Below are 144,179 nucleotides of genomic sequence, written 5' to 3'. Positions count from 1 at the left end.
TGATTTAGCTTCATGCTGTAAATTTGCGTTTCCTTTACGCTTTTAGAATATAAAGCATACTTGTTTTATTGTTGTAGAGGGACTACAGTAACCCGTCTATTATAACCAGCCTCCCTTGATACTGGATAACAGAACAATGCACGATGTAACGTGTATTCTATGCATGCATAAGTATGTTACATGCTCGTGTATGAACTCCCATGGAAACAATATATTTGACAGGCAATGTATTCTGATGATGCGTAGTTATTTTAACAAACTTGTAGCAGCAGGAAAATGGCGTGCGTAGTAGTTTACTTAGACATCTATAGTTGTTTTACAAGTTTGAGCTTATACTGTTAGAATATTCTTTTGTCCATTGAAAAATTATACTAGGCAGCTCAGTCAGAATTTTTATTTTGGGCTACTGTACTTGAATTTAAATTTCTCTGTTGAGTTCTCAAAGATGCTAATTTGGTCAGGACCAAAAGGTCATCATATACGGATTTAAAAGGCTTATAATACTGTATTTCAAACAATCAACGGTGAACTGAGCACGTTTATGTGAACGAATAAAATAAAACTTTCTGCGTGATGTGAACGTGATGGAACTGAGTGGGTTTGGACTTTGCTCAAAAGGAATAAGGTCAGAATTTTGAGAGTTCTTAGTCTTTCATCAAAATGTTGGCTCTTCCTAAAACAAAAATCTGCAATAAGAGTTGATAACTGCTTTCAATTTAAATGAAAAAATATTCATAGGTAATTTTAATTTCATTGATTGTGTAATTGAAAATATTTTGAATCCGAATGAAACGATCTTAGTTCTATTTTGAATTGTAATTGGTTTGAATCATCAGTAACAGTTTTCTAACGTTCCCGCCATTTAGACATTGCTCCTATTAAAAAAAATAATTTATTGTTAATACGTAATTGCAAATGGATATATTTCTTATTGCTTATAGGATACATCATTTTCTTAATTCTAAGGTAGTAGTAAAAAAAAAACCTTAGCTGTATGGGCTATTAATTAACAGCTGTGTCTAAGGAATAAGTCGGCCTTAGTCACTAACAAGACTACAAGAACGCGCCACTCATCCTACACTCATCTCCATTGATATTTGGCTTAAAATGCCTACTTTGTATGGTCGCCATTTAATTGAAACGTATAAAAAAGTATAAAAATAACATTGAATTTTTAAAATTGTTTTTTCATCTTTTTTACCATATCCATTTTACCCAATCGAAACGAATATTCCACATGTCCCGACCGCACCTATCTTTTCAAAGGTATCTTGTTAAAAATATAAAATTTAACCAATCTCACCCTAAAACATGAAGTAGCAGTCGATCCGTTCCACATCATACGGTAAATATAACCTAAACAGCAACAACTAGAGTTGCAGGGGATGAGAGGAGGATTGGTTCCGGACCTTCCAAAAAAACCCAGTGTCCTTGTCACAGCGCAGCTGCGCGCTACCGTGAAATCTCCAATAAATAAATGATTGTTGATACATCATTGCGAATGTATGTTTCCTACCATCTATTGTATAGAATGTTAATATAGTTTGTTGGAATTTGTTTAAATTTTATACTAATTCAAATTTTTATAAGCCAACGAAAGTAATGGTATTCCCTTATAGATCCAAAGCTTGCCGAAAAGTCAATTAAGTTACTTAAACCACGATAAAGTAGGTAATAGTGACCATGAAAGCCTATCTTCATTTTTTAAAGCTGTACAAGTGTACTGTAAAGTTAACTATTTAGGTAACGCATTGAAGAAACCATTGCATGCTAAGATTTCAGCATTAAATCCCTTGATGGAATATTCATTAGTCAAATTTAATTATTGTGAAGTTCGACAACTATTTTTAATTTATCGCACTAGCAAAGACTTCACAAATCAATTTCAATGTCTACATCAGTCATTATTAGGATACCACATCAATATATTGCCCAAGTGTACATTAATCGATGAAAAACAACATTTTGACATTAGATAATATTGATCCCGATGACCAAATCTATTTATATGTAATTATTTTCAGCAACAAATGCTTTAATCATTGCACTATTCCCAAACCGCAGCCAAACATATTGACTATTGGCTGCCGCAGTCCCTAAATTGAAATCAATAGTGTCATTTAAACTGGTTAGGTGGAAAATGTGCCTAATGTTTACCAATAACTTGTTGTTACTGGTTCATTCACCGAAATCTAAAACATGATATTTATATCGAATTAAAACTACAAGTGCAAAGAGTGAAACTATGACTTAAAAATAGCACTCAAATTCCTAGCTATTTTTAACACCAAACTTAACAACGTATTCGAATTTTGGAAACGTTATGGTAATTTGAAAACTGTAATAATATTACTGAAAAAAGTATTTTGGGAGACTTTGTGTCATATTGTGAGTTAAATAGTTAACACTTTCATGAAGGGAATTTTCCTCGTATAGGCCTGCACGTATTTTTACTGCATTTTATAAAACCACGACAGAGCCAAAACTGTTCGATGACAGAGTAAAGCCAATCAGTCAACCCTGACAGGTGACAGGTATCTCTATTTTCTGTAATGTCAAGAGTTTATTTTCACTCTCTCTAAAGTTTGCTTTCCAAAAATGAGCTTTATTTAAGTAATAAACTAAAGCTACGTAATGAAGGTGGGGTTTCTTTTTTTATTTTAGAACATTTTTCTTTCCAATTTACCCTAAGTCTGATTATAAAAAATAATGTAAAATGTAGCATCAACATATTAAGTTTATTATTAATTTGACTTCACCGCCTAGGTTTTAAAAGGGGTACGTACTAGCAATTTCCAATTCAATTTCTAATTTGACCTATTAGGGATTAGCACGAAGAGTATAGGAAGGCCCTTCGAGGTCCTAAATACTGTGTAACAGAACAAATGAAGGGTGTCACATGAATTCCATCCTTGGACAAGTATGTAAAATGCTCGTGTACTTGAACTCCCATTAGAAAAATATATTTGACATATTTATATGGCAATATTTATTATGGCATGTCAATAAATTGTATAAAAAGCTAAATTGTATCAGAGCTTTGATACAATTCAAATTGTTGATTTTAGGTTGAAGTATTCGTATTTTTAATTTGTATGTACATTTTTAAGTTTTAATCCCAGTAAAATTTAGAACAAACCAATTACAAACGCTTTACGTAAGAGTAAGCTGAATCCCTTAAATGATACATTTGGTACACAGGTATTCTAAACAAACAAAAAACAAACAAACAAACAGTCTAACACTTGTAACACAAAAATTTAAACATATGTCAACAAATTGAACACATTTTCTACTAGCCGAAATTGAAATTTTACTAACTCGAACAATTGACGTAAACTCGACATAAACTAGGAACAGTAATTAGTAACAACGGTGTCAAACCATGTCAAGGGTGACTGAATCAATTAACTAATTCAACAACGCCTCCTGTATTATGGACAATAACATTATCAGATGATTGACGTTGATTATCATGTGAAGTATTTAGTAATTAGTGTATACTAGTTCAGTTTACATAAAATAACAGTTACAAAACGTCCTTATCAACCTGGCGAATACTGTGCTGCTGCTGATTATTTAATATCAAAATTAAAGTCAACGGAAATAGAACTGGTGGGTGAAGGTAATGTTTTAAAATAGGCCAGTTAGCATTAATCAATCGCATATTCTATTTTAGTTGACTATAGACATTACTGTTGTAAACAAAAAAACCTTATAAAAAATACAGTTGAACTTCGATAACAAGACCAAGAGGTTGAACTTGATAACAAGTCGTATTTGACGATCGTGATGAGAGATTTGCTATCGAGGTTCTACTGTATGATAAAACATATTTTGAGGGTGTAATATGTAACTGTGTAATATTAGGTTGTGTAACTATCCCAGTGACAAGTAGTGTTCTGACTACATTTTGAGAGAAATGAGTTCGACTCTTGGCTTGCATTAAAAAAGTTGATTGGTTTGGACCCTCTTCTCCCAAAAGATAGAGATTTTCTTACAATCTATTTTTTATGGGTAGATGTGTTAAGCCTATAATCTTGTACTAGTCAGTGTAGTATTACTATATACAAATTCAAACTTTGATTAACCAATTATGAACGTGAGTTCAACCTAGTTCTAGGTTCCTAGGAACCTAGTACAAGCTCATAATACTCCTGATCAGACACCTTTTAGTTTGTTTAAGTTGGGTCTAGGGAAACTGCTGTAATGTAGCAATATGCAAGTTTCTCAATATCAGAAAGGTATTAGTTTCTAAGGGTGAAGTTTCGAAGTAATCTGAGTGAAATTTAGTCAGTGTAATTGATCAAATTCTGTAAAGAGATGCAGATGAAATCATAAAATAAAATAAGTATAAATAGTAATTTGTATCATCAGTTTATATAGATCATCTACGCAACAGTAGCATTTTTCGTAAATTTTAAGAGAACCAAATATATATCCTTTTTAACCAAAGTTCCACGGCTGTTATTTAACGACCACTGGGTTAATTTTCCGAAGATAATGAAAATAGAATAATCTTTTACTTTTTACTACTTCCTGTTTTGGTCCCTTTTCCCCATTAATTTGATGATACATTTTATTTAACATAAAATTTTTTTTACAAAGAACTCAAACAACAGAAAACAATGGATATAATTGAATGATATTCCCCTTTGGAAATTAGTCACTTAGTTTAACTGGAGGGACGAGTGACCGACTTATTGCATTGCTGAAACCCACCCTTGGGACATAATGTATTTGTTGCCACATCAACATAGCTAAAATCCTCTAAAGACAAAAGATTGACATTATATAAAATACACATATGTATTCTTCAATTTATGTGCATTGATGTTTAATAGTTTACTAATCTTTGCCTTTGTTATTGCAAATATATTCTTGATTGGCACCTTAAAACGGGAATCTATGTAGTAAGGAGCTTGCCGATGTAGCTGTTGAAATATTAAATGGGGAATGATTGATGGCCAGTCATGCGGATGAAGTGTCTTAAACTATGCAGCAGCATTTTCCAAGGGAATTGGCTTGTCTTATACATCACAAGTGAGGAAAACGTAAATGGTTTAGTGTTCTTCGGTTTGTTTCTGCAAAATAGTGATTTTACACGTATAGTATTCCGTTATATTTACTTTATAGGTGTGGCTAAACTTACTGAAACATCTTTTAAATAATTATGATTAATATATAGCAGGTAACTTTAAAAAAACCATGCACAATAAATACAATTCAACCACTTGCCCCTAAACTGAATTGTACTTTATATTTTATGTACACATGCTGGCTATTTTAAATACAGTTCCTATTTAGCTTCGATGGTTATGAAATGTTGAACAAAACAACAATAATTTACCCTCTTTTTTTATAAAACTTCATGAGGCGGAAAGAAGCTTATTTTGTCAACATCAGAGACTTTTTTGTTTACGAAACACTATTGATTAGCTTTGTCAGATCATTCTGATGTTTTCCTTAATTAAGTAAAACATCAATGAACTCATTTTAATTTGAGTAGGGATGAAAATAGCTTTTTGACGTACGTACTGTATTTTATTTGCAAACCCAACTGCCTTGAGATACCTCGCCCCACCCATGTATATGTTGACATACTAAGTGAAAAGAGTAAGGTGGTCCTGTTCTAGGTCTGAATATGAGACCTCCGGTAAAAGCTTTATGAGAAATTAGCTTACAAAAGTGTAATAATTCAACATAAAGTATTATGAATTACCGCAACACAAATCTCCGATGATAAAGTGGATATGAGATTATCACGAAAATAGCAACTCACGCGCAATAATTCATTACATTGTATGTTTGACATTTGAAAATTTCTCTGTTTACTATGTAAATAATTAAATTAAAAAAAAAAGTGTTCTGTGGTGAGATTATTTCTCTAAATGGTTATTGGGTTACTTACAATTACAGGATTTCATTTCCTGGTAAACAGTATATTTATTTTTATCTAGATAGGTTTTTAAATCAAACAAAGTTTTTGTTTTATATTGGTTAATTGATCTTGTGAGATCGATAACAGTATAGTAGTATAGATTAGTATCTTACATGTGTACGTGTGTTTTTCTATAGCACTCACACATTGAGACATGTGGAGATTAGTAGTGTTTTGTTATGAATAAGAATATATTTATTGTGATTGAATACATAGTTCAATACGACATATTGAATAGGAGTTTACAAGTATTTACAAAATTAATCTAGCATATAAAATATAAACTTAATTACAAGTATCTTTTTTAGAAATAATGACAGAAAACCTTATTAGATATTTTATATCCTAAAAACTCTTCTAAAGAATTAAAAACACCTATTAGAAGCCACTAGGCTAAGTTATTTTGAAATTAAACAAAACTTTGCTCTTGGCACAATACATGTAATTTATTATAGGGTTATATTTCGAGGGATTCATGATAACAATTCGATAATCTTGCTTCATGTTATTATTTCTATTAGATAAACAAATTTTGACAAATTAATTAAAATGGTAGGTATTCTATGCCTGATAAAGAGAGCCCTACTGTTTTTTTTCTGTGATGCAAAAACCTTCCTGGCCAGCACAACTACACCACAGAATATTTACATACAGAAGATGAAAGTGGAAGAAATTTCAATTTGCAATAATAAGCACACTAATGGAGACGCAACCCTTAAGCATTCTCAACAGAAAGCACTCGAGAGATCTTACAAATAACATGAGTAGTGTGACGTTCCTACATGGATAAATGAAAAAGTATAATAACCATCTAAAGATAAAAGCAAACACAATTACACGATGTGATATAGCAGAAATATTCAACAGATACAAGAAAAGAGAACATTAGTTATCTTCTGTTGACAGATGACGACAGTAGATATAATGTCTGTCTTCGTATAGTAAAAAATGTTCCTCTGTAGTTCTTTAACACGTTATCTACCGTCTAAGAGTGTTATAATTAGCTTAAAGTCCATTGCTCATTATATTAGTAATAAGTAATAAGTAATAAGTAATAAGTAATAAGTAATAAGTAATAAGTAATAAGTAATAAGTAATAAGTAATAAGTAATAAGTAATAAGTAATAAGTAATAAGTAATAAGTAATAAGTAATAAGTAATAAGTAATAAGTAATAAGTAATAAGTAATAAGTAATAAGTAATAAGTAATAAGTAATAAGTAATAAGTAATAAGTAATAAGTAATAAGTAATAAGTAATAAGTAATAAGTAATAAGTAATAAGTAATAAGTAATGAGTAATGAGTAGTGAGTAATAAGTAATTAGTGATGAGTAATGAGTAATGAGTTTTGGTAATGGGTGATGAGTGATGAGTAATGGGTGATGAGTGATGAGTCATGAGTCATGAGTAATGGGTGATGAGTGATGATTAATGAGTAATGAGTAATGCGTAATGAGTAATGAGTTATGAGTTATGGGTAATGAGTATTGAGTAATTGGTTACGAGTAATGATTGATGAGTAATGAGTAGTCATTGATGAGAGATGAGTGATGAGTGATGACTTATGAGTAATGAGTAATGAGCGATGAGTGAAGAGTGATGAGTCATTAGTAATGATTGATGAGTGGTGAGTGATAACTGGTGAGTAATGAGTAGTGATTAGTTAGTAGTGAGTAGTGAATAGTGAGTAGTGATCAGTGAGTAGTGAGTAGGGAGTAGTGAGTAGTGAGTAGTGAGTAGTGAGTAGTGAGTAGTGAGTAGTGAGTAGTGATTAGTTAGTATTGAGTAGTGATTAGTTAGTATTGAGTAGTGAGTAGTGAATATTGAGTAGTGAGTAGTGAGTAGTGAGTAGTGAGTAGTGAGTAGTGAGTGATGAGTGATGAGTGATGAAAAAAGAGTGATGAGTGATGACTGATGAGTGATGAGTGATGAGTTATGAGTTATGAGTTATGAGTTTTGAGTTTTAAGTTTTGAGTTTTGAGTTATGAGTTATGAGTGAATGAGTGAATGAGTAATCAATTAATTTCCTCAAAAGCGTACAATTATCAAATTGTAAAATAATTCGGAACTAACAAACCACTTTGTTCCGTATTTGTGGTCAGTGTACACAAAAACTTATTTTATATAAATGAATGAAAAGTTCAGTCTTGTCAGACTGTACTAAAATTGTCATTCCTGCTACTACCTGTAGCGTTACATAATTAATATAAGTCTACTTCTAAAAATTTAAATATAAATATTTGACTGCCTGAAATGTAAGTTATGAAGCAAATAAATAAATAAACATACTACAATTTAACGAGATGAAAACATAACATTTTATTCTAAAACATTCCTAAGTAACAATGTATCATTTATGTTGCATAACCATTCTTTCAACTTATTAAAAAACTATTAACAATATTACTTCTTTTTTTCTTAATTGACAACATATTACATAAAGAATTTGCTAAAAATAAATAAGAATGTTTGAAAAGTTCTTTGTTAACCTAGGGTTCCTGTAAAACAAACTGTCTTTTGTCATGTCTATGTAATTGAAATTGCATGGATTAGTTTTTAATTGAAACAAACAGCATTTAATTTTAGTTAGCATTATTGCGTTTTGGAAGATCTATATCATTTGATGCAAAACTCATTCATTTGATCGTTATTATAGAACCAAGAGATTAGGAGAAATTATATTACTAAACTATTTAAAAGTATTTTATATATATATACACACATATATATTGTTCCTAATTTAATTATTGGGATAAACCCGTTTGCCAGCTGCAGGTTATTCATCAACATTGAAGTGAACCTAATAAAATAGTCCCTGATAAACCAATGAAAACCACATCACTAAATTAATCGTTGGACCGTTTAATCTCTCTCCAAACCACACTTTCTGTCTGATTGTAACTAGTTCATATTCATAGCTTAATTACTTTATCAACATAATATGTGTTGGTTTTGTTCAAATTGATTATTTCGAAAATCATTCAACAACTCTTTGTATATATTTTTACGCTTCTACCAAGAAGACTATCTATACAAAATATCCGTTTTTAGGACACAAATACGTTAGCTGAATCTGGGCAAACAACATAATGTAAATATAGGCATTGTGAAACTATTGTAGAATAAAGTATATAAAAATATAGCAAATAATAATTTTTGTATCGCAAGTAGAAGACACTGTTCTGAGGGTAGAATTTCTATAAGAATTAACATTAATAATTGTTACACTGGAAATATTTGATTTATTTAAACTGAATATTTTTTCATAATGATAAACACTAAATATAATGTTTAGGCCTACTATCAACTCTTATGTAGTTGTTAGTTTTTTTTTACTCAATAAATTTTTTCAAACAAAAGTAAATATTACACTTGCTATTTAGCAAAGCAAAACTAAATACAAGTTTTATGGGTAAAGTTTGCAAAACACCTGTTTCCTTCATTTTGTTTGTTACAATCGCTACATTTTAGGTAGTATGTTTTATAATGCCTAAATTGGTATTAATATAGAAAAGCTTTTAAACATATTTTATATACTTAACAACAGTTGTTAAATATATCAATGGAAAAGATAGGAAATAATATTTTGTTTGGTCGTTATATAATACGAATTTTTTTTTAATTGCCAGAAAACGTCATATTTCATACACCTTGCCTACTTCTTTGTTGTGATTTAAATTATATTTGAAACATCTCGAATGATCATTAAATTCCACTAACAACAGTTCAAAGACCGAAGATATAACAAACGCGATTGAGAATACTAACAAACTGATTAAGCTTTTTGGGTCTCCCTTCTCGGTCTTAACCCCAAATTAACATCAAAGCTCATAACAGTAAAATGATAATTTCAACTAAGATAGCATCTTACTTCTTGGAACTAAGAAGATGTTTGTTAAGATTAAATTCTACTTCTTATAGATAATAAGCTTGTCTTAGTTCAATGAAAACCACTTTTTTGGGTTCAGATGGGTGAATTTATTTCCACCCCAGTACTCAAACTCAAAAATTTGGGTGAGAACAGTACTTTTTTCCATTTACTGGAAAAATAAGGTGGGAAATAGTATAGGGGAAGAAAGTAAAACGTACGAGCTGGAAAGAACGAGCGTGTGATTCACTGCTTCATACAACTCCAATACAGTAGATAATGTGTTTAAGGCGTACCTTACAAGCAGGCCAACAATAACAACCAAGCATGCCAAAATACAAGTATACGAGTATACCAAAGTGTAACAAGATATCTCTTCAACGCATGATTTATGTTATGTACATCGAAAGAGATTTTCTCAATTATACTCTTGTTTACAACTTCACCATTATTTTGTACAGAAAATAACGACGAAGAGAAACAAGCTTGAAGAACGGAGGAAGGCCGACAGATGAAACCAATCACGTTTGTCTGTTGATACAACTCTTGTTTTCAAACTAAGCTTTTTATATCTCGTGATTGATCTTTGTACTTTGTTTACTTTAAAACCAATTCAACATTTAAAACTGAAACTTAATGATATGCTGTTGTATAATTAGTAAAATAAAATGTTACTTATAATAAAATTACCTTATACTTGTCTCATTGCAAAAACTAAAACCTCATCTCGAAAAGCAAACCACTTTTGACAGTATATGCACTATCTACTAAATTATTGTGTTTCTGCACCAATTAAACTCTTTATTCTTTACACGATCATCAATCATAAAATCATAAAAGTTTAGCAGAACGCTTGCTTTATATAAAACAACTAATTACTGCGTGCCCCTGCTGCATCAAAACATTTTTTATGCAAAACGAATTTTATATGCACAAGGGACAAAGGAAACTCAAATTTACAGCATGAAGCCAAACCAACCGTATCAATAAATCTTGCTAGAACACTGCCAGGAAACAGGGCTATCTCACGCCATGAAGCTATGCAAATCTACTAACAGTAGACATCAAGATCTATAGAGTGGTGTTACGGAAAGTTTAGTTACCATTTCATATTTTAGGTCAGAATGTAAATGTTTAAATAAGGAGGAGCTTCTGCGAAATCAGGTTAAAATTGTTGGTAATTATGTCACGGTTTTAATTAGTAAAGAAAACTTACTTCAAAATACCAAACGAATGAAAAGCTATAGACTGAACGTGTTTACCACTGAAGTACATGAGAAACAATTAAATTGATAAATTGGTTGAGTAAAAGGGAGAAGACACCATGATGTTTATCTTCATTTATCAACTTCTCGATCTCATACAATCCCGATGAAGAATGATGTATGTTATAAACAAGCTTCGTACAAAACAAGTTATAATGGTAAAATTTAATCAGCAACAAAGATATAAAAGTAATACTATGAAATTTTTAAATAGTATGAAAAGTGTTTATCCACACAAGATAACTTGTTCTCATTATGTAACATTTATGACACTTTCAATCTATACAACTCTGAATTAGCAAAATTACACAAAAATCTGCATAAAAACTAATGAAATCTGGGTTACAAAATAATAAGACCATCATTAGTGTGTTTTAGCAATTTATATATTATTATTTTAATTCCTAAATAATTTATCAATAATTGTGGGAGATCCTACACTGATTGGAGGCCAAGTTGGGAAGCAATCTAGACTTTGAGAACGTAGCTCAACTCAAGCTATGTGTGTTATAGCGAAAGTTGCAAGTAATTGGAAATACAAGCTCTGTCCGTAGACTCTCAATCACTGGAACTTATATTAAAGCTTTTCAAGTCAAACAATCTAAACCTATATTGTTTAAAAAGGTGTGTGCTTGATTAAAGCTTTTAAATCTCAATTTGTTCAGACAGTATTCTGTGTTAATTGTTTAAGGTGTTATCTTGATTATGCTAATTCTTATGACATGCAGATGAAAAGTGTTGATTAGGCCATACTTTAGGAGAAAAAGGTCGGGCTTTAATCCCCGGATACCCAATCGAAGGAAACTAAAATGAAAAATTTCAAGATTCAGAAGTAATGTCTGGATAGTTTCAGGCTAATGCCCTGGGAGATGGGGGCATCAATGACCTACTATGTGGTAGTGATACTTACGATAACGCTCGTACTAACACTAATATTTCTTTAATTAGTAACTTGTCAGACTTACATAAAATATGTATAGTTGTATAAAATGAGAAGAACAAAACAAACTGAAATTCAGGTGGCACTTAGGAGAAGAAGAAACATCATGATTCAGTCAGTATTATTTAGTCAGTGGCCTCGATAGAGAGAACTAAATAGACTGTATAGTTTTATCATTTTCTTCCATTTTAACTCCTTTATCAACATGACAAGTTTCAATATTGTGATTGTGACAGTTTTTAAAATAATTTATACCTACCAACATGTACTAATACATTGATCACGAGGTTGGATAAGGTAATCGTTATTATTTTAGCAATAATGTATTCCAAAAAGGGTCACAATAAAATTATAATTTTAATAAATAGTTTTTCATGGATTCTAACATAGTATAATAAAGTTCTGTTTGGTTTTCTATTGAGAAAGAAAACATACCCCCATTCAAAGCAACCCCATCAACTAAGTCTGTGTTCTTCATTGATTTTTTTCACTAAAAATAAATCAAATGAATAATAAATTGTATTATACAATATTTACATAATATAAGAGTCAATTTTACCAGGAAATATGACAAATTGTTACTAACTTTTACTAGTTGATATCCTAATCGTGTTAGTATACCAAACGAACTCAATGACACATTGAATAATTTACGTTAGGATTATAATCATGAACAGCAGACTAACAATGCTAATTTGCTATTCCCATAACCAGCGTTATGGGTGCCTTGCTATTCGTATAAGTTATGGGGGACAGTGGTGCAGTTAGAGCAGTCATAAACTTGGTGGTCAGCAAATGTATTATTTACACCAAGTAGCCTCCCCTCTAATTCCAAACTAACCACTCGTGGTTTGCTGCAACATGGAAGGTAATAAAGAGTTATTTTTAAATTGAAATGCCAATAGCTACGTGTGAAATGAACAAAATTTGCAAAACCTACTGAATATTTTTTGCAAGCTTAAACAAATTCATTAATTTTAAATTGTTTTTCTTTTTTAAGATTTTAAATTTTAACTTATTGAATAGGAGAAATACTTTCAGCAGAGTAAAAATAATCTTATCTCATTGTGTGATATTTTAAAATATTTCTCTTATTTAAGGTATTTAAAAAAAATTCAAACCATACGTTTCAAAACGGTTTGTTATGGAATGTGTTTTACTATTTTAAATTTTACAGTATCATAAAAGTACGATTTTAAATGGGAAACACAATTCATTAACTACAATAAACCAAAAATGTGTATAAGGAACCAATGTAGTTACATCACTAAAATCCAGTAAATAAAAGATTAGCCTCTAATAAGCCTTTTGTTCGTTTTTCTAGATGAGTAGTCCCCTATGGAAAAGTTAGGTTTGTTCCTAACGACTGACAGTATTATAAAATACAGTAAGTAGGTAATAGATTTTAGTTAGTTGTAAGATTGTAGGCTTCGAGGAGATAAGTCGGGTAAAAGAAGTCCCAGTGGGTTGAGTAGCACAAATGTAGCTATAAATAAACTGACTGAGTATACAGTAGCAATCATGTAAATATAATATTTAAGACCTTTTTAATATTGATAAATTCCTGTCATACATAACAAATTTAAATCGTATTATTAAATAGAATATGTGACATTAATTATGCAAAATATTCTCAGTGTTTGATTCAAACGGATAAAAAACACAACAGTTCGAAGGTTTATTGTTTGACAGATGCACAGAGAACATTACCAGGTCTACAATTTACAGTATTGCCAACATTTTAACTATGTCAGTCAAGGTTATTAGGCCATCAAGTCACAGTTTATAGGACACACTGTATGATCTACAGTGACATAAAACTACTCATCACTGATTCTGGCTCCAAAATTAGTAATAACACATAAAAGAATGAGCATTGCGTTCATAATTTATCATTTTTGTTTATAAAGACGGCGACAGTAAGTTAATACGAATTATTAAAGCAATACTGATTCTTTATAATATAGTAGTTTTTAGATGAAAGTCCCTCAGTTGAACTATTGCTTACTGCTATTTCTTATGTACACAAAATAATATGCAGTTTATTGCTTATTGTCTGATAATTAATCTTTGGTGTCAAATGGTACACTTAAGTATCTTAGCTCAAGCAGTGTGAAGGGGTTGATCTCCTTTTAGACACAACATGGCAAGGTGATCCAGTATAATACCTCTCCTGCCTTCCATAATGGCCTGCCTTCCATAAAGAGTTACAAATATATGAGACCTTAAATGGCAAGTTAAAAAACCAAGATGACAAGGGTATTATACACAGTAAATATTGCGCCGCCGAGCATTATGGGTAGTAAACCAACAGATTTGCATAACCAACTTCCGCCCTGAACGCCCGTTTTATTGCGGTGACATCCAAACAGTCCTCAACTAGCAATACAATATCGTATATCGCATTCACACACTGTTCTCGTCTTGGATTATGACTGGGTAGTTATGTGTGAGTAGTTTGTACTGCTCACAGGCAAATCATAGAGCCGCTGGTTGTAGTATACATTAAGTCAAAAAGGTTTTTAAGTTCTAGTCTAGACCTATCCAACCTTGATATGTATGTTGCTTATATTTTCTCAATCATTTCACGAATGAAATTATTCAATAGTGAAGAGGTTATAACACTCACTTACAAAACAAAAGGTTATCCGTGCTTTCTAAATTAGAACCTTCTCTATCTAAATCAATTTTTGTCCGCACGCTGGAAATTTTTAAACAGCAACTTTTACCTTGGTAACTAAACAATAAAAATAATTACGTTTAATTTATTGCAAATAATTAAAACTCTAATTTCCCTAGGCCAACTATCCACAATCACATTAAAATATTTATATTCATTAATTTCATTCAATTAGATTTTTTTCTGTAAAAATACGTGTATGAATGTTATTTTAGTTAAAATATGAAGACATCCAAACCATGAACATACGCATGAAGCTATAAAAGCGAGATTCAATTTTCAATGTAATTCACAATAAGGGATTTCATCAGGTTCATAGCGACATAAACGTTGGATCGTGGACCAGAGGTTATAGGTATTACGCTTTATGTTCTGCATGTAAATTACATGTTTGTAGCATAGCTTGAGAGAGATGTAAACTATTTGTTACTAAAATTTGTCAAGTGATTCATTCCGATATTGGATTCAACAAGACCGAATTGTTCTGTAAATTTCATTAACCCGTAGTTGGAAAACGATTCCAACATTTTCTGGTAAAGAACGATATACAAGGATTCAAAATATTTATCAAGCCTATTTATGTACCCCAAACTAAACAACCATCGTGTTCTGTGATAATGATATTAAATATACATAAAATTGAATTGGCACTCAAAACCAAAAAATTATAAAATATAAATTAATCAAGTGTTTTTGAAAATATAATTGTGGTTTAGTTCAAAAGGGAATTGGTGCTTCCTCAATTTAGGTTAATTTACCAACAGAAATATTGTAAATAAGTTATTAACAAGGTTACATCAAGGTTTTTTTATTAATCTTACATAATCACCAAACATAATATGCATGTACATTCTATTCAACGTAAAAATACAGTTTTCTCTTCTGGCCCAGTCCTTAATCATTGGACTGGTCCCAGGTACCCTGGTTGGGATGAGACAGGTTCCGTCACACGGACTATAGTAGGTTCACTTAACTAACTCAATGTAAATATTCAATTTAGTAAAATAAATTAATTGTGCTTTTACTTAACACTCTCTATCAAAAGTCGGCATAAAGTTAGCAATATCACTATTTGTAAAACAATTAGTACAATATCATTACTAACCACTAAATTTTGTTTTTCTAAAAAAATATTATTATATTTCTGCGTAATAATCAACGTCAATCAGCTGACAATATTATTGTCCATAATACAGAAGGCGTTGTTGTGTTAGTTAATTGATTTAGTCACCCTTGACATGGTTTGCCACCGTTGTTACTAATTACTGTATCTAGTTTATGTCAATTGTATGCGACATAATAGAATTTCACTGTCAATTTTGTTTCACTAGTAAGCATGTTTCAGTCATATGCGCAGTTGTCAATAGAGTTACTTGTGTACCCTATGATTCATAAGAGGAAGGAAACCAAAGGATAGTTAATTAAACGCTCCTAACATCTAAATGCCATTTCCCTGTTATTTTGTATATTCAGCTGATTCCATGTTACTTTGACATTATATATTTTCTGAAAAAAATTCCAGCTTGACAAGATTGTAATTTTTGCTCTTGTATTACCGAAAAGGTAGGAAATGAACAGATTAAAATATTCAAACTATATTCTCAACATATTGCTATGGTCATTTAAGTAGGTTTACGGCTCGGACTTACTTTCGTGACATACGGGTTGGCTCCACATTGATTTTATACATATTTGGTAGATTTTTTACAATGATATTGTTAAGAATTTAATCACAACAAATATCTGAATTGTATGCTTTAATCAATATCTAATTGTGTTTTTAGTGTCTTTCAAAACTATTGTTTTGACAAAAAAGGAGAAAAAAATAAATGAGTGTAAAATAAAATATACATGCTATATTTAGGATGTATGTTGTATTAATGATGTGTTGTACACTTAAATGAAGTCAAAGCATTTCCTTTTTCATTGTTTGATGGGAAAGTTATTAGAATAAAATTACACCAAATGCAAAACGTGGTGCATTTATTGTCAAATACATTGTCCCCATGGGAGTTTATACACGAGCATGTAACATGCTTTTCCATGTATAGGTATGCGTAACGCTCTACATAGTTATGTTATACAACACTAGATACAACAGTAATTGGGGAGGCTGGTTATAACTAGAAGGGAGGAGGTAACACCATGAGGTAAGCATAGTTCCTAGTATAATGTTTGTCCTAGATCAAATCAGAAATTGACTTGGTCACTGTGAGCAGATTGTGAATTTATTTGTTTCAGTGATTGGTGCCGCTTGATTTCGTTGATGTTAAATAAAAGTATCTTATTTATTTGATACTTCATATTTTTTTACAAGAATTGCTTTATATTTTGGTTAAGGTATGAGGTAATACGTCGTGATTTTATATATTATTGTCCGTTTTTGGGTAGTTTTATGCTGCTGCTTAAATAGAGCTTCAATAGTAAAATGGGTTTTCTATATTTTTTAACTATTTATAGTTACATTAAATTTAACTATGAAAATGCAAAATTGGATGTCTGTTTGGAAGTATACAGTTTTTAATATAGTTTTATATATCTTTGAAACTCTCCTTTATGCATTGTATATAAGGTGTATCTTTCACGACTTTCGGAAACTTCGTATTGTTAACAAATACACAAATGATTTTCAAGACTTATTTTCTTGTAAAAATTTAGTTTTTAACAATAACATTATACATTTTTCAAAAGGTATTTTGGAATTGCTGGAAATAAATTTCTGCCGTTGGAGAAAATAGAGATACCTGTCAGGTGCCAAGTTTGATTGATTGGCTTTACACTGTCATCAAACAGTTTTGGCTGTTCCGAGGTTTGTGTGAAATCCGGTAAAAATTCAAAGGTGTGGGAAAAAAATTATTCAAATTTGTTTTATAATACGAATTTCACTTGAAAATATATAAACATTGTTTGATATAATTCATGACCTGGACATTTTTGTGTAGAAGATTTTCGATGTATTCAACATGTTGAAGGTTGTCAAGTTTAATTTACACCTAAAACTATCTTATGAATAACATGTGAGATTTTAAGTTAATTAATGGTTTATTCATATAAAACATTTTAATCTGGTAATACATATATATACAAAGCTTAAGCTACTGTTTTTTTTAGTTGACGATAAAATTAAATTAACTTTATCGATTTACAATGCATTCATTTATTCTCTGTGTATTATTTAATGCTAAAAACTAGATTATCTTGTTAAGTTTTTTTCTGTAGTATTTTATAATAAATAAATAATATTGCAGGACAACTAATGTAAAAATAACTTTCGAAATCAAAAGATATTTATACACCTTCGTTTTCGATGCTTAACTAACTAAAAATAATAAAAATATAAGTCGGACTTTCAAGAGGTTATTGAAATGTTAACGTTCTGAGCAAGAAATATATCCAATTAAATAAATTATTTTAAAACCTTTTCCTAACAACAATAAACACTTCTTCTGTGTTTATAATTAAAAGAAATAACAATTTTTAGGTGGTTTCCTGTTCTTAAACAAGAAGCATCACATCCGGAAATCAATTTAATGGTTGTCAGTCATCCCTACACCCGTCGCCTTGGAAACTAGAGATTGGCTTTACGTCTTAATATGAAAGGTAGGTACATTAGCAAACATAACCATCAGCCAAGCCTCATAGTCATGTTATTCAGCTTTACTCTGATAACCGTTCTGTAGTTTTTTTTTATAAATTAGAAAAATATAAAATATAAATTATAAAAAGTGTGTTCTTTCACAACCTTTGCCTTAGTCTTACTTCTTTCGACAAATAAAAACAATTTAATACGAAAAATCAATCAGCAATAATTAATTTTGGTTTTACGCACCAACCTTTTTTTCAAATGTGGATGGGCAAATGCAAGGTTAAAAAGGCAGTCAACCTTTTTCAAAAATTAAAAAAATATACACAGATTGCAGCTAATGCAAAAAGTTTAAAATATTAATTGAAAGTAGAATATATGACTCTTTTAGATAATCTGAAGGTATTGAATAAACTAAAAACAATGCTAGTATACTTAATATGTTATTGTTAAATCAATAATATGTGTTTAATACAGTTATTTGTAATCTATTTGCATGTTTTTATCTTATTTGAAAGAAAATGTTTTAAGGCTCTTTGGTATTATACCAGATGAAATCCAACAGTTTATACAATTTTTGTTTAATCATATTAAAATGGTTTTAAAACCGGCGAAACTGATATGTTTTCAACGTATTTAACAGGAATGAAAATTTTATTATTGGAATAAAGATAATGCAGTGTATTATTTGAGACACTTACAGACTTATAATTTCCTGCACCAATTAATAACTCTTTCCATTCAATAATCGAAATTAAAAATAATAGATTTTTTAAATCTGTTACTGAAGAGTGTATTTTCGAAAATGTATGTAAAATAAATAACTATAAAAATACTTTTCACGCGCTATCTATGATCAACTTATTAGTGTTTCTTCCTTAACAGCAGTGATATAAGGTTTTAAAAAGTTCGCCTTTGTAAAGTTTTAACATCTGAACTCGAAAGAACAATCACTTCAGATATATAAAACGCTTAGTCCGTAAACAACGACAGTTGTACCAACAAACAAAGATGATTGGTTTCATCTGTCGGTCTTCCTACGTCTTTTATGTGTTTCTCTTCGTCATTATTTCCGAACAAAATAAAGGTGTTGCAAACAATGTCATTAAAACTTTAAAAAAACATGCTTTGGTGTATTTTAAACAGTAGACCTCTTTGCATATTTTAGGATTCACATTATGTTAATAGAAAGTTGCTGATTAACGTAATTATTAAGCTAACGTTTCATTTTGATCGGAAGCTTTTTGTGCATTTATAGTTGTAAAAAGTCAGTATAATAGAGGGTGAGAAGTAGAAACACATCATAATATGTTAGCTATTTTTTTGGTTCAGTTGTCAATGTTCATCTTATAGTTCAACTCTTAACCTACAACATTCTCAGGCAAAACAGGAATAGGCGAAGACCCAACGTATGTTCTATAATGTAACATTATGCTAAGTATACGTACTGTTAATGGGTAGGGAAAGGTTCCACCACTGAAGTGCTTGTGTGGGTAGGGAGCACCTAATGCTAGAGGCGGAGTCATAATTGATAGAGGATTATATTGAAATACAATTACTGCAGCTAAATAATAATTTCTATTTAAAGACTCCGATTAAATCTACAGAAAAAAAACAACAAAAAAATGTTGTTATATCATGTATATTACTAGGTAACTTGAGTCAAAACAATGATAATATGGTTAACTGGGAAAGTGGGTAGCTATAGTGCTTGCATGATAATCATGTCATCAATAAAATCCCGAGAAAGGTGATCGTTCTAAAATGGGCCCAATCGTCCTAGATAACCGGGTTTTAAAAAAGTTATATGGGTTTGCTTGCCCTAAAGTCACTTTTGATTATGATACTGTAAAATGCTTATTTTGAAAATTATAAATGCGTAAGCAACGAAACAAAAAAACTGTACTAAATCAAGTACATAAAAAAACTTTTCCCATTCTATCAACTTACCCTAGTCGTAACTCTCCATGCTTTCATGGTTAGCTTTAACAATACACGTACAGTTCATGGCTGTTGACGTTGTAATGTACATTACTAGAAATGATATGACAATGCTATGGTCTGGGAGTGAGCTGGTGTAGTGGTAGAGCGCGGGACTTCGGCGCCCGAGGTCCCGGGTTCATATCCCGCCAATCACTAATGGATTTTTCAAAGGTGATGTTATTAGCTGCTGGTCGTTATTCTTTGTGGGTTTATATTCTGATTCAGATGTCATCATACTACAGTGGAACCTCATTAACAAGGCAGCCTTGATAAGGAATAACCTTTGTTAACGTGTGTCTTGATTTGAATCCCATGTTAGTGGAAACCTAAATAAAAAGTTAACCTTAATAAGAGTCCTTTTTCTATGATCACCATTAGAGCCTTGTTATCTACTGCATTTATGGTTTGAAATAACATAAATTATTGGTGTCCACCACCCATCCATACAAACTTTATAGTTTCTGTTTTTAAAAGATTCAACTAAGTATTTTAAAAATTGTATGTGCAATATTATTTTACGAGTATTTTACCCAATATTTTTTCGTATAGTATTTCATAATTTGTTATACATCTAAGCTCACTCGTAGTTAATCAACAAGGATATTAAATACTTTATATTCTTCTGTGAAATATCTCTTGAACAAATAAAAATGGAGTACAAACTACTTAAAAGAGGAACCCTTTGAATCCAAGTTATCTCTCTAATGGCTTTTTGAAAGAACAAACGATGATTGAAGATTCTGACCTTCCTTACTTTGACCCCAATTTGTCTTCATAATTCTTCCTTGTATCGAAAAATCATTCGTCACACATTTTTAAATATACTGCAGTTTTTGTATTTTCAACAACGGAAGGACTTTTTAGATGAAGACAATATCTTGACCGCGAGGCTGAGGCAGAAGGCAATACAATGTTTCTTGTTAAATACAGATTTATAGGTCTAATTCATGGAGGTTCCTACTCTAATCTCTTTTCTTGCAATAAATAGTCTACTTCCCTATCATATATCTACAGTACCAATTCAACAATAGGATTATCTGTAGGCTAGATAAGTTAATGTATTTTTTTAGAAAATGTGGCTACTTTGTAGCAAATATTCGTTTAGTAGGCCCTACTGTACATTATAAATTTTAAAATAGGTCATACTTTTTTATATATTAGTATTGATCAAAAAAACATTTTTTATTCTTTATAATAAAAAATTATAATTTAATAATACCTGTCAATAATGTTAATATTGACTTCTGTAAGATAAACATGTTTAGGTACATTCCTAAACTTAGAGAAATAGGACAATTACTAATCCACAATTTACTATCCGTATACTAAGTTATCCTAGCGATGATTTAGTTCAAATCTAAGAACAGCTCTAATCGAAATCGATCACCCCTTACCATATTTTATACATAGTTACCGCCTTGTAAGTATACAGTATACGTGTAAATATATTTTTTAACAAGTGTTTTGTATGTATTTTTATATGTTTTTAGAAAATTTTATGTACGACCTTGGACGTACGAGGCTGATGAAGAAGTAGTTTAACTTATTTCAGTTATATTACAATTTTAATTAATTCATTATTTAACTTAAGGATTTTATTATACGCTGTAACGAGTAAAATTACAGGTAGCCTCATATTTTTTTTAATTTTAACTACTCCCTTTTATTTATGCTTTAGTCTATTAATCACGTTAGCTGTATTGATATATAATATCACAATTGCATTCAATGACCATTATAATTCCTAGAAACTTCTCATTAAAGGATATTTCAAGTATATAAGATTTCCAATCCTCCACTAAATGAGAGGCATCCAGTTAGATTTCCCCAAAAGCACTTTCAAGACTGTCAATCATTCCTTCACCGTTCAGTTTGGGAACTAGACATCGGATTTATCTCTTCATGGTAAACTACGGGGGATTGATATAAGTGTGCCAGCTGTTTTATTCGAAAACTATAAGAGATATAAAAAAAGTTAATCGGTAAGTGCCTTGGATTTTTTATTTTAAAAATTGTAGTCAAGTCGAAAAAAAATTAGCCGCCATTTTTCCAATATGGCCACCAACTTTGAATTTTCTTATGGAACATATATTTTATGATGTATTCCGATAGAAAATGTAATTTTGGCACGAGAAAGAGTTTCGATAAAGGCATAAGCAAGCATGCCAGCTGTTTTATTCGAAAACTGTTCGAAATTTCACAACTTTAACCATTATTATCTTTGAAACAGTTAGGTTTATGAAAAAAAAACACAATAGTACGAGTAAAGTCGTCTTAAAATTACATTTTCTACCGAAATACATCATAAAATCATAAAATACAGGGTGTTCCATAAGAAAAATCAAAGTTTGGCGGCCATATTAGAAAAATTGCGGCTAAAATATTTTTTTCGACTAGGATAAATTAAAAAAAAATTAAAAATCCGAGGGACTTAACTATTAACCTTTTTTTATATCTCTTATAGTTTTCGAATTAAACAGCTGGCACACTTATAACAATCACCCTGTATATACATCGGCAGTTTTTGCTATTGATTTGGACTGTTCATTACAGCTATTACAAATACTGGCCCAAAATAACTGCATCATTTTTCAAAATCTAATGTTCATCGTATATCATGAGAATGTTTGGTAGTAAGACTTTATCACGGTACAACCGTCTCTCAATCCAATACTGGGGCTTCTTGAGAGTGGGGATTAAGTGAGTCAAGCAGATATGATGCTTATTGTATTAGTTAATAGAGAATTAGAACATAAAATTGGGAATATGCACGTCATTTGATGTATGTATAGTGCTAGATTGATGTATTGGCGACATATTGAAGTACACTATTTAATGAGCAATTTTTAAAATATATAAAATGTACCTTTAACAACTTTGATTTTAATTTTAAATCGAATAAACACAGGAATAACATATCTTCCGATTACCTATCAGAGAGCTTGCAGATGGTATGTCTCTAAGATGTATTTGATACCTATCTGAGAGGTACCTGAGACCTCTCAGAGAGGTGCAAGTGTCCGCGTTTGTGAGATATGTCAGTGTTATCTTATGATACCTATCAGAGAGCTTGCAGATGGTATGTCTCTAAGATGTATTTGATACCTATCTGAGAGGTACCTGAGACCTCTCAGAGAGGTGCAAGTGTCCGCGTTTGTGAGATATGTCAGTGTTACCTTATGATACCTATCAGAGAGCTTAGAGATGTTATGTCCCTGAGATGTATTTGATACCTATCTGAGAGGTACCTGAGACCTCTCAGAGAGGTGCAAGTGTCCGCGTTTGTGAGATATGTCAGTGTTACCTTATGATACCTATCAGAGAGCTTAGAGATGTTATGTCCCTGAGATGTATTTGATACCTATCTGAGAGGTACCTGAGACCTCTCAGAGAGGTGCAAGTGTCCGCGTTTGTGAGATATGTCAGTGTTACCTTATGATACATATCAGAGAGCTTAGAGATGTTATGTCCCTGAGATGTATTTGATACCTATCTGAGAGGTACCTGAGACCTCTCAGAGAGGTGCAAGTGTCCGCGTTTGTGAGATATGTCAGTGTTACCTTATGATACCTATCAGAGAGCTTGCAGATGGTATGTCTCTAAGATGTATTTGATACCTATCTGAGAGGTACCTGAGACCTCTCAGAGAGGTGCAAGTGTCCGCGTTTGTGAGATATGTCAGTGTTATCTTATGATACCTATCAGAGAGCTTGCAGATGGTATGTCTCTAAGATGTATTTGATACCTATATGAGAGGTACCTGAGACCTCTCAGAGAGGTGCAAGTGTCCGCGTTTGTGAGATATGTCAGTGTTATCTTATGATACCTATCAGAGAGCTTGCAGATGGTATGTCTCTAAGATGTATTTGATACCTATATGAGAGGTACCTGAGACCTCTCAGAGAGGTGCAAGTGTCCGCGTTTGTGAGATATGTCAGTGTTATCTTATGATACCTATCAGAGAGCTTGCAGATGGTATGTCTCTAAGATGTATTTGATACCTATCTGAGAGGTACCTGAGACCTCTCAGAGAGGTGCAAGTGTCCGCGTTTGTGAGATGTGTCAGTGTTATCTTATGATACCTATCAGAGAGCTTGCAGATGGTATGTCTCTAAGATGTATTTGATACCTATCTGAGAGGTACCTGAGACCTCTCAGAGAGGTGCAAGTGTCCGCGTTTGTGAGATATGTCAGTGTTACCTTATGATACCTATCAGAGAGCTTGCAGAAGGTATGTCTCTGAGATTCATCGGTTAAACTCGATTGATGGTAATATCGTTTGGACCAAGAGCTGACCGTAGTTTGATTAATGGTTGCATTTTTTAACAAAAATTTTATGAATAAAGATTATCATATGTGAATATGGAACTAAAAAGACTTTAAACAATTTTTTTCATCATACTAATTATATATTTCTAAGTCGTTTGTAAAATGTAAATAAAACTAATTGAAATAAGAAAATATCTATAATTCTAAAGTTATGATGTCTTAAAATAACATTATAAGTTTTAAAAACATAAGCGTACCTTAAATTACATTTAAATGGATTTATTATCTAATTATTTATATGTAGGGGTACACTCCTTAATAGATAAACTTACATATGCAGGCTAAATATAAAAAAAAAATATACATTACTATTTGCTTATTTATAGGCGATTATACTGTAAAAGAATTAATAGTTTTAAATAAAATTTCTTCACAGGCTAAATAAATTTCGCTTTATTAATTGCAAAAATTACACTTTTTCAAAATTTGGAAATTTATTCTCACGTACCATCTTCATATTTGTTACAGAATCAAGTATAACTATGTCAACAATGTTGTTAAGTGAATTGAACATTTTCACTCACACTTACAATACCTTACAACACACATTCTATTTTAGTTGAACCGGTAAATATTCGTTAGGGAAGCAGAATGTTTATTCCAAGAGCTGAAATCGGAATAAGAACACCTTGGGTTGAAACTATAAATCTGTATTTATCAAGATACACTGCAATACATTTTCCCTCACACTCTTGGCTATTGCTGCAAGATACATGGATAAATGTTAGGATGGTTTTAATACTTAGAGGTTCTGTTACAACCAAATAGTATTTGATTTCAGACATATAAGTGGAATGGCAACAGTATTTGTTAGAGGAAGTGTAAGTAATGATTGTTCGATACAATGAAGAATTACGAAGACAAATGGAGGTCAAAGTAAGGTCAGAATCTTCAATCATCGTCTGTTCTTTCCTAAAGTCTCTAGTTGGACAATAATAAGTTTTTGTTTATATTATTAATTCTAAGTAATTCTGTATGTTTAATTTGATGAACAAACCAATTACAAACGCTTTACGTAAGAGTAAGCTAAATCCCTTAAATGATACATTTGGTACACAGGTATTCTAAACAAACAAAAAACAAACAAACAAACAGTCTAACACTTGTAACACTAAAATTTAAACATATGTCAACAAATTGAACACGTTTTCTACTAGCTGAAATTGAAATTTTAATAACTCGAACAATTGACGTAAACTCGACATAAACTAGGAACAGTAATTAGTAACAACGGTGTCAAACCATGTCAAGGGTGACTGAATCAATTAACTAATACAACAACGCCTCCTGTATTATGGACAACAACATTGTCAGCTGTTTGACGAGGATTATCATGTGAAGTATAATTATATAATTAGTGTAACTAGCTCAGTTTACATAAAATAACAGTTACAATACGTGCTTATCAACCTGGCGAATACTGTGCTGCTGCTGATTATTTAATATCAAAATGAAAGTCAACGGAAATAGAACTGGCGGAATGTTTTTAAATAGGCCAGTTAGCATTAATCAATCGCATATTCTATTTTAGTTGACTATAAGCTATTACTGTTGTAAAAAAAAATACCCCCGCCGCAGCAAACCTGCAGACTAAGCGAATTTCCATTTGACTGATTGGATTTACACTGAAATGTCTACTTAAAAATATAACATTTATTCTTGATTTAAATAGAATTAGTTTAACAAGTACTTAGGTTTGCTGCATCAGGGAGGGTAAAACTGTTTTTTTTTAAATGTGAATAGTTTCGTAAGAAATAAAAACATTTTCCAAATTTGATCAAAATATGTTCACAAACAAGGAAACTACAACAGTTTACTTATTCTCCATAAGAATAACATGGGAATTTTAAATTTACAATTTTTTGGAATTTTCTCCGTGACAATTAGGCGCATAATAACGCTTCAATATACTAAGTTATTTGTTTTTTAAGCTCTACAAAATGGTTTGGAAAGAAATTGCTAAATTTTATGTTTTTTGGGTCAAAAATGGGAAAAACCTATTTTTACCCCATAAAACCCCCCGTAAACCTTCGTTCCCCTGGTCCGATCATGCTGGATCGCGAACTTGTTCGAATAAACGTACGTTTACACGTTTGTACCAAATTTCATCAAAATCGGATCATTTTTGCTCGAGTTATCGTGCTGACGGACACACACATATATATATATATATATATATATATATATATATATATATATATATATATATGAATTTGAACGGATGGTGTTTTTGGCCTCTAGGGACCTAAAAACGAAAAAAAAAATCGGTCTCGCGTCCAGGTCTTACCATGAGTACTACGGTAATAGCTTATTCCCTATATGGGAAATTCGCTAAAAAACTGATAAAAAATACAGTTGAACTTCGATAACAGACCCTAAGAGGTTAAACTTGATAACAAGTCGTATTTGACGATCGTGATGAGAGATTTGCTATCGAGGTTCTACTGTATGATAAAACATATTTTGAGGGTGTAATATGTAACTGTGTAATATTAGGTTGTGTAACTATCCCAGTGACAAGTAGTGTTCTGACTACATTTTGAGAGAAATGAGTTCGACTCTTGGCTTGCATTAAAAAAGTTGATTGGTTTGGACCCTCTTCTCCCAAAAGATAGAGATTTTCTTACAATCTATTTTTTATGGGTAGATGTGTTAAGCCTATAATCTTGTACTAGTCAGTGTAGTATTACTAAATACAAATTCGAACTTTGATTAATCAATTATGAACGTGAGTTCAACCTAGTTCTGTACAAGCTCATAATACTCCTGATCAGACACATTTTAGTTTGTTTAAGTTGGGTCTAGGGATACTGCTGTAATGTAGCAATATGGAAGTTTCTCAATATCAGAAAGGTATTAGTTTCTAAGGGTGAAGTTTCGAAGTAACCTGTGTGAAATTTAGTCAGTGTAATTGATCATATTCTGTAAAGAGATGCAGATAAACTCATAAAATAAAATAAGTATAAATAATAATTTTTATCATCAGTTTATAAAATAGATCATCTACGCAACAGTAGCATTTTTCGTAAATTTTAAGAGAACCAAATATATATCCTTTTTTTTACCAAAGTTTCACGGCTGTTATTTAACGAACAATGGGTTAATTTTCCGAAGATAATTAAAATACAATAATATTTTACTTTTTACTACTTCCTGTTTTGGTCCCTTTCCCCATTAATTTGATGATACATTTTATTTAGCATAAAAAATTGTTTACAAAGAACTCAAACAACAGAAAACAATGGATATAATTGAATGATATTACCCTTTGGAAATTAGCCACTTAGTTGAACTGGAGGGACAAGTGACCGACGTATTGCATTGCTGAAACCCACCCTTGGGACATAATGTATAGCTAAAATCCTCTAAAGACAAAAGATTGACATTATATAGAATACACATATGTATTCTTCAATTTATGTACATTGATGTTTAATAGTTTACTAATCTTTGCCTCTGTTATTTCAAATATATTCTTGATTGGCACCTTAAAACGGGAATCTATGTAGTAGGGAGCTTGCTGATGTAGCTGTTGAAATATTAAATGGGGAATGATTGATGGCCAGTCATGCGAATGAAGTGTCTTAAACTATGCAGCAGCATTTTCCAAGGGAATTGGCTTGTCTTATATAACACAATGGAGGAAGACTTAAATGGTTTAGTGTTCTTCGGGTTGTTTCTGCAAAATAGTGATTTTATACGTATAGTATTCCGTTATATTTACTTTATGGGTGTGGCTGAACTTACTGAAACATCTTTTAAATAATTATTTAACAATTCGTTAATCTTGCTTCATGTTATTATTTCTATTAGATAAACAAATTTTGACAAATTCATTAAAATGGTAGGTATTCTACGCCTGATAAAGAGAGCCCTACTGTTTTTTTTCTGTGATGTAAAAACCTTCCTGGCCAGCACAACTACACCACAGAATATTTACATACAGAAGATGAAAGTGGAAGAAACTTCAATTTGCAATAATAAGCACACTAATGGAGACGCAACCCTTAAGCATTCTCAACAGAAAGCACTCGAGAGATCTTACAAATAACATGAGTAGTGTGACGTTCCTACATGGATAAATGAAAAAGTATAATAACCGTCTAAAGATAAAAGCAAACACAATTACACGATGTGATATAGCAGAAATATTCAACAGATACAAGAAAAGAGAACATTAGTTATCTTCTGTTGACAGATGACGACAGTAGATATAATGTCTGTCTTCGTATAGTAAAAAATGTTCCTCTGTAGTTCTTTAACACGTTATCTACCGTCTAAGAGTGTTATAATTAGCTTAAGCTCCATTGCTCATTATATTATGTAAGAATCCTAACAGTAAATAATACATAATGTATAATACATAATAATGCATAACGAATGACGAATAAATAATAACGAACAATAAATAATGCACAATGAATAATAAATAACGAATAATTAATAAAGAATAATGAATAAAGAATAGAGAATAGAGAATAGAGAATAGAGAATAGAGAATAGAGGATAGAGGTATAGAGGATAGAGGATAGAGGATAGAAGATAGAGGATAGAGGATAGAGGATAGAGGATAGAGAATAGAGAATATAAATTAAATAATAAAACATAAACGGAGAACGGTTAACGGATAACGGATAATCAATAGTGTATAATGGGTAATGAATAATGGATATGAGTAATGAGTATTGAGTAATAAGTGATGGTTGATGAGTAATGAGTAATGAGTAGTGATTGATGAGGGGTGAGTGATGACTGATGACTTATGAGTAATGAGTAATGAGTAATGAGTGAAGAGTGAAGAGTGAAGAGTGATGAGTGATGAGTGATTAGTATTAAGTAATAAGTAATAAGTAATAAGTAATGAGTAATGAGTAGTGAGTAGTGAGTAATGAGTAATTAGTGATGAGTAATGAGTAATGAGCAATGGGTGATGAGTGATGAGTAATGGGTGATGAGTGATGAGTCATGAGTAATGAGTAACGGGCAATGGGTGATGAGTGATGAGTAATGGGTGATGAGTGATGAGTCATGAGTAATGAGTAATGGGTGATGAGTGATGAGTCATGAGTAATGAGTAATGGGTGATGAGTGATGATTAATGAGTAAAGAGTAAAGTGCAATGAGTATTGAGTAATGAGTAATGCGTAATGAGTAATGAGTAATGAGTTATGGGTAATGAGTATTGAGTAATTGATTACGAGTAATGATTGATGAGTAATGAGTAGTGATTGATGAGAGGTGAGTGATGAGTGATGACTTATGAGTAATGAGTAATGAGCGATGAGTGAAGAGTGATGAGTCATTAGTAATGAGTGATGAGTGGTGAGTGATAACTGGTGAGTAATGAGAAGTGATTAGTTAGTAGTGAGTAGTGAATAGTGAGTAGTGATCAGTGAGTAGTGAGTAGGGAGTAGTGAGTAGTGAGTAGTGAGTAGTGAGTAATGAGTAGGGATTAGTTAGTATTGAGTAGTGAGTAGTGAGTAGTGAGTAGTGAGTAATGAGTAGGGATTAGTTAGTATTGAGTAGTGAGTAGTGAGTAGTGAGTAGTGAGTAGTGAGTGATGAGTGATGAGTGATGAGTGATGAAAAAAGAGTGATGAGTGATGACTGATGAGTGATGAGTGATGAGTTATGAGTTATGAGTTATGAGTTTTGAGTTTTGAGTTTTGAGTTTTGAGTTATGAGTTATGAGTGAATGACTGAATGAGTAATCAATTAATTTCCTCAAAAGCGTACAATTATCAAATTGTAAAATAATTCGGAACTAACAAACCACTTTGTTCCGTATTTGTGGTCAGTGTACACAAAAACTTATTTTATATAAATTAATGAAAAAGTTCAGTCTTGTCAGACTGTACTAAAATTGTCATTCTTGCTACTACCTGTAGCGTTACATAATTAATATAGGTCTACTTCTAAAAATTTAAATATAAATATTTGACTGCCTGAAATGTAAGTAATGAAGCAAATAAATAAATAAACATACTACAATTTAACGAGATGAAAACATAACATTTTATTCTAAAACATTCCTAAGTAACAATGTATCATTTATGTTGCATAACCATTCTTTCAACTTATTAAAAAACTATTAACAATATTACTTCTTTTTTTTCTTAATTGACAACATATTACATAAAGAATTTGCTAAAAATAAATAAGAATGTTTGAAAAGTTCTTTGTTGACCTAGGGTTCCTGTAAAACAAACTGTCTTTTGTCATGTCTATGTAATTGAAATTGCATGGATTAGTTTTTAATTGAAACAAACAGCATTTAATTTTAGTTAGCATTATTGCGTTTTGGAAGATCTATATCATTTGATGCAAACTCATTCATTTGATCGTTATTATAGAACCAAGAGATTGGGAGAAATTATATTACTAAACTATTTAAAAGTATTTTATATATATATATATAATATTGTTCCTAATTTAATTATTGGGATAAACCCGTTTTCCAGCTGCAGGTTATTCATCAAAATTGAAGTGAACCTAATAAAATAGTCCCTGATAAACCAATGAAAACCACATCACTAAATTAATCGTTGGACCGTTTAATCTCTCTCCAAACCACACTTTCTGTCTGATTGTAACTAGTTCATATTCATAGCTTAATTACTTTATCAACATAATATGTGTTGGTTTTGTTCAAATTGATTATTTCGAAAATCATTCAACAACTCTTTGTATATATTTTTACACTTCTACCAAGAAGACTATCTATACAAAATATCCGTCTATAGGACACAAATACGTTAGCTGAATCTGGGCAAACAACATAATGTAAATATAGGGATTTATCTGTGAAACTATTGTAGAATAAAGTATATACAAATATAGCAAATAATATTTTTTTTTATTTACTCTTACACTTAAAGCTATAGCAGCAAGTAGAAGACACTGTTTTCTAAGGGAAGAATATGTATCAGAATTAACATCAATAATTGTTACACTGGAAATATTTGATTTATTTAAACTACATATTTTCATAATGATAAACATTAAATAATGTTTACTATCAACGCTTATGTAGTTGTTAGTTTTTTTTATCAATAGATTTTTAAAACAAAAGTAAATATTACACTTGCTATTTAGCATATAAAAGCAAAACTAGATACTTGTTTTATGGGTAAGGTTTGCAAAACACCAGTTTCCTTCATTTTGTTTGTTACAATCGCTATATTTTTTGGTAGTATTTTTTATAATGCCTAAACTTATATTGCCATATAAAAACGTTTTTAAACATATTTTATATACTTAACAACAGTTGTTAAAGATGTCAATGGAAAAGGTAGGAAAACATATTTTGTTTGGTCGTTATATAAAAGAATTTTTTTTAATTGTCATAAAACCTCATATTTCATGCACCTTGCCTATTTCTTTGTTGTGATTTAAATTATATTTGAAACATCTCGAATGATCATTAAAATCCACTAACAACAGTTCAAAGACCGAAGATACAACAAATGCAATTTAGAATACTAACAAACTGATTAAGCATTTTGGGTCTCCCTTCTCGGTCTTAACCCCAAATTAACATCAAAGTTCATAACGGTAAAATGATAATTTCGACTAAGATAGCATCTTACTTCTTGGAACTAAGAAGATGTTTGTTAAGATTAAATTCTACTTCTTATAGATAATAAGCTTGTCTTAGTTCAATGAAAACAACTCTTTTAGGGTTCAGAGGGTTGGGAATATTTCCAGCCCAATAATCAAACCCGAATATATTGTAGAGAACAGTACTTTTCCCATTTACTGAAAAGATTATGGAGTAAATAGTATAGGGAAAGAACGTAAAATGTACGAGCTGCAAAGTTCGAGCGTGTGCTTCACTGCTTCATACAACTCCAATACAGTAGATAATGTGTTTAAGGCGTACCTTACAAGCAAGCCAACAATAACAACCAAGCCCACCAAAGTACAAGTATACGAGTATACCAAAGTGAAACAAGATATCTCTTCAACGCATGATTTATGTTATGTTCATCGAAAGAGATTTTCTCAATAATACTCTTGTTTACAACTTCACCATTATTTGGTACACAAAATAACGACGAAGAGAAACGAGCACGAAGAACGGAGGAAGGCTGACAGATGAAACCAATCACGATTGTCTGTTGATACAACTCTTGTTTTCAAACTAAGCTTTTTATATCTAGTGATTGATCTTTGTACTTTGTTTACTTTAAAATTCATTCAATATTTTAAACTGAAACTTATAACTTATAACAGTAAATGCACTATCTGCTAAATTATTGTGTTTATGCACCAATTAAACTCTAATATTTATTTCTTTACACGATCATCAATCATAAAATCATGAAAGTTTAGCAAAACGCTTACTTTATGTAAAACAACTAATTACTGCGTGCAACATTATGTTCCTTCTGCGTCAAAACATTTTTATATTCAAAATGAATGTTATATGCACAAGGGACAAAGGAAACTCAAATTTACAGCATGAAGCCAAACCAACCGTATCAATAAATCTTGCTAGAACCCTGCCAGGAAACAGGGCTATCTCACGCCATGAAGCTATGCAAATCTACTAACAGTAGACATCAAGATCTATAGAGTGGTGTTACGGAAAGTTTAGTTACCATTACATATTTTAGGTCAGAATGTAAATGTTTAAATAAGCTTCTGCGAAATCGGGTTAAAATTTTTGTGGTAATAATGTCACGGTTTTAATTAGTAGTAAAGAAAACTTACTTCAAAATACCAAACGAATGAAAAGCTATAGACTGAACGTGTTTACCACTGAAGTACATGAGAAACAATTAAATTGATAAATTGGTTGAGTAAAAGGGAGAAGACACCATGTTGTTTATCTTCATTTATCAACTTCTCGATCTCATACAACCCCGATGAAGAATGATGGATGTTATAAACAAGCTTTGTACAAAACAAGTTATAATGGTAAAGGTTGATCAGCAATAAGGATTTAAAAGTAAAAATATATAATTTTATAATAGAATGAAAAGTGTCCATCCATACAAGATAACCTGTCCTCAATATTTAACATTCATGACTCGTTGAATCAATACAATTCTTAATGATAAAAAAATGCTCAAAAATCTGCATTAAAACGAAGAAAGTCTGGATTACAAAATTACGGGCACATCGGGAGGGTGTTTTAGCAATTGATATATTATTTAAATACTTTAATAATTCATCAACATTAGGATATCCCACACTGATTGGAGTCCAAGTTGGGAAGCAATCTAGACTTTGAGAACGTGGCTCAAGTCAAGCTCTGTGTGTTATAGCGAAAGTCGCAAGTAATTGGAAATATAAGCTCTGTCTGTAGACTCCTAATCAATGGAACTTATATCAAAGCTTTTCAAGTACAGTAAAACAATCTAAAGCTATATTGTACAAAAGGTGTGTACTTGATTGAGGCTTTCGAATCTCAATTTGTTCAGACAATATTCTGTGTTAATTGTTCAAATTGTTATCTCGATTATGCCAATTCTTATGACATGCAGATGAAAAGTGTTAATTAGGCCATACTTTGGGCGAAAAAGGTCGGGCTTTAATCCCCGGATACCCAATCGTAGAAAACTATAATGAAAAATTTCAAGAACCAGAAGTAATGTCTGGATAGTTTCAGGCTAATACCCTGGGAGATGGGGTCATCCCTACTATTTGACCTACTATTTGGTAGTGATACTTACGATAACGCTCGTACTAACACTAATATTTCTTTGATTAGTAACTTGTCAGACTTACATAAAATATGTATAGTTGTATAACATGAGAAGAACAAAACAAACTGAAATTCAGGTGGCACTGAAGAGAAGAAGAAACTTCATGTTTCAGTCAGTTTTATTTAGTCAGTGGCCTTGATAGAGAGAACTGAATAGACTGTATAGTTTTATCATTTCTTCCGTTTCAACTCCTTTATCATCATGACAAGTTTCAATATTGTGATTGTGACAGTTTTTTAAATAATGTATACATACCGAAATGTAACAATACATTTATCACGGGGTTGGATAAGGTAATCGTTATTATTTTAGCAATAGTGTATTCCAAAAAAGGGTCACAATGAATAATATAATTTTAATAAATAGTTTTTCATGGACACTAACATAGTATAATAAAGTTCTGTTTGGTTTTCTATTGTAAAGAAAACATACCCCATTCAAAGCAACTCCATCAACTAAGTCTGTGTTCTTCATTGATTTTTTTTCACTAAAAATAAATCAAATAAATAATAAATTTTACTATACAATATTTACAACAACAACAACAATACGAGTGAATTTTACCAGGAAATATGACAAAGTTTTACTAACTTTTACTAGTTGATATCCTAATCGTGTTAGTATACCAAACGAACTCAATGAGACATTGAATAATTTACGTTAGGATTATAATCATGAACTGCAGACTAACAATGCTAATTTGCTATTCCCATAACCAGCGTTATGGGTGCCTTGCCATTCGTATAAGTTATGGGGGACAGTGGTGCAGTTAGAGCAGTCATAAACTTGGTGGTCAGCAAATGTATTATTTACACCAAGTAGCCTCCCCTCTAATTCTAAATAACCCACTCGTGGTTTGTTGCAGCATGGAAGGTAATAAAGAGATATTTTTAAATTGAAATGCCAATAGCTACGTGTGAAATGAACAAAATTTGCAAAACCTACTGAATATTTTTTTCGCAAGCTTAAGCAAATTCATTACTTTTAAATTGTTGTTCTTTTTTAAGATTTTAAAATTTAACTTATTGAATAGGAGAAATACTTTCAGCAGTGTAAAAATAATATTATTTCATTGTGTGATATTTTAAAATATTTGTCTTATTTATGGTATTTAAGTAATATAAAACCAGACGTTTCAACACAGTATGTTATGGAATGTGTTTTACTATTTTAAATTTTAAAATATCATAAAAGTACGATTTTAAATGGAAAACATAATTCATTAACTACAATAAAACAATAAAGTGTATAAGGAACCAATGTAGTTCCATAAATCCAGTGAAGAAAATATTAGCCTCTAATAAGGCTATTGTCTTTATTTCTAGATGAGTAGTCCCCTATGGAAAAGTTAGATTTGTTCCTAACCACTAGGGATAGTATTATCCAATACAGTAAGTAGGTAAACACTTTTAGTTAGTTGTAAGACTGTAGGCTTCGAGGAGATAAGTCAGGTAAAAGAAGTCCCAGTGGGTTGAGAAGCACAAATGTACCTATAAACTGACTGAGTATAGGCTACAGTTGTATTCATGTAAATATAATATTTAAGACCTTTTCAATATTGATAAATTCCTGACATACATAATAAATATAAATCGTATAATTATAAAGAATATGTGGCATTAATTATGCAAAATATTCTCAGTGTTTGATTCGGATAAAAAACACAACAGTTCGAAGGTTTATTGTTTGACAGATGCACAGAGAACATTACCAGGTCTAATATCTACAGTATTGCCAACATTAAACTATGTCAGTCAAGGTTATTAGGCCATCAAGTCACAGTTCATAGGACACACTGTATGATCTACAGTGACATAAAATTACTCGTCCGTACTTCTAACTCCAAAATTAGATATAGCACATAAAACAATGATAATTTCATTCATAATTTATCTTTTTTGTTTATAAAGAAGAGAGTAGTAAGTTAAGACGAATTATTAAAACTGATTCCCTATTACACAATAGTAGTTTTAGATGAAAATGAAAGTCCCTCATAGTTCAACTCTTGCTTACTGCTATTTCTTATGTATAATATGCAGTTTATTGCTTATTGTCTGATAATTAATCTTTGGTGTCAAATGATACACTTAAGTATCTTAGCTCAAGCAGTGTGAAGGGGTTGATCTCCTTTTAGACACATCAAGCATTCTTATCTTGCAGCTAGTTTTTACTTTAATTTTGTAATGAATAAAGTTGATCTAATTTTCTATTTTCTGTTGCGTTATACATATTTAATTTTAATACCATTTCAGATGTTAAGTGTGTTATTTATTGTGATGATTACCATTGGTTTTCTAGCAATGGCACTTTGATTTTAATTTGTAAGCTGTAATTTAGCAAGAACATAGCTTTTGAAAGTAAATATTACTTTTTCTATGTCATTCAATTATATTTTTGTCACTTACTGTTTGCTGGATGTATTAATCATTCAGATAAGATACTATCGAAACTCAACATGATTCACCCCCATTATAAATTAGAAACTAAAATATGAACCCAAAAACTGATGTGAAGTATTGAACACATAAGATTGAACGAGTGCAGATAATTATCACTGCACGAAGTACAGTAGAAATGAATATATGGCTACAACAATAAAAACAAATTGACACATTTCCTTTTTATGAATACATACTATTGTGACATTTTAGCCAAATTATAATTCATCTATTCATTAACTTATTGTTTGACTTATTTTGTTAAAGTTTCGCCAAATTCTTTTTTAGCAAAAAATCTAGAAACGTAAGTTGAACAGATAGTAACATTTTTATGTTGTGGGATTACACGATTTGAAACTATTTTTAAGTTACTATTATAACTTAATATACTTAGAAGAAGAAACATATTATAAATTTATTGCAAGTTTTGTGTTTATATTTTCAACTAGTAGATGTTATTTTATAAAGTCTCACAGTAGCAATGATTTAAAGTTATTTTTTCCTTTTAGCGAATTTCCCATATAGGGAATAAGCTATAGCCGTAGTACTCACGGTAAGACCTGGACCCGGGACAGATTTTTTTTTCGTTTTGAGGTCCCTAGAGGTCAAAAACACCATCCGTTCAAATTCATATATATATATATATATATATTTATATATATATTTATATATATATATATATATATATATATATGTGTCCGTTAGCGCGATAACTCGAGCAAAAATGATCCGATTTTGATGAAATTTGGTACAAACGTGTAAACCTACGTTTATTCTAACGAGTTCGCGAACCAGCATGATCGGACCATGGGAATGGGGGTTTATGGGGGCTTTTATGGGGTAAAAATGGGTTTTTCCCATTTTTGACCCAAAAAACATAAAATTTTGCAATTTCTTTCAAAACTATTTTGTAGAGCTTAAAAAAAACAAATAATTTAGTATATTGAAGTGTTATAATGCGCCTAATGGTTACGGAGAAAATTCCAAAAAATTGTAAATTTAAAATTCCCATGTTATTCTTATGGAGAATAAGTAAACTGTTGTAGTTTGCTTGTTTATAAACATATTTTGCCAAAATTTGGAAAATGTTTTTATTTCTTACTAACTATTAACATTTTACATAAAAAACACTTTTACCCTCCCTGTTGCAGCAATCCTAAGTTTGTTTTAAACTGATTCTATTTAAATAGGGAATAAATGTGATATTTTTAAGGAGACATTTTAGTGTAAATCCGTTCAGGGAAATGGAAATTCGCTTAGTCTGCAGGTTTGCTGCGGCGGGGGTATTTAATATACTCGACAGATGTGTGGAGAGCCAGTAGGTTTATAGGAACATAAACCAACCAGACGGAAACATAATATCACAATGACCTGACTGGGAAATTGCCCTAAAGTAGAGAATAGCTTGGGTGTTACATCAAACAGACCTTTATTGTAAGCTATATTATACATCAGACTAGAAATTTAGAGTTTACCTTAATATTTATAACTCGAATGGAAAATCTACTAAATAAGTATTTCAATAATACTCTTGACTTTTGATTTAATTTGAAAACGTCAGAATTTTGCCATATTCAATTCGGTGAACACATGTAATGTGACATGGACACAATATGGTCCAGAAGGGAATGTAAGATTGTTTCTGTGGAATGGAACAAGATCACAATCTGATTCTATTGTGCAATACCGAATGTTACGTGGAGGGATTCCTTTGAAGCAAAATAAGTTTACCCAGCGTCGCAACTTGTAAAATAAGGTTCCATAAAAGTCGCAGTTAAGTATTTATTATTAGAAAATACTAATGTTAAAAAAATGCATCTTGATTTAACTTAAAATTTCAAAATGGCGTTTATTTATTTTAGACCTTAATTACTCAAAAACGACTAATTTTATGAAAAAATGTCAAGAACACTTTTATTTAGCATTTTTAATTCCCTTTCAAAAGATACGAAGTTAAAAAAGATCGAATAAGAAATACTTGAAAAAGGGGTCAAATAAGGCAGAAACTAAAGATTCGTAATATTGCAGCTATTTTGTATTCGGTCTTTTTGAACTTGGTATAGTTTGATAGGTAATTAAAATTCTAAGTAAAAGTGCAATTGACATTTTTAATTAAATAAGCCGTTTTTGAGTAATTTAGGTTTAAATAATTAAAATGGCCGCCATTTCGAAATTTTTAGTTTGAGTCAAGATGGATTTTTTTCTAACATTGGTCTTTTCTACCTTAACCTACGTACCAAGTTTTATAAAGATATGTTAAAAAAATTCCAAAATAAAAATGTTTACGTAAAAAATACAAAATGGCGGATATCTGGTTAACGAAGCGATTCTGGAGAAAAGTATTATTCTTGATTTTCTCTTTATTTTGACCCATAGAACCATTTCCCGGAGTTTGGCTGTTTACTTACGGGACACCCTGTGAACTGTATAGACCTAGAACAAGGAAATATGAATTGACGACTCTCCATATAAAGCCTTATTCAGCCAGAGTGAAATCTGTTCTGCAATTTCAACGACAAATGGAACACTCAAGGTTAAATTGATAACCAATATCAACTGAGCTGCCAAGGAAGAAGGTGCTATTTTTAAGAATGTTAAATCGAGCCATAAGCTTACGTGAAGTAGCATATTTCGAAACACATAAACCTTTTCTGGGAATATTGATGTGATATTTACTGCATCTGATCTTTTATATTCACGGTGTTTTAGGTTCGATTTACTGAAACACGTTTTAGTTTTGATACTGAATTCACAATGATTAATTTTTAGATTTTTTTATGATACGAGGCAGAAAATTAATTGCCTCTTAAATTAGTTTATTTTACATAAATTTTATTGAGAGAAAGGAAATGTTTCCCCTAAGGTTAAAGATATTATATTTCAAGTTAAGATTATTAATTCGGTGGCTACTAAATCTGAATGAATTACGTAGACTACATAATTATGGTCTATATAAATGTGCAATTTATAGGCAATAATGTGTCCAATTTTCCAATTCTGTTACAAAAATTCGTGTGTTTACCTCAGTAAACTCGTGCAATTTAATATAAAAAATAAGCCATCATAATGTGAAACTAAGCCAGTAATCTATAAAATATTGAAGTAGTACTCAGGTCTCCAGAATGGCAGCCAACAGAATTTATTATTATGGATACCAGATTACTGAAATAATATTTAAATACCATTTTGGTTACAAACTACACGAATAAAAAATAATACATAATTGTTCAACATTTATTTACTATTTGTTTAAAACCTTTCACAACCAAGTAAAATTTTTCCAGAAGTGTTTCTACTAAAGAGTTACAAACATATGAGACCTTAAATGGCAAGTTAAAAAAACCAAGATGGCAAGGGTATTATACACAGTAAATATTGCGAAGCCGAGCATTATGGGTAGTAAAACAACAGATTTGCATATCCAACTTCCGCCCTGAACGCCCGTTTTATTGCGGTGACATCCAAACAGTCCTCAACTAGCAATACAATATCGTATATCGCTTACATTCACACACTGTTCTCGTCTTGGATTATGACTGGGTAGTTATGTGTGAGTAGTTTGTACTGCTTGCAGGCATATCATAGCGCCGCTGGTTGTAGGGTCAAAAAGGTTTTTAAGTTCTAGTCTAGACTTATCCAACCTTGATATGTATGTTAATTATATTTTCTCAACCATTTCATGAATAAAATTATTCAATAGCGAAGAGGTTATAACACTCACTTACAAAACAAAAGGTTATCCGTGCTTTCTAAATTAGAACCTTCTCTATCGAAATCAATTTTCATCCGGACCCTGGAAATTTTTAAACAGTAACTTTTACCTCAGTAACTAAACAATAAAAATAATTACATTTAATTTATTGCAAATAATTACATTTAATTTATTGCAAATAATTAAAACTCTAATTTTCCTTGGCCAACTATCCACAATCACATTGAAATATTTATATTCATTAATAATAAATGTATAAATGTTATTTTAGTTAAAATATGAAGACATCCAAACCATGAACATACGCATGAAGCTATAAAAGCGAGATTTAATGTTCAATGTAATTCACAATAAGGGATTTCATCAGGTTCATAGCGACATAAACGTTGGATCGTGGACCAGAGGTTATAGGTATTACGCTTTATGTTCTGCATGTAAATTACATGTTTGTAGCATAGCTTGAGAGAGATGTAAACTATTTGTTACTAAAATATGTCAAGTGATTCATTCCGATATTGGATTCAACAAGACCGAATTGTTCTGTAAATTTGATTAACCCGTAGTTGGAAAACGATTCCACATATTTTCTGGCAAAGAACGATATACACGGATTCAAAATAATTTTCAAGCCTATTTATGTAGCCCAAACTAAACAACCATCGTGTTCTGCGATAATGATCTTAAATATACATAAAATTGAATTGGCACTCAAAACCAAAAAATTATAAAATATAAATTAATCAAGTGTTTTTGAAAATATAATTGTGGTTTAAAAAGGGAATTGGTGCTTCCTCAATTTAGGTTCATTTACCAACAGAAATATTGTAAATAAGTTATTAACTAACATTAAGGTTTTTTATTCATCTTACATAATCACCAAACATAATATGCATGTACATTCTATTCAACATAAAAATACAGTTTTCTCTTCTGGCCCAGTCCTTAATCATTGGACTGGTCCAGGTACACTGGTTGTGATGAGACAGGTTCCGTCACACGGACTATAGTAGGTTCACTTAACTAACTCAATGTAAATATTCAATTTAGTAAAATAAATTAATTGTGCTTTTACTTAACACTCTCTATCAAAAGTCGGCATAAAGTTAGCAATATCACTATTTGTAAAACAATTAGTACAATATCATTACTAACCACTAACTTTTGTTTTCTAAAAAAATATTATTATATTTCTGCGTAATGATCAACGTCAATCAGCTGACAATGTTATTGTCCATAATACAGGAGGCGTTGTTGTGTTAGTTAATTGATTTAGTCACCCTTGACACGGTTTGACATCGTTGTTACTAATTACTGTATCTAGTTTATGTCAATTGTATGCGACATAATAGAATTTCACTGTCAATTTTGTTTCACTAGTAAGCATATTTCAGTCATATGCGCAGTTGCATAGATGAAACATACTCCCCCAAAGTAGATTTCTCATCCTTATGCAACAGCTGAAGACAATTTTATTGTTAGTTCTGTACGGTTTTCTGTAGAGGTCGTGTTTTGTTTACAATTTGTTTCCCGTTATTACAGCCATTTAAAACCTCGTTTAACCAAATAATACGATCTAATCATAAACAATAACTTATCCCCTAGTTATATAACCAAACAGTAAAGCACAAATCAAGAAATTAACCCTAAAATAATAGAAACAAAATTTCGTCGACACTAGCGCCCAGTGTGGCGTACATGAACTAGACATGAAAAACGAGCTTCAAAATTTACAATGGGATGAGAAGTCTACTTGTGTTGGTTAGTCTATGGCAGTTGTCAATAGAGTTACTTGTGTACTTTATGATTCTTAAGAGGAGGGAAACCAAAGGATAGTTAATTAAACGCTCCTAATATCTAAATTTCATTTCCCTGTTATTTTGTATATTCAGCTGATTCCATGTTACTTTGACATTATATATTTTCTGAAAAAAATTCCAGCTTGACAAAATTGTAATTTCTGCTCTTGTATTACCGAAACGGTAAGAAATGAACAGATTAAAATATTCAAACTATATTCTCAACATATTGCTATGGTCATTTAAGTAGGTTTACGGCTCGGACTTACTTTCGTGAAATATGGGTTGGCTCCACATAGATTTCATAAATATTAGGTAGATTGTTTTTACAATAATATTGTTAAGAATTTAATCACAACAAATATCTGAATTGTATGCTTTAATCAACATCTAATTTTGTTTTTAGTGTCTTTCAAAACAATATAGCATGTATGTTTTATTTTACACTTAAATGAAGTCAAAGCATTTCCTTTTTCATTGTTTGTTGGGAAAGTTATTAAAATAAAATTACACCAAATGCAAAACGTGGTGCATTTATTGTCAAATACATTGTCCCCATGGGAGTTTATACACGAGCATGTAACTTGCTTTTCCATGTATAGTTACGCGTAACGCTCTACATAGTTATGTTATACAACACTAGATACAACAGTAATTGGGGAGGTTGGTTATAACTAGAAGGGAGGAGGTTACACCATGAGGTAAGCATAGTTCCTAGTAAGTTTGTCCTAGATCAAATCAGAAATTGACTTGGTCACTGTGAGCAGATTTCTCATCCCATTACGAATATATTTGTTTCAGTGACCCGTGCCGCTTGAGACCGTCATTTATACTTAAACGTATCTTATTCTTTTGACACTTCATTTTTTACAAGAAGCACTTTATATTTTGGATAAGGTTATTTTATTATGAGGTAATACGTCGTGATTAAATATATCATTGTACATTTTGTCTAGGACTATTTGTGCTGCTGCTAAAATAGAGCTACAATAGTAGTACATTCCTACTGGACTCTTATGATATAAAGATTTCTTTTGAGAAAATAGTTTTTTTCATTTTTGAATTATTTATACATATTGGGATATAACTATGAAAAAGGAAATGTTTATGTATGTTTCAAAATTAAATTTATGTTTATATTTATATATTTTAAGCGCTATATCTTGGAAACCCCCCTTAACATACTGTATATTGAGTTTCTTTTTTCAGCCTTTCTGGTCATTGAGTTTATCAGATTATCGTCGAGAAATGTAAAAACGATTCTACGACTTCTTTTCTTGAGTACATAGTTTTAACAATAACAATATACATTTTTCGGAAGTTATTTTGGAATTGCTGGAGATAAATTTCTCTCGTTGGAGAAAATAGAGATACCTGTCAGGTGCCAAGTTTGATTGATTGGCTTTACACTGTCATCAAACAGTTTTGGCTGTTCCGAGGTTTGTGTGAAATCCGGTAAAAATTTAAAGTTGTGGGACAAAAATTGTAGACATACATTCGAATGTTTTATGTAATCCGAATTTCACTTTTAGAATATATAAAAATTGTTTGATATAATTCATGACTTGGACATTTTTGTGTGGAGGATTTTATTTAACATGTTGAAGGGAGTCAAGTTTGATTTTTAAACCTAAAACCATCTTATGAATAACATGTAAGATTTTAAGTTAATTAATGGTTTATTCATATAAAACATTTTAATCTGGTAATACATATATATATACAAAGATTAAGCTACTGGTTTTTTCATAGTTGACGATAAAATTAATTTAACTTTATCGATTTACAATGCATTCATTTATTCTCTGTGTATTATTTAATGCTAAAAACTAGATGATCTTGTAAAGTTTTTTTCTTTAGTATTTTATAATAAAAAATAATATTGCAGGACAAACAATGTAAAAAATACTTTCAAAATGAAAATATATTTATACGCCTACGTTTTTGATGCTTAACTAACTAAAAATAATAAAAATATAAGTCGGACTTTCAAGAGGGTATTGAAATGCGTTCTGAGCAAGAAATATATCCAATTAAATAAATTATTTTAAAACCTTTTCCTAACTACAATAAACACTTTTTTTGTGTTTATGATTAAAATAGATACAAATTGTTAGGTGGTTTCCTGTTCTTAAATAAGAAGCATCACATCCGGAAATCAATTTAATGGTTGTCAGTCATCTCTTCAACGGTCGCCTTGGAAACTAGAAATTGGCTTAACGTCTTAATATATGATTGGTAGGTACATTGGCAAACATAACCAAGCCTCATTGTCATGTTATTCCGATTTACTCTGATAACCGTTCTGTAGTTTTTTTATAAATTAGAAAAATATAAGTGTGCTCTTTCACAACCTTTGCCTTAGTCTTACTTCTTTCGACAAATAAAAACAATTTAATACGAAAAACCAATCAGCAATAATTTTGGTTTTACGCACCAACCTTTTTTTCAAATGTGCAAATGCAAGGTTAAAAAGGCAGTCAACCTTTTTCAAAAAATAAAAGAATATACACAGATTGCAGCTAATGCAAAAAGTTAAAAATATTAATTGAAAGTAGAATATATGACTCTTTTAGATAATCTGAAGGTATTGAATAAACTAAAAACAATGCTAGTATACTTAATATGTTATTGTTAAATCAATAATATGTGTTTAATACAGTTATTTGTAATCTATTTGCATGTTTTTAACTTATTTGAAAGAAAATGTTTTAAGGCTCTTTGGTATTATACCAGATGAAATCCAACAGTTTATACAATTTTCGTTTAATCATATTAAAATTGTTTTAAAACCGGCGAAACTGATATGTTAGTAGTAGCCCCTAGGCTGTTTTGCCGCACCAGCTGATTTGACCGTTAAGCGGAAATGACGTGTAAAGCCGGAAATGACGGGGGATTTGACAGTTAGGTACGATAGGGGTGGAAATGGCGTGTTTTATAGCGGATTTGAGCTGACAGCAAGAAGGTGGTAACAGGATACAGGTGGTAGGAGCTGGTGGTAATGGATAGGGGATGAAACAGCTGTCTGTACAGTAGTGTGTTTAAATAGCTAATACTTGTTCGTTTGCAATTGTCTTAAATGTATTGGGCATATCAACCAACAGCTACACCAAGGTTTTAAACCAAAACACAGCTTACATGTACAGACAATAAATTGAGTTAAAATCATATTGTCGACGGAAACATTTTAACAGTAGCCTACAGTATTGTACTAGTGCCCGCGGCGGCGTGGTGCAAGGTTGTGTCACCGGCCGCCGTGAATTAGGCTGAGGCCGCGAAGGGAAAGTGAGCGGGCAGTGGAACAAGGTCAAATGCCCCTACTCAACCTCCATGTGGATTTGTATCCACAGTTCTACAGTTTGCTTTCGGACATAGCGGCGGAGTGTTGTACGGTCCTGGGTCTATCGTTTGCATCGTTGATGCCATCGTAATACTACACCTCGATTGACTCAACAACACAAGGTATTGTAAAAACCAATTTTAATTTATATCTTATGTTAGATAGTCGCAGGATAGCTGTTTGTGGTTAAAAGATGTTTATACAGAAATACGTTCCAAAATAGTAGATATATTTTCCCCATGTTAGTAAATATTTGTTGGTCTTAAAAAAACCTTAAGTAGTGGTGTATTACGGGTACTGGAGACCGTGACGTAAAAAATAAAGTAAAATTAAATATCGTTTATATTTTGTTAAACAGTTTGACAGATTAGACTTTGTGGTCAAAATATGTTTATATAATGGAGTCTTTAGAAAGACTGTTTTTTTTTTAAGTGAATTATACCCAATTCCATGTGTTCTGACTTGTGCCAATCAAATAAATTAGTTTGCCATCTTCAACGTCAGGAGGCTTTGGCACATTTAATCGTGTCGGAAAGCAAACCTCTAAAAACTTGTTGTCATAAAAGAAAATAAACGTTTTACCATTTTCGTTTTGTCTTTGTTCTACTAATTGATAATGTTTGTTTTGTAACAGATATTTAAATGTTACTTTTTCTGTTTCTATTGGACTTACTAGTTGAGGAAGCTTCATTTCTTGACATATGGCTTCGGGTGATAATTGATTAGAATAATTTGATCCTGATGCATTCCAATGTAGTGGTAATTTAATTTGCTTCTGAAACTTTAGACGTAGTGACATTGACTTGCGAAAATTGCTAGTTTTAGTAGTAGTAGATTTCTTTAAATTTTCTTTTATTCTCTTTAGTTTATCTTGTGTGATTGTACTTGGCTTATCCATAGTTAACATCAGAACAGAGCTGGCATATGTGAACAGTCTTCGTTGAAGGTTCGACACTGAATGATGTGATGTTGGAGGTTTGGAGACTTCCTTACTTAGTAGGTAGAATTACCCGACAGTAGGGAAATTTACCCGCGAAGCAGGGTAAACCTCCCAACCGACCCCCTCCCAACTGGCTCGCGGATAAAAGTAGCGGCAGCGAACGGACTGTAGTCAGTCTCACCCAACTGGCACAGCTGACTGGTTGAGTGTAGACTGACTGACTTTTGATTAAAACCTTTCGTTAGATTTGGCCAATCTAACTTAATGTTTTAGTCAATAGCATGTGCTGCATGTTGTTTTTTTAGCTTGTATCTTAGATGGTTTTACTTTATGGAGTGCATCGTGTCTTTAGTACTTGAATTGCGCAGAGTGTTGTATTTTTCTAATCATGTGATATTTCAGCTAACAAAGGATAAAGAAGTCCCCCATTAAAATGAACAATCTTTTGTGACTGTAAATATTCTATATTTAAAATTTAAGTTGACCATTTTGTAATTAGTTGAGAGGTCCAACGGCCTGCATACTATTCTGCATTTGGTTAAATTAAATTTTAAACTTTTGTTGTCATTGGTAGTTTACTTATGTCAGCTAACAATGAACACTTTCTTGTGACTGTAAATATTCTATATTTTAAAATTTAAGTTGTCCATATTGTAATTAGTTGAGAGGTCCAACGGCCTGCATACTATTCTGCATTTGGTTAAATTAAATTTTAAACTTTTCGTTGTCATTGGTAGTTTACTTATGTCAGCTAACAATGAACACTTTCTTGTGACTGTAAATATTCTATATTTTAAAATTTAAGTTGACCATTTTGTAATTAGTTGAGAGGTCCAACGGCCTGCATACTATTCTGCATTTGGTTAAATTAAATTTTAAACTTTTCGTTGTCATTGGTAGTTTACTTATGTCAGCTAACAATGAACACTTTCTTGTGACTGTAAATATTCTATATTTTAAAATTTAAGTTGACCATTTTGTAATTAGTTGAGAGGTCCAACGGCCTGCATACTATTCTGCATTTGGTTAAATTAAATTTTAAACCTTTGTTGTCATTGGTAGTTTACTTATGTCAGCTAACAATGAACACTTTCTTGTGACTGTAAATATTCTATATTTTAAAATTTAAGTTGACCATTTTGTAATTAGTTGAGAGGTCCAACGGCCTGCATACTATTCTGCATTTGGTTAAATTAAATTTTAAACTTTTCGTTGTCATTGGTAGTTTACTTATGTCAGCTAACAATGAACACTTTCTTGTGACTGTAAATATTCTATATTTAAAATTTAAGTTGACCACTTTGTAATTAGTTGAGAGGTCCAACGGCCTGCATACTATTCTGCATTTGGTTAAATTAAATTTTAAACTTTTCGTTGTCATTGGTAGTTTACTTATGTCAGCTAACAATGAACACTTTTAAGCTTTTGTTGTTATACCTAAACACAGACTCTTTCCTCACTACAACAGAAGGAGAGATAGAGCATGTTTGCTCCATCTCTTCTTTTGGTATTATTTTAAATGACCTTGACCTACTTACAGGACTTTAAAAATATTTTGGAAAAAATATAAAAACGGTAGTAATGGATCTTGTATATGTTTGAATCCGACCGGGCATATATTCTAGCTAGGGACCTACTATCGCTAGTTAATTTACATAAGCAGGTGCAGCGTTGTTCTACCGCCACCACTCAACCCGAGCGTATAAAAGGGCTGCGAGCAGACGGATGATTGTCAGTCTTGCACAACCGGTGAAGCTGACCGGATGGGCAAACTGGCTAAAGATGAGACCCTTAGTTTAGAGTTGGTACCACTCTAACCTAAGGTTCTTGTCACGTAGTAGTTATATTAGAAGCATGTTGATTGTAGTATTTGTTGGCTTGTAGTTAGAGGGTGTTTTGCGTATTTGTATCTTTGGTAAGGGTGTTGTATTTCTTAATTATGTGATGTTCTATTTCAGGTATCAAAATAATAAAGTCCCTATTAGTAATTTTATTTTCAATTTGAGTTGATCATTGTATGTTACAAAGTTCTAAGTGACATTAGTAAGTTGAAAACGTTCACACAAAACAAAAACATGAAACCAATAGTAAATTCATGACATAGAGTTCTCTTTGACATACACACATTTTTATGGGGACAGTTCGTTGACTGCGCTGCTCCGGCTATTGCTAATGAGTCTTTGATCAATACCATGAGGACAGTCCTTTGGCTGCGCTGCCTCTGATCAAAAAGACTGATACATTGGTCTTTAGCCAATTCAGACTTACACACAAACATGAAAATAAAACAAACACTAAGTTCCCCCACTATAACAAAATGAGATAGATGACATTCACACATTTTTATGGGGACAGTTCGTTGACTGCGCTGCTCCGGCTATTGCTAATGAGTCTTTGATCAATAACATGAGGACAGTCCTTTGGCTGCGCTGCCTCTGATCAAAAAGACTGATACATTGGTCTTTAGCCAATTCAGACTTACACACAAACACGAAAATAAAACAAACACTAAGTTCCCCCACTACAACAAAAGGAGAGATGGAGCTTATTTTTGCTCCATCTCTCCTTTTGGCATTATTTTGAAATGACCTTGACCTACTTACAGGACTTAGAAAGCTTCCCTTAAAATACATAACAAACACTAAGTTCCCCTATTACAACAAAAGGAGAGATGGAGCCAATTTTTGCTCCATCTCTCCTTTTGGCAATATTTTTAAATGACCTTGACCTACTTACAGGACTTAGAAAGCTTCCTTATAGTACATTATTGGGAACCGAGAACAGTTCTTTTAAGTTAACACCAAAGGACACAACATTTCCCCTCCAACCACAAGCTTTCCCCTCCACTTGAGTTTTGCTATAAAAGGAGGTTTGCTTCGCAGGCAATCATCATTCAATGGTCTGAAGTAGTCCTAGCTAGCTGAGTCAGCTCCAGTTACTATTCACTGTTTCATTTGCTATCATGGCTTACCTTAGAATTCCCACTAGACCCTCGAAAGTAGTTTCTTCATCTTCAAAGTCTCTTCCTCGATCTATTTTAATTTCATCACATGCGTCAGATCCAAAATCGGTTCTTCGAGAAATACTGCAGTCAGAAGGTGCAAGTCCTGGAGCAGAAGAACAATACACCTTCCGAGCCATTGGTGATCAATCTCCTCCACTGATTGAAATATTGTCTTCATCTTCATCTTCACAATCAAGTTCGTCTTGTTCATCTTCTTCGGAGTTAACCTCATCTGATTCATCTACAAGCTCTTCCTCGTCCTCTGACTGCACTGTTGCTGATATTCTATCAACACCTACTGCTACTAGAACTGCATCTCCACCTCCAACTTCTACACCATGTATTTCTCCCTCGACAACTCCACCTTTACAATTCACTATTCCACCACCCATCATATCTCCTCTAAAAGACTCCCTACCAGCCACTTCCAAATCCTTTGACCACCTTCACACTTCTCCTTCAGATAAGTGTAAACAATTAATTGCTGACAGGAGAAGAAAATTTGCACACACCCTCTCTAAGTGTCGATATGTTTTTAAAAAGGGTGCTAGTAAGGGGGAACACTGTGAAAAGGTTTGTGTTTTGAATAGTGATATGTGCTCCATTCATTCAAAACACAATAAAACCACAGAGTCTTCCAATAAAATTAAAGAACTTCCCAAAGCAATCCGGGTAAGAAGGATGAAAAGGTGTACGAAATATTTCTTTGTCAGATGTGTATGGTTTAATAACATCATTATAAAACGTAACGATACAGGAGAGCATTTTTCAATTAGATTACCAAGAGATGTTGTAAACCCTGAACATCCGAAAAGAACTGACTACCTTATCCGGGATGCTAAAGGAAGATTGTCTTGGAAATCTTCAATTTCCAAGATCAAAAAGACACGGTAATTTTTTTCCTTTTAACATTTTACATTACCAAAGATAACACAGTAAATTCAATTTTTCCAAATTCTTAAAAAAAAATGTGTGAGCAATTTGTTTAATTCTGATACATCATGTGTAAAAACATGCTGCAGAATTAAATGAATTGTTCACACATTTTTTTTATTATCTTGCAATGACCTTGACCCACTTCTTAAACTTAGAAATTTCTGCAAAATTTTAAAATAATGATAATATCAATTTCTACCACTACTAAAATTAAGGTGGTTTGTTTAACCCCACCCCCCTTTACCCCCACCAGTACATAAAGGTATAAATGACGCTTGATATTGCACACGATTCATTCTTAGATTGGAGCTAGCAGAGGCAAGTTTAACTATGAATTCCCCAGCTACAATAATAATTAAAAGAAACTTAAAAAACCTTCAAGAAGCATTTGCATTCAGGGGAAGTTTAGAAAAATATTTAAATCATAGTGTGACATGTCATTTTACTTTGTGGAAGGAAGAGAGAAACATCTGGAACTCAGAAGCAAACGGGTTGAAACTAGAATTAACTGATGTACGATTTAATAAAATAATTCGAAGGCTAGTGGAAATGTTAGAAAAAGGGTATATTGTGACTGCCACATTCTACATAAAACCAGACCGCAATAACTAAAAACAAAATGGAGTAAAGGTTAAGGGTGGGGGTAAAGGTAAATGGTGGGGGTTTGTCTATATAACATGTTTGCTGAGGTACAATCAGTTACTTCAGATTTACCACTCTTGTACATTATGTCTCCTGTGGACAATATTTTCCCGACAACTTCTTTTTTAAAAACCTTATTGGAAAACATTGTTTTTGAAGCTGGTTCAGAGGAAGAAGACATAGACTTGGAGGAAGAATCTTTATCCGAAGAAGAGTTGGATTTGGATGGTGACGAAAATTTGGAAGTATTGACTGATGAAGAGTTAGATGAAGAAGATAGAAGTTTTCTACTTGTTGAAGATTCATCATCTACTGAAGAGATGGTATGCTCGGAGAAACTTGTTGAGCTAAGGGAAACACCTACAACAAGTCATATAATGTTTAGTGCAATGTTTAGAAGTAGAAGACGATTGTTTGACTCTGACTCCGACTCTGACTCTGACTCTGATAGTGTACAAAAATTAAAATGAGAGGGTGGGTTGGGAGTTTGTTTTGCAAATCATCAATTTCCAAAACAAATACAGTAAATTTTCTATTTCTAAATTTTTAATCTTTGAAATATTTAATTTCTTTTAATTCCTGATAATCATAAAATCATAAAAGACACAGTAAATCGGCTTTTTCAAAATTTTGAAAAAAATGTCTGAGCAATTTGTTTAATTCTGGTATATCATGTTTAAGAAAACATGTTGCTGGGTTAAATAAATTGTTCGCACATTTTTTTATTATTTGACAATGACCTTGACCTACTTAAAGAATTTAAAAATTCCATGGTTCAACAATAAAAGAAAATGTTACCCATTTCCCCCACTACTATAAAGTAAAGTGGGGAGTGGTCTACCCCCCACCACTATATGGAGGTATAAAAGAGGTTTGACATCCTGCATTAAACATTCTTATTTTTGGAACTCGCAAACGCAAGCTTAGTCAAGATGGATAAACAAAAGATTAGACATAATGAAAGAGAAAGAAGGAGGGTGATGAAGCTAAATGAAACATTTGAGGTATTGAGAACCATACTCAAAGCTAAAAAAGGAACATCTAAACTTCAAATTATAAATTTATCAATTGAAAGAATAAGGTTTTTAGAAAAGGAAGTTGAAGAAGCAAGAATGAGGACTGTGGGAGAAATGAAAGAAGCTAGTGCTATAATTGATAACCACGTTGAAAAATTAAAAGAAGATGATGATGAAAAAATGCTGTCGGACATGATACAATTAATGAATGGTGAAATGGAAGAGCGAATTCTGTCGGAAATGATGGATTTATTGGATAGTGAAATTGATGAAGAGTAATAACAAATAAAAAAAAATGGGACGTGGGTAGGTTGGGTTTGTCTTGGAAATCTTCAATTTCCAAGACTATAACACAGTAAATTGGGGCTTTTCCAAGTTTTGAACAGTAAATAACTTTTTCCAAATTTTGAATAAAAAAATGTCTGACCAATTTATTTAGTTCTGGTATAACATGTGTAAAAACGTGTTTCAGAACTAAACGAATTGTTCACACATTTTTTTATTATCCTGCAATGACCTTGACCTACTAAACCGGAATAGTTAGTAAAAAATAAAATACCTTGTTTTTCTATAAATATGTTTGAAAGTTGAAGAATAGCCTGTATTTACGTTAGATTATAAAGAAATTGGGAAATGGGGTGATGACATTAATTTAATAGTAGTAGTAGAGGGGAGAGAGGGGAGGGAATGGTATAAATAGGGGTGGATGTTCACATCTTTCATCAGTATGCTGCTGCTTCTTGAATAGAGAACATCTACAACATGCTACGCTGCGCCATTTGTCAAGCCACATTCGAGGATGAAATAGATCTTCTACTTCATGAAATAGTCGATCATCCTACAAATGAAGAGGAATTGGAAGGATATCAAGACTTGATTGAAGAATTGAATAAAATAGGACAAGGAGAAGAAGAAGAACCGACACCATCTACTTCAAGAGATCGAGGAGAAGAAGAACCAAAACCATCTACTTCCATGCTACGCTGTGCCATTTGTCAAGCCACGTTTGAGGATGAAATAGATCTTCTACTTCATGAAATAGTCGATCATCCTACAAATTATGAGGAATTGGAAGGATATCAAGACTTAATTGAAGAATTGTATAAAATAGGACAAGAAGAAGAAGAAGAACCCAAACCATCTACCTCAAGAAATACAGAAGAAAAAGAACCAAGACCATCGACTTCAAGAGGCCAAGAAGAAAAAGACCCGAAATCATCCACTTCAAGACCAAGTGTTATCCATTACGCACCTAAACTTTCAACTTCACCTTCAACTGCTACATCTTCAACAAATGTGGAACTACACGCTCATGCTCTACCAGGTAAAGTGGTAACACATTTCAAAATTGACAATGCCGCATTAAAACTGGAAGAATTTATGTTTAGTGCAAAAAGACTAGTTATTAAAACGTTGCAAAGTGAATTACAAAGATTAAATTTTATAAAGTTTGGACTATTGCTGGATGTTATGTTTACCAACATACAAAATGAAACATCACCTAGAGGATTTTTAACAAAAAACAGAACCATTATGTTTGCCTCAGATATTGAATCAATAGTAGATGAATGTTTTGAAGAACTTTTGACGAAATTGCAAGAACATGAAGGCAGAGGATCAGGATGGACTGTATTGAACATATCGGGCTTGGATGTAAGAGTGCATAAACACGGATATGGAATGAGAGGTAGTAGCTATATTCCTCTACCCAAGAAAATTACTAATACTAAATCTTGTGTAAATGTACAAAATAATGATACTGAATGTTTTAAATATTCAATGTTGGTAAAATATGTCAAAAATAATGATCCGCAAAGGGTAGGAAGAGAATATGAAGAAGTACAGCACAATTATAATTTTCAAGGAATGAGCTACCCTGTAAAAATCAAAGATATCACCAAGTTTGAAAAAAAGAACCCAACCGCTTCTGTAAATATATATGGTTTAGATTCATCAAACAATGTATATCCTCTACGTATAAGTGCACACGAACTAAATAATCACACAGACTTATTATTAATCACCAAAGGTGAAATATCGCACTATGTATATATTAAGAATTTCAACAGACTGCTATCATTACAAGTGTCAAAGAAAACAGGAGGAAGTAAAACAATTTGTAAAAGATGTTTTTGTCATGTAAATAAACCTTTAAGAAGAGGAGGTTCTGAATGGTTAATGGAGCATAAAAGGTTATGCAACGGACATGATGAAGTTAAGATTAACTTGCCAGCACGTGATAGAGCATTTGTACAGTTTAATAACGTCATTCATCAATATAGAATCCCTATTGTTGTGTATGCTGATTTTGAATCTACACTACTACCATTGGAACATCAAGAGGAGGAAACAACAAGAAGAAACAAGTACCAGTTACATTCACCCAACAGTTTTTGTCTACTCATCAAGTCAACGCTTTCCGAAGAATATTTACAAGATTATGGACTGACAGCTGAACCAAAAGTGTATCGTGGTGAAGATGCAGCTAAACACTTTGTTGACGAGCTTTACAATATAGCTGAAAAAGTAGAGGCAATTTATACACAGGTAAAACCTATGACACCTATGTCACCCGTTGAAGTTCAAGAATACGATTTATCAATATCATGTTATCTATGCAAGAAGACATTTACAGAATATAATCATAAAGTGCATGACCACGACCATCTGACTGGAAGCTACAGAGGTGCTGCGTGTAACGCCTGCAACTTAAACTATAAAATTCCTAACTATATTCCAATTGTAATGCACAACTTGAGCGGTTATGATGGACATTTTATAATACCTGAATTAGGAAGGGACAATGGTAAAATTGATGTATTAGCCGTAACGATGGAAAGGTTTATTAGTTTTTCAAAAAAGGTCGGTAAAATTAAACTCAGATTTCTTGACTCCTACAGATTTATGCCTACTAGTCTTATGAAACTATCAGAAAATTTGACAAGAGAAAATTTAATAGAAACAAGTAAAATAGTGGACAACAACAAATTGGATTTAGTTCTTCGAAAAGGAGTATTTCCTTATGATTACATCGATGGATTGCACAGATTTGACGAGACATCACTTCCTCCGCCAGAAGCCTTTAGCAACAAGCTGAACAATTCAGAAATATCACCAGAAGATTACCAACATGCATGCAGAGTTTGGAACGAACTTGATATGGAAACATTAGGAGATTATTCAGATTTTTATGTTAAACTCGATGTGACCCTGCTTTGTGATGTAATGGAGGAATTCAGAAACACCTGTTTGGAAGCATACGGATTAGACCCTCTTCATTCTTTCACCTCTCCAGGATTAGCTTGGCAGGCGATGTTAAAAGAAACCAATTGCAAACTTCAACTTTTAACAGATATTGATATGGTGCTGATGATTGAGTCCGGTGTCAGAGGAGGATTGACTCAAAGCGTTGTAAGACATGTGAAAGCCAACAATAAAGACCTGCCAAACTACAATCAGCAAGAGCCATCAGTTTATCTAGGGTATTTTGATGCAAACAATTTGTATGGATGGGCAATGTCCAACCCCCTTCCATATGATAACTTTAAATGGATAGACCCAGAGTCAATTGGAGATATTGTTCAAATTCCAAAACATGGTGATACAGGATATATTTTAGACTGCGATTTCGAGTACCCAGAACATCTACACGACCTTCACTACGATCTTCCTCTTTTACCAAAAACTGAAATTTCACCAACTGGAAAACATCCTAAATTAATGATGAATTTAAATAACAAACAAAGATATGTTGCGCACTTTTGGATTGTACAACAAGCACTTGAATTAGGACTTCGTCTAACCAAAGTACACAGAGTTTTAGAATTTACTCAATCTTGCTGGCTGAAACCTTACATCGATTCCAACACTACAAGAAGAGCAGCAGCAACGTCAGCCTTCCAAAAGGACTTTTTTAAATTAATGAACAATGCGATATTTGGTAAAACTCTGGAAAATAAAAGGAAACACAAAAATGTAAAACTTATAACAGATGCTAGGAAATTGGAGAAACTTGTACAGAAGCCCAACTTTGGATCATCAGTAATCATTAATGAAAACCTTGTTGCCGTATCTATGAAGAAAACTAGTATAAAAATGGATCGACCTTTGTATATAGGAATGTCAATATTAGATATATCAAAAACGCACATGTATGATTTTCACTACAACAAGATGGTTGCACATTATGGAAGAGAGAACATAGTTATAACTTACATGGATACAGATGCTTTTATTTACAAGATAATTACTCAAGATATGTATAGAGATCTTCGCACATTTGTATATAAAGATGAATTTGATTTTTCTGACTATCCTAAAGATCATCCGAACTACGATCAGGACAGAAACAAGAAAGTATTAGGGAAATTTAAAGATGAGGCTAACGGAGTGTTACTTGAAGAAATCGTAGCACTTATATCAAAATTGTATGCTGTGAAACTACATGATGACAACATTATAAAAAAGGCAAAAGGCGTAAAGAATTTGTATTTGAAGAAAAATGTACTTTTTGAAGACTACAAGCAAGTGTTGTATGAAGATAAAGTTATAACTGCACACTTCAACACAATCAGGAGTTATAATCATCAACTGTACAGCGTGACAGAAGTTAAGAAGGCGCTCTCCTGCAACGATGACAAACGACACATCCTACCAGACCGGATCCACACACTTCCATTTGGTCACTATTCCCTTAACCCTATCGACTAATTACCTTTTCATCGTCCTACACCACGTATCCTTTCTCCTTTCCGTAAAATTGGGGGAACACAGCATTGTCCGCTGTGTTCCCCCTTTTTTACACAAGGTTAGAATGACCTTGACCTATATAAGGAGATGCAAGAAAAAATGAAAATCATTACTTTGCCAACATTGACAGTGAAAACAACATAATGGCTTTTAAAGAAAACATTGTAAATGAGCTACACAAACCTGCAAGAGTAAACTTTCCAAGAAGAAATACAACTGTTAAAGGAATAAATGATTTGTATCAAGCAGATTTGATTGAAATGCGACCATATAGTAAAATAAATAAAGGACATCATTATATACTTACAGTGATTAACTGTTTTACCAAAGTTGCAGATGCATTACCATTAAAGGATAAAACTGGTAAAAGCGTAACACAAGCCATGGAAATCGCTATAAAGAGAGATAAAAACAAAATGAAACATTTACAAACTGATGATGGCAAAGAATACTTTAATAAAAGTTTTTCAAAGTTAATGGAAAAATACAACATAAACCACTACTCAACCAAATCTGAAAAAAAAGCGGCTATAATTGAAAGATTTAATAGAACGTTAAAAGGAGCGATGTATAAAATGTTTTCAAACAGAGGAACCTACTTATGGATTGATATTTTACCAAAGTTAATAAGTGATTACAACAACAGGTTTCACAGAACTATTGGGATGACACCAAATGAAGTAAACAGTAAAAATGCTAAACTTGTATTAAAAAGAATAAAGCACAATACAAAACCTAAGGTTGAAATAAAGAAGCCTAGAAAATTCAATGTAAATGATAAAGTTCGAATAAGTAAGTATAAAACGATATTTACTAAAAAATATCTACCTAATTGGACAAATGAAGTATTTACCATATACAAAGTGCAACCAACTATACCAGAAACATACATATTAAAGGATAATAAAGGCAATTTGTTACAAGGTGCGTTCTACGGACATGAACTATTAAAATCTACAGTAGGTGATGTATATCTTGTTGAAAAAGTGTTACAAAGGAAAAAAGACCAAGTTAAAGTACGATGGTTAGGTTTTAACAAAACAGAAGATTCTTGGATACCTATAAAAGACCTAATTTAACGGGAACAGCTCATTGTACTATTGGATTTCGAATAAGATGGAGATTGTTTGTCATAAAGATCAATTCAACATTAGTAATATTGATGATTACACTGTTGATAACGACACAATCAACACTGGCAAACATGGAAGTTTACTTCCAAACACAGTCAGATGTATTATAAGTGGTCCTTCAAACTGTGGAAAAACTAATGTCGTATTTAATTTGATTACAAATCCTAAAGGATTGAGGTTTAATAACTTATATATTTTTTCAAAGTCACTACATCAGCCAAAGTATCAATTGTTGGAGAAAATCATATCGAAGGTGTCAGGTGTTAACCTTTATAAATTTAACGCCAGTGATAAAGTTTTGCAACCAAACCAAGCTAAACCATATTCAGTATTTCTATTTGATGACGTTTCGTGTGAAAATCATGATACTATTAGGAACTATTTCGCCATGGGAAGACATAATAATATCGACAGCATATATATAGGACAAACATACAGTAAAATTCCAAAGCAGCTTATCAGAGATAATGCAAATGTTATAATTTTGTTCAAACAAGATGAAACCAACCTGAAACACGTATATAACGATCATGTAAATGCTGATATGTCATTTGATAAGTTTAAACAAATTTGTGGAAAAGCATGGGCAGAAAAGTATGGATTTTTGGTCATTATGAAAGAACAAGCCATAAAAGACGGACGATATAGAATAGGGTTTGATAAATACGTTCTGCTTCACTAAATATCACTATTTCAAATCAACACTTCGTACTGTAAACATGGCAAGTCAAGAAAAGCTCTTAAAAGAAAGAAAATCACTTAGTGATTCTATTAGACATAAAAACAGAGCTCTGAAGTTAGGTATAAGTGAAAGAGAAAAGTTTATAGAATCAACGTTTAAACCCGTTACTGATCCTTTAAACAGATTAGTTAAAAATATTGAAAAACCTTTCGAAGGAGATGCTATTCTACCGATTTCTAAGTATGAAAAAGAATCAAGAGATTATGAACAATACAAACAATTTCAATCAACTGAAGAAAGTGGTGAAAGTGAAGAAAGTGAAGAAACAGAAGAAACTGAAGAAACTGAAGATTCAAGAGAAAAAGAAGGATTTTCCGCAGGTCAAGAAGAAGGATCTACTAATCCTACAAATCTAAGTACATTAAGCACAAACATAGCATTCAAAGGGAATTTGGGCAGAAAATATTTATTAAAGATGTTACATTCAACACAGGCTATTCGAAGATATCATATTTATGGAGCTAGACTAGAAGACAATGGTATTATGATTGGAGACAGTAATTTAGATATTGATGAAAACGATAACATCCTTATTGGTAACCAAAAATATAAAGGTACAACAGGACTGTTTGAACTTATTTTTAAAAACAAACCTGGTAAATATACCAAAAAAGACCTATCAGTGTTTAAAAATATACTAAATGATACAAATGCACATAAAAAGCAGTATTCCAAAGATTTGCCCATTTATCGAAATCGATCAATAAAATACACAAGTATCATAGCTGATCTTTTTCCAACACAAGTGAAAAAATCTCAACTTAAAAGAAGAGCTATATCTACAGCTGAATTAAATGTGTTACACAAAAGACCAAGAACCAACGAACCTACATCTTCAGGGAAAGGATTATTAAAAAGTCTATACAATACCAACATAATATATTATAATGATGTCAATAAGCTGGTTGATCGAATGAGATTATTACATGAAGCCATGGAAGCCGGTCATACCGGATTGGACAATGAATGGGTAGCTTTAATCGATGAACTACGAAATCGAAGGATTATTGTTTAATCATCGCATATAAAAGGAGGACAAGAATCGAGGGAACTCAGTTGAATCATGAGCGTGGACAAGTTTGGAAGGTATTCCAATTTTGGAGAAAAACCAAAACCCAATGGTAAAAGATATAGTTTACCATTAACAGCTGAAGGAGATTATAACATAAGCAGCAAACGATTGAAGTTTGTAAAAGATCCAGAAGATGATAATGATGCAATAAATTTGAAAACTTTAAAAAGTGAAAAATTGTTGAGCTTACAACTTCAAAACGACTCTTATAATGCCAAGTCTCATAGAATAACAAATGTTGGTGAACCAATAGAAAACTCCGATTCCGTCACCAAAGATTATTTACTTTCAAAACTGTCAAATACTTTACAAGTTAATAATGAAGTTTACGATGTTAAAAACAGAAGAGTTACAAACTTAGCTGATCCTGTCGATAGTCAAGATTCAGTCAATAAAGGATATTTACATTCTATAATCCCTGAAAGAAAAGAAGATAGATTCTCTTTTTATAACTTTGTTATAAATGATATAGGATACCCTAAAGAAGATTCGGATGCAGTTAACCTCAAATATGTTAAAGATAATTGTATTATTCACGATAGTGAACAAATTGATTGCAAAGGTAAAATATTACATAAGGTTAAAGAAGGATTAAAACCAACAGATGCTGCCACTGTAAGTCAAATCATGTTACAAAAGAATGGAAATTGGCATGCTGAGAACAAAAAGATAACTAATGTAAAAGGTGGAGTAAATCCTGAAGATGTGGTAGTTTTTAAACAAGTTCCTGTAATAACCGATGAATATAAACATAATAATATAAAGACCACCACTTTTGATTGTAAAAACTTACCATTAGCAAATGTTCATAATGCAGTTTTACCTCACGAAGCGGTAACTTTGGATCAGATGAAAGATCATATAAAAAGCCAGTGTATAATAAAAGATGAACAAAATGAAGAAATATACACATGTAATAATAAAAGAATTACAAATCTTGAAGATCCACAACAAATGGATAATGCTGTCAATGTAAACTATCTTGCTAGACTTTTGGGTACTGTAATGTTTGATTTTCACAATATGATACCAGCATATCCAGGACATAACAAAGTGCATCCAGATCAAAGAGATCAATGGATTGATAGGGTTATTATGAAGCAATATTTTATGTCTAGCAGAACAAAGATGCTTAGAACTAAACCTGTAGAAAGATTTCACCATTAGAAAAATGTTTACAATGCAGTTTTACCTCACGAAGCGGTGACTTTGGATTAGATGAAAGATAATATAAAAAAGCAAGTGTTAATAAAAGATGAACAAAATGAAGAAGTACACACATGACGTAATGATACAACATATTCAAAATATAACAAAGAAGATGAAAATACAAAAAAGTATAATATGGATTGATAAAGGTACATAATAAGAAATCAATTCGTAAATGAAACATTCATTGTCAAACACTTGAGGAGTGAAGCCGATGTGGGTACATTCCCCTATAAATAGAGATGTTAAAGGTTAAGCACATCAGTCGTGATATAGAGAGCTTGAAGAGAGGAAGAGGATTGACATCATCAGCAGTTTCTCTATTATCTAAACCAATTGGAGCAATTGTTAACAAAACAATAGATTTACTACCAGTAGAACTGCATTTGCCTGGAGGATATCAATACTGTGGACCTGGAACAAAATTGAAAAAACGTCTGGAAAGAGGAGATTCTGGAATAAATAAACTAGATCAAGCTTGCAAACAGCACGATATAGCATATTCAAAGTTTGCAGATACAAAAAATAGATCCATAGCGGATAGAGCGCTTGCTGAAAAGGCTTGGCAAAGAGTAAAATCTAGTGACGCAAGTTTTGGTGAAAAAGCAGCAGCTTTGGCAGTAACAGCAGCAATGAAGACAAAAACTACGTTTGGAGGAGGAAAGAGGAGGAAAGGCCGAAAACGAACGGTTAAAAAGCAAGGAGGTAGGAGGTAGTATTAAAAGGAAAAGAAGGAATAATCAAAATAAAAAAAAACAAGAAACCAACAATATGGTCAATGATAAAAAAAGGAGGAGGATTATACTTAAGACCATACCGTGTGTATTAAACAAGAAAAAACAAATACTAATTCCAAACAAAGAGTTGACAAATAAAGAATTAATTATATACGCTTCTTGTATGAAAATACCATTTTTTAGAGGAGTGTTTATGAAAGATGCATTGCCCGGTAAAATATGGAAAAATGAGACTGGAATAGTTAATTTAGAAAACAGTGAAGGTCCTGGCACTCATTGGATATGTTATAAAAAACTTGATCGAATTATTTATTATTTCGATAGTTACGGTAATATGCCACCACCTAAAGAGCTTCAACGTTACTTTCGCACAGCAAAACAAGTATTTTACAACTATAACAGAGAACAACCTGACAATACAACAATTTGCGGACACTTATGTTTAGATTTTTTAGCTAGAAGCGTTAGTCAACTTTAAGATGTCTTCCTATACGGTCTCATTGACCGGCACTTCATCAACTCTGCGCAGTATTCTATTTCCAGCTCTACGATTGCAAAAAGGAAGATTATGGGAAGCTGCATTATTGGATTTAACAACATACAATTCTATTCCAAATATTTCTGAAGGAGTCAATAACAAATTACACTATTACAAAAGCAAAAATAATTTGGGAGAATTAACACCAATGAAAGAAATTAGTTTACCGACAGGATCTTACGAAATAGACCATATTAACGAATTTATACAAAAACAAATGAAAAACGAAGAACTTAACGAACTTGTTCAAAAGGAATCAGAAAAAGAATATATAACAATAAGAGGAAATAACAATACCATGAAAGCTGAAATAACTTCTTCCTATTATATTGATTTTACTCAAAAACATTCAATTGGAGGATTATTGGGATTTTCTGAAACAACTCCAATACTAGAACCTAAAAAGACCTATTCTGGTGATAAAACTGTAACAATACTGAAAGTTAATACGATAGACATTACATGTAACATTATACAAGGATCATACAGAGATGGAGAGAATAGTCATATATTGCACACATTCTATCCGACAGTCGCCCCAGGTTTTAAGATTGTGGAAAAGCCACAAAACTTGGTGTACCTTCCCTTAAACACCAGTGTGGTTTCAGACATCGTGTTGAACATACTAGATCAAGACGGAAACCTCATAGACTTCAGAGAAGAACGTATTACGATCAGGATTCACATAAAAGCATCAACCTAAACCATGGGATTGTCATTCAAGAAGAGAGAGTTGTCGGGTAAACACCTAACTAGCTCATCATCTGCAAAAGGATTAACTACTGAAAACATTCGGTTTTTACAGGATATTGGATTAAAACTCATTGAAAATGGAAATACTGGATATAGCACAAGGACCGACATTCGACGAGACTTTATGGGAAAAGGAGTATCACACGCACAACCCCTACGCTTCGTCAAAATTGAATAATAATGATGAAATTAGAATTCCTATACAACAACAGGATATTTACACTCTTCCGTGCGAAAGTTATCTATATATTGAAGGAAGAGTAACAAAAAAAGATGGAACAGCTGGAACCACCGTTCCTTTTATCAATAATCCAATGGCATTTTTATTTGATGAAATTAGATATGAAATATCTGGAGTAACTGTGGATTCTACAAAGAAAGTAGGTTTAACAAGCACATTAAAAGGATTAGCATCTTTGACACAAAACGAGAAGAATTTGTTAAGAATTGGAGGATGGGTTGCACCCGATAACGACACAATCACCCCTGATTCTGCAGGGAACTTTGATTTCTACATACCATTGAAATTATTTCTAGGCTTTGCTGAAGATTACAGAAGAGTAATAATAAATGTGAAACAGGAATTAGTGTTATTAAGATTATCAAATGATAAGGATACTATTTGCGCAGCAACTGGAACCACTGATGCAAATTTAGACTGGAATTTAACTTTGGACAAAATCGTTTGGAGAGTACCACATGTGCGATTAAATGACGAACATAGAATAACACTGTTGAGACAACTGAAATCAGATAGAGATATTGTAATACCATTCAGAAGTTGGGAATTTTATGAATATCCAGTTTTACCTAAAACACAAAGACATACATGGACTGTAAAAACATCTACTCATTTGGAAAAAGCAAGATATGTAATATTTGCACTACAAACAAAAAAAAGGAATAATATACTAGCTAATGCCGGTCATTTCGATCATTGCAAACTAACAAATTGTAAAGTGTTTCTTAATTCACAATTTTTCCCTTACGACAACTTTAATATTTCTTTCACTAAGAAGAGGTACACTGTTTTGTATGATATGTACGCTAGATTCCAAAGTTCATACTACGGGAAAACAAACACCCCGATACTGTCTCCCGAGCAGTACGAATCAAAAGCTCCAATAATTGTAATAGATTGTTCAAAACAAAACGAATCTGTAAAGTCATCAAGTGTGGATATAAAAATAGAAATGGAGTTTGAAGAGAACGTTCCTGATGCAACATCTGCATATTGTTTAATTTTGCATGATAAAATTGTAACGTACACACCATTGACGGGATTAGTCAAAACAGTGTTGTAAATGAGTTTCACCACAACCACCAGTCGGCTATAAAAGGAGGAGCTTCGCACACCACCAATCAGTCTTTGCTCGTTCGTTGAATGGGTAACATCCTACACTACATCATGAGTAAAATGAGTTCTCCATCAGTCGTACAAAAGGATGCAGAGGAAGCAGCATTATTGGATCAAGAAAACCATCAAGAAATCGTCAATGAAATAGAAGAGTTTTTAAAGTTTCGAAAACAAGAAGACAAGGAGGACAAGGAAGAAAAAGAAGAAAAAACTAAAAAAAATGGCACTAAAAGGAAGCGGAAAGATGAAGATACAATCCCAATTAATATTTTGAAAGAAGTTTTCCTACGCATTTACTATCCTATCTCACTATGTTTGGGTAAAAGTGTAACAGCTGGACTAATGAAATCTTCGGAATATACACCTACAGTAATCTTGCAGCATGGTACAAAAATGGTTATATTTTCTGAAACGGCATGGGAATCTTTTCTAAAACATTTAAATCTAATTGAATGTTACTTAAATACTAATGTTTGCGGAAGGAAAACTAATATTCGACTTTTGGATTCTGACAATGAAATTGACATAGTAAAGAATCGTGGAACACTACAAGTACGATTTAGAGATTTAACTCAACATGAAAGTAAAATTTTACTCTCACGTGAAGAATTCTACATTTTAATGCATGCAACGTCTCCTATCTCTAGATATATGAAACAACTTGTATTCTCAAGTTCAATCATCAAAGAGTATTTAATTGATACACTGGAAAAACAACCGGAAAGCACCATATTATACGGACACGTGGATACATCTATTTTTAATAGATTGCCTCATGAAGTTGGTATGTGGAGACAGTTAAGGAACTTCGAATCAATTGATGAAGAAGCGATAGAAGCGATAGAAGCTGTTGAAGAATATGAAACTATAAACCAAGAAGAACCAGCAACCCAAGAAGTGTAATTAAAGAAAAACAGTATAAAAGAGTGACCAAGGCGCGGTGTGAATTCAGTTGAACACTATACGTGGTGGTGTGTAGATAGGGTTAAACATTATGGATATAAAACCCTGTGTAATAGAATTTCAAGCATTTCGTGATAACAAAGATGAATTTGTGATAAAAGAATTAGTGATTTTAGATTTGATTACACATGTCGTATACCCGTTTATATTTGAAGCTCCATTTTCAGTAAACCAATTGAATGACAAAGCAAGAAGAACAAACAAATGGATAACCAAACATTTTCACCATATTCAGTGGAACGAAGGATTGATAAGCTATAAGCACTTGAACAATATCATGTATCATTTTTCTAACAAGTTTTCCCATATTTATACAAGAGGATCGGAAAAAAGACAATGGATACAACAATACACATATCACGATGTTTTCGACATAAGAATGGACAAGGATCATCAAATTAATTATGGACCTATTTGTACTTTAACAGATCACTCTTATCGCACAGTAACACAATGTGCACTACAAAACGCATACCGATTAGCTAATTTTCTAGTTCTTCACTATTGGGACAAAAATAAATTCAAACAGCAACAGTGGAAGTATTACGAAGGAAATAGCAGTGGAGGGGGGAACGTGTGCTATAAATACAGTGGACAGTCTCAGGATCCTCATCAGTATTACTCCAGACATCGCAGAGGCAACATCTCACAGGGTAGTCCTAATCAAGAAAATGGCTTCACAACAGTTTCTCCAGTCTTTGGTGGATCAGTTCAACACCCAGTCCAAATCCAGCATTCTAAGTACTAAGAAATGTCACGAATTGAAGGAACACAAACACTACATCGTTCACGAGCTGAAGAAGACAGAAACTTCACATGGAGACGCAATTTTAGCATCACTGAGCGAGGCACCGTTTTCACCAGGTGATGAACCGAAATTTCAAGTTTATCTTCCAAGACGATTTGTACAGCAACTACAAAACGAAGACCTGCGAGGTATTCAACCAGGATCCCTCTATTTGGTATCACACGGAGTTTGCGGAAACAATTCCACTGAACTATCTCTACACATCACCCATCAATGTTAGTTTTAAGTTTTTTTCTGTAAATAACCATCTATGTACATATGTTTGTTAAATGTTTTTGTCATTAAAAAAATAAATAAAAAAATTAAAAGAGGAAACAACATATCAGCATATAATTAATTCTATATGCTGATATGTTGTTTCTTTTTTTAAAATTCAAACAAATGACCTTGAACTTTTTTACTATAAATAACAGGTCTTACACGCAGTTGCTCTCAGTCTTGTTTTAACAATTCACCGAGCATCATGTCACAGCGTAAATACAATTTACCTTTTGTTTACAAATCCAAATACGATTTGGATAGCTATTGTTGTAATTTAAAATGTTTTAGAAAGCCTGAAAGTAAAGTTGATGGAAAAGCTTGTAAAAAATGTGAGTCTGTTGGCTATTGCAAATGTAGGTGTAAAACATATCAAGACAAGCATCAAAATTACATACACGATCTAACACAAATGGTTAACCTACTATGGAAAAATGTAGACTAACTTGTGACAGATGCATGAGAGCTGCTGACTCTTGCACTATAAATAGCAGCTCACAACACATTGCTTTTCATTCTTGTTTTAGAATTCAGTCGAGCAACATGTCACAGTGTAATTCCAATTCATCTTTTGATCCCAAATCGGAATACGATTTAAAATACTATTGTTGTAATCTAAAGTGTTTCAAAACACCTGAATGTCAAGTAGATGGAATGGCTTGTAAAAAATGTGAATCGTTCTCCTATTGTCAATGTAATTGTAAAACGTATCAAGAAAAACGGAAACATCACTCACAAGACAAGGGACGTAGAATCAAAATACTTTTAAAACGGATGGAATGATGCCCTCATGATGCTCTCCCCCACCTCTACTACTTTCCCCCACCTCTACTGCTTTAGCTCCGCCCACTTCGTCAGGGACCTGCACTTCTTTACACGCAACAGTCACTTCGCATCCAGCTCTTCACCAGTCAACTCAACCTTTCTCGTTTACTTTGCACAAGATGGCCAACCTACAACAACAACAACAACAACAACAACAGTGGACAAGTGATATTGAAGACTCTGACCTACACCAAGCATGCATCGAAGCAGAAGAGCAGGAGCGAAAACGAAAGGAAAAAAAACTACTTCAACTGCTAGAGGAGGAGAAAGAGATTCGACGCAAATTTGATCGTGTTTGGTGCGCTCAGCCTCGAGACAACATCGAATGGGCCGAGCACAATGCAGACATGGCAAGATGGAAAGAGCTCCATAATACAATAGAGGAGTTGAAGAAGTAAACATCCAAGTACACAAGCGTCGCCGAACTACACAAAACGGCCTTTATAAAGGCCACCAATAAACTCATTCGTTTTACACTTTAGCAAACGCTCACTCTAGATACGTACGTTCGCACATGTTTTCCTTATTTATTGTAATAGTATGTAAGTTATTGTCATCCCTCATGTTTTATACAAATAAACAATAAACAAAACAAGGAAGCTATCCTACACTACAACTGTAGGCTAGCTTCCTTTTTTTAAAACACAAACAAATGACCTTGAAAATCATATGATCATCCTAATTATGACGTCAGCTCAAATCCGCTATAAAACACGCCATTTCCACCCCTATCGTACCTAACTGTCAAATCCCCCGTCATTTCCGGCTTTACACGTCATTTCCGTTTAACGGTCAAATCAGCTGGTGCGGCAAAACAGCCTAGGGGCTACTACTTATGTTTTCAACGTATTTAACAGGAATGAAAATTTTATTATTGGAATAAAGATAATGCAGTGTATTATTTGAGACACTCACAGACTTATAATTTCCTGCACCAATTAATAACTCTTTCCATTCAATAATCGAAATTAAAAATAATCGATTTTTTAAATCTGTTACTGAAGAGTGTATTTTCGAAAATGTATGTAAAATAAATAACTATAAAAATACTTTTCACGTGCTACCTATGATCAACTTATAAGTGTTTCTTCCTTAACAGCAACGATATATGGTTTTAAAAAGTTCGCCTTTGTAAAGTTTTAACATCTGAACTCGAAAGAACAATCACTTCAGATATATAAAAAGCTTAGTTCGTAAACAACGACAGTTGTACCAACAAACAAAGATGATTGGTTTCATCTGTCGGTCTTCCTACGTCTTTTATGTGTTTCTCTTCGTCATTATTTCCGAACAAAATAAAGGTGTTGTAAACAATGTCATTAAAACTTTACCAAACATCTTACGGTGTATTTTAAAATGTAGACCTATTTGCATATTTTAGGCTTCACATTATGTTAATAGAAAGTTGCTGATTAACGTAATTATTAAGCTAATATTTCGTTTTGATCGGAAGCTTTTTGTGCATTTATAGTTGTAAAAAGTCAGTATAATAGAGGGTAAGAAGTAGAAACACATCATAATATTTTAACTATTTTTTTTCAGTTGGCAATGTTCATCTTATAGTTCAACTCTTAACCTACAGCATTATCAGGCAAAACAGGAATAGACGAAGAACCAACGTATGTTCTATAATGTAACATTATGCCAAGTATACGTACTGTTAATGGGTAGGGAAAGGTTCCACCACTGAAGTGCTTGTGTGGGTAGGGAGTACCTAATGCTAAAGGCGGAGTCGTAATTGATAGAGGATTATATTGAAATACAATTACTGCAGCTAAATAATAATTTAGATTCAAAGACTCCGATTAAATCTACTAAAAAAAAGTTATATAATTTTAATTACTAGGAAACTTGAGGCAAAATAATGATAATACGGTTAACTGGAAAATTGGGTAGCTATAGTGCTAGCATGATAATCATGTCATCAATAAAATCGTTTTTTGATCGTTCTAAAATGGGCTCCAATTGTCCTAGATCACCGGGTTTTAAAAAGTTATATGGGTTTACTTGCCCTAAAGTCACTTATGAATATGATACTGTAAAATGCTTCTTTTGAAAATTATAATTGCGTAAGCAACGAAACAAAAAACTGTACTAAATCAAGTACATAAAAAAACTTTTCCCATTCTATCAACTTACCCTAGTCGTAACTCTCCATGATTTCATGGTTAGCTTTAACAATACACTTACAGTTCATGGCTGTTGACGTTGTAATGTACATTACTAGAAATTATATGACAATGTTATGGTATGTAACCTAGGAGCGAGCTGGTGTAGTGGTAGAGCGCGGGACTTCGGCGCCCGAGGTCCCGGGTTCATATCCCGCCAATCACTAATGGATTTTTCAAAGGTGATGTTATTAGCTGCTGGTCGTTATTCTTTGTGGGTTTATATTCTGATTCAGATGTCATCATACTACAGTGGAACCTCATTAACAAGGCAGCCTTGATAAGGAATAACCTTTGTTAACGTGTGTCTTGATTTGAATCCCATGTTAGTGGAAACCTAAATAAAAAGTTAACCTTAATAAGAGTCCTTTTTCTATGATCACCATTAGAGCCTTGTTATCTACTGCATTTATGGTTTGAAATAACATAAATTATTGGTGTCCACCACCCATCCATACAAACTTTATAGTTTCTGTTTTTAAAAGATTCAACTAAGTATTTTAAAAATTGTATGTGCAATATTATTTTACGAGTATTTTACCCAATATTTTTTCGTATAGTATTTCATAATTTGTTATACATCTAAGCTCACTCGTAGTTAATCAACAAGGATATTAAATACTTTATATTCTTCTGTGAAATATCTCTTGAACAAATAAAAATGGAGTACAAACTACTTAAAAGAGGAACCCTTTGAATCCAAGTTATCTCTCTAATGGCTTTTTGAAAGAACAAACGATGATTGAAGATTCTGACCTTCCTTACTTTGACCCCAATTTGTCTTCATAATTCTTCCTTGTATCGAAAAATCATTCCTCACACATTCTTAAATATACTGCAGTTTTTATATTTTCAACAACGGAAGGACTTTTTAGATGAAGACTATATCTTGACCGCGGGGCTGGGGCAGAAGGCAATACAATGTTTCTTGTTAAATACAGATTTATAGGTCTAATTCATGGAGGTTCCTACTCTAATCCCTTTTCTTGCAATAAATAGTCTACTTCCCTATCATATATCTACAGTACCAATTCAACAATAGGATTATCTGTAGGCTAGATAAGTTAATGTATTTTTCAAGAAAATGTGGCTACTTTGTAGCAAATATTCGTTTAGTAGGCCCTACTGTACATTATAAATTTTAAAATAGGTCATACTTTTTTATATATTAGTATTTATCAACAAACATTTTTTATTCTTTATAATAAAAAAATATAATTTAATAATACCTGTCAATAATGTAATTAACGCCTGTATGATAAACAGGTTTAGTTGTTCCTAAACTGTTACTTAGAGAAATAGGACAATTACTAATCCGCAATTTACTATCCGTATACTAAGGTATCCTAGCGATGATTTAGTTCAAATCCAAGAACAGCTCCAATCGAAACCGATCACCACTTACCATATTTTATACATAGTTACCGCCTTGTAAGTAAACAGTATACGTGTAAATATATTTTTTAACAAGTGTATTGTGTGTATTTTTATATGTTTTTAGAAAATTTTAAGTACGACCTTGGACGTACGAGGCCGATGAAGAAGTAGTTTAACTTATTTAAGTTATATTAAAATTTTAATTAATTCATTATTTAACTTAAGGATTTTAATATACGCTGTAACAAGTAAAATTACAGGTAGCCTCATATTTTTTTTAAAATTTTAACTACTCACTTTAATTTATGCTTCAGTCCAATAATCACGTTAGCTGTATTTATATTTAATATCACAATTGCATTCTATGCCCATCATAATTCCTAGAAACCTCTCATTAAAGGATATTTCAAGTATATAAGATTTCCAATCCTCCACTAAATGAGAGGCATCCAGTTAGATTTCACCAAAAGCACTTTCAAGACTGTCAATCATTCCTTCACCGTTCAGTTTGGGAACCAGACATCGGATTTATCTCGTCATGGTAAACTATATACATCAGCAATTTTATAGGAGACTATTCCTGGATTCAATCCTCTAATGTCCTTTAAATCTGACGTTATAAAAGAAATACATAAATTACCAATACAAATTAATTTTAAGTGTCCCTCAGTATAATCTTTGGTATATCCTTAGTGTAATCCACTTTCCTGTATAATAAAAATAAAAAATCATGGGATTTTAAAACCAATTCTATGCAACAAAGTCTTAGCTGATTTAACAATAAATGGAAAACAAAATAAAGTTAATTTATTCAGCATTGCCTCCAGGATTGATTAAAGACAATATAAAATAGTTTTACGGACCTTACGTCGTACTATACTAAGATTGAAGACGTGTGATATAAACCTATTTTATATTGTTTATAAATTTAATGATTTGAAAATTACCTGAACTTGTCTTGAAGCTTATTGCTATTGATTTGGACTGTTCATTACAGCTATTACAAATACTGGCCCAAAATAACTGAATCATTTTTCAAAATCTAATATTCATCGTATATCATGAGAATGTTTGGTAGCAAGACTTTATCACGGTACAACCGTCTCTCAATCCAATACTGGGGCTTCTTGAGAGTGGGGATTAAGTGAGTCAAGCAGTTATAATGCTTATTGTATTAGTAAATAGAGAATTAGAACATTCAATTAAAAATATGCAGGTCATTTGATGTATGTTTAGCGCTAGATTGATGTATTTGTGACATATTGAAGTACATTATTTAATAAACAAGGTTAAAAATATATAAAATATCTCTTTAACAACTTTGATTTTAATTTTAAATTGAATAAACACAGGAATAACATATCTTCCGATTACCTATCAGAGAGCTTGCAGATGGTATGTCTCTAAGATGTATTTGATACCTATCTGAGAGGTGCAAGTGTCCGAGTTTGTGAGATATGTCAGTGTTACCTTCTGATACATATCAGAGAGCTTAGAGATGTTATGTCCCTGAGATGTATTTGATACCTATCTGAGAGGTGCCTGAGACCTCTCAGATAGGTGCAAGTGTCCGCGTTTGTGAGATATATCAGTGTTACCTTCTGATACATATCAGAGAGCTTAGAGATGTTATGTCCCTGAGATGTATTTGATACCTATCTGAGAGGTACCTGAGACATCTCAGAGAGGTGCAAGTGTCCGAGTTTGTGAGATATGTCAGTGTTACCTTCTGATACATATCAGAGAGCTTAGAGATGTTATGTCCCTGAGATGTATTTGATACCTATCTGAGAGGTGCAAGTGTCCGAGTTTGTGAGATATGTCAGTGTTACCTTCTGATACATATCAGAGAGCTTAGAGATGTTATGTCCCTGAGATGTATTTGATACCTATCTGAGAGGTGCAAGTGTCCGAGTTTGTGAGATATGTCAGTGTTACCTTATGATACATATCAGAGAGCTTAGAGATGTTATGTCCCTGAGATGTATTTGATACCTATCTGAGAGGTACCTGAGACCTCTCAGAGAGGTGCAAGTGTCCGCGTTTGTGAGATATGTCAGTGTTACCTTCTGATACCTATCAGAGAGCTTGCAGATGGTATGTCTCTGAGATGTATTTGATACCTATCTGAGAGGTACCTGAGACCTCTCAGAGAGGTGCAAGTGTCCGCGTTTGTGAGATATGTCAGTGTTACCTTATGATACCTATCAGAGAGCTTAGAGATGTTATGTCCCTGAGATGTATTTGATACCTATCTGAGAGGTACCTGAGACCTCTCAGAGAGGTGCAAGTGTCCGCGTTTGTGAGATATGTCAGTGTTACCTTATGATACCTATCAGAGAGCTTGCAGAAGGTATGTCTCTGAGATTCATCGGTTAAACTCGATTGATGGTAATATCGTTTGGACCAAGAGCTGACCGTAGTTTGATTAATGGTGGCATTTTTGTAATACAAATTTTCGGAATAAAGATTATCATTATGTGAATATGGAACTAAAAAGACTTTAAGCAAATTTTGTCATCATACTAATTATATATTTCTAAGTCGTTCGAAAAATGTAAATAAAACTAATTGAAATAAGAAAATATTTATAATTCTAAAGTTATGTTGTCTTAAAATAACATTATAAGTTTTTAAAAAACATAAGCGTACCTTAAATTACATTTTATTTGTTTTTATTATAGAATTATTTATCTGTACGCTCCTTAATAGACAAACTTACACATGCAGGCTAAATATAAATTATTACACAAATTATACATTACTATTTGCTTATTTATAGGCGATTATAACTTAAGAAAATATAAATAGTTTTACATAAATTTCTTCACAGACTAAATACATTTTGCTTTATTAATTGCACAAATTACGCTTTTTTAAATTCAGGAAATTTTTTCTCACGTACCATCTTCATATTTGTTACAGAATCAAGTATAACTATTTCAACAATGCTGTTAAGTGAATTGAACATTTTCACTCGCACTTTCAATACCTTACAACACACATTCTGTTTTAGTTGACCGGTAAATATTCGTTAGGGAAGCAGAATGTTTATTTCAAGAGCTGAAATCGGAATAAGAACACCTTGGGTTGAAACTATAAATCTGTATTTATCAAGATACACTGCAATACATTTTCCCTCACACTCTTGGCTATTGCTGCAAGATACATGGATAAATCTTAGGATGGTTTTAATACTTAGAGGTTCTGTTACAACCAAATAGTATTTGATTTCAGACATATAAGTGGAATGGCAACAGTATTTTTTAGAGGAAGTGTAAGTAATGATTTTTCGATACAATGAAGAATTACAAAGATAAATGGAGGTCAAAGTAAGGTCAGAATCTTCAATCATCGTCTGTTCTTTCCTAAAGTCTCTAGTTGGACAATTACGACAAGATAAGTTTTTGTTTATATTAGTAATTCTAAGTGATTATGTATGTTTAATTTGATGAACAATTAAATTACTTTTAGTTATAAATATTGACCTAAAATCTATGAAAGTTAACATTTTCCGCATTTGGTTTACTGGAGAATGAGAAAGGTATTTCCAGTACTGTACTTGTGTTTTTAGGAAGTATTTTAATTATTTTAAAGTTGAAAATTAAAATGCATGAATATATTTTTTAACATTTTTTATTTGTACATCTAATATACAAAATTCTCGTGTCACAGTGTTTGTCTGCAAACTCCTCCGGAACGACTTCACCGATCGTTATGAAATTTGGTGTGTAAATTCTGTAGGTATGCGAATCGGACGTAAACTATTTCCCGTTTCGAAATTCTTAAAAGGGCTCCGCCCCAGTGGCTCTGGAGTTTCCCATGTTAACCTTATGAGAAATGGAATTAATGAATCTTAACAGCTGTTTCAATTAAACAAGTTGGTTCTGTTCTATGATGTTCAATAGCATTAAAGTTACAAGGATTACCAACAGGGTGCAGCACTATTATTTCTTTTACATTTATGACAACAGCTAATTTGCAACCAAAAGGTGAATGAGCGTAGCGAACGAACTTCAACCTGGAGGCGAGTTAGCGTAGCGAACGAGCTAACCTGAAGGCAAGTGAGCGCAGCGAACGAGCTCCAACCTAAAGGTGAGTGAGCGTAGCGAACGAGCTCCAACCCAAAGGTGAGTGAGCGTAGCGAACGAACTTCAACCAGGACGTGATTGAGCGATGCGAACGAGATCATCTTGAAAATTAAACGTAACGGTACTTTCTTTCCATCGGTCTGTCTTAGGGGAAACCTATAACTTAGGCGATACGAAGTTCGCCGGGTCAGCTAGTTTTCTTATAAATATTTGAACTTACCAAAATTCATTTGGGACGCGAACCTAAATATAACGAATATGCCACATTGTAGATTTGATATAGTTAGGTTAACCACAATAATAAAGTCGATCTAATAATAAATATCATTAATAAGTCGACGAAGATTCTGTTTAAGGACACAGGTCAAATGTGAATTTTGTATTCTTGCTTGGTTGTATTTTTATGAAATCAGGAAATTAGTTTTTTTAAGTGATATATTATTTTTTTACATTTTTACTATATTGGTACAAGTGATGTAAGTGAAATATGTTTTGCATACTATAGAAAATATTATCTTTTAAACTTGAATATTTACAAATTAGAAATAAACCTAATTGCCATTTTTACATTTAAATAATGGAACTATCTAAAGTTATAATATTTTTAAATAAAATATCACTTCTTTTAAACTTTCCACATCAAAATCCAAATGATGAATACAGTTAAAATCTATTCTTTGGTTTATTTAACAATTATTTAACTAATGTCAGTTCCACTACCATCTGTCACACTGTAACATCTGTGATGGACGCGACCAAAGGAGGATTATTTATTCACAAATATTAAAAAGTTTTAAAAAGAATAGATATAGGCTAATAAAAAAATAAAAAATTAATATTAAACAAAATATTTTTTTTATTGCAGTTTGGAAGACATTAGCAATGTCTCTCGCTTTCATTTTCTTTGGTCAATTTAAATGTTAAAGGGTAAACATGAATTTAAATACCAAACTAATAATATCGTTCTAAAAAGAGTATATACAGCATGATTTAACAATAGGCTACATTTAAAATTGTATTGTGAGATAAAATAATTGGGCCAGAGAACATTAAATAATAATAATTTATATGTGGTTTAAAAATAACACATAATAATAATAGTTTACCTAGTGTACGTCTGTGTAGATATTTCTAACAGTTTTTATAAGAGGAAAGTATCAGTACAAGTCGGTCGAATACATTATTTTCAACAATAATACGAAGCTGTTTGGTATGAGGGATATTAGGGCGCCTGTAATAACTATACGACAGCTCTGTGACAGGCGAGTGTAAGGTTGCGTTATATTGTTGCAAGGCGCTTATCAATACTGAATATAAAAATTGCTTACACGTGTGGTAAATGTTAATATTATGTAGTTAATAGACCTTCGTTTAACAATACACTTTCTACAGTGTATTGTTTAATACATAGTTGAATGGTTTAGATAGCACAGTATAAGTTGTTTTAATAACCGTAAATGTTTAAAGTAATATATTGCAAACTATTCAGAATTTTTGGAAGCCAATGACCGGCTCTTTACAAATAAAGGTAAATTACACACACACACATAATACAGTACTGTATTTAATCTAGTGCTCCATTTGCGTTGGTGAACCAAAAAATCTATTTCAAGAACAGATTAGAGTTGGACATCTTTTTTTGAAAGTACAAATCTGTAACTCAAGAATAATCGTAGCGCCTTAACCATATGATCCTTGGGGTGAAGATAGACGTTTTAAACTATAGCAGACTATCGTTCGTCGCTATGGAGTACAAAAGAAAATAATGCTTTTGTTTGGGGAAGTGTCAGAAATGATTGTTCGATACAAGGGAGAATTACGAAGACAAATGGAGGTCAAAGTAAGAAAGATCAGAATCTTCAATCATCAGTTGTTCTTGGTTAAGCTGTTTTTGAGTTTACTTAGATTAAAAGAGTTATTTTATTTTATATGTTTTAAGTGTATGTGTCTTTTTTTACGTACGATCGAAAGATATTCATAGTTAGATTTTGAGCCAGTTATGTGTTTTAAAAGAATATGAACTACTTGTAATACGTAATACTATTAAAGTGGTTATTAGGTTAGGTTAAGGTAATTATTGTTATGTTTTGGTTAAAATGCTAGTCGGATGAGCTGTGTTTATGTACGTCATAAAGTTTGATCTTATTAATTGTTTGTTATTATTGATTGTTGGTTATTGTTCATAGTTTTTCTCTACGGGTCGATATATCAGCTGTTAGCCTGTTTTCTGTACAAAATCTTAACACACCAAATTGCATTGGTAACAGCTGATCGTCATAATAGGAAATCAGCATGCATTTAAAAATAAAATTAACATTTAAAATGACATTTAATAAATTAAATGAAAATAAATTAAAGCATGTATTAATTAACTAAAATTAATAGGTAGTTTTGTTTTGTTTTTTGTTAATACTTAGCTTATAAAACGGTACATTGTATAAAAGAATTTTTAAGACAAAGATGAACATGTAACTTTGCTCAGTTATATTTTATGAGATTACAAAAAGAGACAATTTGTATAGTTATAATAGAGATCGATGGTCACCATTGACACGGTTTGACATCGTTGTTACTAATTACTGTATCTAGTTTATGTCAATTGTATGCGACATAATAGAATTTCACTGTCAATTTTGTTTCACTAGTAAGCATGTTTCAGTCATATGCGCAGTTGTCAATAGAGTTACTTGTGTACTCTATGATTCTTAAGAGGTGGGAAACCAAAGGATAGTTAATTAAACGCTCCTAATATCTAAATGTCATTTCCCTATTATTTTGTATATTCAGCTGATTCCATGTTACTTTGACATTGTATATTTTCTGAAAAAATTCCAGCTTGACAAGATTGTAATTTCTGCTCTTGTATTACCGAAAAGGTAGTAAATGAAAAGATTAAAATATTCAAACTATATTCTCAACATATTGCTATGGTCATTTAAGTAGGTTTACGGCTCGGACTTACTTTCGTGACATACGGGTTGGCTCCACATAGAATTCATACATATTTGGTAGATTTTTTTTACAATAATATTGTTAAGAATTTAATCACAACAAATATCTGAACTGTATGCTTTAATCAATATCTAATTGTGTTTTTAGTGTCTTTCAAAACTATTGTTTTGACAAAAAAAGACAAAAAATAAATGAGTGTAAAATAAAATATACATGCTATATTTAGGATGTATGTTGTATTTTACCCTTAAAGGAAATCAAAGCATTTCCTTTTTCATTGTTTGTTGGGAAAGTTATTAAAATAAAATTACACCAAATGCAAAACGTGGTGCATTTATTGTCAAATACATTATCCCCATGGGAGTTTATACACGAGCATGTAACATGCTTTTCCACGTATAGGTATGCGTAACGCTATACATAGTTATGTTATACAACACTAGATACAACAGTAATTGGGGAGGCTGGTTATAACTAGAAGGGAGGAGGTTACACCATGAGGTAAGCATAGTTCCTAGTAAAATGTTTGTCCTAGATCAAATCAGAAATTGACTTGGTCACTGTGAGCAGATTTTTCATCCCATTACGAATATATTTGTTTCAGTGACCCGTGCCGCTTGAGACCGTCATTTATAATTAAACGTATCTTATTCTTTTGACACTTAATTTTTTACAAGAAGCACTTTATATTTTGTATAAGGTTATTTTGGTATGAGGTAATACGTCGTGATTAAATATATCATTGCACATTTTGTCTAGGACTATTTGTGCTGCTGCTAAAATAGAGCTACAATAGTAGTACATTCCTACTGTACTCTTATGAAATGAAGATTTCTTTTGAGAAAATAGTTTTTTTCATTTTTGAATTATTTATACATATGATATAACTATGAAAAAGAAAATGTTTATGTATGTTTCAAAATTAAATTTATGTTTATACTAGCTGTACCCGCGGGCTTTGCCCCGCTTAACTTCATAAGTATTCGCATGGCTCAATCACGTCCTGGTTGAAGTTCGTTCGCTACGCTCACTCACCTTCAGGCTGGAAATCGTTCGCTGCGCTCACTTGTTTTCAGGTTAGCTCGTTCGCTACGCTTACTCGCCTCCAGGTTGATGTTCGTTCTCTACGCTCACTCACCTTTTGGTTGCAAATTAGCTGTTGTCATATATTTTAAAAAGTCATCCCTTTTATTGTTTATAATACAAGTACTTAGATAAAGGTTTTTATGTTTTAATATTTAACATTGGGCAATATAAACGTTGTTAAGTGCACAGGTGTGCTGCGATTGGGGTTTAATACATGAGTACATTTAGTTTTAACAATAACACTATACATTTTTCGGAAGATATTTTGGAATTGCTGGAGATAAATTTCTCTCGTTGGAGAAAATAGAGATACCTGTCAGGTGCCAAGTTTGATTGATTGGCTTTACACTCTCATCAAACAGTTTTGGCTGTTCCGAGGTTTGTGTGAAATCCGGTAAAAATGTAAAGTTGTGGGACAAAAATTGTAGACATGCATTCGAATGTTTTTTTTTTTTAATCCGAATTTCACTTTTAGAAAATATAAAATTTTTTCGATATAATTCATGACCTGGACATTTTTGTATTGAATAATATTGATGTATTCAACATGTTGAAGGGAGTCAAGTTTGATTTTAAAACCTAAAACCATCTCATGAATAACATGTTAGATTTTAAGTCTATTAACGGTTTATTCATATTAACAATTTTAATGTGATAATACATAAAAATGGTTAATATATATATATATAATATATATATATATATATACAAAGTTTAAGGTACTAGTTTTTGTCATAGATGACGATATAATTTATTTTACTCATTTATTTTATTAATGCTAAAAACTAGATGATCTCGTAAAGGTGTTTTTTCTAATAAACTAGCTGTGTACCCGTTCTCCAAACGGGGATCTTATAGTATTCAGTTGAAAGCTTATATAAAGAACAGCGGTTGGTTTGCATATTTTCAGATACGCTGGCTAATCTGAAATTGACTTGTTATGTTATTATACATAACTTCGTTTTATGTTGTTTGTTGTTGATCCGGATCGGTATGGTACGACGGTCAATAAAAGGTTAAATTACCTGTGTCCGCCGGTCGATCCTAATGTATCCTATTACAGGAGATGCATTTTGGCGAAATTAAATCCCCATCATCAGTCCTAATATAAGGTCTTGCTTCTCCATTACGTGCGTCTTGGAGTTTTTGAAACACATACACGAACTGTTCACTTATACACATGACGAATAAAACATAAATACACGGTAGGCCTACTTTTATTTTTACTATGGACATGTAGACGCGCGTCGGTCGTGTGCCGAGTCTCGACTGAAAACGCTCATTTAAAAAATTTAAGTTCCCCAGCCATATACAACACCGATTCAAGGTCTTTTTCTCGGTTAGCAAAACTCAAGAACAATTTTTATACACAAAGAATCTCTATTTTCATTTACGGTTACCCTACAAATTATTGCACTTGCGATTAATTAAATCCGTTATGTAAAGGAAAAACGTTTTTAATCTTACTTGGTTTGGATTTGCTTTCAAAATGTGATCGGAATTGGTTGCGGTATTTGTAAACAACATTCAATGTAAACTAATCAGTGACAGCTAGAAGAAATAATCTTGATTCAAACAGCTGTTCGTTATTTCATAGATGAATATGTGATAAACATTGGGAGAAAACTTTACAAAAAATCGCACAAAATTGGGCTTTTAAACGTCCGTAATTTTATTTACAAAGTAGTGACACCATATTTTAATGGCTAAAGACAATCTCGCCAATCCAGTGAATACATTAAAATGATTTGGAACTTGATAGATACTCTCGTTTTTCAGGAGGCCGCGTAAAATGGCTTTTGGGCCGTGACAGATAGGAAGACAGACAGACAGACAGAAATTAAGATGAGACTTGTTTCGGTTTCTTTAATGTTTAAAACGTAAAAAATAACAAAAAATTTATGATTCTGAGCAATGTACAGACAAAACTGTAATTTTATTCATATAGATAAATAATATTGCAGGACAACCAATGCAAAAATTACTTTCAAAATGAACATATATTTATACGCCTACGTTTTCGATGCTTAACTAACTAAAAATAAGTACCTGGGGACCGAGCTTTGCTCGGGGAAAATCATTAGTTCACTCTGAAAGCAGTTTTAGTATTGGAGATACATAAATCCATTCCCACGCTCCACATGGCTCACCTTTTACTACGTCCTACACCATTTCCTACGTCATGGACCTGTTTCCCTGCATTCCCATAGCACTTTAGGATTGTAGATACCTTAATCTAATCGTTATTAACAGATCCCACACTCCGGACAGCTCGCCTTGACTACTTCCTTCACCACTTCCAACGTAGCGGACCTGTTTTCCTCCCTTCCCATAGCATTTTAAAATTGCAGACACCTTAATCCCTTAATCTAATCGTCATAAACATTTCCCACGCTCCATACTACTTGCCTTTACTACTTGCCTTTACTACTTCCTTCACCACTTCCTGCGTCGCAAACCTGTTTCCCTCCATTCCCATTGCATTTAAAGATTACAAATACCTTAATCTAATCGTCATAAACAGTTCCCACACTCCGGACAGCTCGCCTTGACTACTTCCTTCACCACTTCCTTCTTCACGGACCTGTTTCCCTCCCTTCCCATAGCATTTTAGGAGTGCCCATACCCTTATCTAATCGTCATAAACAGTTCCCACAGTCCGGACAGCTCGCCTTGACTACTTCCTTCACCACTTCCTACGTCGTGGACCTGTTTTCCTTCCTTCCCATAGCATTTTAGGATTGCAGATACCTTAATCTAATCAACATAAACAGTTCCCACACTCCGGACTGCTCGCCTTTAATACTCCCTTCATCACTTCCTACGTCACGGACCTGATTCCCTCTATTCATATTATTTTATGATTGCCTTTACTACTTCCTTCACCACTTCCTACGTCATGGACCTGTTTCCCTGCATTCCCATAGCACTTTAGGATTGTAGATACCTTAATCTAATCGTTATTAACAGATCCCACACTCCGGACAGCTCGCCTTGACTACTTCCTTCACCACTTCCAACGTAGCGGACCTGTTTTCTTCCCTTCCCATAGCATTTTAGGATTGCAGATACCTTAATCTATTCGTCATAAACAGATTCCAGACTTCGTACTGCTACCCTTGACTACAAAATATCGAGTAATCTTCAGTATAATCTTTGCTAAATATTAAAAAGTGATGTTTTTCCTTTTGTACTGTATTTGTAATTTGCTAGTATACTGTGGGTAGTTGGCTTATTATGAACACATGCTACAACTTCAAGTCTTTTGTTTACTTGTTCCTTGTTATTTAATTCAGCCAACATAGTTACCTAGCAACCCATTAGACTAATGTTAAAAAAATGTGATTTTCAGTTTCATTTTTCTACGTAATTAGATTTTTGTTGGCAGTTATAACTGCAGTAAATTCGTTTTTAGGCCAGAAATAAACTATTTACAACATTTGAAGAAAATCGTCGGAGCCGTTTTCGAGATCTTGTTTGCAAGCAAGCAAGCAAGCATACATACATACAAGCAAACATTGCTCGTATTAGAGTATAGGATAGAAATACAAGTCGGACTTTAAGAGGGTATTGAAATGTTAACGTTCTAAACAAGAAATATATCCAATTAAATAAATTATTTTAAAACCTTTTCCTAACTACAATAAACACCTTTTCTGTGTTTGTGATTAAAATAAATAATAATTTTTAGGTGGTTTCCTGTTCTTAAATAAGAAGCATCACATCCGGAAATCAATTTAATGGTTGTCAGTCATCCCTTCACCCGTCGCCTTGGAATCTAGAGATTGGCTTTACGTCTTAATATCTGGATGGTAGGTACATTAACAAACATAGCCAAGCCTCATAGTCATGTTATTCCGCTTTACTCTGACAACCGTTCTGTAGTTTTTTAAATAAATTAGAAAAATATAAGTGGATGGGTAAATGCAAGGTTAAAAAAGGCAGTCAACCTTTTTCAAAAAATAAAAAATATACACAGATTGCAGCTAATGCAAAAAGTATAAAAAATTAATTGAAAGTAGAATATATGACTCTTTTAGATAATAATCTGAAGGTATTTAATAAACTAAAAACAATGGTAGTATACTTAATATTTTATTGTTAAATCAACAATATGTGTTTAATACAATAATTTGTAATCTATTTGAATGTTTTTATCTTATTTTAAAGTAATTTTGAAGGCTCTTTGGTATTATACCAGATGAAATCTAAAAGTTTAAAAATTTTCGTTTAATCACATTAAAATGGTTTAAAAACCGGAGAAACTGATATGTTTTCAATAGATTTAACAGGAATGAAAATTGTATTATTGGAATAAAGAAAATGCAGTGTATTATTTGAGACACTTACATACTTATAATTTCCTGCACCAGTTAATAACTCTTTCCATTCAATAATCTAAATAAAAAATAATCGATTTTTTAAATCTGTTACTTAAGAGTGTATTTTCGAAAATTTATGTAAAATAATTAACTATAACAATACTTTTCACGCGCTATCTATGATCAACTTATAAGTGTTTCTTCCTTAACAGCAACGATATAAGGTTTTAAAAAGTTCGCCTTTGTAAAGTTTTAACATTTGAACTCGAAAGAACAATCACTTCAGATATATAAAAAGCTTAGTTCGTAAACAACGACAGTTGTACCAACAAACAAAGATGATTGGTTTCATCTGTCGGTCTTCCTACGTCTTTTATGTGTTTCTCTTCGTCATTATTTCCGAACAAAATAAAGGTGTTGTAAACAATTTCATTAAAACTTTACAAAACATCTTACGGTGTATTTTAAACTTTAGACCTCTTTGCATATTTTAGGCTTCACATTACGTTAATAGAAAGTTGCTGATTAGTTATTATTAAGCTAATATTTCGTTTTGATCGGAAGCTTTTTGTGCATTTATAGTTGTAAAAAGTCAGTATAATAGAGGGTAAGAAGTAGAAACACATCATGATATTTTAACTATTTTTTTGGTTCTGTTGTTAATGTTCATCTTATAGTTAATCTCTTAACCTACAGCATTCTCAGGCAAAAGAGAAATAGACGAAGAACCAACGTATGTTCCATAATGTAACATTATGCTAAGTATACGTACTGTTAATGGGTAGGGAAAGGTTCCACCACTGAAGTGCTTGTGTGGGTAGGGAGTACCTAATGCCAGAGGCGGAGTCATAATTGATTGAGGATTATATTGAAATAAAATTACTGCAGCCAAATAATAATTTCGATTCAAAAACTTCGATTAAATCTACTAAAAAAAAGTTATATAATTTTATATCTAGGAAACTTGAGGCAAAACAATGATGATATGGTTAACTGGGAAAGTGGGTAGCTATAGTGCTTGCATGATAATCATGTCACCAATAAAATCCTTTTTTGATCGTTCTAAAATGGGCCCAATCGTCCTCGATCACCGGGTTTTAAAAAGGTAAATGGGGTTGCTTGCCCTAAAGTCGTGTATGAATATGATACTGTACAATGCTTCTTTTGAAAATTCCAAATGCGTAAACAGCGAAACAAAAACTGTACTGAATCAAGTACATCAAATAACTGAGTTTTCCCATTCTATCAACTTACCCTAGTCGTAACTCTCCATGCCTTGGTTAGCTTTAACAATACACGTACAGTTCATGGCTGTTGTCATTATAATGTACATAACTAGAAATGATATGACAATGCTATGGTCTGGGAGCGAGCTGGTGTAGTGGTAGAGCGCGGGGCTTCGGCGCCCGAGGTTCCGGGTTCATATCATGCCAATCGCTAATGGATTTTTCAAAGGTGATGTTATTGGCTTCTGGTCGTTATTCTTTGTGGGTTTATATTCTAACGCAGATGTAATCATACTACAGTGGAACCTCATTAACAAGGCAGCCTTGATAAAGAGTGGTCTTTGTTAACGTGTGTCTTGATTTGAATCCCATGTTAGTGGAAACATAAATAAAAAGTTAACCTTAATAAGAGTCCTTTATCGATGATCACCATTAGAGCCTTGTTATCTACTGCATTTCTGATTTGAAATAACATAAATTATTGGTGTCCACCACCCATCCATACAAACTTTATAGTTTCTGTTTTTAAAATAATCAATTAAGTATTTTAAACATTTTATGTGTAATATTATTTTACGAGTATTTACCCGATATTTTTTCGTATAGTGTTTTAGAATTTGTTATCCAGCTAAACTCACTCGTAGTTAATCAACGAGGATGTTCAATATTTTATATTTTTCTGTGAAATATCTCTTGAACAAATAAAAATGGAGTACAAACTACTTAAAAGAGGAACCCTTTGAATCCAAGTTATCTCTCAAATGGCTTTTTGAAAGAACAAACGATGATTGAAGATTCTGACCTTCCTTACTTTGACCCCAATTTGTCTTCATAATTCTTCCTTGTATCGAAAAATCATTCCTCACACGTGCTTAAATATACTGCAGTTTTTGTATTTACAACAACGGAAGGAGTTTTTAGATTAAGACTATATCTTGACCGCGGGGCTGAGGCAGAAGGCAATACAATGTTTCTTGTTAAATACAGATTTATAGGTCTAATTCATGGAGGTTCGTCCTCTAATCTCTTTTCTTGCAATAAATAGTCTACTTCCCTATCATATATCTACAATACCAAATCAACAATAGGATTATCTGTAGGCTAGATAAATTATGTATTTTTTTAGAAAATGTGGCTACTTTGTAGCAAATATTCGTTTAGTAGGCCCTACTGTACATTATAAATTTTAAAATAGGTCATACTTTTTTATATATTAGTATTGATCAAAAAACATTTTTTATTCTTTATAATAAAAAATTATAATTTAATAATACCTGTCAATAATGTTAATATTGACTTCTGTAAGATAAACATGTTTAGGTACATTCCTAAACTTAGAGAAATAGGACAATTACTAATCCACAATTTACTATCCGTATACTAAGTTATCCTAGCGATGATTTAGTTCAAATCTAAGAACAGCTCTAATCGAAATCGATCACCCCTTACCATATTTTATACATAGTTACCGCCTTGTAAGTATACAGTATACGTGTAAATATATTTTTTAACAAGTGTATTGTATGTATTTTTATATGTTTTTAGAAAATTTTATGTACGACCTTGGACGTACGAGGCTGATGAAGAAGTAGTTTAACTTATTTCAGTTATATTACAATTTTAATTAATTCATTATTTAACTTAAGGATTTTATTATACGCTGTAACGAGTAAAATTACAGGTAGCCTCATATTTTTTTTAATTTTAACTACTCCCTTTTATTTATGCTTTAGTCTATTAATCACGTTAGCTGTTATTTATATATAATATCACAATTGCATTCAATAACCATTATAATTCCTAGAAACTTCTCATTAAAGGATATTTCAAGTGTACAAGATTTCCAATCCTCCACCAAATGAGAGGCATCCAGTTAGATTTCCCCAAAAGCACTTTCAAGACTGTCAATCATTCCTTCACCGTTCAGTTTGGGAACTAGACATCGGATTTATCTCTTCATGGTAAACTACGGGGGATTGATATAAGTGTGCCAGCTGTTTTATTCGATAACTATAAGAGATATAAAAAAAGTTAATCGGTAAGTGCCTTGGATTTTTTATTTTAAAAATTGTAGTCAAGTCGAAAAAAAATTAGCCGCCATTTTTCCAATATGGCCACCAACTTTGAATTTTCTTATGGAACATATATTTTATGATGTATTCCGATAGAAAATGTAATTTTGGCATGAGAAAGAGTTTCGATAAAGGCATAAGCAAGCATGCCAGCTGTTTTATTCGAAAACTATTCGAAATTTCACAACTTTAACCATTTATCTTTGAAACGGTTAGGTTTATGAAAAAAAAACACAAGTGAGATTTTAATAACTAATACCATGCAAAAAAATCTTGGCTGATTTAACAAAAGATGGAAAACAAAATACATTTAATTTATTCAGCATTGCCTCCATGATTGATTAAAGACAATATAAAATAGTTTTACGTACCTTACGTCGTACTATACTAGGATTGAAGACGTGACGTACGTAAACCAATTTTATATTGTTTATAAATTTAATGATTTGAAAATTACCTGAACTTGTCTTGAAGCTTATTGCTATTGATTTGGACTGTTCACTACGGCTATTAAAAATGCTGGCCCAAAATAACTGAATCTTTCTCAAAATCTAATATTATGATGCATCATATATCATGAGCAGGTTTGGTAGCAAGACTTTATCACGGTACAACCGTCTCTCAATCCAATACTGGGGCTTCTTGAGAGTGGGGATTAAGTGAGTCAAGCAGATATGATGCTTATTGTATTAGTAAATAGAGAATTAGAACATTCAATTAAAAATATGCAGGTCATTTGATGTATGTTTAGTGCTAGATTGATGTATTTGCGACATATTGAAGTACACTATTTAATGAGCAATTTTAAAAATGTACCTTTACAACTTTGATTTTAATTTTAATATAAATAATCACAGGAATAACATATCTTCTGATACCTATCAGAGAGCTTGCATATGGTATGTCTCTAAGATGTATTTGATACCTATCTGAGAGGTGCCTGAGACCTCTCAGAGAGGCGCAAGTGTCCGCGTTTGTGAGATATGTCAGTGTTACCTTATGATACCTATCAGAAAGCTTGCATATGGTATGTCTCTAAGATGTATTTGATACCTATCTGAGAGGTGCCTGAGACATCTCAGATAGGTGCAAGTGTCCGCGTTTGTGAGATATGTCAGTGTTACCTTATAATACCTATCAGAGAGCTTGTAGATGATATGTCCCTGAGATGAATTTGATACCTATCTGAGAGGTGCCTGAGACATCTCAGATAGGTGCAAGTGTCCGCGTTTGTGAGATATGTCAGTGTTACCTTATAATACCTATCAGAGAGCTTGTAGATGATATGTCCCTGAGATGAATTTGATACCTATCTGAGAGGTGCCTGAGACATCTCAGATAGGTGCAAGTGTCCGCGTTTGTGAGATATGTCAGTGTTACCTTATGATACCTATCAGAAAGCTTACATATGGTATGTCTCTAAGATGTATTTGATACCTATCTGAGAGGTACCTGAGACCTCTCAGAGAGGCGCAAGTGTCCGCGTTTGTGAGATATGTCAGTGTTACCTTCTGATACCTATCAGAAAGCTTGTAGATGATATGTCCCTGAGATGAATTTGATACCTATCTGAGAGGTGCCTGAGACATCTCAGATAGGTGCAAGTGTCCGCGTTTGTGAGATATGTCAGTGTTACCTTATGATACCTATCAGAAAGCTTGCATATGGTATGTCTCTAAGATGTATTTGATACCTATCTGAGAGGTGCCTGAGACATCTCAGATAGGTGCAAGTGTCCGCGTTTGTGAGATATGTCAGTGTTACCTTATAATACCTATCAGAAAGCTTACATATGGTATGTCTCTAAGATGTATTTGATACCTATCTGAGAGGTACCTGAGACCTCTCAGAGAGGCGCAAGTGTCCGCGTTTGTGAGATATGTCAGTGTTACCTTCTGATACCTATCAGAAAGCTTGTAGATGATATGTCCCTGAGATGAATTTGATACCTATCTGAGAGGTGCCTGAGACCTCTCAGATAGGTGCAAGTGTCCGCGTTTGTGAGATATATCAGTGTTACCTTCTGATACCTATCAGAAAGCTTGCATATGGTATGTCCCTGAGATGTATTTGATACCTATCTGAGAGGTGCCTGAGACTTCTCAGATAGGTGCAAGTGTCCGCGTTTGTGAGATATGTCAGTGTTACCTTCTGATACCTATCAGAAAGCTTGTAGATGATATGTCCCTGAGATGAATTTGATACCTATCTGAGAGGTGCCTGAGACCTCTCAGATAGGTGCAAATGTCCGCGTTTGTGAGATATATCAGTGTTACCTTCTGATACCTATCAGAAAGCTTGCATATGGTAAGTCCCTGTGATGTATTTGATACCTATCTGAGAGGTGCCTGAGACCTCTCAGATAGGTGCAAGTGTCCGCGTTTGTGAGATATATCAGAGTTACCTTCTGATACCTATCAGAAAGCTTGTAGATGATATGTCCCTGAGATGGATTTGATACCTATCTGAGAGGTACCTGAGACCTCTCAGAGAGGTGCAAGTGTCCGCGTTTGTGAAATATATCAGTGTTACCTTCTGATACCTATCAGAAAGCTTGTAGATGATATGTCCCTGAGATGTATTTTATACCTATCTGAGAGGTGCCTGAGACATCTCAGATAGGTGCAAGTGTCCGCGTTTGTGAGATATATCAGTGTTACCTTCTGATACATATCAGAAAGCTTGCATATGGTATGTCCCTGAGATGTATTTGATACCTATCTGAGAGGTGCCTGAGACCTCTCAGATAGGTGCAAGTGTCCGCGTTTGTGAGATATATCAGTGTTACCTTCTGATACCTATCAGAAAGCTTGTAGATGATATGTCCCTGAGATGTATTTGATACCTATCTGAGAGGTACCTGAGACCTCTCAGAGAGGTGCAAGTGTCCGCGTTTGTGAGATATATCAGTGTTACCTTCTGATACCTATCAGAAAGCTTGTAGATGATATGTCCCTGAGATGTATTTGATACCTATCTGAGAGGTACCTGAGACCTCTCAGAGAGGTGCAAGTGTCCGCGTTTGTGAGATATATCAGTGTTACCTTCTGATACCTATCAGAAAGCTTGTAGATGATATGTCCCTGAGATGTATTTGATACCTATCTGAGAGGTGCCTGAGACCACTCATATAGGTGCAAGTGTCCACGTTTGTGAGATATATCAGTGTTACCTTCCGATTACCTATCAGAGAGCTTGCAGATGGTATGTCCCTGAGATGTATTTGTTACCTATCTGAGAGGTGCCTGAGACCTCTCAGAGAGGCGCAAGTGTCCGCGTTTGTGAGATATGTCAGTGTTACCTTCTGATACCTATCAGAAAGCTTGTAGATGACATGTCCCTGAGATGAATTTGATACCTATCTGAGAGGTGCCTGAGACCTCTCAGATAGGTGCAAGTGTCCGCGTTTGTGAGATATATCAGTGTTACCTTCTGATACCTATCAGAGAGCTTGCAGATAGTATGTCTCTGAGATGTATTCAGACCTATCTGAGAGGTACCTGAGACCTCTCAGAGAGGTGCAAGTGTCCGCGTTTGTGAGATATGTCAGTGTTAAATTCTGATACCTATCAGAAAGCTTGCATATGGTATATCTATGAGATTAACCGGTTAAACTTGATATGTGGTAATATCGTTTGATCCAAGAGCTGACCATAGTTTGATGAATGGTGGCATTTTTGTAATACAAATTTTCTGAATAAAGATTATCATATGTGAATATGGAACTAAAAAGACTTTAAACAAATTTTGTCATCATACTAATTATAAATTTCTAAGTCGTTCGTAAAATGTAAATAAAACTAATTGAAATAAGGAAATATATATAATTCTAAAGTTATATTGTCTTAAAATAACATTATAAGTTTTATTATACATTACTATTTGCTTATTTATAAGCGAATATACTGTAAAAAGTATTAATAGTTTTAAATAAAATTCCTTCACTGGCTAAATAAATTTCGCTTTATTAATTGCACAAATTACGCTTTTTCAAATTCAGGAAATTTTTTCTCACGTACCATCTTCATATTTGTTACAGAATCAAGTACAACTATTTCAACAATGTTGTTAAGTGAATTGAACATTTTCACTCACAGTTACAATACCTTACAACACACATTCTATTTTAGTTGAACCGGTAAATATTCGTTAGGGAAGCAGAATGTTTATTCAAAGCTGAAATCGGAATAAGAACACCTTGGGTTGAAACTATAAATCTGTATTTATCAAGATACACTGCAATACATTTTCCCTCACACTCTTGGCTATTGTTGCAAGATACATGGATAAATGTTAGGATGGTTTTAATACTTAGAGGTTCTGTTACAACCAAATAGTATTTGATTTCAGACATATAAGTGGAATGGCAACAGTATTTGTTAGAGGAAGTGTAATTATTAATGATTTTTCGATACAATCAAGAATTACGAAGACAAATGGAGGTCAAAGTAAGGTCAGAATCTTCAATCATCGTCTGTTCTTTCCTAAAGTCTCTCTCTAGTTGGACAGTAACGACAAGATAAGTTTTTGTTTATATTATTAATCTATACCTATATAATTCCGTAAGTCAAATTTTTGTAAGGAAATTGTGAGTGACTGGATGGCCGTAGAAGGATGGGAGGGGTCTTATTTTAAAGGTCTTGACGTGAATTTTGAGGGAAAACTATTCATTTTTCTAATTATGCACCAAAGGGTTATTACGGAATAAATTAATTCACATTTGAATAGCACGGGAATCTAAGCCATGTCTGCTTTGTTTACTTTGAAACATGTGGTTTAACTTTATTCAAAGCATATGGTAATTTGTAATATGTACTGTGCATGGTGGAAGGAAAAAACATAGGTGTGCTATTCCCGTCATATTCTGACGTCACTCGGATTGCAAACAAAAGATCACCCACTTGATTGTAGCTGTCAAATTAGTATGTATTTGTTTTAATTTGATTGTTATTGTTTTTTTTTTTACTGCGTATACAGCTTAAATATACTTTTTCCCGTTTTTAAGGGTCTGGATTAGTTAATGGAGAACGATTGGTTGTGTTAGGCATGTCCGAAAATAGTGTAAAGTTAGAATGAATTACTGGAGTAGGCAAAGGGAACATATTTTTCACGCCAAAAATAAAACTAATATCAACCAATCCGAGTTTAAATTTTCTCTAAAAAAATCGCTTTTACTATAAATAAAGCGCGAGGCCAAACCTTCACAAAAGTTGACGTCCTTTGGAATTTTTATTTTAAACAGAGCAGACATCAAAACGCTTTATGCAGCTATGTAATGACTAACTATCTTACATATTATAACACATAAAAATGTTAAACAATAATTCAAGGTAGAGGATAACCCATGAGACTAATAATTTGTACAAAATACTAACTAGAATAATAGGGGCAATTGCCCATACAAGCCACTAGTTCTAAGTAATTCTGTATGTTTAATTTGATGAACAATTAAATTCCTTTTAGTTTAAACTATTGACCTAAAATCTATGAAAGTTAACATTTTCCGCATTTGGTTTACTGGAGAATGAGAAAGGTATTTCCAGTACTGTACTTGTGTTTTAGGATCTATTTTAATTATTTTAAAGTTGAAAATTAAAACCCTGGAACCCTGGAATAGATGTTTTAACATTTTTTATTTGTACATTTTCTTCTTAATATTTGAACTTACCAAAACTCATTTCGGAAGCGAACTTAAAGATAACGATTATGCAACATTGTAGATTTGATTTAGTTAGGTAACCACAATAAAGTCGATCTAATAATTATAATAATTAACCCGACAAGAATCGTACAAGACACACAGATCAATCGTGAATTTTCTATTCTTGCTTGGATGTATTTTTATGAAATAAGGAAATTAGTTTTTTTAAGTGATATAATATTTTTTTACATTTTAACTATATTGGTACAAGTGATAGTAAGTGAACTATGTTTTGCATACTATAGAAAGTATTATCTTTTAAACTTGAATATTTACAAATTAGAAATAAACCTAATTGCCATTTTTACATTTAAATAATGAAACTTTTTAAAGTTATAATATTTTAAAATAAAATATCACTTCTTTTAATCTTTCCACATCAAAATTCAAATGATGAATACAGTTAAAATCTATTCTTTGGTTTATTTAACAATTATTTAACTACTGTCAGTTCCATTACCATCTGTCACACTGTAACATCTGTGATGGACGCGACCAAAGGAGGATTATTTATTCACAAATATTAAAAAGTGTTGAAAAGAATAGATATAAGCTAATAAAAAAAAATAAAAATAAATATTCCAAAATAATAATTTTTTTATTGCAGTTTGGAAGACATAAGCAATGTCTCTCGCTTTCATTTTCTTTGGTAAATGTTAAAGGGTAAACATGAATTTAAATACCAAACTAATAATATCGTTCTAAAAAGAGTATATACAGCATGATTTAACAATAGGCTACATTTAAAATTGTATTGTGAGATAAAATTATTGGGCCAGAGAACATTAAATAATAATAATTTATACGCGGTCTAAAAATAACACAAAATAATAATAGTTTACCTAGTGTACGTCTGTGTAGATATTTCTAACAGTTTTTATAAGAGGAAAGTATCAGTACAAGTCGGTCGAATACATTATTTTCAACAATAATACGAAGCTGTTTGGTATGAGGGATATTAGGGCGCCTGTAATAACTATACGACAGCTCTGTGACAGGCGAGTGTAAGGCTGCGTTATATTGTTGCAAGGCGCTTATCAATGAATATAAAAATTGCTTACACGTGTGGTAAATGTTAATATTATGTAGGTAATAGACATTCGTTTAACAATACACTTTCTACAGTGTATTGTTTAATACATAGTTGAATTGTTTAGATGGCACAGTGTAATATGTTGTTTTAATAACCGTAAATGTTTAAAGTAATATATTGCAAGCTATTCAGAAATTTTTAAAACCAATGACCGGCTCTTTACAAATAAAGGTAAATTACACATACACATAATACAGTACTGTATTTCATCTAGTGCTCCATTTGCGTTGGTGAATCAATAAATTAATTTCAAGAACAGATAGAGTTGGACATCTTTTTTTGAAAGTATAAATCTGTAACTCAAGAATAATCTAATGCCTTTATTATCTGATCCTTGGGGTCAAGATAAAGGGTTTTAAACTATAGCAGACTATCGATCGTCGCTATAGAGTACAAAAGAAAATAATGCTTTTGTTTGGGGAAGTGTCAGAAATGATTGTTCGATACAAGGGAGAATTACGAAGACTAATGGAGGTCAAAGTAAGAAAGATCAGAATCTTCAATCATCGTTTGTTCTTAGTTAAGCTGTTTGTGAGTTTACTTAGATTAAAAGAGTTATTTTATTTTATATGTTTTAAGTGTATGTGTCTTTTTTTACGTACGATCGAAAGATATTCATAGTTAGATTTTGAGCCAGGTATATGTTTTAAAAGAATATAAACTACTTGTAATAAGTAATACTATTGACTATTAAAGGTACTGAGGTTAAGGTATTATTGTTTATGTCTTGGTTAAAAAGATAGCCGGATGAGCTGTGTTTATGTACGTCATAAAGTTTGATGTTATTAATTGTTTGTTATTATTGATTGTTGGTTATTGTTCAAAGTTTTTCCCTACGGATCGATACATCAGCTGTTAGCCTGTTTTCTGTACACAATCTTAACACACCGAATTGCATTGGTAACAGCTGATCGTCATAATAGGAAATCAACATGCATTTTCATTAACTAAAATGAATAGGTAATTTTGTTTTGTTTTTTGTTAATACTTAGCTTATAAAATGGTACATTGTATAAAAGAATTTTTAAGACAAAGATGAACATGTAACTATGCTCAGTTATATTTTATGAGATTACAAAAAGAGACAATCCTAGCCATAAGATATACTATTGTTGATTTCCTACGGACCCGGACAGCTACAAATGTTCCACAAAAGCAAAGTGAACGGCCCTCCAAAGAGGATCGGCCTATAAAACCTAATGCAGGTTGGACAGTCTTACCTGAAATGCTTGTAATGGGTTCAGAGTACATCTAGTGCTCGTGTGAAGCCTATGACATTGTCTGCCCTGAAAAACGCACTGGTAAAAAGTAACTAAATGTTAATTTAACATGACTAATCGTAGTATCACTTTACAACTTTATTGAGAGCTATGCAGGTTATTTGCACAAGAATGTGAAAGCTAGTTAAAAATAATTGGGTTTGGAAGAAATATTTGTAGCTTTCATTGACTAAGATAAGCTCTTTTGTGTTTGTGTTTGCATATAGTTTATTTCTAAGTTGTTTATCTGAACTATATAAATTTTGATATTAATATCTTACACCAAAAAGTATGGGATCATTGGTATATAATTATAATGCTATGAAAATTACATAATCGTCTAACAATTTCAATAAATCACTGAAAACTCGTGTGTATACTTAACTAAAGTTCCTGAACTTAAGTAAAAATAATTTTCAAACTACACCGTTTCACAAATGTAAATGTATCCAGGTATATCCTCCTGACAACTGGATTGATACATTGCACTTTATTTGAAACCAGTGCACGTTTACAAATTATTATTCCTCGTTAAACTATTTTGACTACTTTATTAAAGTAGTTACCTGCATTTTTGTAAGTATAAACATGTGATTCAAGTAATAGAGCACTATACAAGCTCATTTTATAAAGCACTTCAAAAATGGTGGGGAGTCAGATATCGTTTAGAATAAAGCTAAGAGTCATGGACAGAAGTGGTAGCATGTGGTGTTGGGATTACCATTCTACCTCTAACGTCATGTTGTCACATGCTGGAGATTTACTGGAGATTCCCTGGAGATTTTGGTAATCTCCTCTCTTGAGTCTGGATTGCCTCAACCTGCTCTAATGACTTCATTTTTCATAGTGAGACTAAATGCTTCGGAGTTAACCTGTAGGGGTACAATGGTCTTATTATTTACCAAGGATTTAAATGTGTTTGGCATTTATTCCTACGTGAGTGTTTTATTTATTTTCTTTAAAAACCCACCTAAGGATCTGTATGTTCTTAAATGTTGCAAACTTTACTTATATGTGTTAAAGAACAACATTTGTAATTAAAAAATCATAAATATAAGGTTTGTAATTTATAATTTTAATTATTACGATATTTTGTATAGTAAAAATAATACAGAATATTAGGTTACCTGAGTATTCACTTACTTCGACTGATTTTAAATTTTCTTCTTACTAGAATTCAACATCAGTTAAGTTTTACACAAAGCCATTAATATTACCCTAATCCTTTAAATATTAAATGCTAATCTTGGTAAAAAATATTAATTATGAAATTACTTTTATCAATCAATTTAAGGTTGAAATCCATTCACGAATGATATTTTTATCCATTGTAGGATTGTGTTATTTTACTGTTAACCATTTTTACCCTAGGTCTGAGCAATTCCTGGGGTTTATTCTGTATATTTTGATAAGGCAGGCCTTTGAGCTACGTAGGCGTTACTTTATTAAACATTCATAGTTTATCAATCAATAAAAACATCAAAACAAATTCATAACAATTTATTTTAGTAGTATAGTCTTTACAACTAAAAGACCCCCTATTTAATGAACAAGCTATTTTTATATCGATGCCACCTTGATCTCATATTTTAATACATTATTTGAAAAACGAAACATAACAAGTTATAATGAAAACCAACCGAAGTTAACATGTCAGGGAGATTCCCACCCTCAATTCCGCGAATGTCACACAAAGTTAACCTTCCAAAAGTCATCGTATAAAAGCTTTTTCTTTTGTGACGGGATCATGTTGTTACGTTGCTTTGACAAGACATTCTTAAAACCTTTACCATGTAACGTGTTTTCTTTGGTGTTCTTTCGTAAATGTAATCATGTTTATACTACGTTCATACCCAATACAGAAAACTCCAAACCAATAGCAATTCATAATAAAGACAGTCTCTCTGCTCGCCTCATCAAACGTTTTAATAAATAAAAATTAACGTAGATGCATTTTTAAATTGTTTAATATACAGATGCATTATTCAAATGTTTAACTACCTATTTTTATTATATTTCTTATTTTCACTTTCTCTTTTTCTTCTTATACACATGATTTAAGTGCCTGTATGAAATATACGAAAACTATAGTACGTTGTAATGGCTTAAATTGAATTTGGTGGTTGGTAGATAGCTTACGAAAATATTTTGAATCACCTGGAATTTCGTTCATGTTTCTTCATATCAAAATAATAATCAATAACACATTTTCATCATAATTATGTATATTGAAATTTGTATCTTTATCTTCCCATGTTTAAATTGGCTCACTTAAATGGAGCCTAAACAGGAAACCAGCCGACGAAACGGTTACTAAAACTAAACCTGAGCTATAAATTCGTTGACAACACGAAATCGGAAACTTCCTTACCACACGCAAGTCTTGACTTTACCAACGTATCAGTTAGGGGAAGATAAGAAAGAAATCCGACGCAGAAAGGATGAGGGGTGAAACTAGAATGAGAGGATGGTAACATTAGGAGTTTTAACTTAAGGTAAAATTTAATTCACTGGATTTAGTCAGCAATGTGAAAATTATTTATAATGATTTTAAAGTAAAAGTTTTTTTGAGGGGGGGGGGGGTTAATAATAATGTAAAGCGTATATTTCACTTGACTATAAGATATAGCTGTTTTCCTCAATCAACCACCCATTGAACTTACGTTTAATCTCAATATTATAACCATGAGATAATTAGCAACATCTTCTAAGATAATAGTTTTGCTTCACTTAATGCAAACTAATGGGTGTTGCTATCTTGATTTTTTGCCCCGATAACTGTTTTAACTATGTTACTATGTAATGTCCATTATTTTTGGGAAAAGTAAAGTTAGTAATTTTAGAATAGGTTGTATCCGTTAGATAATTTAGCACATATACTTGCTGTTTCACAAAGAGCTTTAAGTTTTATTCAGGTCTACACTTCTTTGATAATGTCGTTATGATATTATAATAATTTGAACCAAAACTAGCTTTTAAAATCACATTTTATCATATTTTTTGAGAATTTTGCTAGGTAGGTCATCTCATGGTAAGACTTTGGCCCGGGACCGATTTAATTGTTCATTTTTATTTCCCCAGAGGCCAAAGACGCTATTTGTTCAAATTTTTGTTGTGAACGGAGTTTTACGGGGTAAAATTGAGTTTTTCTCATGTTTGACCATCAAAACACAACATTTCCCAATTTCTCTCGAGACCATTTTAAAGAACTTAAAGAGACAAATAATTCAGTATATTGAAGTGCTTTGTGCAATTATTGGCTACGGATAAAATACAAAAAGTTGTAAATTTAAAATTCCCATGTTATTCTTATGGAGAATACGTTGTGTTACGTAACATGTTGAAGTTTGCTTGTTTATGGATATTTTGATAACACTTGGCAAATTTATTTATTTTATACCAAGCTGTTGTATTAAGTATGTTCTTTAGTCATATGATTTATTTGTGTTTAAATATCTTTTGTTGACAGATGTTTTTTGAAAACATGTTTTGGTAAACATTGGTTTAGTTGGAAATAGAGTTTGTTGAAACAAGATGTGTGTTTAATATTCTTGTATTAGAAATAGAACATGGTGGCAGCTTAGTGGATTTTTATCGAACTGAAAGTCTAAAACCACGCATAATGTCAAGTAAGGGCAGAAAAAAACAAAATACTCGGAGGCACAGGTATGAGGATAACGGTGAGGACGACGCCCAAAGTGAACTCAACTACGTTTCAGAAAGGGACTCTAGAAAGACTAAAGATGAGTCACGAGGTTTTGCATTGGGACATACGAACCGAGAAAATGATGCAGCTATGTATACTCCTACTCCAATGGTCAATATCACGTTACCAACTCCAGAAACGTTCTCTTTTACTCCGAATGAGTGGCATTCCTGGAGGAATCGCTTTCAAAGGTACAGACGGGGTTGCGGTCTGGATAGCACTTCCGACACTCGGCAAATCGATGTACTTTGTTTGTAATGGGTAGTAGAAGTGAAGATATTTTCGATTCGTTTTCACCAAAACCTAATACTTATGACGAGGCTCTTAGGGCCTTTGATGAATACTTTGTGCCAAGACGGAATATAATTTATGAAAGATCAAAATTTTTGAGACACAAGCAAGGGAGTGATCCATCTGAAAAATTTATAACAGATTTGCATGGCCTTGCGAAAACGTGTGCATGGGGTGAACTAAATGATGAGATGATGCTTCTCGTCCTCATTATTGGTATGCAAGATGAGGGTCTGAGTGATAGACTCCAGCTGGAATCTCAATTGACTCTGGAGAAAGCAATTAATACCTTGCGCCAACATGAGGAGCTAAGTAGTATAGTTTGTCGCCGCCGTTTTTTGTGGCGCGGGGTTTTTGGGCCAACTCCCCGCCCATGCCTAATTGCTAGTACATTTACCATTCCCCTTTCTAGTTGATGTATTATATTTCTGTCTTATCTTATCTATATATTAGACATATGAGTTGTTTAATATTGTTAGTATAGTTTGTCGCCGCCGTTTTTTGAGGTTCGACATTTTTGGGCCAACTCCCCCCCCCCCCTCACCTCTCACCCCCTCACCACTCCCCTCTGCCCCATGCACAATTGCTAGTACATCTACCATTCCCCTTTCCAGTTGATATATTATATTTCTATTTCAAAATCATGTATGTGCGAACTCGGCTCATGGCATGGGCGCGCTCCTGGTCGCGGGCATGCTCCCTTGGACATCCTTAGTGGAAATCCATGAATTCTGGCTACTTGGGAACCCAAGCCATTTGACATACAATAAATCACCTTTTCTCCTAATTACCTTTTCTACTAAATACATGTCTTTATATTTGGTCTTTAACAACTCCTCTGTATAGAAGCCTCCTCTGATTATATTACCATTTTCATCTTTCAAGATATAAGTCACAGGCTTTGTATTCTTAACTTCTACTATTGTAAATAGTTCCCCTGTCCAATTCGGAGTATAACCTTTACTAAAAACATGTTTATACTTGGAAATCCTCACGCTATCACCTACCTTATATCTTGGCTTTTTAACTTGCAATACTTTAGAAGTCCTTTCATGTAACCTCTCATGCACATATTTACTGTTCTTAATATTCACTTGGTTAGGCTTCATTCCTATAGATCTATGCACTTTATTATTATATTTTCGAATTAACTTTGGAAGTAAATCCAACCATTTATAACTCCCCTGAGCACTAAATTCTCTATATAACCAATTCTTTAAAGTTCTCTGAAACCTCTCCACAATTGCAGCCTTAGTTGTAGAAAATGTGTGATAGTGATTAATATTTAATTTTTTCATTAGTTTGCTAAAATATTGATTAAAAAATTCTTTTCCATTGTCGGATTGAATGTTTTTAACCCCCTTTGGTAGAATGGTTTTAATGGCTTCTGTAACCACCAACCCTGTCTTATTCTTTAGTGGAGCAGCATAAGCTTTTTTAGAAAATGTATCTATTAAAGTTAAAATATATTTATTGCCAAAATTCTCTCTAGCATAGTTTTGCATATCAATTAAATCTATTTGTACAGTTTCGTTTATACCCAATACTTTAAAAGACCTTCTAATGAAATTCTTTCTTGCAGGCTTATGAAGTTCGTATGCAATTTCATTCATTTTTTATAACATCATCCTTTCCTGTAACTCTAAATACATCACCATTAGCCCCAATCAATAGATTATCTTCCATTCTTTTAAATACATAGTTTTCTGGTATATATGGTCTATTATCTATATACTTAAATCCACTCAAAGATGTGGGGTCAGCAACTAATAAATCAGGATTATATTCCATCAAATTAAAATTTTTTTCTCCATATACAAATTTTGATCCATCGTAATGCATAGCTTGTGACATTAGACAAATATCATCCGAATGTTCTCCCTCTGGTAGATTCCTTATAAATTGTTTTTTGGCATCCCAACATTTTTCTTTTTTATCAAAAGTTATAGTCTGTTCTTTTATAACACAGTCAGTTTCATCAATGGCAGGTTTAACACGTACTAACCTTTTATTATAAAAACTCCAATAGCCTGCTTCCATTTTTGGAACTTGTGAAACATTCACAGCATCTTTACTATCTGTACCTTCCATCAAATTGCTAAGTTTCTGTTTCTTAGCATTCCAAACACCATTCTCTGATTCTAAAAATTCATAATTATTATCATCTTGTATAAATTTACCATCTTCTTTTCGTATTAAAGTCTGTTGTAAAGTGGGCACATCATCTAAACTCTCACCCTTTTCTACATTAGTAATTTTCCGTTTCTTAGCATTCCAAACACCATTCTCTGATTCTAAAAATTCATAATTTTTATTGTCTTGTACAAATGTACCACCATCTGTTCGTATTAAAGTCTGTTGTAAAGTGGGCACATCATCTAAACTTTCACCCTTTTCCACATTAGCAATTTTCTGTTTTTTAGCATTCCACTTTTTATTCTTAGATTCTAAAAACTCATATTTAGTTTTACCTTGTAAAAAGACATCACCTTTTCTAGTTAATGTCTGTCCTAAAGTTGATACATCATCTACAAACTCCCCATCTTTAACATTACCAATTTTACGGTTTAAACAATTCCAACTATCGTCTTGTAAATTTAAAGTAGGTTCACTACTCATGGTTGCCGCCCTGGGTTCTGCAGGCTTATTATATGGATTATATAAACGATAAAATTTATCTATAAACATATTTTTATTTAATAAATAATTCCACTTTCTCTCAATTCCTCAATAATGGAATCTATTTCATTATCCACTCCTGAGTTACCGGCTTGGCGACTTAGCCAAAGAAGTCTTAACCTATCTACAAGCTCATTAGGATCATCCCAATAAATATAGTCTATTTTATTACCAGTCACTTGTCTCAAACCTTCACCAACAGATTTAAATAGAGGTTTAATTATATTAAGATATTTAGTATGTCTATTACTTGAAATTGGTGCACCATCTTTGTAACTCTTTAAATGTCCATTTGTAGCTTCCAAAATCTCTTTATAATTTTGCAAATCAGCCTGAGTATAGTTCTCAGGTTCTTTTAACGTTAACAATTCCCATAAACCTTTTGTCCCCTTGTAGGTTTTATTTGCAACTGTAACATCATCATTGCCAATATCAACTTCCTTATTTCCAATAAAAAATTTATTTGCTTCTCGTCTAATACCATATGTAGTGTCTGTCATACTACTTTTACTGAGGTAATTTCCTAAATAGTCTGATGCTAAAAGACCAAAATCTAATTTCTGTGGGGTGGATGGTTGTAATGGTTGTAATGGTTGTAATGGTTGTAATCTTGGTATCATTGATATTCTAGATGGAGTCATTGGGAGTATCTCCATTCGAGGCCTCTCTGATGTGATTTTCTTTAATTCTTGTAATGGCTCTATTAAAGGTTGGAATGTTTGGAACCTCTCTTCAGCCTCTAGAAACTTGCCACGTTTTAAAGCTCTATATTTCTCTCGTATTTGATTTGCAGAGTCAACCAATTCTTGTTGAATGTTTTTCATCTTTTATTTACATTTTATTTATCTCATTTGACAAAGGATTGTACTCAAACACTTTATCATGTATTATCAAACAATATGCAGATGTATTTGCTGGCACATTTTCTGCAGTTTCAATCTCTAATTTAATATCAACAATTCCTTCTTTCACTGTTTCGTTCTGTCTAGAACAGTCTATTACAATTAGTGGATATTTCTTCATAAACTCAGCCCTACTAATCATAGGATCTGGGATAGTATTATAGTAAGTCTCTCTAAACCTCATAAACATCTCATAAGCTTTAGAGACATCTCCATTTTCAAAGTCGAGATTTAAATCACTATAAGGATAATATTCAGAGTTTAGAAATACTTTGAGATTTTTTAATTTACAGTGATCAAATTCATCAGTTCTTTTTCGTGCACTATTATCCCTAGCTGTTTGGAAACCAAATATAATATACCTAGGCTTCTCTAAACTTGAAGATGTCTTTACTGACCATGTATGTCTTGTGGTATTGGGATATGATGGAAGTTCATGCAGCTCTAAACTTCTAAATGCAATTTGCAAATTTTTATTTTGCAATAACATCTTTTGTAATTGTAACTTCTCTCCATCTGATGGTATTACATGTGGCATGACCCATTGAATTGAGTTAAGTGTAATTTTGGGAATCGTATCAGCAGTGCCACTGGCTGGAGCACTAGTGGTTGTTAATATACAATTCAAATCATTTTTGGATCTTTTCAACACCAATTCTTGTTTGACATTTACTAATACCTTATTAAAATCCTCAAATACACCCATTAACAGCTCTAATGGCAAACATGTACTAAACTTGCCACCTTTATGGAACTCTTTTAAATTTGTGTCAGAATCAAATGCTACATTTGACAATTTAGTAGTTTTATTGTAAGAGCTCAATATTTTCATAAGACTAGAAATTCCTGGGTTTCTTACAATATCTATTTCTTTACCTGCGACTTCGTATCTAATTTCATCAAATAAGAACGCAAATGCATTATTTATAAAATGACCTTTATCATGATTTTCAATTTCTCCCTTAATATACAGATAACTCCTACACGGGAGAGTTAGCAAATCTTGATTATTAATACATATTCGAATTTCATCAGAATTATTTATTGCTAAAGTGTTGTGGGGAACATAGGAGTGATTTGTAATTTTAACCACACTATCGTCGAATTGGGATTTCCCTGTAACGTCTAGAAAATCTTCCATTTTTATTAATAGAAAATTTTAACTTTAGTCCTATTGACTTTAGGAACCTAGCATTTTGTACACTTATAGATAAATTCTTATAAATTCTCATATCTTTTTTATATGACAAGTAATTGTAGTTTCTTCTCCGTTAAAGTCAATTGCCTTGTCATGTTGATCGGCAAATGTAATACTGACAACATCTAAACTTCTCTTATTTACAGGAAAATATATAATATTTCTTGGAACTTCAATAATTTTGTAGCCAGGAGGAGCTTCTGGATAAAAGCTATGTATGGTGTGTGATTTGTTTCCATTTAAATAGGACCCGTTTGCAATATTACATTTTACTCTAATCACATTTACATTATTAATGTTTATTTTATTTGTAGATTCAAACTGAACACCAGGAGTAGAAACACCTTTAAATCCTAATAAAATAGACCCTAAACATGGTTTTGTAAAATCAAACACGTGGCTAGAAAGTAGTGTCGCTTTCATAGTTTTATTATTAGCTGTAAGGAAAAAGTCTGGGACTTGCTTTTGAATTTCCTTTGCAAGCTCAACCACCTCATATGTTCCTTCAGAAATTTCTATTGTAACTGGAGCATTGTGGTCATAATAGAAAACATCATCACCTTCACTAATGGTTAATTTTTTTTCCTTTAAGTTGATTTAATTTTGGAATAAGCCCTTTGAATAAAAGTTTGGATTTAGTATTAATTAATGCTTCTCCATTTTTACCTACTATAACTTTAAGTTTTCCATTTAATAACCGGTTTAAATCATCAACTGAGATATCTCCTTTTGGTAATGTCATTTTCTCTACTTTGTAATATGTTAAAGTATTTAGTGGTTTTTTAACATTAAATATTGAATTATAACTTTGAAAATCTACCAATCCAATAACATAATCATCATTTAATTCTATGGGAGGAAAGAATACTGACTTTAGCTCTGGCTCTGTACCCGAAAATGTTATAGTAAATGAATCCATTTTTATAAAGAAATATTTTTTATGAATGATAAACATAAAATTCCACAAATAGAACTATTTAAATCTTGTATTTGATCAGTTGTATAGTAGATTTTATATTCCTCAAAATATTTAATTACTTCTTTTGGAGGTTGGATTCCAAATGGGTCAAAATAAATTACAATATCTTTATTTTTACGATATGCTGTCCAATGTGTGCCAGATGAGCTATCTAAATTAACTATTCCGCACTCTTTTACTCTTGGTGTTAGATTTTTTAGCTCGCTTTTTAGGTACACTCCCCTGAAGTGAGGCACTTCTTTTGCGGCCTCTAACAGCTGGTAGTTGTCCATCTTTTTTATTAAATTTTAATCCCATTCCCATCTTTGCTTTTGCCTTCATCAAATTTGTCACGGCATAAGCAGCTGCTCTTTCAGCAAGATTTGCATCATTGGCCGTTACTCTAGTCCAAGCTAAGTCTGCTAATCTCATGTCTGCTTTGTTCCGAGCAGCAGTATCGGGATTATTCATGTAGAATATGTCATGCTCTTTACAATAAGAGTCTAGTTTATTTTTTGGAGGTACATTTTTAGCTAAATTCTCACGTACATTTGTCCCAGGTCCACAGTATTGATATGTTGGTATGTGAAGTGGAAATGGAAGGTTATTTATAAGAGTATTCAATAACCCTCGACCCCTGTAAGGCTTTAGGAATAAACCTTTGCCCTTTTTACATGTTTTCTTATTAACATTTTTTACCATTTTTATTATATAAAAAATGTCTTTTATTCAACAAAAACACAAATTTAAAATAGTACATACTAAGGAAAATATACCAAAGAAGTTGGGTCTATTTCCTACCAATATTCGATGTGTTATTTGCGGTCCAAGTGGAAGTGGGAAGACGGTTGTAATTTATAACCTAATTGTAAGAAAGGAAGGATTAAAATTTACAAACTTATATTTAATATCCAAATCGTTAGAACAAGAAAAATATAAAAAAATAATTGAAATATTTAGTTTGTGTGATGAAGTGAAATTACACACGTTTACTGACTGTGAAATCACACCAAATGATGTAAAATCACAGTCAGTTGTTGTATTTGATGACATAAATAGTCCAAATATTACACAATTTTTCTCAATGGGTCGACATAAAAATATTAACTGTTTTTACTTGTGTCAATCTTACAGCAAAGTACACAAACATTTACGTGATAATGTAAATTTCCTAATATTATTCAAACAAGATGATTTAAATTTAAAACATGTATATCACAATCATGTTGGTAATGACTTTTCATTTGACCAATTTAAAAATCTCTGTCATCAATGTTGGGATAAAACTAAATATGGCTTTTTCGTAATAGACAAAGAAAGGTCAAAGAATAATGGCAAATATAGATTTATGTTTGACCAATTCTATCAAGAGGGTGGTAAGGGTAAATAAATGAAAGATTTTTTTTTAACATTTGCATTTATTATACATCTACACATTTTGAACATCGATTTTATAATGACCGAACGCAAGAGTATTGATGCCATCTTCTAGAATAAACCTCTTGTTATCGTCAAAGGATAGTACTTTTTTATTCATGGTTAAGGTTTGAAGATGATGATTTATAGATTTAATTCTTGTCACATTCTCATAGTAATCTTGCCCAGTTGCAAGGCAGTTCAAATAATGTTGATGTCTGAGGAGATGTTTAACAGTGGCACCATCAGCTCCTTTAGCTTTCTTCACCTCTAAAGCTTGCTTGTCTTCTTCATATAACCATTTTAGAGGAATGTAAGAATATAACTTTGGTCTTAAACCACAATATTCATACATAATATGACCACCTAATTCATCTTTAAACTTTCCAGTGACTTTTTTATTTTTATCAGAGTATAAGAAATGGTCTTTACTATATCCAGAGGTATCAAAATAGTGTAAGTCACATTCTATTTCCTTGTAAAAGTCCTCTGTAACTATAGCATACATTAATGAATCTGTATCTGTCATTAGAAATCTTTTGTTCTTAAATTTTGACATATAATTATAGTGGAAATCATACATTATTACTTTACTGATATCCAAAATGGTCATTCCTAAATATATTGGTTTATTAAACTTTACAACTAATTTATTTAAATGTATAGCATGTAAATTGTTATCAAACATTTTGCTACAGTCAAACCTTGGATTAGTGACATATTTTGTTAACAGTGACTCATCCTTGAGATATATATCACGAAACTTGCGTTGATTCATGATTGTTCGACCAAAGAGACTATTATTTAACAATTTATAAAAGTCTTTTTCGAAATCAGTTTTAGCACATTTGCGTTTTTCAATATTAAAATTAATATAGGGCGCAAGCCATTTAGACTGTCTAAATTTTAAAATTCTATGGTATTTTGTTACAATCAAACCCAATTCCTCATATTTTTGTAATGCTTTATAATGTAAAATATATTTAGTTTTGTCATTTAAATTAGGTATTAATTTGCCATTCATTTTCTCTGGTGCTAATGGATAGTCATTATGTAAATCATGTAAGCTTTTATCATATTTTAAATCAACTTCTAAAATGTATCCAAACTCATCATTTTGATTATATTTGTAGTCTATCTCATTAGTCCAACTGAATCCATCCACAGGCAGTGGCTCGCACATTGCTGTAGAGTATAGTGAGTTACAATCTAAATATATTAAATAGACACTCTCTTGATTGGGATCATAGTGTTCACCCATATATCTATTATTTGCTTTAGCGTAACGTGTAAAAATCATACTGACTCCTCCTCTGATCGCACTTTCTATGAACAAATGCATGTCAACATCTTTGAATATTTGTAATTTTATTCCTGTCATTCTAAGACAGGCCTCCCATGTAAGTCCAGGAAGTGAATACATATGTACAGGGTCAAGTTTGTAATCTTTTAAACATAGGTCTCTAAATGTCTCGAACACATCAGCCAGTAGCAATACATCTATTTTAAGATATAAATCATGATATTCTTGTAAATTATTTATATTAAAATGGGTCCATACATTTTTAGCATGTTCATATTCATTGGGAGAGATATGTTCTTTAGTTATAGAACTGTAAAATGTTTCAATTGGGGGTAGAGACTCTGCAAACTTATCTGGTCCCGTCATATATTCATAGGGATATACACCTTTACGTTGTAGTAGTGGATTTTGTATGAATCTAAATGTGTTCAAATTGGAAGCCAATTTATATAATGGAAGGGACAGAAAGTTGTATGAATCTAAAAATACTAAATCATCAACAGAGAATGATATATATTTTTCCATATCTTTAGCTATACAATTAATTTTACGATTATTAAATTTTCCCAAATGTTGCATTATTATGTGACCATCATAATTTTTCAAGTTATGGAAGAATACTGGTATTTTCTTTGTTACTTTATAGTTTAAATTACAATCATTGTGGGCAGCTCCACGGTATTGTCCAGAGGAATGGCAATGATCTCTCACCCTATCAAAATATAGGGGCTTTTCACAAATGTGACAATGTGTTGAGTTTTGGAAAGATACCTCTTGCTCAGGGGTCATTTGAAGAGGAATATATATTGCCATTTGATTTTTAATATAATCATAAGCCTGAAATAATCTTTCAAAAAACACATCCATAACATTTGTGCCACTGTACAACTCTTCAGAAATAATTTTTGAATCTTTTACTACGACAAATGCAAATCCCGATGGAATATGTATATTAGAGTTTATAAAGCATTCAAAATCTGCATAAATTACATATGGGGCTTTAAGTTGATATTTATAGTTTTTAAATTGTAATGTATCTTGTTTAGACATTTCCACTCGTTGAGCATCAAAGTTTTTACAATATGTTACATGACGTTCTAATATATCATTAGTGTAAAAATGTTGTAAACACAACTTGCAAAAATGCTGCTTATGGCCATGTTTTGTAGAGTGGAACATTAACCTATCAAAATCACGAATTAAACAATAATGTGATTTACGACCTTCTTGTAATAATAATAAATCTATGTGAGTATTACTATTTAGTTTAGTCGTTCTTAATGGATATATAAATTTATCATATTCAACCCCAAATACATTAATACTTATATCATTCTGTGTTTCAAATTTATCTATATCAGATATTTTCACAGGATACTTTATGTTTGTCATATTCAACTGACTTTCATAGGGTACATAATTAGAAACCCTTTCAGCATTGTTTGCATACCTTGGATGTAAAGCTGCTAAAATCGACCAAAGAAAGCATCTATTGTCAGAATTCTTTATATTTAAAACAGCATGTTTTGATTGAATACTTTTTGGTGTGGGGATATATGACTTTGGAGTTAGGGGTTTATACTTGTAAACATGCAACTGCCAATATTTAGTATGGTCATATATCCATCCACTGCCTTGGGCTTGATATTTGTGTATGGAAGCATCAATCTTTGAAAGTGCATTTTCAATTTGAGGCTTTAAATCTCTCTTCTCAATAGTTAAGGTAGTAAGACTTCGAAAATCTGCTATACATTCTTTTTCATTAACTAATTTACCATTTTGATCCATTGAATATTTTATAAATTTGATTCTCCTAACTAAAGTCCATTTTATCGGTAGAGGACAAGACTTCAGAGTATTTTCAAGGTCAGTTCTAATCGATTCACCAACAAATTTAATCATTGTGTATGGACATTTCATGCAAGAATTAACATGTCTTTTAAAATGTCTAACAATATTCGTTTTACAGAAATTACAACTCTTGTGACTTTGTAATATATGCGATTTTAGAGCAATGTTACTATCACAGATTAAATTACAAACTTTGCACACCTTCATTTGATGAATTACCTTGTAGTGACGAATCATATTACTTTTGGTGGAGAGCGACACGGAGCAGTGTTGACAGGTGGGCCTCATTTTTATATATAACAAAAAAAATTTGTGTCACTTCTATTTATAGACTTTTCGAAAATTTCAAAATTTTGGAAATTTTAATAATTTTCAGCTAGAAATTAAAAATTTGTAAAAATTACTTCAACAGATCCAAGACTAGCAAGGAACAAGCCCAAGTGAGTGACATTTTCACCACGTCACCACTAGAGACAAGAAACAACCATGAGTCAGGATCGCGCCCATGCCATGAGCCGAGTTCGCACATACATGATTTTGAAATAGAAATATAATATATCAACTGGAAAGGGGAATGGTAGATGTGCATGGGGCAGAGGGGAGTGGTGAGGGGGTGAGAGGTGAGGGGGGGGGGGGGGGGGGGAGTTGGCACAAAAACCTCGAACCACAAAAAAAAACGGCGGCGACAAACTATACTAACAATATTAAACAACTCATATGTCTAATATATAGATAAGATAAGACAGAAATATAATACATCAACTAGAAAGGGGAATGGTAAATGTACTAGCAATTAGGCATGGGCGGGGAGTTGGCCCAAAAACCCCGCGCCACAAAAAACGGCGGCGACAAACTATACTACTGAGCTAGAACGCCAAAAACGTGAACTTGCCAATACTAATGTTTTTTTGGTAAATAAAACGTCAGTTCAAAACGGTAGACCGAATCGGACAGAAGGAGTTTGTGACCAGAAATACATCGAGGATGCAGAAAATACAAAGAAGTGCAGGAAATGTGGTTATGATTGGCACGGATCACTGGCCGAATGTCCTGCTAGGAAAGCCAAATGTGACAAATGTTCCGAGATTGGACATTTTTTTCGATGCTGTCCCTACCGCGAAAAGTGGATGAGAAAAAACAAAAACGTTGTTAAAGAAATCGAACAGCAAGTTTCAGACTGTGGAGATCTACAGGTTCCTGAGATTTTCATCGGGAATATAGAAAACAATGACAGAGCCTGGGCCCAGGAGGTAAAAGCAAGCTGTGGAAACCAAGTGTTAGGGCTTATAAAATTTAAACTTGACACAGCCGCTGATGTAACCATGATTCCAGTAGGAGTTCTTGGCGATTTTATTAAGACTCTGCCTCTAGGAAAGTGCAAATCCCCTGTGTACAGTGCCAAGAAGAAAGAACGAATCAATATTTTGGGAACTTTAAGGCTGAAGCTTGAACATAAGGGTGTATCAATTTATGATCATGCGTATATTTCTGAGGAGATCACTGTTCCACTTCTTAGCAGACGTTCCTGTGAAGAGCTGAACCTGGTGAAGAGGATCTTTTCTGTAGATTCATCAGATATTGACTGGGCTACTAAGTACCCTAATTTATTTCAAGGATTGGGAAATATGAAAGGAGAGTACAAGATAGAAATGAAGGAGAATGCAGTTCCTTATGCTATATCTACCCCCAGGGTTGTACCAATACCTTTAAAAAGCAAGGTGAAAGAGCAGTTAGAGAATATGCTTGAAAAAGGAGTGATTGTCCCAGTTGAACACGCGACTGATTGGTGCGCACCAATGGTAGTTTGCGCAAAAAAGAGAGGTGGGGTTACGATCTGCGTGGACCTATCCAAACTCAACAACAGTGTGAAACGTCGGTTTTATCCCATTCCAAAGATTGAACTTTCATTGTCCCAGATCGCGGGAGCCAAGTACTTCAGCAAGATCGATGCGAATTCCGGGTTCTGGCAACTGAACCTTGCAGAGGAGTCTCAAGATTACACAACATTTATCACCCCTTTCGGGAGGTATAAATTCTGTAAGGTACCTTTTGGAATTAAATCTGCTCATGAAGAGTTTCAGCGCCGTATGTCAAAAGCTTTAGAAGGGGCAAAGAACTGTTTAGTGCACATTGATGACTGTTTGATATGGGGAAGAACGAAAGAGGAACACGACGAGTGTCTTAGAGCCGTTCTAGAGAGAGTGCAAGCTAATGGAATCGCTTTGAATAAGCAGAAGTCTGAGTTCTGCAAGAAGACTGTGACATTTTTGGGGTTTGTGCTGTCTAAGGAAGGAATCAAGCCTGATCCAAGCAAGGTACAAGCAGTTGTGGACTTACCAGCCCCAAGTAATGCTAATGAAGTCCAGAGATTCATGGGCATGATCACTTTTCTGGCTAAATTTATTCCGAACTGCAGTGAGGTTATAGAGCCAATTACGGGCTTGTTAAAGACTAAAAAAGATTTCTTTTGGGGACCAACTCAGGAAAAAGCTTTTATCACAGTGAAACAGATTTTATCATCAGAGCCATGTTTAACTGTTTACGATCCGGAAAAGCCCTCGATTCTTTCTTGTGATGCTTCAAAAAAAGGTCTTGGAGCGGTTTTACTACAAGTTGAAGGAGAAAACAAGAAACCTGTGGCATATATATCTCGGACTCTAATGCCTGTTGAAGAAAACTACAGTAACATTGAGAGAGAAGCGCTTGCGTGCACTTGGGCAAGTGACCGTTTAAAATGTTTCCTGATGGGTAAAATGTACACAATTGAGAGCGACCACAAACCGCTTGTCTCAATTTTCAAAAGACAAAATTTGGAAGAGCTCTCACCGAGGCTACAGCGATTCCGAATGCGTATGATGAGATACGATTATCGCATGACCTGGACCCCAAGAAAAGACCTTGCCATAGCAGATCTGCTATCGAGATGTCCTATTCCGGCTAATGAAGATGGCGAATTGACAGAAGAAGTGGAAGCCTTCGTCCATGAAATCAGTATGATTAGAATAAACACTACAGACGAAAATGTGACAAAAGTACTTCACTCACAAATGAGGGATCCAATATGTGCACAACTCAAGCTAAACATTTTAGACGAATGCCCTGGAAAATCAAGTTTACCTAATGAGATTCAAGAATACTTTAACGTGAAAGACGAGTTAAGTTGTATTGATGGGTTATTGCTTCGAGGAACTCGGATGATAATACCTCATGAACTACGAGCGGAAATGCTTGAGAGGCTTCACAGTGGGCACTTGGGAATCACAAAAACAAGGAAACGTGCTTTGGAAACCATGTGGTGGCCTGGAATTTCTCAAGAAATAGAAAGAAAAATAAGAGACAATCTTCCATATACTTTGGTTGGAAATCCTGTTGAAAATAAAGACTTTTTTGAGAGGGAGAATAAGTACCAGTCGAAGTATAAGATGCAATTTGATAAACGACATGGAACGAGGGGTTTAAGTGAATTAGAAGAGGGAAGCATGGTATGGATCACAGATCTACGTAGACATGGTAAAGTAGTCAGGAAATTGAACGAACCACGTTCCTACCTTGTGGACATTGACAAGAAAACCATTCGACGAAACCAGAAGTTCTTAGTTCTTGCACCATACTACGGAGAAGATTGCATTCTTTCAAACTGTTCATCTACGGCCCTTAATTGTCCATCTAACTCACGTGATCGTCCAGACGCTGGCACAGTTACCCATTACGGAAGGTCCATCAAGATACCGAGGCGGTACCGAGCTTCATGAAGATGTAGACATCTTGAGGCGGGATGTTGTATTAAGTATGTTCTTTAGTCATATGATTTATTTGTGTTTAAATATCTTTTGTTGACAGATGTTTTTTGAAAACATGTTTTGGTAAACATTGGTTTAGTTGGAAATAGAGTTTGTTGAAACAAGATGTGTGTTTAATATTCTTGTATTAGAAATAGAACACAAGCTATTATTATTTTACTAAGAACACACTTTATTAGCCTCCCTGTAGCAGCAAACCTAGGTGGCCTACTCATTTAACCTAATGTTATTAAAATAGATTTAATTTACCATTGACTGTATTAATAGTCAAAGCTTGTACATATTAATTTAGGCAAATGACATTTGCTCAGTCTGCAGGTTTGCTGCGGCGGGCGTATTAATTCTTATAATTCTACACTTTGTTCATTCTGGGTTTCAAAATATCATACTCTAAGCTAGAGAATATACAAGCTCCTGCAACAAGAAACCGACAACTTTTGTGCAGCAGGTTGTACAGATTTGCGTTCAACTTTTCTACGGAGCTTATCAAAACGTAGTAATTGAACCCCCCAAGATATATATATATATACATTTATTTAACTAATGATGTTTAATCTTCGTGCCCCAATATTCAAATTAGTGTACATTATATTCTTAAAACAGAACTATTTATCATATTGCTTGATATGTACTTGTTGATCGCCTCGTTTATAAATTATAATAAAAATAAAACTCAAGTTTTTTAAAATTAAATACTTTAGTATAAGCTCATTTAAGTGTACATATCGCATCATTTTGCTATTTAACTCTTATGCTATTCAAAACTATAAGGAATTATATGTAATTGTTAATTTTAGTAAGTTGATATATCTTTATTTTTATCAAACTTTGTATTTTTTACATATTAATTCATAACTGGGACATACATGCTGCAATCAAATGACACATTATTCCAATACCAAAGGTAACTTCAAGATTTTACTATACAATCTTAAAAGTCATCGCATAGTCTGAATTGTACCCATGATTAAAGTGCCTGCAAGGGATAAATGAGAACGAAAGTACTTTTCAGTGACTAAAATTGCGTTTCATGGTTAGAAGGCACTAACGAAAATTGCGTGGGAGCATGAAATTTAGTAAAAGATTCGACCAGCAAAACATAAAATAGATGAGATTTCTCAAATAGCGATAAGAAACTTTATAGTGATTTCTGTCTACAGTACAGTTCTCTAAATCTATATATATAATACGTGAAGCCGTTTTTTGTTATTGCAACTCCTCCCTTATTTGTGGACAAATTTCAACGTTTAAGGTGTCAACAGATTCGTCTCAATATGTAGTTTTGCAATAAGGTTTTAGACTTTTAAAATTCCTACTCTTAAGGGCGTGAGACCCTCTCAAAGGTCGGGTTTTCCCCGTAAGAAATACATAGAACAAATTTAAAAACAAAATAACAGCTGGTTATAAAAAGCAACTCATTAGCTTTTTGGGAGTAAACATTAATGTTTGTAATATAGTAGGTTAAGACCAAGTTAAACAGTTAATCAGTTTTGTTGGAAGAACAGAAAATGCCTCAAGTTCAAAGAAGAATTATTGTAAACGGGAGGATGAGACAATTAATAATAAGATATCTTATGCGTATGAGGAGAGTAGAAAAAGAGAGGCCTGGTCTAACAGATACCCATCCAGATACACATTCACTTGGTGAGATCGAGATACTTCAAAACATTTATTAGAAACTATAATAATGCCTTGACTATCATAAGTTCAAGTACTGTAGTAATATCATACCAAATCTTGGCGGACCTTATGTTTTTAATGTTGACTTTTGTATTACTCGCTCTACTTCAATTGAGAAAAACGCAAATGGATTGTTTACTAATAGTTCAAAGAATAATTATTGTAAACGGGAGGAAGAGACAATTAATAATAAGATATCTAATGCGTATGAGGAGAGTAGAAAAAGAGAGGCCTGGTCTAACAGATACCCATCCAGATACACATTCACTTGGTGAGATCGAGATATTTCAAAACATTTATTAGAAACTATAATAATGCCTTGACTATCATAAGTTCAAGTACAGTAGTAATATCATACCAAATCTTGGCGGACCTTATGTTTTTACTGTTGACTTTTGTATTACTCGCTCTACTTCAATTGAGAAAAACGCAAATGGATTGTTTACTTCTAGGTTATGTTTCCAGTTCCTCGGACAAACTTATACAAAGTTTTTTGACTTAATTCACCAACACAATCCAGACATTTCAAGTAAAAAATAAGAAGTTTCAAAAACTCATTTGCTATTGAAAATGTTAGTGACAATATTAGACCAAACATAAGTGAAGGAATTAGTGTTTATGTTGTCACCGATCGAGTAGTTACGGTCAAGTTTATTTTAATGTGTGCCGATTTTCAAATCAAAAGATTTAAAATCCGCGACAGGCAATGGACAAGTCAGTCCAACATGACGTAACGCGGAAGGATACGAACTGGAAGACCGTTGGGAGCCGTGCGGTGTGCAAACGTCTCGTCGTCACTCGTGGTCAAGTACTCGCACAGTCAACATGTGAAGTCGCGTTTTGTCGCTGGTGTAGGACGAATTTATTAATATCTTAATTCGTAGCTCGGAAATTAGCGTTCGGGCGGAAATTGTACGTGCATCAAACGATCGCAATTGTCAAAATTTCGCCGAATTGCATTTGGGTGTGTGTTTTATTAGTATTAAGTCGAGACAGTTGAGATGCCGGATTGATTGTTCGCGTTCGTGATGAAAATTCGTACATGCATCATATCGATAGCAAATGTCAGTTTCTAGCGAATCGCGGGTCGTCGTGACGGTATTTTCAATTGAATCATTAAACGCCAGCTCGAAAAAACAAGAATTAATAAGTCCTACACCAGAAAAAACCGTGTCGTGATATTCCGCTCGGTCAGACAAAAAGTCAAAATTACCACGAGTCAGTTTTTAAATGTTCGGTACGCGTGAATCTTCGTCGGAATGAATGTTAATGTGTCGACATGTGTACGTAAGTAAATGTTTGTGTTATTTGTGTTTTAGTATTAAAATAGTCTTGCCAATCTGCCACATTTTTTCACATGTACCACTCGTTTTACAAGTTATGAATCATGTTTTGTTTGGTCTGAGATTTTCATGTTTCATTTGGTCTACTTAGAGCACATGGTCACGATTCAGGATAAAATGTTTTATTAAATTTGGTCATGTCATACAAAGAATTTAAGTTATAATAGTGAACCTAGTCAAATGAAAATTATTTATTAAATTGAATTGAAATGGTATATTAATTTAAAGAGCAATGTTTGTCTGTGATATTATTATTTTTGTATTCTATGTAAAGTCAGATTCTATCATCATCAGTATTATTATTTAAAACGTTTGAATTTCATGTGTAGAATAATTTTTGAACAGTATTACATTTTTTAATAGTGAGAGTTTGATTGTGTAACGTAAATGGGGGTAACAGAGTGCTCGGTCGAAGGCTAGGGTTGATAAAGGGTCATGAGGATAGACTCCCATTAAATTCATAAATATTAAATATTAAATAAAAAAATTATCAAATAATCGACTCAGCAGTCGATTGGCCCCGTTGCACTGATCAGCAAGGAGTGATGTAGATCACAAACCTACATAATAGTCCCTGTTTGATTAAATTGTAAACTGGCCAGTTTGATAATTACGAACATCTTTGGGGAGTCTGGTGATCCAAAACAAATAAATAAAATCATCAAGGCTAGGTTTTCCCGAGACTTTGCAGTTTTAAAAAATGAACAAACCGCCAATTTGAACATTCAATCTTACAATCAACTCTCTCACTCTCTCTTTCAAAATATTGTTAAATTGTGCACAAAAAAGGTTATTATATTGTTTATATTTGTTACTTGTATCACAGCTCAATTCGACTCATTATACAGTATTTTTACAAATCACCATCTTTTCATTATCCTGTGTTTCAGCTGTTAGTATCATTAGTATAAAACTGGTAAAGTAAAGAGGTAAATGGCTTAACTGAAAGAGGTATACAAAGTATTCACAATGAGTGTTGATGATCACATTTTGTAAATATATTTTGACAGTGCAATTTTTATAAGCTCAGTTCATAATATTTAATATTAAATTGGTGAATTCATGAGCAATCGGCTTAACCGAATCCAGTGTATATAAACATCTTGAAGTCATCCTACTTTTGATAAATATTTCCTGGACAAACAGTTTCACAAATATTTTCAATCAATATTTCAATATTATTATTTGCAGTATTACAGTTTTACAAAGAAAACAATTCACATCACAATCTTTCATCTGAACTGACATTTAAATTCATAGAGTGTTCAAATAAACACATCTATTAGCTTTAAGAAGTGTTAGAATTAAGCTGAAGAAGGTGTGAAGGAGGACAACATATCAGACCTCTCACGGTCCATAAATCGGATTTCTGGGATATTTAATTACAGGGCCCACACTTAACATCTTTATTTCCACTGCGCAGCTCTGTGATTATAACGTCCTCAGTAGTCTGATTAAATAAAGTAAATTTCATTTTCAAACCCCACCAGGGGGCAACTTTTTGTTATACTCACACCTGTATGGAATAGCCAAATTGTATTACATAAAGGTGTGAGGTGATTTTGCTGATGGAATGATCAATTAAGTAAAGATATTTATATTTTAAAATAAGTAAAGAATTATCTTTTTTTTCTTTACAAAAAGTAAGAGGAAAATCCTTTAGAGAGGGGATAGAATCCTAAAAGAGGGAATAGCCAAATTGTATTACATAAAGGTGTGAGGTGATTTTGCTGATGGAATGATCAATTAAGTAAAGATATTTATATTTTAAAATAAGTAAAGAATTATCTTTTTTTTCTTTACAAAAAGTGATAGCACTAATTTGAGAGGTCTGGTAACAAGGAAGCAGATTGGCATTACTACCAAGGCAGGTTGGCATTGATAAGGGTATCAGTTGTTATCTCTAAGGCAATTATCCACATTGATATTTCTGTGTTTGTTTACTTGTTTATTTATTTGTGTCATATTCGTACAGAGATTATTTATATTTATATTTACATTTATATTTACATGTGCAATAGTTTTCAATTTTGAGTAAATAGAGTCAAACTGAGGTCAATTGTTTTAAATATTTTCATAATTACATATTTTGAGAAACAATGAATCATCTGAGTCATGTTATGTAACCACTGTGAGCGACATGAAGGCTGGCCAACAGAGGTCACGTTCCAGCTGTGGTGGGGCGAGAGTAGAACCTACCCGCACAGACAGGCAGACATCGGGCCGTTCACCACAACAATGTCCCCCGCCCCCGCCCACTCCATCGGCAACAGCTGACTGTCGACTGCGCTACGGGTCAATGAACTGACTGTTGACATCTACTCAGCGCTGAATGCTAGATAATTCTACAGTGTGTTAAGCGTGCGCGTTTACACCATTCAAATTGTTGATGGGTTGATGCAGTCTGGTTTATGATGCAAGGTGTCAGTTGACAACAATTTTTATTTCTCAAATACCGACCTCAAAGCAAAATTTTTATTATTGTTAAAGTTTCAGAGTTTATATTTTTGTTATTCAAATTTCAAATGTTTATGTGTAAAATTGTTTCGTGTTAAATGTATTAAATGTAAATCAATGGAAAAAAAATCAACAAAAAAATGTGTCGTATGAATGAAGCGTCTGTTGCCACGTCAAGCGTCGTCGCGCCGGGTCGAAATTGTCCCGGGATGGAAAAGGCCTTCGTGCGGACCTGAAGGTCGCTCGGGCCAATTTTTTTGGCAGGGGAGATTTCTGTGCCGATTTTCAAATCAAAAGATTTAAAATCCGCGACAGGCAATGGACAAGTCAGTCCAACATGACGTAACGCGGAAGGATACGAACTGGAAGACCGTTGGGAGCCGTGCGGTGTGCAAACGTCTCGTCGTCACTCGTGGTCAAGTACTCGCACAGTCAACATGTGAAGTCGCGTTTTGTCGCTGGTGTAGGACGAATTTATTAATATCTTAATTCGTAGCTCGGAAATTAGCGTTCGGGCGGAAATTGTACGTGCATCAAACGATCGCAATTGTCAAAATTTCGCCGAATTGCATTTGGGTGTGTGTTTTATTAGTATTAAGTCGAGACAGTTGAGATGCCGGATTGATTGTTCGCGTTCGTGATGAAAATTCGTACATGCATCATATCGATAGCAAATGTCAGTTTCTAGCGAATCGCGGGTCGTCGTGACGGTATTTTCAATTGAATCATTAAACGCCAGCTCGAAAAAAACAAGAATTAATAAGTCCTACACCAGAAAAAACCGTGTCGTGATATTCCGCTCGGTCAGACAAAAAGTCAAAATTACCACGAGTCAGTTTTTAAATGTTCGGTACGCGTGAATCTTCGTCGGAATGAATGTTAATGTGTCGACATGTGTACGTAAGTAAATGTTTGTGTTATTTGTGTTTTAGTATTAAAATAGTCTTGCCAATCTGCCACATTTTTTCACATGTACCACTCGTTTTACAAGTTATGAATCATGTTTTGTTTGGTCTGAGATTTTCATGTTTCATTTGGTCTACTTAGAGCACATGGTCACGATTCAGGATAAAATGTTTTATTAAATTTGGTCATGTCATACAAAGAATTTAAGTTATAATAGTGAACCTAGTCAAATGAAAATTATTTATTAAATTGAATTGAAATGGTATATTAATTTAAAGAGCAATGTTTGTCTGTGATATTATTATTTTTGTATTCTATGTAAAGTCAGATTCTATCATCATCAGTATTATTATTTAAAACGTTTGAATTTCATGTGTAGAATAATTTTTGAACAGTATTACATTTTTTAATAGTGAGAGTTTGATTGTGTAACGTAAATGGGGGTAACAGAGTGCTCGGTCGAAGGCTAGGGTTGATAAAGGGTCATGAGGATAGACTCCCATTAAATTCATAAATATTAAATATTAAATAAAAAAATTATCAAATAATCGACTCAGCAGTCGATTGGCCCCGTTGCACTGATCAGCAAGGAGTGATGTAGATCACAAACCTACATAATAGTCCCTGTTTGATTAAATTGTAAACTGGCCAGTTTGATAATTACGAACATCTTTGGGGAGTCTGGTGATCCAAAACAAATAAATAAAATCATCAAGGCTAGGTTTTCCCGAGACTTTGCAGTTTTAAAAAATGAACAAACCGCCAATTTGAACATTCAATCTTACAATCAACTCTCTCACTCTCTCTTTCAAAATATTGTTAAATTGTGCACAAAAAAGGTTATTATATTGTTTATATTTGTTACTTGTATCACAGCTCAATTCGACTCATTATACAGTATTTTTACAAATCACCATCTTTTCATTATCCTGTGTTTCAGCTGTTAGTATCATTAGTATAAAACTGGTAAAGTAAAGAGGTAAATGGCTTAACTGAAAGAGGTATACAAAGTATTCACAATGAGTGTTGATGATCACATTTTGTAAATATATTTTGACAGTGCAATTTTTATAAGCTCAGTTCATAATATTTAATATTAAATTGGTGAATTCATGAGCAATCGGCTTAACCGAATCCAGTGTATATAAACATCTTGAAGTCATCCTACTTTTGATAAATATTTCCTGGACAAACAGTTTCACAAATATTTTCAATCAATATTTCAATATTATTATTTGCAGTATTACAGTTTTACAAAGAAAACAATTCACATCACAATCTTTCATCTGAACTGACATTTAAATTCATAGAGTGTTCAAATAAACACATCTATTAGCTTTAAGAAGTGTTAGAATTAAGCTGAAGAAGGTGTGAAGGAGGACAACATATCAGACCTCTCACGGTCCATAAATCGGATTTCTGGGATATTTAATTACAGGGCCCACACTTAACATCTTTATTTCCACTGCGCAGCTCTGTGATTATAACGTCCTCAGTAGTCTGATTAAATAAAGTAAATTTCATTTTCAAACCCCACCAGGGGGCAACTTTTTGTTATACTCACACCTGTATGGAATAGCCAAATTGTATTACATAAAGGTGTGAGGTGATTTTGCTGATGGAATGATCAATTAAGTAAAGATATTTATATTTTAAAATAAGTAAAGAATTATCTTTTTTTTCTTTACAAATGATTCAGGAGAGGCAAATAATATACGCTGCTCAAAAAGAGAAAATGAAAATTGCTATCCAAATCTTATAGCTACAAGAGTTATCCAACCTATTTCGACAAATGAATTCACACTTTCAAAACTTTGGACTGGTATTATGAGAAACTCCACTGAACAACGTGAGAACGTTCTGATGCGGGGCATATACTGTGACTGATAGACAACACGTTAAAATACGTTAACCAACTTTCAATGCTGTTGCTGCCATAGCCTATTCAAAGCAGATTATGACTGTCCAGCTGGTAACCCGGAGTTTGTGGGTTAAAAATGGAGCTCATGAATTTGTTGATACTGTATCACCCCACTTTACAGGATTCTCTACGGAGAAAATTTGTTTTACTAGAGGGATGTCTCAAATCAAAGAAATAAAATAACCCAAACACAGGTTATCAGTAAGGCAACAGTTTTCTTCAATTCTCAATGCTGGAAAAACTTTGTAACATCATGTTAACTTGAATTGAAGCAGATCGTTCAGCATTCATTAGAAGTTAGTTATCAGTTACAACTGAGAGCAGAAATAATGTAGGTGAAACTTGACGACGCAAATACAGTACCTATTTAAAATTAGTTTCAAACAAGTGTTTAAACTACTCTAAAATGTAACTATAATTATTTGAATTTAAGCATAACGTTTTCCTCGGCGTTACGTTTCATACTATGAGGCTCATTGAGCCGCACGAGTTCTCTAGTAAATATTAATGTTTGTAATATTCAGGAGGTTATAGACCAATCCAAATAGTTAATCAGTTTTGTTGGAAGAACAGAAAATTTCTTGAGTTTAAAGAAGAAATATTGAAAACAGGAGGAGGTTAAGAGGAAATCTTATATGTATGAGAAGAGTAGAAGAGAGGCCTGGTCTAACAGTAAGGAATCCAGATACACAATCACTTGGAGAGATGAATAATTTTGACCAGTTCTGCTATGCAACTTATGTTGCAAGTAAAAAAATCATTAAGAATATACAAATTATTTTGTCATAGTGGTAAAGAAAACCTACCTAATGTCAGATCAAATGAATAAATGCAAGAAATGTTTACTGGTAACAACTATTAGTCTGGAAACATTTGCATAAACACTAAAAAATAAGGCCGGCTTCTAAAAAATGATAAAAATATTTGTACAATAAGTGTTTATTATTTCAACCTGTTATTAATAGAGCGAGTATTTCAATTAGTTACATAAGCTTTGAGTCTTTTAAACTGTTATTACTGCAGTTTTAAATAACGCCTGTATAATAACGGTACGGTACTTGACAATTGCTCTATTTTGAGCACTCATAGAATATGACTGTTATTTTTTTTAATAACCAGTAGCCTATAATACCGGTACTACTGGACAATTGCTCGATTTCGAGCAACAGGCACACTAATTATCTTTAAGTGTGCCAACCTATTTCCAAGCGTACACGGATTACGTGCATAATAAAACCACCCTGTTTTGAGTTGTTTCGTTGGAATCCTTATGTGCGGCAAAGTATAAACCGTACGACAATGTACAAACCATGTGACAAAGTAAGTAAATGCAGCAATTAGCAGCTTTCTGTACTAGAAACAGTGTAAGGAAGCCAACTTTGTCGGGTGTCTGTAGGAAAATTATAATCTACTAGTAGATAATAAAGTAGGAAGATTAATTTTTAATACAAAGATTTTTTTGTATGTATTATATAACTCTCACATACAAATTTTAAATTTAAAAAAGTATATTTAAGATGAACATAACAATTATTTATTAAGTTTATAGGTTATTAAAATAGGCATAGGTTACACATTTATGTATAAGCTATTAATGCACAATGATAAGACACTTCATGATATTTTATAATTATCTTAAACTTTTATTCACCAAAAAGATAATAAAATAATGGACTTATTTAAAAGAATATAAAACTGAAAAAAGGTTTTATGTAGAGAAACTACGCAGTTTTCATAGTGCGAATAAAATAATCCATATCTTAAAAAAATAGGTCCAGAAAAGGACATAAAGTATAGAAGCTACAACTCATTTTCTATGGTAAGTGCAATAACAGACAAAAAAAGAGAAGTTCCTTAAGTGTATGTATTCAACGGTCAGTTCATCACAGAATTAGAGTTACATAATGGTCACTATGGTCAAGTTTACAGTATTTTTATGATTCAGAACAAGTAATGTAAAATAATGGAACTTGAAGGTGAGTGGGGGAATAGGGGGTGTTTCACCTTAAAATAAGGGGAAATGAAAATAGTTATCCAAATATTATGCTATAATCTAACGTACTTCAACAAATTCTACATGAATTCAACAAGTTAGTTTTAAACCACAGATAGGCTCGGTGTTTTCAACAATTCCACCTGTAAACCTAACAAAGCGTTCACCAGGTAACCTAGCAACCGCAGCCTGCCTCGCTCTACCCACATAATGTCGTACATACGTTCTCAACGTTACTGATATTGGGAAAAGGGTTCTGTTACAAAACTTCAATCTACCGAGTTTTGCTGGTTAATAATCACCAAAAACACTTAAATTTGCAATTTGTTTGGAAAAGAAATTACTCATTTGTATGCATATGGCTGTATAAGTAATGTATTAAGTTTAGGTTTGAAAATTGCTCACGATAAATTGATAGCGTAATTTAAGAAGATGATTTAGAATATACTTAATGTGTATGTTTTCTTCTAATATTTTAAATACAGGGTGTCACAGAAAAAACTTTTCAGTATTATTATATATGATTTATCATACCAAAAGAAAGAAAAAAGTGTATATAAAGGGGTCCGAAATGTAAATTTACCCATATATCCACCATTTAGTTTTTTATACCTACACCTTTATATATTTAAAAAAATCCAACCGATCTTAGTGAAACTTGGAATGTTAGTTGATACGTATGTACATACTGTATCTATCTATATATTAATAGGCAAGCATGTTTCTTTAAAACCTTTTTTCTCAGCTCGTGTGCATCGTAGGGAAAATCTACGCATACTGTTAGAAAGCTATTTTCCTGTAGGTGTGCAGAATCCCTTTATAAATTAAAATAGGCTCAAAAATAAGCACAAAAAATGAATTTTAAAATTTTGAAAAATTTAACATGGATATTATGAGTTGCCATGCTGGTGACGAAATAACAACGAAACATAAACAGAAAATCAAAACAAATGGAAGAAACTCCAATCACATGTTTTATTTTTATTTAAAGTGTGGGGTGAAAATAGAGAAGTGAGTAAGTTTACATTACATATTTTTGGTCGAGTTTCGACCACTGGACGACCTCTCGTATTAAGTTAAACATATCTATGCTCAAAAACAAAATTAAGTCGATAAAATATTACATTTCAAAGTGGCAGCTGTATTAATATAACTTAAAGGACATAAAATGGCTAATTAAAAAAATATATACAAAGAACACTTTTATTTAGCATTTAAAATTTCATACTACACAAATAAGATGTAGAACTTGGTCGAATGGCAATTATCTTTTTTTTTGCAGTAACCGTGTGTCTGTAATATTCTATTAAAAATTCACTTTAAACTTTAATTTTATTTTAAACCTGTGGATTGATACATTTTCGACATGTTAATGGACAAATGTATTACTTGAAACAGACCCATTGTTATTCTGGTTCTTACATTAGTGTACGATTCATTAGAACACCATTCTACACAATGGCAGCAATACGGGGAAATTGAATGCCTCTCTTGCGGCTTATGTCACCTTTAATTACTCTACTAATTCACTTTTAAGACTGCTTTTTACAGTAATATTCTGATATTAAAAATTTTATAGGTATTCAAATGACATAATTGGATAAAATTAGAAAACAAGGTAACTTTGCCTTCTTGTCATAAATATTGATAAAAAACTACATAAAATATTTAATATTAAAATTTTAAGTTATAATTTAACTGTCACCCCATTCTTATATTATTTTGTTAATGACTGATTTGGTATAAATTGTCAGTTGATTTGTTTAATAACCAATTAAATAGTATTCAAAGTTCCACGTTTCGGTGAACTGCCATTTTCAAACACTTCAATCGAGAAATAAACATAAAATCTGATTGTATAGCTTCCTTGATGGTTTATTTAGCTCACAACAGAAAATATATACTTTTAGTTTGATAGGAATATCGCTAGTATGCAACATCCACGAGCGGGAATAGAATATTGTGTTAAATGTTTGTGTCAGTGTGTTTAAAAACAATCAACGAAACTATTCACTGTATATTCCTGTACCGAAGTGGTTGAAAATGACAGCTTGCGGAAACATTTAGCACTTTGAATTGTTCAATTTGGAACAGATGGACTGGGAATAAAAACCAATCGATCAATATTGCAGTTCCGGGGCTACTACAATAAATTTCAATAAAAATATACATTAAACTGTAAAAAAAATTGGATTCTAGACGTTAGAAATACTGCTTCAAGCCCAACAAATATTTAGTCACGACAGTTTTTTTTCACTGAAGCGTTATACAGGGTGTCCCGGAACTCTCTACCAATATTTTAGGGCATTGCACCTGGGTAAGAAACATACCTAAATATCATATTTAAATTGTCCGGAAGTCCTTAGTTACTCACACAGCCGCCATTTTGTTTTTTTCTGTTATACATTTTTTCTAAAGAATGGTTAAACATACGAAATGGAAACTTTGCACAAACATTTATGACAACTAGACAAAGCTACCAACAAATTATGAAGATTTTTCAAAATCATAAAACAAAATGGCGGCTATTTAAAATTTTCGTAAAATCAACGGTTTTCGAGTTATTTAAGAAACAAAATTTTAAATAGCCGCCATTTTGTTTTATGAATTTGAAAAATCGTCATATTTCTTTGGTAGCTTTGTCTAGTTGTCTTAAATGTTTGTGCAAAGTTTCCATTTCCTATGTTTAACCATTCTTTAGAAAAAAAAATAATAACTGAAAAAACAAAATGGCGGCTGTTTGAGTAACTAAGGACTTCCGGACAATTTTAATATTATATTTAGGTATGGTTCTTACCCAGGAGCAATGCCCTAAAATAATAGTAGAGAGTTCCGGGACACCCTGTATAGTGAAATTATTGCGATATATTGAATCAACTGGTATCAAAGTTGTATTGTTGTTGCTTGCAATGCTTGTAGTTTATTTATTTTAACTATGCAAATAACAGAAGATTATTAGACCTATGATGAGAGCTCAAGTTTATTTAATACGTAGTCAATATTTATATAGTTGAAACCACCTGAGACTTTTTAATATTTAGTAAGCATCGAACTAAAAAAACTGTGTAGTTTTAGTTACCTAAACAAATTTTTAATCTGTGAATAAACTGAAATATTAAATCAAAACTGGTTACATGCCTATGCAACTTAAACGATGAATGTGTTAATAGACAGATAAATCTATTAAACACATTTCCATTGTTGATTCATTACTCTCTCTTGTATAAGGATTTCCATTAGAACTTGGCTGTTCACAATAGATCCATTACGATTGAATAGCATACGGTTTGTGTTAGCTTAAACCAATCCATTCTCACAGTTACTGTTGATTTATGTTTTGTTAGAGGACATGGAGGTATAATTCTTAATCCCTTTTAAAAATAATAGGCTAAAAGTAAACTGCTTATAGTTTAAATTAGAATTTGGATACTTTAATCGAACTAATAAAAAAAAGCTGCGCAATTTTTATTGCTATTTGGTATGACCGTTTAGTATATACCTTTACGCTTGAATATAGACTAAAATATGTGTTTGATTAGTTTTTTAATGTAAGCTTCAAAAGTAATTCAACGAACATGGTAATGCAATGGCACTTATAAAAAAATTGGCATGCAATTGTGTATGCAAAAAAAAAACTTTATTCACTCTTTAAACATTCTTTCCTTGGCATTGGTTATCAACAACTAAAACAAGTAATACTGTAATAATGTGTATTTTCCGAAGTAGGCTATTGGTTCATGTCATCAAAAAGTTCTTACATCATAAAATCTAATTAAACTAAACAAATTACTAATTCAATTTAAAATACGTTTACTTGGCAATAGATATTGATTGCATTAGTGATTAAACATTACTTAATCGATTATACAAATTAAATACAATGATATTAATTAACAATTTAAAATAATAATTCTAAAGTTTAATGATTGAAACTAACAAACTACTCTTGACTCAAGACATTTCATAAGTTCAGATAAATTGCAGTTTTATAGTTATTGTAAAGAGTCCTACTTTTGGTGCAATTGGTAATTGCAATAGAAACTCTTCCAGAAAACTTCAGATATTAAAGACGATCTAGGAGCTATCTTGTAATTACAGATTCAAACTTGAGTTTAAATTGTTGTTAAACTATAATTTCATCAAACTTCCCTTGGATTAAACCATTTCAACATATTGCTAGGGCGTGGTTCGTCTAGTCATTAGAATTAAGATCTTCCGTTTCCGGCCTACGGGTTCAAATCCTACAAATCACCAAAAGGCCAAAAAATCTGTTATAATTCCCAACAACTGGAGAAGCTTCTTTACGTTTGAAATAGGAGGCCGTACGAGCTGTAGGTCCTGCTGTATCAACCACTCTAGGGGACAATAAGCAAGAGATCAAACGCAATTTATGATCCGTTATTGCTGACATTGTTAACTTACTAGCTGTATTTGACAGATTTAATCTAAAGGTTTATCTCAAACGTTATGGTCATCATATGGTTGAAATTCCATTTGAAAAACTTTGTTTTAGTATGCAATAACATTTAGGTATATTTTCGACTGTTAGGAATTGAATGTATTGAAAACTAAATACTGTGTAATACTATTGTACCTTTGACAATATGTTTGAAATTGTGAAGAACAGAATAAGAAATTGTGAAAAAATATAATAGTAACCTACAACGTTTTATTGAAAATAATTCAATACCCTTAGAGATTTTTTATTTGTATGGAACTAATATTTTAGTGTAAAATTTATATATACGGATATGAAAAAAACAACAACAAAAAATGGTATGACACTGTACTTAAATTGTGAAATTTGTTGGAACTGTTGTATTTTTGTAGTTTTTGTATCAAAACCACTGTATCTCTTCGGCTTTTGTATGGAAAGCGCGCCAAAGCCGTTCCTAAGGGTATTTGGATCATCTTGAAAGTCCGGCTTTGCCGATTCTACAACCTGAAGAAACTCCTCAAAACATCCTTTGGAATCAGTATATTTTTTATATTGATCTTTGCTTTTGTGTAAGTAACGACCAACTTTTTGAAGTAGTTAACTGTATGAACAAAGTTATGAAACTAAAATTATTATAAGCTGCTTACGCTTGGAAATAAAAAAGCCCAGACTTATCCAGGTGATGAATATTAATATTGTATACGCTATTATGTCATGGGTAATTATTGATAAGAAAGTTTTTATTAACAGTATTAACTGTAAACCAATGGACTGACGAAGGCATTTTTATAATATTTATTTTTAACTCTGAGCTTCATCAAGAAATTGTTAGCTTTCAATTACGTTTTGTGAAAACAATAATCGATTTAGTTTTAACGTTATTTTTCTTTCAAATAAAATATTTATCTTAACAATCTGTATTTAAATGTTTGCAGATGCAGTAATGGCTTTAGAAGGAAATTGGCTTACTAAAACCGGGTTTTAATTGAACAAACTGGGTGTAATGTCTAAGATATAACTGAAATGTTTACCTATTCCTATATGTGTTGATATAATTTAGACCTATGTTTTGTTAACTTTAATTAGACGGCTGAGCTTTGTGATAAGTCATATGTAATCTTAAACATGACAAATGAATTTCAAACACAGCTTTTTAATAGGATTACACAATAAGGAACAATTCAAACACTCCCTTGTTGATTATTTATTCTTTTAGATCAGCTTAAGAAAATTTGGTCACATGTTAATTACGAAATAATAGTCAAAACAATTATTTATCTTGTAAAAACAATGCTTTCGGTATTAGTTACCCAAGGATATTAGCAAGGTATTTTTACCCGGTTAATGTAATGTACATGATTATTATAATTAAATACATGTACATACATGTACAATACATGTTAATGTTTTTAAATTAAAATAAATCAATACAGAGTGATTATTCCAACATCTTGATATGTAAATTTATATCTGTTTTAAAAGTATACTTTGTGGTTTGTAGAAGGAGATTTAATGTCCGAGTTGAATAAATTTTAAATGTATTCAATAACATTCTACTCTACATTTTATTTCAACAAAACTCTCATGTACATATAAATCTTAGAAACAATCCATTACTATAACAACCCTCAAAAATTCAACAAACTAACCATTCCTTTTTTCAAAGCTAAAACAAAGCTTTAAACCTCCCCCAAACTGGCCTCTTGCTGTTCCATATGCAACAAAGCGACCGAATGGACATTCAAGTGCCGCAATATCATTACACTAAACACTCGAAAGGTTTCCATTGAATATCGTCACCGTAAAATCTGAAACAGCTGGTGGGGGTGTAAGAACCTATTAGCGAATTACCCGCCGCTTTTATACCGTGCGATCAGCTGGAAGATTCCCTCCCTTTCGGACACCCCTCCTGATCAAATATTGACTCTAGTGTTGTCTACAAGCAGGGTATGGTTTCTCTTTATTGCTCCTGCTTGCGATCCGTTCCAGACAGGGGCTGGAGGATTTACTTACTGTTTATCAGTTATCAAAGTGTCTGTGGATTTGATAGCTTTACATAATTGAGTTCATGAATCAGAAGGGATTTTGGAAAAATAGAACATGACATTAACTTATTGTTATTTGCCTTGAAACTATATCTTCTCTTTGTTCAACATGTTCAGTGTTGTATGTAAAAAAGTTAAAACATGTAAACATTATTATCAAAAGTGTTCAATTAAATAAAGAATCGTTGCCAGCATTACTAGATTAAAATTAAACACGTTACCCGTTATCAAATTAAATACGAAGTATTTACAATAAATTTCCAGTAAATTTACCCAAAAAAGAAAATAAATAATAATTAAAACCCACAACTTTAGATGGAAAAAATAAATATTTATGAAACATATTGCTATGACCATGGAAGGGCAATTTTTTATATTAATAATGCATATTATTAAAAAAACCTAACAAATATGATGTTTTGAGGATCCATTTTATTAGAAGAAAATGCATTTGTTACAATCTTTGGTACATTTATGGATAAACCTTCTTTATGAAGTTTTGAATTATAGACAGATAACGTTTAAAAAAGTCCAAGAACGATAGACAGTATGTAACCAAAAACAAGAAATGAAGATAAATATGGACCAATCAGATTACTAAGTAACAATTTATCATGGTAAACAATTGAAAGAACTGTAAGATTAAATTTATTTCACGAGGAGGATAAAATTATGAATGGACAGTCGAAGAGCATAAAATTTTTTTTTTATAAAACATTTAGTCTGATTTTGTGTCTGGTGTCTCGTAGATCTATAGTATAAAACCGGAAACCAAAACCAAAAATTAAATCCAGTCATGAAATCGTAGATTTTATTAAAAGTTAAAAAAAAAAATCACAAGAAATTGTTGGAGAATATGAACAATGTTTAGAGTAAAAAATAAATACAATTGATTATTTTACTTGTTATTCAAAAAACTAAGTTAAAGGATGAAAAAATTCCAGCAGTGGCACCTAATCAAACAGCTGAATCCCCCAAGTAAATTAACCCGCACTAAATAACGTACTAAATAAAATAGCAAACACCCAACATACCGTTGTCCAACAAAAGACGTTTCAGACCTCAGTAAGCACGTCACCAGGTTCGTATTTGCTCTAGCTCCATTTAGAGAAAGAAATCCAAAAACAAACTTGTGGGTTGGGCGCCTCCAGCGAGAGACTGAATCAACGGTTTAGTCAGGATGTAAAGGACGATTGACAGTTCTGTAGGCGAAGGACACATATCCTGCGGCAGGATGTTGGGGCAATCGCCTGGAAATGTCATTGCATGAAGGGTTGTAGCAATATCTAAGCCGATTAGAATAGCAAACTCCCTCAGTTGTTCGGTGATGTAAATAATGTATTTGGAATGCAAGTAATATTGCTAATATTTCTAGTAATGTAAGCGGCTGAATTAGTAAAATAATACGAGTATTCCGTAAAATGTTATTGGTAAAATAATCATTAGGTATTTCGAGGAATGGTAGTTAGAGTATTACATTATTGGTGTAAGGATTGCATCGATGGTTATGTGAATAATGCTAACGTGATGAATTGATTTGTAATAAAACCAATGCTTAGGTAATGTTGGTATTATTTTAGAGCTGTAATAATAATCAATACTATAGTGAAATAAGCTGTAAATGGTTAATATTGCAAATATTAAAATATTAATGCGATAATTATATTGGTAGTTTGAGTTATACATCATTACATGAGTAATTAGTAAATTAGTAATTGTATTAATACAATATAAAATAGAGGAGTTATAAATGCATGAACACATATTACGTAATAAGAATATTCTTGATACGTTATGTAATTCAGCTAACATAAAAAATATAAATATGACTTTATAACCAGCGTTTCTCTGATACATATGAGTTTTCAGAACAACTTTTGTCATCAAACTACTGTACTTACAACGATACATTTATATCTAAAAAAAAAATTGTAAACTTAATCTTAAAGGTATTGTTGGATGCAACGGTTTTTAGGCTCTCGGGTAGTCCGTTGTACAATGTGGGTCCGAAATATGAGAAACTTTTCTTTCCCAATTCCAAGGTGACCCTTGGAAAGTGAAGCCTCCCACCATGACGTGTCCTACGTTGTATGATCTCATCCCGGATCAGTTTAAATATAATTTAATTATTTTAAATTATATTTTACTTTTTTTTCAAAACGTGTTTCAAATGTTTAATTTTATTATGTTAAATACATAATCGTAAAGTGTTTTAAATGGGTTTCTAAGTTTTATTTCATGTTAAGAGTTACATGAGTGGTCTACCTGGAACGTTTACAGATTTAAAAAAAAATCATGAAGAGTGAACAATTATTTCTTAAATTGTTATCACGAAAATACTATTTATAACATTTTAACTCCGTACATTTATTTTCGTATGCAAAGAAATTTTAAATCACTGTATTGATTTTAAATTAATATTTAGTCATAATGTATTGAGTAAAACATTGCAATATTGTTTGAAATTTATTATTCTTTTTTAACCTTGAATTAGAAATAACTTTTTCAACAGGAGAGTATGGAACTTCTTACATCACAATCAGAAAAGATTCACAAGTGTGACCAGTTAAACTGTGTCACAAAACCCATCCTTTACCCCTACAATTACCTCCGTATTACAAACGAAACTGGAATTTCCGACATTAATTTCTCATACATGAAACCGGCTTTTATCACATTACATCGAGGCTTGTGGTTGAGCTAATTCGTATTCATACAGTAATGGGAGGGGGCTTCTTGTACGGCCGCCATTGCAGCTCCCGTAGCCCCAACCCCTGACAGAAACAAAGCCAGTGTAACAGTAGCAAGGGGCGCGCAGCAGGTAAAAGGCTTTGTCTGGTTGAAACTGATCATTGCTGACGGAACAGCCTCCAAATATTGGCCCGCGGGTGATCCGCCTCATCATCGACTTATAACTATCGCGGTATGACGGGAGCATTAGTGGGAGAGCGGAGAACACGTGAAACGGTGTACCACAGGGTTGGGTGATAGGGCCGCTTTTGTTTGTCTATTTCAGCCTAGGTGGATGTGGCATATACTATTACCTGATTTTAATAAATCTTTGTTAAGGGGGATTCCACGGTTAAAGTACACTATTGAATCCTTATCTCGGAGTTTAACATGACGTTGAACTGTAGACATTAATGGCAGACATTCCTATTGAATTTTAGGTTACTATGAGGATGGATGACAACAACGCATCTGAAGTGCCAACCAGTTCAACTCGTTGCTCTCCCTATAAACAGATTCAATATTATTTATAAGTAGATTTTGATGCCATAAAATATGATAACTTTATGTATTATATAGCCTTGTAGTTCATAACTTCAAAATGCAAGATAACACTGCCATGTCTCCAGTGTTAGGTGTTTTTGTTTTCTTACCACAATATATGATAAATGTATATTATGATAAATACAATAGCTATGAATTGTAGTTATGAAATACAATTAGTTCATAGCTTCAAAATGTAAGATCATACTGCCATGTGTTAGGTCATGATAGTAGTGATGTAGTTCATTATATCAAATTTGTTGCAGGAAGAACAATCTGTTTTTCTCTGTAACTTTTTTTACTGAATGCTCGTGTTATTGCTCAAAGTTAATTTGTTATGATGGTCAATTATGTGCAAAGGATCGTTCATTTGTTTTTCATCCGTATTGGTTTATGACAATTAAAAAGTGTTAACATTTACGATTCTTTTTGCAGGTGGGAAGCAAGGAGCAAACGAGAAATGACTAGAGTCGTCAAATTAAAAAAAGAATATTCAAATAATATCGGGAAAAAAGATTAAACAACTCTGTACTTACGGAGCATAATGACTAGTTAAAACATTTTTTTCTATTTAATTGACCTTTTTTTATTATTTCTGTTTTTAACAAGATTCTGGCAAAACAACGTTGGGCCTTGACCACACAGCCAAATTAGTTTCCAGAATCATTGTCAGCAGACGGTTTCCCAAATGTTTCTAATATATATTCGGAATGGTTGGAGTCTTTTTTTTTAGCTGAAGTCAAATTTTATACTGAAATATGATGTTCTCAAACGGTTTGCAACTATACAGTATTATGCAAACAGTTTGTATAAAATTAATTGACAAAGATATTACTACAGTGCTCGTAGTCCTGGAGACATGGTACAATGGTTTTCAGTTAATGGGTATATTCAACTTTATTTTTACATCAATCTTCATTTATCAGTGTTAACTCATACTCATATTACTCATACAAAAGCCAACAACAATACATACACAAAATTTAGCGGATGAATAAGCAAGAACTCATCATAACTCAAGAAGTGACACTACACAAACAAATGTGTGTATCAATGATTCAAGTCACCTGCCAACGCTGCAACAAGCAATGCTCCCAAAGGGAAACACAGCGACATCCCCCTACTTGAACGGTTGAAACATACATTCGCAATGATGTATCAACAATCATTTATTTATTGGAGATTTCACGGTAGCGCGCAGCTGCGCTGTGACAAGGACACTGGGTTTTATTGGAAGGTCCGGAACCAATCCTCCTCTCATCCCCTGCAACTCTGGTTGTTGCTGTTTAGGTTATATTTACCGTATGATGTGGAACGGATCGACTGCTACTTCATGTTTTAGGGTGAGATTAGTTATATTTTATATTGGAAACGATTTCAAAGACCTGCATTTCAACTTCCACTATAATATGATAAAATCGGTTTCTCTAAAGGTTTTAACGTGTGTGAGGCATTATTGAATTTTTTTTATTTAATTTAAAGGTTTCTGATGCTATGTTTGCTATACATCAAAAACTTTTAAATTAAGATAAAATGTGTAAAAAGTATTTTATACCATTTCCAATATAAAGCGTAGTTTAAAAATGTGTTTTCAAACTTATACCTATTCAAAAGCATATTTATTGTTATTCATTGTGACCCCTGGTTGCAATATATTAATGATCAAATAAAAGGATTACCTTTTCCAACCACAGTTGCTGGTATGACAACTAGTTTCGTTCCTTAGAACTTCGTCAGGTCATTGTATGCAACCACATCATCAATGTATTAATACATTGTGGTATGTTAAAAGATTCATTATTGTGATTCATTATTGTCTTATTATGATTTTGACAGTGTTTTAAAGAATCTTTTGACATACCACAATGTATTAATACATTGATTATGTGGTTGCATACAATGACCTGACGAAGTTCTAAGGAACGAAACTAGTTGTCATACCAGCAACTGTGGTTGGATAAGGTAATCTTATTCATTACTTAAATTTTTTTTTTCTTTAGTTAGGTTTTATACTTAATATTTTCTCCTAAAATTTACATTCTTGGTTAGAAACTTAGCTAACGAAACATTAGACTCAATGAACAGTTTATAAAGAACGAACCTTAAATAATGGAAAAAAGTTATAAAGTGCTAATTCTTCGTTGCGTTGTCGAATACAGCCAAACCTAATAATGCATTTTCGTGCTATCCATAAAAAATACGCATATTACATACTGCAAATTGGATGTGATTAAATTATGTTAATGTTTTAAAACATGTTTTATATCTTTAACTAATGAAATAATGCTTAAATCATAATTGAACTATCAAAACCTTTAACTTAAGATGTATTATAACTGTTTACACTAAATATGTTAGCATTGTTATGATTGTTAAACTATTACAATCTAAGCGTTTTTCAGAGAAACGTCGGAGATTAATTTTCAAACACAATAATAAATACAGGTTGGAAATATCGACGAGAAATTTCTTTAACTATAAAATTTTAATATTGAAGAAAAATGTTTAATTACTTAACAGCTGACCCCAAGAAGCGGGTCGGACACCATTTCAATTATAGTCCAAACAACTATAAACGTGCAGATAAGAGAACTAATTAAACTTGTCGGTCTTCTCGCCCCCCTTCCACCCCCCCCCTTCCACCCCTTCCACCACCTTCCACCCCCCCTTCAACCCCAACCAACCCCCTAAAACTCTCTCAAGGTTCGACAGGGGTTAGGAAATTGTAAGAGGAGCTAATCATTAGCCAAAGGTTGCCTTATGTTATTAGCTTAAAAACAATACACTTGAAAAATTTACACTATAATAAATAGCAACACGAAAACGTAAATGGGAGAATTTATGTTTAATTGTTTCGTCCTTAAACTATGGCAGTACAGAGTATTTCTTTGTTATAAAATGGAGGTTTTATAGACCTAAATTGCCGGTTATAAAACTTTTGCTATATTTATTTAGTTTCTTAAATCCTATTTATAATATAAAGAAGTGTTTAGCTACATACTTTAGCTGTACATGAAGAAGCGTCCTCAAAATATACGGTTCTCATTATGCAATATGCAAACTATTTTTTCATAGTTGGACTTTAACAAAATTGGCCATGTAATTTTTAACACAACTTAATCCATTGTTCATAAGCAAGATTTGGGGCACAGCCTGAAATATAGGAGTCCTTCCTGAAACATAAAATAAAAGAGCCATCTATAAGTTTTGTAGCTTGCTCTTAGCTTCAAAATCTTTTAGGCTTAGTTTTAAAAAAAGAATTAACAATTTTAATGTATTGTTTTTAAATGTATACTTTACCGGTTTTTGTTTGCCAGAACTAGAGCTATTCTTAAAAAAGTTAATAATTCACATCCAACATTTTAGAAAAATACTGATAAAGTGCAGATTTTCTCAATATAACAACCTAGATCAGATTAATATAACCTTTAACAACAAATGGATCCAAAAAAGTATTCCAAACAAAAATCTTCCCCTAATTGCAGATCACGACATATTTACCAACCAATCTTTACAACCTCTCATAACCCTAAAGCGAATTTATAATAACGTCGATTCTTTTGATTCGCCCCTCGGCTTCCCGCCAATTCCCAGATTGCGCGGGTGTTTGACGACGCCGCGTGGCGCTACTCCACCTCGCGCGTGGCCGCGGTCAGCATATGTCGCTAGGGCCATCTTTGAATTGACGCGCACAACGCTAACTGCCCGCGTTGTCTGTTTGTTGGCCTCTCATCTCGTCCTTGTTCCCGCCTCATTTACGCTTGGTTCCCGCGAATAATCACAGCCCAAGCTGATAGCTGTGTTTGCAGATTGGATGAGCTAGTGTGTGCTGTTCTCAAGTGCGTGTTTTATTTAAAGTTCATTGAATCGGGAATAGAAGTGGTTTGCGAGCGGTGTGCATTTCGGATGAATAAAAAGTGGTTTGAAATCGACAAAGTAAAATGGTATTTGTTTAAAAACAATTTGTGGAAAAAATGAATAAATTTACTTATAAACATGGACGACCATCTAACCTTTCCATAAGGAGGGTCCGGGGATACGGAATAATCCAAAGTAAAGAAGGGTCCGGGGGCCTCTCCCGAGAAAAGTTAAAATTTACAAATTGTTTGATATTACGCATTTCTGACTCCTCGGTCATATTCGTGAAGGATTGACTTTTTACGTTATAAGTTAAAAGTTTTTCATTACACAATCTGAAAAAGGTTGTGGTTAACGTTATATGGGGAGCTTGAGCCCCCTTCCTAGCCTATTTTGATGGACGCCCATGCAATGATACTATTGGAATTTTATTTTTATGCTGGCAGTATTTTAACCATGAATTTGCCTGTCCACTAGGAACTTGTAATATAAACCAAAGCAATTAGTGAGTCTGGACACTACAAGAGTTAACTCTACTGATTTAAAGTGTTGCAAACTCAGGATATCGCTGCTTTCGTCTGATTACCTTCACTGATCATCACTCTACTGACTGAGCTACCCTCCGATAAAAAATAATCACCTTAATCTCTGTTTACTTTTTTTCTTTTTCTCTTACAGTTCCTTAAAACAGAAAATATGTCTAAATCTAAATTAATAGATTTAGGAAAGTGAAATGGAGAACCTTGGTTTTAAATTGTTTTAGGCATACCACAAGAGGGACTTTAAAGATCCAGCTTATAGCAAGTTAACAAAAACGTTTTCGCCGTACGAAAACTGACTGCATACTTGCCACTAGGCGGAGAAATTTCAGTCCGGCCGGCAGGCGAATCGTTGCGTGTATGGGGACCCTCCTTTCACAGGCCAAACTGTTCAGTTTGGCCTTCCGGCCCTCGCCGGCCGGCCGATCGTTACGTGTATGGGGGGCCTAGGCGATGCTCTTTAAGGCATTTAAATCCAAATTTATTTAGCCCTTTAAATGTCCATGGCCTGTTTCCGCCCAACGTGCAGTCCAAGTTATTGTTGCAACTCTTAAAAATATGAAATTGTATAGGTATTCATTTTAAAATCATGAATTCTATCACGGTATTTTTTTTTTATAATTATAGGTTGATCTACAAACAAACGGAAGAATTTCATGATTAGCCTATTTGGCTCACTTCGCTGGTTGGAGACGACAAACCGCATTATAACTACAAGCTAAGTACACAAGTTGGCCGAAGACCAAAGATTAAGATGTCTTAGCCACTAAGCCCTACTTTGACTTTGCATTAGACACCTTACTGCTTTTGTTTGCCTACCGACCTGAACCAAGTGTTATACAGAACTGAACCATGTGTGGTGGATTAGAGATTTCAGTTTATTAACTCATGTGTGGGTAAGATTTAAGTTCAGTTCTTTATTAATTTTATCAGATGTTGTGCTTCTGTTTTACACCTATTTCTATCGGGCTAGTAGGGACTTCTCCTATATGAAGAGGGTTTCCATGCATTATTTCGTATTTTCTAAAGAGAAGCACCTTCGGCATAAGACGCTGTAAATCACTAGGGTTTGGCACGTAGATTGGCGTGGGTTTGTATCGCAGTCCCCGGAGTAGAGGTCCTGAGCTATAAATACTAGGCCAGCCATATTCAATTTTCAAGAATAATTTAAAAAATTTAAAACCTCTAAACTTAAGTTTCAGTTTTTCAAGTTTGTAAAACTTGGGCGTAATTTGCCCAAGATATTCGATGTTTCAAGATATGAAACTGTATACCCATTTTTAGAAAACAATATTTTCTACAGCGAAACTACATTTGTCACAAGATTGTATGGCAATTTATTTAAACTATATTTTACAGCTGATTTGTACATAAACTAGTTATGTAAAAGAAGTGGGCGAACAGAAATACAATGTATATACAAAACTAGTTTAGGGGTTTATATATTTGGCACACAGTACACACGACTCTATTTCAAACAGCCACTTAGGTTTACACCAATTTACTTTAAACAATTTGGTGTAGTAATTAATAAACATAAAAATTAGTCCGTGGAATTTCGGACAAGAATAAATTATTTTCGATAATAAAGTGAGTCAACTTATAGTTATGAATACTAAATTCAAGGAACCACAATTCATACTACCCATATTTGCAAACATCTCCATGCCTTTCAATCCATCTTTCCACATCTCAAAGCCTACGCATCAAAATTGTTTCTGACATAGAAGATCTAATCACCCCGGGGGTGGGCTGGGTTCGCGAAGACCTCCGTAAGAGTTTCCACTCGAAGGAAGATTCAAGATAACTCTTTGCCGTGCCCGACGGACCGTTGAGGAGTAGCGCAAGGGAGGGTTTTTGTCGCAGTTTTGTTTCTACGGCTATCGGTCTGCAATCACCTCCATTGTGCGAGTATCTTATCCAGTTGTCAGTTTCAGGAGGTCCAACCCTTGTAGCCTCATTCAAATTGCAGTTGATATGATGAAGATAGGCCTCTATAGGATGTCTAACCACATTAGAGCCCGCTATTGTTCGCCCTCCTTGTTTATGCTTGTACAACTCTATTACATGGACGGCGCATATTGGTAATTCTAGGTATGTATGAATTTTGACTAGCCCTCGTAGCCTACAAGTACAGACAGTTCATTGTGGTATCTTCTATTGCTTATATACATTGTATTTGCGTTCATTAAAACTTTATAGATAAATACCGGTAAAATACTAGAATATCCCTGGCACTATTACATAAATATACATTTAGGCCTACACTAATATTATTTTCAAGGTTTTAAAAATACATGTAATATGGGTTTGGAACACTATCCTATAAAAGCTTAAAAACTCTCTATTGAAAAATGCAGCTAGCATTAACGTAAAGAAAATATTGTGCCCTGTCTATATATTTTTACCACGAATCGATTCTTATAAACTCATTAGAATTGGATACAAGACACACTTTGATTTACTATAAGTTCAAGTCATCAGGCGTATCGGGGTTTAAAACCCCAGGAGACAAACAAACACTAATTAAAATTTAATTACAATATTAATTCGTCTTCCCATATTTAACGTTAATAAATTGCTTAGGTAGGCCTATACGTAACTATGTTTTTATCAATATTTAGAAATTTAAGTTTTTTGTGAATTTGTATTCAATTTCAGGAAGTACCAAACTAATTTGTTTCACATGTTTCATATTTCAAAGGAACTCCTGATTTTCATTTTGAATTTTTCTAGCACTATGTTACGAAATCAGTTTTACTTTTCAAAATAATTTTGACCTTGCTTTTTGTAAATGTAAAGCTTGGGTTTGAAAAGATATGTTCAATCAAAACAAACTTGAAAAACTAAATGACCAAAATGACCAAAAAGAACTAAATCATTAGATAAATTAAGTTTAGTATGTTAATTGTTAATGCACTTCCTTTGTTTTGCAACAATATTGTTAGGAAAATATTGCTTCTAAACACTCCTTTATTGTCGGGACCACGTAAGTTTGCAGTTGGCAGTAATCACAAGACAAGGCTAGTGCGACGTTGCCACATCGCCCGTTGACAACACTTTAAAATATATTAAGCAATATTTCAAATCAGCTGGTATTATTAGATTTGGCAACACCGCACGGTTCTCATTGGTTCATTCAAAATCGTATGGCAAATAGGCTCCCCCCTCAACTGCAAACTTACGTGGTCCCGACAAAAGATAAGCATATGTCACAAACTACTGCACATTTAAGGACCATACCTAATATATAATTTATTTATTGACTAGCTGGCCCGACAGACGTCGTCCTGTCCTAATGTGGTTTTATGTCATGCTCGTTCATTTTCAAGATGAGTTCGCTCGCAAGGCACAATCACGTACGTCCTGGTTGAAGTTCTTTCGCGACGCTCACTCACCTTTAGGTTGGAGTTTGTGTTCGCTGCGCTCACTTGCCTCCATGTTAGCTCGTTCGCTACGCTAACTCGCCTCCAGGTTGAAGTTCGTTCGCTACGCTCACTCTCCTTTTGGTCGCAAATTTTTGCTGTTTTCATAAATTTAAAAAATAATAGTGCTGCACCCTGTTAGTAAACCTATTAATTTTTTAATGCTATTGAACATCACAGAATCAAATTGTTTAGTTGAACCAGCTGTTAAGATTCTTTAATTCCTTTAAATATGAGTACTCATAAGGTTAACATGGAAAACTCCAGAGCCACTGGGGTGGAACCCTTTTGACGGATATGCACCAAACTTCACACAAACAATCCTTGAATAATGCTTAATAATGCCGAAAAGTTTCATTACAATCTGTCGAGCGGTTTCGGAGTCTATAACGGACAAACAAACATACATTGGATTTTATATATAGACTAGTGGAACCCCGTCGAAAGCGACGGTCAATCTTGAGGTTTTATGTAAATTCAGCTAACTGCGATAGATAGAGTGAAGTCATTAAAATCTTAGTTAAATGGAGGGAGGATAAGCAATAGGCTAATAAGTATGACGATTGTATTCCCTAAAAAACGTGATTGACGAATTCGTTTAACACAATATTTCCTACCTTTTTATCGGCTTTAGGTTGCCCAAAAGGTTTTTTAGGAGTCTTATAATTGTTTGTTCATGAGTTTGTTTCATGTCAAAGCCACTTTCACTATATGGGAGAATGAGTTCAAATAATTAGTCTATCATGTTACGGAAAGAGTCAATATTTATCACTGACAACTAATTCCATCTGCTTTAGGAAAATCATTCAGATTGTATCCGGATTTATAAGTAAATCTTCATCTTTGGTCATAAAAATACAAAATTTTATCAGCATATTAAATTAGTTTTTTTTTTGTATTTGATAAAAATATCTGATTCTCCAGAAAGCAGTAACATTATTACTTCGATCCAAGCAATTTTAATTCCTTCTCTTGCCACATCGACTCATGTATTTAATCATCCTGTTCTTACTTGATAATTCGTTAACTTATTGGGTAGTTTTGCCTTGGCCATATCGATCACATAAAGCTGTGCATGTATTTCGTGGATGGAATGAACCATAACTGTAGGAAATTTGATCACACAAATCTTGAACATTTGCGGAACCAAATCCATAACCTAGTCCAGCCTTGGTAACAAATTATGCAAATGCGATGAGATGTGATGACACTTTTGTGTTTCCGAATGTTTTGTATATAGTAAGGTTTAGATGCGTTGTTCGACCTAGCTACATGTGTACATCAAAATAAAAACCCTGTACACATTTTTTTAAATACCTGAATTGACATTAGTTCAACTACTTCACCAAAACCATAGATGAAACATACTCCGTAGTTAGTCTATTCTAAAACTTGAACACAGCTCTCATCCTCAACGTACTCATCTATGAAACAATTTTCAACCCGATTATCGAAAACTTTTATACCAATAAATGAATTTCTGGTGTTCTTTCTTGAATTAAAAAATAAATGGTGATTGAAAGTAGGCAAAAAAAGGCAAGTGCCAACCTTACAATATATATAAGCTAACCCGGTAAGGAATAATGATATATTCCTTCGAAATTGATATGTCACACTTATTTCATAATTTAAAATTTTTTGAGAGCAATAAAGCATAGATTTTTGAACAAAACATTTAAAACGTATAATAAATTCATCATTTTGTTGAAACTATAAAAAACTTGCCATGCAGTGCAGAATCCATTTAAAATCATAAATAATAATGTAAACCTTTAGTTTTGACAGTTTCAGTAGACCTTTGAATACAAGGGTCTGACTTAGGGGAGGTACAAATGAGGCATTTAGTTCAAAATTCCTCCGTGAACAGCGCTGTAGTAGAGAGCACTTTGGCAATGAAATGAAGGTTTACTAATCGAAAAAATAGTTCTGTTCATAAAATAAAATTATAAATGCCTAAAATTCAATTTTATTAATTTTTAATTATAAAATTAAACTATCATAACCTAACCGAACTAACCAAACTTGCTGATAAAGAAATAATATAACAAAAGTTTATAGTAATCGGAAAAATAATTCTGTTTATAAAATAAAACTAGAAATTGCTCAATTAAAATTTTATAATGACTTAATAATAAACTTAAACTGTAATAACCAAACCAAACCAACCAAACTTGCTGAAAATAAAAAAATCTTGGACAAAAAGTTAATGCCACCGGCGGGATTCGAACCCGGGACCTACAGTATATCAGCCCGGCACGCTAACCATTAGACCACCGAAGCCAATGGTTAACGACCGTTTTGTTACGGTAATGGCGTTCCCTCAGCTAATAAGAAGCCCTCAGCTGTCATCGTAGCCTCTTCTATACCTCCCCTGAGTAAATACCTGAATACAATTTTAATATTAACAGCTGGTTCATTAAAAGTAGTGTAAAATTATCCATATGGTCGTAATGTAAACAAAATTGCAGAGTGAACTTTAAAGGCCTCTGGGGCAGAGCCCCAAGGAAATTTACCTCGTTTCTCTTTTGAGGGCTCACCTACAGACCAATACCTTTCTTTAGACACCCCTACCAAGTTTCTACGCCCAGCCGTTCTCTCAAATTAGCTGTGACAAAAACCTTGTTTTCCTCCATAAGAATAACATGGGATGGGAATTTAAAGGCCACTGGGGCAGAGCCCCGAGGGAATTCTCCATGTTTCTCTTTTGATGGCTCATCTACAGACCAGGACCTTTCTTTAGACACCTCTAAAAAAAAAAACGAGGAAATTTACCTCGTTTCTCTTTTGAGGGCTCACCTACAGACCAATACCTTTCTTTAGACACCCCTACCAAGTTTCTACGCCCAGCCGTTCTCTCAAAATAGCTGTCACAAAGAAAAACAGTTTCAAATTAATATATAGATTTTATGTTCATCTGAGAATCAATTGGACCTCATCAAAATCTGGGAAATTGGCGAGGCAACGCTCCTGCTTAACTATATTTGAGCTTCAGTCTCAAGAGGGGGTTGAAAAATATTATTGAAACAGTTATGTTGTACTAGCAATAATGTTAGTTGCATAGTTGCTTCGATGGAAAAGTCACCAACATTGAATGCAATGGCGCCACTAGATTGCAGTACAGTCCCAATAGCTTTGAGCATTGAAAATGGCGCATTTCCATTGGGACAGGCTCATGTATAAACATGAGTTTTCTTTACCCGTAACCCTCCTAACCGATACCTACACTATTAGTGAAACTTTTCTGTAATGTTTTGATTTTAAATATGGTAAATTATCAACCAAAGTGTGTACATTTACTTTTACAATAATTTTGTTCAAAACTATTTTTAATTATTAATTTTTTTTTTTATTTTGTACATTCCTATATGAAATGTTATTGAAAATCGTTTACAAAATAAATTAGTAGTCGTATAAGTACATTCAACATAAATATCTTTATAATTTACTTTATATAAAAGTAGGAAAATGGCTGGTGGTATATTTTTCATTTATTAATAATAAGTGAGAAAACAGATAATAAGTTGATGATTTTTAAATTTTATATGAACAATTTGGAAAAGAACAATAGGAAAGATGGTAAA

Source organism: Macrosteles quadrilineatus, unplaced genomic scaffold (genome assembly GCF_028750875.1).
Source record: "Macrosteles quadrilineatus isolate MER2022 unplaced genomic scaffold, UCM_ALF_1.0 Scaffold_4__1_contigs__length_99947679, whole genome shotgun sequence".
Lineage (NCBI taxonomy): Eukaryota > Metazoa > Arthropoda > Insecta > Hemiptera > Cicadellidae > Macrosteles > Macrosteles quadrilineatus.
This window is presented reverse-complemented; position numbering follows the sequence as displayed.